Genomic DNA, 121,576 nt, shown 5'->3' with positions numbered 1-121,576 from the left:
TGCGCTCCTTCTGCTACCCCGTGCCTTCTCCATCCCCGTTCCCTTCTCCGTCCCTGCGCGGTGCCCGACTCCCGGGGCTCACCCAAACCGCCGGAGAGCCCACCTCGGTGCAGCCCGGAGCAGCTCCCTCCCTGCCTCTAGCACCCCCTCCCGCCGCCGCCGCCGCCGCCCCCGGCCGTGCCTCAGTTTCCCCGCCGCGGCGCGGCGCAGGGCGGCGGGGCCGGGCCGGCGGCTCCCGGGAGGAGGCGGGGAAGGACGGGAGGGAGGGGGCGGCCGTGCCCAGCCCCGGCGGCGGCGGCGGCGGCGGGGAACGGGGCGGCTGCGCGCTCCTGCCTGCCGTACCGAGCCGTACCGAGCCGTACCGAGCCGTACCGAGGCGAGCTCCCCGGCACCGCCGGCCCCTTCCTGCTGCCGCGGTGAGTGCCGCGGGCGGCGGGGCGGGGGGAGGCGGCGGGCGCGGGCCCCCCCTGCCCGGCGGCGGAGCCCGTGCGCCCCGTCGCGGTTCCCCCCGCCGCTCGGCGGGGCGGGAAGATGCGGAGCAAGGGCAGGAAGGAGAGCCTGTCCGACTCCCGCGACCTGGACGGCTCCTACGACCAGCTCACGGGTGAGTGCCGCCCGCCGGGGAAGGTGCAGCAGCCGTTCGGGACCACGGCGCGGGGGCGGCCCCGGGAACCCCGACCCGGCCCCGGGCACCCCGGCCAGCCCGCTTCCAGACCCAGCTGAGCCCCGGCTCCCTGCCCGCCCCGCTTCGCCGCACGCCTCGCCCGGGGAGGGGGCGGGGGGGGCGGCCGCGACCCTGGCGCTGGAGCAGGGGGACAGTCCCGGGGCCGGGGGAGGGAATGCTCCGGGGGGGGTTAGGGTCGGTCCCAGCCGGACGGAGGTTGCCCCGAGGCAGGTTTGCAGGGAAAAAGGCCCCCACCGGGGGAGGTGGGATGCTTGAAATGCTTTTGGCCACCCCCAAGCTCACCCTACCTCACCACTGCTCCCAAGCCCCTTGGGACACCGGGGTTTGGCGCTGGGGTCTCTCCGCCATACCTTGGACCCCCCGCTGCACCCTGGGGTGGCCTGGCAGCACCCCGGCCGCAGGTTTTCCCGGGAACGGAGAGGCTCACCCCTGTCAGCAAACCCCAGCAGTGCCCCAGAGCCTGGTGTCTTCTCCACCTGTCACCTGGTGTCCCCCAGAGTATCTCCAGAGATGTTCTGCCCCTGACATGGGGTGGCTGTCAGACAGAGAGGCCAAATATGACCCAGCTGTGACCCTATTGCATCCTCCTCCATCCTTTGCCCCAGCAGGGTATTGCCTGGCATCCCACATCCCACCACAACATCCATCCATCCATCGCACCTCATCCCCCCCGCTGTCCGGTAGCCAAGCAGCTGGGCTGGAGCTGGCGACACCCTTCCCTCCCCACTTGCTCTCCATGGATCAGGTCAAATCCCATCCCCTTTCAGGGCCTCCGTCACAGCAGCTGTGAAATGGGGCAGCACTTCCCACCTGTCTCCGGGGACCCACGACAGAGCCGAACCTGTCTGTAGCCGGTGGGGTTGGGTGCCCTCGTGCCGCAGGCACTGGGGTGTATGCACAGGCGTCTCCCCCGAGTCCCAGTGATGCTTTTCCTGCCACAGTCTGGAGTGGATTTCAGGCTTTGCTCTGGGATTTCGAGGAGGTGGTGGTAGCAGGGCAGGACCCCTGCTCTGCTTTCCTGAGCAGCCCCACGCGTGGGAAACACTGCTTGCTGCCTGCCCAAACGTGCTGCAGAGAAGATATTTTTGAGCTGTGTAGGAACTTGGAACCCACACACAACTTTTGGTTTCTCCGGTAACTTTAAAATGTCCATATGGATTTAAATCAAACCGAGGTTAAAAATAAATTCCAGTCTCTCTGAGGCTGAGACCTTTTATGCCTGGGCTTACCTCCGAGCCAGCCGCGCAGCAGGAACCTGGGCAGAGGGGAGCTGTGGCGCTGTGCCGGTCCCTGCCCGTGGGGATGGGGCTGCTGGGAAGCCTCTGGGGAATAAGGCTGGAAATATCTGCCCCATTTCCCAGTGTGGGAAATGGAGGCCCTGGGAGAGCATGTCACTCATTTGCCATCGCTGTCAGGTCACTGACCTGCCAGGGCAGAGCCGGGGAGGGAGCTGGTCCCGGTGGCACCGATTTCCCCCGCGTTGGCTGAACGCCCCAAAGCTGTCCCTCCCTGTGGAGGGAAAGTTGTTTTTCTCCCAGAAAGAGTGTAGAAGTGATGCAGGCAAGAGAAGGGATGCAGCCTTAGCTCTGGGGAGGCTTTAATAGCGCAAGCCCCTGCCTGTTAACCTGGCCTGGGCTCTCCCAGTTCCTTGGGGATGCGTTGAGGAACCAGGACCCCTGTGGGGCTGTAGCAAAGCCCGGCAGTGGAGCTGGCAGCGCTAGCGTGGGCTTAGTCTCTCCCTGCAGATGGGAGGGTCCCTGCCAGCACCCATTGTTTGGTGGCTCAGCCCTGCCTGGGGACATGCATGGGCAGTTTGGGGTGTTCCTGCAGCCTTGGGGACCTCCATCCACCAGGGTCCATCAGGGTCTGGTGGACATCTGCCATGCAAGAGCTGTTAACTGAGAGATTGTTTGATGTCAGGCGATGCGACAGCCCCACGGCAGCTCCAGCGATTGCTGGTGTACATGGGGACACCAGTCGGTCCTGCTGCCTCCCCATCACTCCCTAAAAACAGGGGTGGGGGCGATGAGACACCCATCTATGCATGTCCAGAGAAGGGTTAGTAATACCCCCTTCCAAAAGAAGGAGAAAGGCTAAGTGGAAGCAGGACCCGCAGCCATCCGCAGGGTAGAAACCCCCACACCTTCCCCAGAAGCACAATGATTTTTAAATTTCAAGAGCTGTTCAAAATGGGGGTGCAGTGACAGCCCGCCCTCCCTGTGGCATCTCCAGCAGTGCCCAGCTGCCCCGGTCCCTGGCCAGAGCAGCCGTGGGCTGTGCCGGCGCGCGGCACGTGGATGTGTGTGTGAGAGGCGAGAGCGACCGAGTGAATGAAAGCTGCCTGAGTGTGAGCGGCAGGGAGAGCAGGCACCGGCTCCGTGTGCCGGGGGGACGAGGGCCGGCTGCGCTGGGGTGAGCTGGGACAGACTCTGCCCATGCCTGGGCCCGGTGCGGCAGTGTGGGGCAAGGGCAGGCACCAGCCGTGCCTGGCTGCTGAGCCTGGGGCTGGGCGCCCGCCTGGGTGTTAAGGAGAGAAATGTTTATGTTATGCCACTAGGAAATTAAAGTGGTCCATTTCTGGGGTATTTAGATGACGCTAGCGAGAAATAAAAGCCATCCATAAATTACATTATTCCTCCAGCCCTCTAATGACACGAGCGATTAGTGTGCAAGCAGAGCCAGAGCCAGTGTCTCGGGACTGCTCTGGACATGGCCCTCCGTGCGGAAGAAATGGGACCCTGGTGCCGCTTTGCCCTGAGGAGCGCAGGTACCGCGTCCCCGGCCCCGAATCCCAGCGGCCCAAGAGGCGAGTGGGGCTCAGAGGCGGCTTTCCCTCCTGCCCGCTGCTCTGCAGGGGTGTGTGGGCAGCGGGGCTGCCCCAGTCCCAGTTGGGGAGCAGGGGTGGGTGGCCCGGGGCCCCATCTCACCCCGCGGGACAAGCCCGTCCGAGCCATGCTGTGTCCTGCGAGCAGGACAGCAGGCGCCAGCGCAGGGTCAACACCCGGGCTCTTTGGGGTGGGTCAAACCCCCTAGCTGCATTTTGGAAGGATGAGGGATTCACCTCTCTGGGTCTGTTGGTCCCCCAAAAAGGGGTTGGGAGGCTCACTTTTCATCCCTGCTTTTTCACCCCTGCTTTCTCCCTGCTGTTGTCAGGTTGGGGGGGTCTCAAGCAATTGCTTTGCTCCACCCCAAAGGCAGCCGCAGCGTTTGCAGTGGGTGAGCAATTGCTATAGAGACCATCTGCAGAGCTTTGTGATCCTCCTGCCTCCCCAGGCATGACTGATGGATGGGGACTCCCTAACTCTTAGCACTTTTAGCAGCCCACCCAGTGAGATGAAAACCGTAGGTACCAGTGTAGCATCAGCGCAGCATCTGGCTGAGCTCCCCTCCCTGCCTGGAGGGAGGGTGTTTTGGAGGCATCTCTCTCTGTGGCAGTAAGAAAGGAGAGATGGGGCAGAGCTGTCCCCCGCAAACACCCCAAGGGAAGGACGGGTCAGTGGGGTTGGCGGGAGTCCAGCGGGAGCTGGGCTCCGTTCCCTGCCGCGGGGTAAAGCTGAAGAGCCGTGCCCCAGCGATGCGTCTGCTGCAGGCAGGTACCAGGTGATGGGCAGATCTAGGGCTGCGCCAGGAGCTTGTTCTGTTGCCGGCAAACCCGGCAGCTCCATCGTGGCTGCTCGCAGCCCGCACTCAGCCAGACGGGAGGAAAATCTCTGCAAGCTTGCCATAGCATAGTATTTCCACCTGCAAGGGGGATAATTTATTTCCCAGGGTGTGGAGGGGGTGTCAGTGCTAGCCTGTGCCAAATAATAGTGTGTGTAGGGGGAAGAGCTGGGATCTGCAGCCGGAGGATGGAGTGATGGGGCCGATGGGGTGGGAGTGAGGGCAGGAGGCAGGCAGGGGCCGGCTGGGCCCCGGCTGCGGGTGTGCGTGGCAGGTTGTGTGCCGTGGCTGCCTGCTGGGGTAGACCCTGGTGAGGGGGACTGCGATGGGGACTGTGCCCAAGACTGTGGCTGTGCCTCGCCCATGCCCAGAACAAAGCTCCTTCTCTTGCCTGGTTGCTTCCTCAAGCAGTACAGGGTGCATGGCCACCTCGCTCTGCCCTGCCCACGCGGGTCTGGCAGGGCCGGCTGCCTGCATCCCTGTGGCAAGCAGCACGCATGGTTTGTCCCCTTCTCCTAGAAGCAGCGCCTAGGAGGGTGACACACACCGATGTCCTTCCCCTGGGGGTCCGGCCCGTGGGAACCAAGTGTGCTGCCCATCCCCCTGCTCCCCCGCTAACCTGCCTTTTCTGCACTGCCGTTGCTGCCCCACATGACCCCCCCTCTGCTTGCTGCTTCTGCTCCCACCGCCCACGGCCTGACGGTGAGGCTGGGCTGGAAGCTGGGCTGACCCTCAAGCTAGGTCCCCAAGCTCCCCAGGAGGCCCCCAGTCAGGGTGGGGTATGGGGGGAAAAGGGGCTCCCACTCGTGCGCTGGGGCGGGGAGCTCCCGTGGGGTCCCCTCTGTGCCAAAGCGCCCTGCCCTCGATGGATGCTGCACCTTCCTGGGGTGATGGGAGCGCTGCCTGACTCTGCCTCGTCTCTGTCTGCTGTCTCCTTCTCTCTGGCATCTGTACCCCTCCGCCTCTTCCCTCTTTGCTGTCCTGGCTTGTCTGCAGCCCTTCGATGCCGATGAATCCCCTCTCACGGGGTGTTGTGGCCTCTCCCGACCGGAGGCTGAGATCCTGGGGGTCCCTGCCAGCGAGGATGCTGCTCCGAGCCTATGCCAGGGCAGAGCTACGTATGGGGCGAGGGGCATGTGGGTGATGCTGCTGTGTACTGCTGCCTGTGGGCAGGTTGGATTTTGCAGGTGGAGAGGCCGGAGCTGAGGTTTTGGCAGCCGCTGCTGCATCCCTGCAGGCAGAGGCAGGTCGGAGCCCGCGGGGAATTAGTGGCACAGGATTAATTGACAGGAAGTTCAGGGGTTTGGTTGGGGCGGTTAAACGGCTGATTTCTGCAGATGCCAATGCATAATTCATGGACTGTCGCAACTTTGGCCAAGGTGTACAGCTCCTGCTGCACAGGGCTGGCAATGCACGGGCAGGGAGGGGTTTGCTCTTTCACCATCTCTGTGCCTGGGCACAGAGAGGAGTTTTTCTCCACAGCCGGACAGCCAGAGGAGGTGTCCAGACTCGGTGGTGCTGCTTTCCTGCTGTGTGCTGTGCTGGGACCAGTTGCCCCCAGAGCTTTGGGATCCAGGACAGGAGAGGTTTGGGAGGGTGAGCAGAGCTGGTCCCTGGAGCAGGCTCTGGTTTCCCCTGGGCTGTACCGAGTCCATACATCCCAGGTGGAGCAGAGCCCTTGCCTTCCAGCTGGGGTATCCGGGGGTTGTGCCAGCCCCAAAGGACAGGAGAGACCCCATTAGTGGAGCTGCCCTCCCCCTCCCTCACTGGCTCTGCTCATTAATGGTGTTTTCATTAGAAGAAGTGGTTTGGTTTTGTTTAAGCCAAATTGCTGTGCTTGGGAGATGGTAAATCCATCTGCTGGCAAATCACTCTCCTGCCGCCGGGATGGATCCCAGCCCTGGGCTTTAATCGTGCTGCAGATGAATGAGCCTCTAGTGAAATGAATCTCCCTGCCATGCCCCACCGGGGGGGCTGAGCCGGGCGGGCTGCCTCCCTGACACCACGGTGAGGGGCTCTGGCTTAGGGTGGGGGATCAAAATCCTCCACTAAGGGGTTGTGGAGCCCTGGGGGTGGTTATTGCCAAGCAAGTGAACTGCTGGGGCTGGTGCAAGCAGCTTGCCTGGGAGCAAAGGGCAAGAGGAGCCCCTTTCTAAGGGGCAAGGGCTGCAGGTGGGTGCAGGGGTTCTGTTCACCCCACTGTCTGTGCCAGGGTGTCTGCCAGCAGCTGGGGCTGGGTAGGTGCCATGCCATGCGGGTGAGTGGCAGGACAGTGCATGGGACAGGGCTGGGGATGGGATGCAGGGGATGGAGTGGCCCCGCTCTCAGCAATACCCTACCAAGAGGCTTTGCAAAGGGTATGTGGCAGCAGGGCTGTTCTGGGTGGAAGGCTCTTATCAGGGTCCTCCCATCCTCGAGCTGCTGTGGCTCTGGCTGTTTCTGCCTTTTAAGTAAATTTGTCTTCCAAATGAAGATGGGTGGTGCAGCTCCCCGGGGAGCGGTGTGGGTAATTAGCTTGTTTGGATACGGAGCCCTGTGGGAGGGGAGCTGGGGGCAGGATGGCTGCCGCGTTCAACAGGAGCTGGCGGGGATGGGGAACATGGGAGGCTGTCACCTTCACTGCCTCTGAATTTGGGTCTTTTTGAAAGTTTCCTCTCTGGTCCAGCCAGAGCGAGTCACCTACGGACACTTGTGGGCATGGGTGCTGTACGTGTGCGTGCCCATGCTCTCGCAGCATCGCGCCTCTCCTGCCTGTGCCTGATGGCAGCCCCCAGGGCTCAGCTCTGTCTTGCTTTAGGTGACTCCAGCCCTGTTTTGGCAGGAGCCACTCTGCTTTTGAACCCGTTCAGTTGGGGATCCCTCCTGTTCAGGCAGCTGGCACCCTTCCCAACTCTGGGATGGTGTCAGCATCGCTGCTGGGGGCTCTGTGGTGTGGCAAGAGGGTCGGTGTCCCATCCACGCTGCTCCTGCTCACCCCTCCTGGGGACATGGACCTGGGGACGTCGAGGTCCGGGGGACATAAAAGCACATGCACCAGCTCTGAGCATGGCTGCCGTGGTGCCCATCTGATTCCTGCGCCAGCTCCACCCCCACTGAGTGTTTTGGGGGCTGTGCCCTGTGCGAGGCGAGGGCACTGCATGCCCCTGCATGCAGATGAGCCCCTGGGCTGTACCTCGGACAAGCTGGTGGCTTCATCCTGGACGGGAGGGAGTGGTGTGTGGTCTAGCTGACCAACAGAGAAGTCTGATGAGGACCACGCCACAGCAGCAGCGGTGCTCATGGGCAGGCAGGGGATGCTCAGAGCCCTGAGGGCCGGTGCCAGGCTGGCAGTGGAGATGGATGGCTTCACCTTCAGCCCCTCTCCAGGGAGCAGGTCAGAGACAGGGATGGAGTGACTAACTCTGCAGGCGGGCTGGTGGCATGAATCTGCTGCCCCGGCTCTCCTGTGCAGAGATGGAGGGACTGACTGGGCTGTCCCGCTGTCCCTGTGAGCCTCCTCCTGTGGCAGTGATGTTCCTGCTGGGAAGGGGCTCGACAGTGTGAAGCAGAGGGAGGTTTCTTGGCAAGGCGCTACCATGAGAGACTGGCAGGACTCCATCAGTGAGCGTCCGCGGGCAGAAACTGGGACCCTGCACGTGGCTCCAGGCACTGACTCCAGCAGCAGGGCTGGGATACACTGGCTCCCTTATCTGTCCTCTTCCCATCACCAAACCCATGCATTTGGACACCAAAAAAGTGCTTTTTAGGGATGGAGCATTGGTGATGGTCTGGCCAGGATCTGAGTCACAGGGAAGAGGCTTTCCAGGGTTTTCCCTTGGCCTGGCTGGGGAACGTGCAGCCCTGCGGGATGCAGGGAGGCACCGGCAAACTCGCGCACCCATGGGTCACCCTCAGACCCAGCAGGAGCCAGGGAAGAGCTGTCTGGCTGCTCTCACCTGGTTACTGTGGCCCATCGAGCCGCAGTGGGGTGAAATGAGAGCCGGCCTGCTTGCTAATGAGATTAGACAGGCGAGCCACTGCTCCTGGCCCGTTTGGTTAATCGCTTCTTCCTAGATTGAATTTTTTAAAATTGCATTGCTTACAGAAAGCCCCTGAATGGGTTTAAAGGCAATAATCCACCCGGTCCTCCGTCACTGCAAGGGTTCCCCTGGGGCTACTTGGCAGTGGGTTGTTAAAGTCCCTGGTGTGTCTCCGCGTGTCTCTGGTGTCCCCAGGAGGTGGCTGGCTGGGCTGGCTGGCCCTTGACAGCTCTTGATTTACTCTGGGAGGAAATATGGATTAATTTTTAATGGTGTGATTTAGTGAAGCCTCCTGGAGGTAAGGGAGAAGGTCAGATGCTGGGCTCAGCGCTGCAGCCCATGTGATGGGTCCCCCTTGCCCCACACTCCTGCCCCAAGGGCCATGGGGGGCAGCTGCCCACCCTGCCCATCCTGCTGTGCTCCTAGGGGCATGCTGGAGTTGGGGGGCTCTGGTGGTAGGGCACAGCACCCCCAGCTCTGGTTGCACCTGCATGGGGTCTTGGCTCCCTGTCTGACCCCAGAGCGGGGAGGGACAGCCGCTGGTGCCAGGTTTTGGGGTCGCAGCACAGGTTGGCAAATGGGTGCAGGGCTCGGGCAGTGCAGCAAGGAATGCTGTAATATGCTGTGGCTACGACTGATCCTGGCATCCCCTGGGGACATCTCAGCCCTCTCCTGGGTGGTAGGAGCTGCCCTTAAGTACTTTTTTCTTTCCCCCTGACTCTCCTTCCAGAAGTTGCATCTTCCAAGCCCAGCCCCTGCCCTGTGCTGCTTGTGCTGACCCAAACAAATTTCCCCTGGTGCCCTCCCTCCCCGCTCACCTCCCCTCTGCTGTGCAAAGTGAGTCACTCCCAGGCACCAGGAATCATTCATGTCATTTCCCCCTTTGCCGCAAAGTCATTAATGCGAGTGGAATAATTTGTTGCGTAACAGAGAGGATCAGCGGGAGTGCTGCTCTGGCAGGTGATGCCTGGTCCTGGCTTCCCACTGCCCTGGCCACCGCTGCCCTGGGAGAGGGCAGCTTGGTGGGATTGCCGTCTGGGAGCATCCCAGGCCTTGCTGGGGTTGTGGTCCCACAGCCGCACCGTGCAGGCAGCAATGGTATTGGCTCCCTGAGGCGTTCTCCCAAAAACCATCAAGTCCCACCTGGACCAGTAGGATTGTCATGGCTTCTGTGTCTGCTCACCCTCACACAGCTCCTCCGAAAGTGGCTCGTCCTAACTTCTCCACGGTGACATGGGCAAGAAGCGTCCCCTGAATTGATCAGGTTGTGTGTTATGGCACCCTGCATCCCTGCCTCGTCCCTGCCATGTGCTGCTCCAGCTCCTCGGAGCTCCCCAAGCCGTGGGGTTGCAAGCACATCCCACCGGCAGCTGAATCCCTCCTGGCTTCTTGCTTCAGAGCTGGGGACCCCAAGGTGCCCCAGCGGGGGTGCAGACCGTGCGGGACCCTGTGCGGCTCAGGGCCCTACAGCCCCAAAGGGCAGCTCTGCAACCGCTCACAGCGAGGTCCCAGCCGGCTGTTGCTGCCGGCAATAGCGAACCCATGCCTGGGGTGCAAACACAAGCACGGCCAGGGCTCCCTCCCGGGGACCTCACAGCCTCCCAAGCAGGGGGCTGGCTGGAGGGGGGACTCGCTGCCTTCACCCACCCCAGCCCAGGACTGCAGGTGCTGGGAGACCTTGCTTGAATGATGCTCGCTGTGGTTGTGGCAGATCAGGTCTCTTCCCCTGCACAGTGAGGGGGAGAAGGGCAGGGAAGAGTGCTTGAGTTTTTAAAAGGCATTGCGGAGGCTGCCCCCCTGCCCAGCATTAATTTCCTTCTATCCCACGCTCGGCCAGGCATTAATTTAAAGATGCTGCAATGGGAGAGGGGGAGCCTAAGAGGATTGGGCTGAGAGCAGGAGGATTTAGAGAAAGGAAGGGACGTGGCTGGGGCTGGGGGCAGTGCAGGGGACAGCGGCATCCGATGGCGCAGGATGGGCAGGAGGGAGGAGGTGGCCATGCACCCCTCGGGACCGAGTCACCCCAGTGTGTCCCAGCCATGACTGTGGTGGTACCCAGTGGCTCCCACCAACCCCTGGAAGGGGATGTGGGGGTGAAGCTCTCCCTGTCCCCAGGGAGAGCACCGCTGCTGGGTGGCTGGGCAGGGAGGGGGCCGTGCCCCGTGTCCCACCCATGCCCCTTGCTGTCTGTGGGAAACAGGGCAGAAGTTTCAAACCCAAGCCTGGAGGAACCCAGCAGATGGGCATCGTGTCCGGCTCCATGGGGGGCAGGCAGAGACCCTCTGGGATGCCACGTCCTAGCGGGGACTTTGTCCCCTTGCTCCAGCTGAACAGCGAGTCCCCTCGGTGCAGAGGACTGCCCCAAAGCAGCACAGGGAGGGAGGAGATGGTGTTTAGTATTTCGAAGTGACTCACTGAAAACCTGCTGCTCCCTGGGGCTGGTCCAGACCCAGCATCCCCATGAAGGGGCTAGGATTGGGGCAATCCCAGCCCAGTGTGAGCTGGAGGGGGAGGCTCTTTTGGGACCACATCCATCGGGGCAAAGGAGCCTGCCCTGCGACGACCCGAGGGTCCCACCTCTGCCCTGGGGCAGAGGACACAGGTCCCAAGGGGCTGCAGTGGCTCCCCAGCCTCAAACCACCCCGTGCCCCCCTCGGCGCTGTTTGTTTTCTCAGCCCGCCCTGCTGTAATTACAACCCGCTGTCACTCTCCGGATAATACGTCTTTCCTTTTATCACTGCTTAATTAAATAACTGTGGGGAAGTGAGGGGCTGCTAACCCCTTGTTTGCTGGCACGAACAACCCAGTAGTGCTGGGGAGGTGTCTCGGGGCTGGCAGAGGAGCTGGATGGGGATGGCTGTGCCCTGACTTGGGGGTCACCGTTGAATGCGGGGTACCTGTACCCGAGAGGGATGAAGCGCTGATTTTGTTGTTCATGGGCACAGCATCTCTGGCACAGACGTTTCCAGGCCATCCCTGAGGAGGTGCCCTGGATGTGACTGCCATTGCCCCATCTTTAATTCTCCCCTTGGCTCAGAACTGTGCCTGCTGCCAGGCTGGGAGGAGCGAGCGGGCAGGGTGCCCGCTGTCAGGCCAGCTGCCTCTGCCCACAATTAATTGGTGCTAATGAGTGTCCCTGGCAGCTGCTGCTGGGTCAGTGAGCTCTGGCTGACTATCTGCCAGGCGTTCCCCCCACGGGGCCGGACGCATGGGTCCTGCTCCCCACTCAGCGGAGCATCCTCAGTTGTGCCGTTGGTCCTCAGCGTGGACGTGGCCCCCTCTGCTCTCTCCCCATCCCTTCCCTCATCCCTCTGCCGTCTCTCCGCCTTTGCACCTTCCCCTGGTGCGAGACTCTGTGCAGCCCCCGGCATGATGGACCCAGGGTGCCGGTTTGGGCACCAGCAGTGGTGCACCTCCAGGTGCTGCCCCCTTGTCTTGCTCCCCTGGGTGCCCTTTTGTCCCCATCCAAGCCACCCCGCAAGGTGTAGCACCGGGAATGGTGTCTGTTATGGCATCCTCAGAAGCAGGATGTGGCCCTGTTTAAAAATGCAGGGGCGGTGGGAGCAGTCCCCCAGGCACTGCCTGTCCCACTGTGATGGATTGAGGAAAGGTCTGATCTGACGGGATTTCCATCTACCCGAGACAAGGCGCTGCACCAAGCTGTAGCAGGTCGGCCCGGCCCGGGCAGGGATTGATGAACATCCCCGAACTGTTGCCAAGCCCTGAGGTTTGTGCTTGCCTGCAGTGAGGAACCAGGTCTCTTTGCAGATGTGATCCCCCCCCCTCGCAGTGCCGAGTCCCCATGCACCAAGCACCCACCATTGGTTGTGCAAGCGGCGTCGCAAGCTACGCTTAGTGTTGGTCTCGTGGAGGGTGGGGGCAGTTCTTTGCATTGGTGATGAGATGTACAACATGTGTGGCTGGGGTAGACTGGAAAATGTCCCCCATTTGGGGATAGGCCTCCTGGAGCTGTGGGCAGCCCTGGGTGTCAGAAGTCTGGCTTGGAAATGATCGGTGTGGGGATGGAGATGTTTTGGGGCCACGCTGGGGTTTCGTGGCAGGATGCTGTGGGGAGAGGAGCTCCCTGCCCACATAGGGGCTGCGTTGCAGGCAGGGGAGCGTGGGGTGACCTGCAGGCTCAGGGTGCCTCTCCTCCTGGTATGCTGCCTGTTCTCGTTGCCTGTCCTCTTGCCTGCCCTGGATTTGCAGCTGAGAGTTGCTTTGCACAGATCAAAGCCTGGGGACATCTCTCATCTCAGCTTACCTGGGTCCCGCCTGCCCCCCCCAGCCTGGAGCGCAGGGGGGATTTGGAGGTAATCCTTGCAGACAGAATGCTGCTGGCTAATTATAGCGGAGCCTCTTGCTTCGTGGGAACCACGGCAAATTGTCCCTTGAGCCCAGGCAGCGATGGTACAAATCTGCTGCTAATTAGACTTGAAAGTCCTCTCGTGAGCTCAGGCGCAGGATGGATATTCGATTATTAACATATTTATTTCTGAGCTTCTCAGCAGGTCTTGCACTGGGAGGCTGTACTCTCCCCCCAAGTAATTGGCAGGCACATTTATTCCTATCAAGAGTGCTTGGGGGCTCTAGGGGAAGGGGGGCTGTTCAGCTCTCTGTGCTCATTTTTGGGGGTGTGTCACCAAGATGTGTGGAAAAGACACCTTGCTGATGCTGGGAATGTCCTGGGCAGGAGCACAGCCCCCAGTCTTTGCTCTGTGCCTCCCACCAGCCCCTCTGCCAGGTGGGATGCTCCTGACCCTTGTGCCCAGGTGGGAAGCCAGGGATGTCTTTTCCCACCTGCTCCTGGGCCTGTTGGCTCCAGGCGCTGGGTAGGCAGCGGGGTGGGGGGTGAGGACGACCCAGTGGTGCAGAGCTGGTGATGAGCACCGCAGCCCAAAGCCACCTGCCATGGCACCCCTGGGGAGAGCATCCCTCCCTCCAGCGGAGGCAGACAAACTGCGATGGAAATACTGCTTCTGAAACAACTGAAAATAGCTTTCCTGTCCCCAAAATGTCAGTTTAAAAAGGCAGTCTCTGGGGGCCCCCTCGGGCTGGCAGTGGGCTGAGCGGGTGCCCTGCAGATGCTGGGCGGGTGGCCCTGCTGCACCGTGGGGCAGGGAGCACAGGGCAGGGGGCCGGAGGGCTGAGCCTTCACTTGGGATACGAGTGCGGAGAGTGTCAGTGCTGGAATGGGGGGCCATCAGCCCAGCGGTGGGGCTGCGCAGTGTCTTGGGTTGAGGCTGGAGAAAGGTGCAAGTGGGCTGTGGGTTGTTGGAGGGACAGCGCTGACCTTGTGCGTCTCCCCTGCCCTAAGCCCCCCAGGTGCCCCCAGCCAGGTCGTCACCCATCCAGGTGCTTCAGGCCAGTGCCAGGGGCTGTTGGCGTGGGGACAGGCAAGAAGCCGTTGGTCAGGACCTCAGCCCCATCTCCAGCACCACTTTGCTCTCCCTCCCTGCCTTGCCACTGCGTCTCCCCGTGCAGGGAGAGTCTGAGCCAGGCAGCGGGGGGCAGGTGCCTTGTTGCAGCGGTGGAGTTATTAATAGCAGCAAACGCTCCTGGTGCCTTCAAGCCAAGTCCGTTTTGGGGGAGATTCCTGCCATTTGAAGTATGTTTCCCCTCCCCGGGATCCCTCGGGCGCCTTATCTCCCTCTCCCAGCTGTGCAGCCAGCACGTGCCGGAGCCCCTGGATAAGCTCTGGTGCTAATAGCCCGTGCTGCTCAGCCTGACAGCGTCTGGCTGGGTGATCGAGGGTGCCCCGCTGCCTGGCCTACGGGCAGCCCCATGCTGCTTGCACACGTGGGAGCTGAAGTCGCGTCTCAGCCTGTCCCTACTGCGCTTCCTCCTGTCACCGTGCCGAGTCGGAGCTGTCGGTGGCCGAGCGAGCACTGATTGCAAGGAAATTAGCCTAGTGCCATCTCCCATTTACCAGAGTCCAACCTGTGCATGATTGCACGGGGCTCGTTAATTTGTCACCATCACCGTGACTTGGCATGGGGCGGTGAGCGTGGCGAGGCTGGAGGGATGTCGAGGGCCATGCCCTCCCCGAGAGCAGATTTGGAAACAGGGCTGGCATCACTTATGGCCAGGACGAGATTTTTCCCAGCCTCACAGTTCAGGAGACACTGGTGAGGCTTGGAGTGGGAGCTGGGACAAGCCTGGGGATGCAAGGTGCTGTGCTGCAGCTGGAAACCCCTGGTGATCCCCGTGGGGTGCCGTGGGCATGAAGTAGGGTGGGCATCTGAGGACCAAAAAGATGCCGGTTCAGGATAAGGAGATGCTGTGGCTGTGTTGTGCCCCAGCGTGAGTCGTGCACCCCAGACGGTGATGTTCCTGCTTGTGAAGGCTGGGCTCTTTGGAGGTCCTGGGGACCATGCTGCCCCGCTGCCCGATATATCCTGGGTGCCCCCAGCATTGCTGTGCTTTGCAGACCCAACAAGCTCCGAAATGGCCCCGGACGCTCCAGGCGGGCTGTGGCGTCCTCACTTACTGCTGCCATCTCAACATGTCAGTCCTATAATCAGGTTTCCTTGCAGATGTTGGTGCTGGTCTTTACCCTCCCTTTGCAGGGCATGGAGGGTCTTGGGGTGCACCCCAGGAGTCTGGGCGGGGGGCGATGGAGCCCGTCCCCCCCTGCCTTGTCCCCTCCTCCCCACCACTGCTACCCTGTGGTGGGGGCGATGAATTATTCATGCCCCGGCAGGCGGGGGTGTCTGCTGCTGCCTGCGTGATGCCAATGGGGCCGACGTGCCGCCAAGCACAGAGAGCTTTTCTGTGTAAATCCCTGAAATATTTAGCAGAACTGACTTAAAAAATGCGGCTTGGGAGGAGTTAGTGCCTCAGCGTAACCTGGAGGGCTGAGGGCCATCATATGGGGATGATGGATGCACCAGGGTGTCGCTGGGGGGACTCTGACCCGGTCTTTGCCCTACACCCACCACCCAAGTTGCTGGTGGAGCTTGTGTCTGTCTGTGTGTCCGATCACCCATCCGTTGGGTCTTTCTGCTTGTCTCTGCTGTGAGACCATGGGGGTGCCCCCATCCTTTCCCTGCATTGCAGGGGTCCTTTGGAGCTAAATGCCAGCTGGGGCATGTCCTGGTCCCCAGCCTAGTGCCACCACAGCCAGGCTGCTGCCCTGTCACCTGCTGCGTGCCGGCTGCTGGCAGGTTGGCGCTGGGGGCCGGTGCACAGCGCTGGGCCGGGCTGCTTCCCTGGCAGCGCCTTCCCAAGCAGACGGATCACGCCACATGCATTTTTTAACAAGATCCATCGGCTGGGAACGAGCCGAGCTGTCGCCGCAGGTTTGTGATCAAAGCCAGACGTGCCCTGGCAGGCCGGGGGAGGGTGGCCCTGCATGCCACGCCTCCATCACATAGTCAATTTATGGGACATTTATCCCAGCAGAGCAGGTTGGGGATCTGGCAGCATCACAGGTAGCAGGGGTGATGCCCCTGCATCCCTGGGGGTACTGGGATGGCCAGTGCCCTCCTGCTTGGCATGGCACAGCAGTTCCTGAACTGAGCATCTAAGGATGGGAGCAGCCATGATGCAGAGCTGGTGCTGCCGTTGGGCTTCGTGCACAGCCCTACACCCCAAAATTGCACCTTCTTCTGGGAGTCAGAGTGAGCTGGCTTCACTCGCAGCCAGGGTGAGGTAGGAAAGGGTTTGGGCTTGTGCTGGGATGTGTTTTGGGCCAGGTTCACAAGGGAGCAAGAGGAGGTAAGGGATGCAGGGAGTTGTAGCTGGCTCTGGATGGGGAGGCACATGGAGCCAGCTGGCTGTGCCATGGCGGGGTTGCCCCACAAGGCAGCCTGGGCTGCTGGCAGCTCTCCCTTGGCCTTCGGCAAGCTCACCCTTTCATGGATGTTCTCTGTGCATCTTGGCAAGGTATGAGCCGTGTGCTGCCTTATGGTCCGTACATCACAGGGCTAAGCCCCGCGGTGGGTGGCCGAAGGCAGCATGGGCTCACGGTTAGAGCATACCACTCCTCCCAGGCTGGCTGCCCCACTCTGAGCCTTCCTCCCACCTCCATGCTCTGTTTGCTCCTGTCCCCATTGCTTCCCTGGCCCGGGAGGCAGGCGGGGTGGGGTGGCAGGTGCCTGAAGTGGGCCCACGCAGCACGGTTGTGGTGTGTTTCCCTCTGCAAGCACCAGCAGAGCCCTCAGGCTGCGCTTCTCAGTGACAGCACATCCCATGTCAGAGCCTGCAAATCCTGCCTGCTAATAGCTATGCAAATTACCTCATTAGCTGCCTTATTTATTTTCTCTGGCATCATGTTTTCAGGACTTCCCCAGGTCCTGGAGGCTGCAGGTCCCCAGGGCTGGGAGGAGGCAGGAGCAGCAGTGGGACCTGCACACAGGGCTGGCTGTGTTGAGCCTCCCTCTGCGGATGGCAGTGGTGTTTGGCCCCCATGGAGCCACCTGCCCCAACATGATGTGTCTGAGACCAGGGATTCACATGGGTCCCACAGTCCCTGCTGTCAGATGTCCCCTTCCTTGTCCCTCAGCATGTCCTGGCTCTGGGGTGAGTCTTGCTGAGCCCCACCTCCAGCCAGGAGCTGCCCCATACCCCCCCAGGCAGCCATGGGTCTGGCATTGCTGGGATGTGCGCGTCCTCCATCCCCCAAAAAGAGGTGACTGCTGGATTTAGGTACAGAGAGAACAGAGCATCTGCCCAGTCCCTGTGGACCCGAGTAGTGGTTTGAGGCTTGGCACAGGGCTGCAGGGTGCCATACACCCTTCCCACCTTGATTGCCCTTCCTTGTTAATGGAAATGTGCCTCCTGCCCACCCTGATTGCCCTTTCTCCTTGAGGGAGATGTTGTTGGCAGATGCTGTTGCAGGGGTCTGCCCTCAGCCAGCCCCAGGGTGACTCTGGAGAGCCCCCAGATGCCCTGGTCTGGGTGGCCCTGGGCTGGAGCCTTGCTCTGTTCCTGCCCTTGGGGTGTGTGGCCCAGGCTGAAACACTTTGAAGCCTGGGCACCACCCAGGGCTGGCACAGGCAGGAATGACCCCTGAGCACCAGCCCAGCACGGTACCCCTTGGGGATGTCTGTGCCCCAGGGTGTCCCTGCTGATGCTGGGCGTGCACACAAGCATGTGGCTGCTTGCAAGGATGGCTGTCTCCTGGTTGCATTTTCCAGGGGTATTCACGTGCTCATGACATCCTTGACAGTGGGACAGCCTTTGCACAGGCACCAGGAGACCCATATACAAGTGCTGGCCCTGAAAACCTTGATCCAGCCACCCTGTGGGCTTGTCTGTGCCGTGCTAAGCCGCTAGCAAGCATCGTGTCTGCTCCCCCTATTCTGTTTATCTTCTATTTTTCCCCTTCTCTTCATGGCTGTGCTAATGAATATTTCATGGCCAGGAACCAGCGTGAATTCCCCCGGCTGCTCCCTGCCCCCAGCGCTCCCGCGACAGGTACCGACCCAGACGTCGGTGGCTTAGGAAGGATGTGTCTGCCAAGAAGCCATCTCGGGAGGAGAGGACCTGGGCGGGGAAGGAAGCACTGGCTCTGGTGCGGACAGCTGTGTCGCGTCCCCCTCCCCGGCGATGCTGTCACTGTCCCTTCAGCCTGCAAGGGACTGCCAGCGGACCGTGGTGGGGCCTTGAAGGTCCACGCACGGTGTCCTTGCACACTCGCACGGCCTTGCCCAGGAGGCCACGCTTGCCCCGCGCCCTCCGACACAACTGCACGTGTCCCCTCCTGCCCCCCGTGTGCCATCAGCCGCCACAGCTATCTGAACGAACCGTGTCCCCGGCTCACCTCCCCGTGGCCCTGCCGCTGTGCTGTACGGGGGCTCCTCTTAGCGTCAGGCAGCAGCAACGGCACCGTGGCATGCACGGGCCGGGGGTCGGGCCGTGGCACCGGCCGTGGCACCGCACAGGCATTGCGTGGGCTGCCCTGGGCTCCCGCGCATCCAAGCTGGAGGTGTCCCGGTGCAGCCCCAAAACCTGCCGGCAGACAGCAGGGGTTTGGGCCAAGGAGGTGGGGGACAATGTTGCTCTCCAGTCTCCCTGAATTTGTCATTCATACCCTACGGTGGGGAGCAGGGCGGGTCCCCAGCGCAGGCTTGGCACTGGGAGGTGTGGGGCATCTGCTTCCCCTGCCAGAGCCAGAGAACGTGGCGGGAGCAGAGCTGGAGACAGAGCCTGGAGCCATGCTCTTCCTCCTTCCCATTGCTGTGGCTCTGGCAATGCCATGTCCGCTTTCGGGGCCCGGCAGATGCTCTGGGGACAGAGGCTGGCTCAAAATATCCCTTTGGGAGATGCCGCCCTTTGCACTCTGAGGCACTGTGGGGACTGGAGTTCCCCTGGGGCTGGGGCGGGGGAACAGTGGCTTCCTTGTGGGGGGACCAGGTTTGGGAGAAGCGCAGGCTGGGCGGCAGGGCAGGAGGCTGGCAGGGTGCACTCTGCAGTGGCACCTGTGGTGGCTGTGACCCAGGTGGAAGCTCTTCAGCAAGAAAGCTTGTGTAAAGATGGGCTCAACAGCCCTGCTTTGTGGCTTTTTTTTTTATTTCTGCTGGATTCCTGTTTGTCCTGCTGGAGGGAGGTGGGTCAGTGACCGAGTGGCTTTGCTGCCCTTCTGCAGAGGCAAGACATGTAGTTCCTGGTGCCAGCCTGGGGAGCATGTGCTCAGAGGGAGCCCTGGGATGGCAGCAAGCCAGCTCATGTCTCTGTGCAATGTGCTGTCATTGCAAAATACCTGCTGCAGGTTGCTAGGCGCAGGGGAGAGGACGGTCCCCTGGCTCACCCACATGGACCCCGTGAGCTTCTGTCTCGGTGTCAGTGCACGAGGGCCTCTCTGGAGAGTCAAGGGCCAACCTGGAGGGGTGATGCTCCTTTGGAAATCACTCACCAGTTCTGGACTGGTTGTAGCGCCTGGGGATGCTGGTGGGCAGCCAAGTCTGGAGGTGGAGTGGGTGACCTCGGTGCTGGCTCGTGTCCCTGCAGGCTGGAGTGGGGTGGTCTATGCATGCTGATGGAGAGGCATATGAGCACCCCTGTCCTGCATGGTGATCACGACCAGGGTGCACAGGACAACGCTTGGATCTCCCACCTGCGTGGGACATGCTGGGATGGAGCAACCTTCCTGGCCAGGTGGGATCTGGCTCCTAAGGAGCTGGATGGTGGTTTTGGGCTGGAGCTGCAAACTTTGTTTGCGGTCAGGTCCTGTGGGCTCTGGCACCCTCCTGTGGCTGTTCTGCCACCTCTCCTGTACCCCACGGGCTTTTGGGATGCTGTGGCCACCTTGGGCTGAGTTGTGCTGGCTGGTCCCTGCGGTGATGCTGTGGAGCTGAGTCTCTCTTCCAGTATGGGGGGAGCTGAGCTCTGCATTTGCAGGATTTGGCCTTGTATCACACAGCTCATGGGATCTGATCGTTGCAAGAAACTGTCCCGGTGTGTTTGTATTGTGGGTTTGAGTTGGGAGTGGGGCTCCAGGATACCGTAGGTTAGGACAAGGGTCTGAAACCACTGACCTGTCCCTGGGAGGTGGCAGGAGGGGACTGCTCACTGCTACCAGCCCAAATTTCTAAGCTTTTGGCTGGCAGCGGGTGGTCCGCAGGAAGTGGGTTCAATCAAGTTGTTACATTCACAGGCTGTCCCTGCATCTGTGCGTCTGCATTTGCTGAGCTGCCTGCTCTGCTTTGGCTGGCCTGGGCTGTCCTGTCCCCCACTGTGGGGTCCATGTACCTTGCAGCCCTTCCCTGGCCCAGGGCTTTGTGGATGTATTATTGTAGGGTTGCAAGCTCCTGCTGTGCTGTGTGTTGCACCCTGCTGTAGGGTCTCCCCAGACCTGGCTCAGCCCTGCCGTGACCAGTGCAGCATCCCCTGGTGCCTGTTCCCTGCCCCGGGGCACTGTCTGCGGTCTCTCTGTTGGGGGCTGCCTCCCCCCTTTGCAGGAGCACAGCTGGCATAACAGGCAGGGAAGGCTTGGTTTGGAGGGCATGGCCCTTCTTTTGGGGAGCAGGGGGTGATGTTATCCCATACCAACCCCTGGGGAGGCTCCTGCCCCTTCTCTTGGGGCCCCTTGTTCAGGCATTTATGGGGACTGGGCAGTCTGACTGATCCTGGCTGGATCATGCCTGCACCCCCTTTCCTATCCTCGAGGGAGCAGAAGCTATAATTTCCATCAGGTCCCTTTTTGTTCACTTCCTCTCCCATTAATAAGAGATGAAGCTTCTGAGATAATAGAGCCTGGATGGATGCAGAGCTGAGATCCTGCTGGTGCGGGGTGTGGATATGATGTGGAGAGGGAACTGCAGCTGGGAAAATGGGACTTGGGGAAGGGATGTGGCCGCCAGCCTGCACAAAGCATCTCGGGCTGGCTCTGGGAGCAGGGAAATCCCACTGCCGCCACGCGGAAGACTCTCTTCTGGCTCTGACATACTGTGCAAGCTAGCAACTCGCTGCCAGGCTGAGCTTTGGAGCAAGCAGCTCTCAGCCTGGGCGGTCTGGGAGTCTGACTCCTCTTCCTCCCATCCTTGCACTGATCCTCATCTCCTCCCCTGCGTGGAGCTAGCAGGAATGGATGCCCAGGTATGCAGGATGCTCGCAGTGCCGGAGGGCTGATGCCCAGGCTGATGCCCGGGGATGCAGGATGCTCGCAGTGCCGGAGGGCTGATGCCCAGGGATGCAGGACACTTGCAGCACTGGCTGACCAGAGCAGATGATTGATGCCCAGGGACGCAGGATGTTCACAGCGCTTGATAGTGGGAGCGGAGGGCTGATGCCCAAGGATGCAGGATGCTCTCGGTGCCGGCTCCCCTCCGGAAGGAGCATCCTTCCCTGCTCTTGGAGAGAGGCGGCCCTGGGATGCAGCAGTGCCTCATTGGTCAGAGGGACCTGTGGAGTCTGCGGGTTGCCATACCAACCTGCCTCTGGTTCCCGGCCAACCGGGGCGTGAAGTGCCGGGTCGAGCTGGTGGCAAGGGGCGGACCAGGAGCCGGGGGCAACCCGGGGCTCTGCCAGCCAGGGAGGCATCCATCTGCCTCTCCCGGAGAGCTGGCCGGCACCGCTGGTCTCCCCAGCCCCGAGCATCCCCCTGCCGCTACTCCCCACCTCTCTCTGCAACTTTGCTGCACGGAGGGGGCCGGCGGGCTGGCACGGCACGGGGGGGGGGCTCGCCCGGGCACCCCGCTCCCTCTCGGAGCTCGCCGTCAGCTTTTGTGAGCCTAAGCCCCGGGAGGGGTACCGCTGTCAGCTCCCTCGGCCCCTCTGGATCGCAGGCAGCCTGCACAGGAGCATCCCAGCACAAAACTTCCCAGCTGGCTGCCTGCCGCCTGGGAGCGGGGCCTGGCGGCTGCCGCGCTGCCAGGCGCTGCCTGTGCCCTCTCCGCCGGCCTGGACCTGCCGCCGATGCCCACGGGCTCGCTCCGGGCAAGGAAGGCTCTGTCCTCCCCCGGGCATCGCCTGCTGCTCGGAGGAGCTGGGGGGCTGTTTGCCGGCTGGGAGGGGGGTGCGACCGGGTCCCTCCCCAGAGCTGTGAGCTGGAGCCATGAGCCACTGCCAGCAGCGCTGCAAGAGGCAGCTGGGCCGGGTGATCCGCTTCTTCTACCAGTTTGTCACCGGGACCCTCTCCCAAGGTAGGTGCCACCCTGGGGGGGCACGGGGCTCTCTTCTGCGGGAAGGGGTCTCTGGTGGGCTCTGTGGGGTTATTTGGGGAGGGGGGGAAATGCCGTTTAGGTGCTGAGCGGTGCTGAGTGATTCAGCCCCAGGTGGAGAGATTGCACTGACTCCATGTGGGGCAAAGCCGGAGATGCTTACGGGAGGCAACAAGAGCTCCTGAAGGTCCCCTGTGGACCTGGGGTGACGGGAATGTTTTGTTTCGGGAGGGGACTGGTGCAGAGTGGAGCATGAAAAACTGCTGTGCCAATAAATCACAGCTGGTCTGACCCTTCCCTGCCGTGCCAGGCATCTGCCTCCTCTGGGGCCGGGGCTGCGCCCTCCATCCATCCGGCCAGAGAAGCCCTGGGTTTGCTCGCGGGCTGGGGCAGGGACACACCCTGGTGCCTGCATCCGCCTGTGCCCGTATCCTGGGATGCTGCCTGGTCCTGGGGACAGAGCTACGTGCCGTGTGCTCCCAATTTGCTGTCACAGCCATGGCGGGACCCGCATCCCCCTGCCAGCCCTTGCACAGCCCAGACAGCTGGCCAGGAGCCCCTCTCCTGGGTGTGAGCCCAGAGCTACCTCCTGACCCCAATGGGCACGTCTCGGGGAGGTTGTTGTGTGCCTGTGTTTGCTGGGATCCTGGGTGCCTGGCTCCTGCCCCCATCCCTGTGCTTGGGGCAGCTTGCCCTCCCTGTGGCCTGGCCTAGCTGTGGAGGACCCCTGGGCTGCCACCCTGGGCCACAACGGTGCTGGGGAGAGATGCACCGTGCCGGGAGCATGGGGAAGGCCTTGTTGGGCCAACGTGGCAGCATCACATCTTGGAGCGGGGCTGGGACTTGTGCCGCCTTTGCCGGGACCTAGCCTGCCTGGAAAAACCCTCCCAGGCTCTGTCCCCTCCTCACCCGGGGGAGCCCCTGGGTTTCCCCAGCCCGTGCCCGTCCCTGGGGCCAAAGGATGGTGGGGGCACCCTGGCGATGCTCTTGGCACAGCGCTGGGGGCTGGGACATGGAGCAGTATCTGCCCTGTGAGCAATGCCCAGCTGCCATGCCACCTCCCTGCCCGTGGGGACCCGAGCCCTGTGATGGAGGGTCTCCTGGCCGTGGGAAACACTCCCTGTGGGCATTTCCCATCAATTCCCGGCCCCATGGGCTCTTCAGGGCTCTGCAGAAGCCCACAATATGTCAGTAGGGGAAGAGGTGCCAGGATAAGTGTGGGCCTGACCAAGCAGTGTGCCAGGCTCCAGAGGCTGGGTGTGCCTGCAGGCAGCGCGGGGTCCGTCCCTGCTAGTGGGCTCCATTGGGCACCGGCCAACTAACCTGGAGTGGAGGGAGCAGAAGATGAGTCAGCTGAGTCCAGCCCTGGGTCCGAGGGGCAGAGCTGCAGCTGATGGAGCAGAGTGGGAAGGGGACTTCGGGGTGCTCCTGTCCCCACCACCTGCAAGGATGTCCTGCAGGTCCTTGTCCCAGTGTCCTGGCTTTCCAGCTGGGTGCTATGGGGCTGGGTCTGTAGTGGGTGTCCCCCCAGGACTGGGTCTCTGGGCTGGCCATGTGTGGTGCTGAGCAGCCCCAAGGGCTCGGCCCCGTGCTGTCCTTGCAGCCCTGCCAGGGTGTGCAGGGTGGCCATGGTGCACAGGGCTGGGATGGGCACAGAGGGCATGGCTGGCAGTGAGGCATCAGCTACCACTGCTCACCCTCTTCTCGGTGTCCTCCCAAGCTCTGGGACAAGCTGAAGTGGCATGAAACCCAGAGCCGGGCAGCTCTGTTCCCCCCGCTAAGGCTCAGAGCTCGGGGTTGAGAGTGGGATGTGAGGCTTGCACAGCCTTCCCCACTCTGCAGCATCTCCTCCTCCCCAGCCGCTGCTCCGGTCCATGTGGCACATGGGTCACCAGGATGCTGTCCCCCCTTCAGCCACTATCCTCCCCATTGGCCCTTTTTGAGGGGCAATGAGCCCCTTTGCCCTCCCTGCGTAGGTGAAGGAGGCCCTGCAGAGCTCACCACAGAAGGCACTGGGTGCCCAGCCAGACGGGCCCCGGGGTGGTGTGCCCTCCCGGCTGGGTGCCCTGGGGAGCTAGCCAAGGACGGGTCGCTGATGGGGGGAAAGAGAAATGACTCAATCAATTAACCAGATTAAAACTGTGACTTCACCTCCCAAAAATAGCATTTCGCCAATATTTTAATGTGCTTATTAATAATCTGCTCGCGCTCTGATTAGCAGCGAGGTAATAAGGGATCAGCTGTAACCTAAATTTAACTCTCCCTAATGGATGATGGCCCCGAGAACCAAAAAAAAAGGAAAGGCTCCTATCCATCAGGCTGCCCCCCCAGGGTGGTCGGCAGCACCCAAGGGACCTGGGCAACTGCTGCCCAGCTGTGCCCGGGGACCGTTGCCTCTGCTGTGGCCCAGCTGGTCCCAGGGCACATTTTGGGGGGGTAGTGCCCTAGCACCCTGCAGCACTGGGCTAGGAGCACCCTAGGGGTAGCCACACGGGTGGCTCCCAAGCCGGGCAGAGCCTGGCTGTGGTCAATGTGCGTGGTCCCCTCCCGAAGACGCAGGTCCCTTGGTGATGGGTGACTGCCCCGCTCCCTCCCCAGCTGCTCCTGTCCCGCAGTGGGGGACAGTCACCTGTGCCCAGCTTCTGGTGGTGCTGGGAGAGTGGGGACAGGGACCAGCCACCTGGCTACCCGACAGCTCTGGGTGTTGCCCCGTGCGTGCCTGCGGCATGCTGTGTGCACGGAGCTGCTTTCCGGACAAGAAACCCTGCTCCCGGGCACTTCTATTTATACACAGTGGGTGGCTGGCGGGATGGTTAATTTTAGCTGGGTGGCAGGGCTGCGCTGCCGGCAGCACTGGAGAGCCAGGGCAGGGGTGGCTGGGCAGGGGATGCTTCACAGCTGTTATTGTCACAGCCCAAAGTGGGACAGGCGGTGTGGACACGGTGCCAGTCTGGGCTGCCCATCCTGGCACAGCTGTGCCTGGGGCAGCATTACAGGGCCTGCTGCCCTCCCCGGCGCCGAGCCGTGGGTGCATGCCAGGGCCACTTTGCCATGTGTCCCCAGTGGATGCTTAGAGCAGCTGGTCTTGGGGGCAGAGAGAAGGGAAGGGGGGGATGGACCCAGACACCTGGGTTCTGTGCCCTGAAAGGCTCCTCACCCTAAGCCTGGGTGGCCACGTCCCCTGGCTGTAGCTGCAGGGGTAGGGATGGGACGTCTTGTAGGCAAAGAGGTGTCAGGGTGAAACACTTGGGTCCAGCATCTTCCCCAGCCACGTGTCCCGTGGGGCAGTCGATGGGGCCAAGCGTGGTCTGGGGACCGGACGTGTCTCAGGCATGGATGCAGCTAATCCTGCGGGGTTTGGGGTCTCTGAGCAAGTGTGACCAAACCCACAGTGGCACTTCCCAAGTGCACCTGGCGTTGCAGACCAGGAACTGGGCTGGTTGACTCTGACTCCAGGCTGAGAAAAGCGGATGCTGATCCCAGGCATCCCTGGGGAGGTGCTGCGCTGGGGTTCAGGGAATGAGATGCCAGCACCTCTCTGCCAGACCCAGCTCTCTGGGCCAGCAGGGCTGCAGAGACACCTTCCTTCAAGGCCCAGTGTCTGGAGCAAGGACGGACACAGGCACGTCAGTGAAGATCCTGGTGTTCGTGGATCCTGGGCCGCAGCATCATTCCCTGAGGAGCCCTGTTTCCAGGACTTGCAGCTCCTCCTGCAGGTTGGCAGTGAGGGGCTGAGCCCTGAGCGTCCTGGGGTCATCAGTGAACTCAGGGCAGCCGCTGGACTGCGGCAATGCCTTGCTGGCCCCGCGGCACGGAGACACAGCCACATGTGTAACGAGCCTCATCTGTTCTTTGCCCCCTGCTTCCTTCTCCTGGCTGATGGTGCCACTCTCCCCCCGGGCCGGGAGGGTTATTTTTAACTGTTTGCCATGTGCTGCCTGAGCACAATTAAGGTAATTGGTTTGGGAGCCTGGCTCTCACACAACGCTCCCAATTACCTGCCTGCCCGCCTCCCTGCCCGCCGTGGCCGGCTCCACCGGCGGGGGGACTGCCGGGACAGGGCTGCCCCAGATAGCGCGGCGGGGCTGGGTGGGGGGCGCGAGCGGGCACAGGGGATGGAGCCATGGAGAGGACATCCCTGCACAACGACAGCCTGCTCTATGCCTCCCTGATTGCCATCCTCCTCCTCATCTCCTATTGGTTCACCACTCGCTGCTTCAAAATTATCAGCGGCATTGAAGGTATGGGGTTGGGGACACGGGGGGACAGGGTGACGCTGGCCCGTCCTGTCTCCTTCCACGAGCCAGGTGGTGAGGCGAGCCGGGCTCTTGGTGTGGGAGAGGGGGATTGGGGACCCCCATCTCTGCCTCTCTGGGGCACCCCGATCTCCTCCTCAGTCACTTTATTTGTTCCTCCTGGTACTGGTCCTGCTCCACTGTGTGCGACAGAAGCCGGTGTATGGCCACAGCCGAGCTGCGGCGGTGCCCAGGGCTGCTCCGGGGTCATCCAGCTCTGCTGTGCTGCCGGTGTCTGGGTACCACTGCCCCTCACTGCGGGACAGAGATGTAGACAGGCTCCCTGGAGCCTCCCGCTCTGTGGGGAGTGCTCAGTGCCGATGCCAGAGCTCAACCTGCATTTTGGGGCTCTTGGTCCCTTTGGGCATGACCTATATCTTTGCTCCTCAGCTGGCGTGTTGGGGAGCTCCAGGATGTGGTGGGGGTTCCAGTTTCCCCGGTGAAGGGTCTCTCCAAGCTCCGCTGCAGTGGGATGTGCATGCCGGGGGCTTTGGTGGGTGAGACCCCCAAGGCAAGGAGCAGGGCAGGAAGGGTGGCACTGGCGCCTCATGTCTGGGGACATGCAGGGCCTCTCCTGCCCAGGGTGTGCGTTTCTCTATCCATCTGTGTGACCTCTCCCTGCACGGCTCAGCCAGGGCCTTGTGACTCTTCCCATGGCATGGCCAAATGCTGGCTGGCTGCAGGGGCGGGGAGCCACCCCTGGGAGTGATGGCCCTTGGTGGGGTGGGGGGCAAAGCTCTGTCCCACTTCTGGTGGGGTGCGTATGTTTTGGATGGCCTTTCAAGCATCCCTTGCAGGCGGCTGTGGGTCTGGCTCCATGGGCGAAGCTCCACGTGTGGTTCCATGTGTCTCCTCCAGCCTGGGGGCAGCTCCAGATGAAGGAGCATCCCTGGGGACCTGGGTGAGCTGAGGGGGTGGTCCTCTGACACCCCCAGCCCATCTGGAGTTGCCCTCAGTGGGAGGGGATGTGCTCTGGGCAAGCAACCCTGGTGAATTTGGGGGTGCTGGGAGATGGGCTCTGGCATGGTGTGTGGCACTGGGATGTGGGACCGGCGCCGTGTGCCTGTGCTGGTCCTGGTGGGATCCTGCATCATGCTGGCAGTGAACAGTGGAGGGCTTTTATTAATGGCCTCAGCACAGAAATGAGTAATCCTGACATGGCGGCCGGCGGGTGATTTATTGCTGCTCTGCTGGGGAGGCCGGCTGGCACGGGACAGGCACGAGGGCAGGCAGGGAAGCTGTTGCTCGGTGGCTGACCTGCCGCTGTGCCCTTCAGCCCCAGTATCTTGCGATACCAGTGGAGACGCATGAGGGGCCGACGACAGTCTGCTCATGTAGGCTGAGCAGGTTTGCTTGGCAGAGGAGCTGCCCCAAACCCTCTTTGCTGGGATAAGTCGTGGCTCAGGCTGGAAGGGCTCTTCTACCGCTGTTTCTGGACAATATTAGGATGCATAAATAGCCCCATGGCATGTGGGACAGGCATCGGCCCTGGGAGCAGCTGGAGGCTCGGGGAGAGAATGGGTTGCAACCAGGGCTCAGCAAGAAAAATGGCTTTAAAAATGCAGCTGGTGTCAGTGGGAAACTTCCTCTGAGAGTGCAACAGGCCTATGTCACCCCGTCTCTGAAGGGACTGGGGCACAGTCGGTAGCCAGCCGGGTGAAATACAGGCTCAGTGCCTGGAAACTCACCTCTTTCCAAGAAAAGGAAATGTCAGGTCTGAAAACTTCCAGCCTGAGGGATGTTTCCCCAGGGAGGACTTTCATCGCTCTCACCAAACTGCCTCTGATGCATCGCTGGCATCTTTTGCTGGCGTCAGAGCCTTGGGAGCACGCCCCAGGCGGGCAGGAGACGCCAAGCCTGGTGGCACGGAGCCGCTAGATAGCCCAGCCATGCCATGACCTGGGACCGAGCCACCAGCCCTCTCCACTCCCTGACAGGGGACAAACCTGCAGCCTCCTGGGCTGGAAATGGGGGCCTGGGTGGGGGTTCTGGGCCTGGGGGGTTGGTGTGGGGCAGCCCTGCTGGGAGTGCTTGCCAGCATCAGCCAGCATCTCCGCCATCCCCTTCCCCCCACGGGGGTGTCCCAGGGTGACGTTTCTTCCCCTGGTGACATATTCCGCCCCCCCGGCACAAAGACAACAGGGAGGAAAAGGGGCTTTCTGCCATGGTCCTGTCTGCAGGGCCCTTTGTGGGGTCAGGGGGACCCTAGAGCTGGCCAGGGGGTCTGGGCATGGCCACCCCACCTGTACCTGGGGCAGCTGGCCTTGCTCCTGGCAGGGAAAAGGCGGGGTGGGCAGCAGCGGAGGCATGGGGGCAGCCCTGCTCTCTGCCTGCCACACTGGTGCTGGAGCTGGGACAAGTCTTGTTTGCTTCATGCCCCATGTGGGACTCATCCACCCAGGGATGGGCAGTCCCAGCAGCATCCCTGGGGGAAGCTGTGCACCCCAAGGGGTGCTGAGCCCCAGTGATGGGGCAGGGACCGGCGGGCCTCTGGCTCCCTGGTGGTCCCTGTGGCCTGTGATCGAGCAGCCTGGCAAGGGCTGGGACACTGTTAAAAAAAAAAGCGTAGGAGCTAAATATAGCCCCATTGGCTGTGCGTGGATGTGTGCTCGAGGCACGCGGATGCCTGGGTTCGCCCACTAACTCCAGCTGCTGTGTGACCTTGGCTGGGTCTCTTGGTCCTGCTGGGTCCCCAGCCCGTGTCCCCTCCTCTCTTGCCTGTTGCTGTCCTGCCTGTGGGTCTGGCAGCATCTCCGGCATTGTGCATCGCAGCACCCGCTCCTGGCCCGTTCCCCCACCCTGCTCCCCGTCTCCCCTTGGCTCTCCCAGTGAGACGGCTGGACCCATCCACCTGCTCAGAAATGGGGCAGCTGGACCTGTTGCCCCAGACACTCCCCAGGAGAGAGAGGGTTGTGGGAACCGTGGGGTGCTCAGCCATGGTGGTCCCTGTGGGGGAGGCACTCGTGTGGGGCACAGAGGACAAGTCTGAGTCATCCCTATCCTGGATGTTTAGCCAGTGCCCAGCGTCCTGTCCCTCCCCATGTCCCCCCCGGGAACCGAGTGCCTTTTAATATCTGTGGCCCGTTTCCTTAGCAACTGCATTAAGCAAATCGATGGAGGTGGTGTCATTGGAATGGGAGGGCATGCCTCCTTCCTCCCCCGGCCCCCCCATCCCTGCCACCCCCCCCCACGCCTCCCTCCACTTGGCCTCTCTCCACTCTTACTCACAGGCACAGCCGTGCTCTGCCTGGGCTCTTGGCCGTGGCTCCTCGAGCCGCCCGCCACAGCCCCGTGCTGACCCCTTGCTCGCCCACGGCTGATGGCGGGTGCCCCTGAGTAGAGGGGTGACAGCCGATCCCCCCTCAGGGACAGAGGCGGGGGTCCCTGGGGATGCGTGGTCCGGCGGCTGCGGCGCTGGGGTGAGGGGGCTCCAGGACTGCAGTGGGGAGGGGGTGTGGGAGCGTGGGGCCATGAGACACCCCCACCATGAACCTGGAAGGCCTTGAGATGATTGCGGTGCTGGTGGTCTTGGTCCTCTTCGTCAAGGTGCTGGAGCAATTTGGCCTCTTCGAGCCCGTGTCCTTGGAAGGTAACGGGTGCGGGCGGTGCTGGCTCCTCCAGGGACATGGGGGGCAGGCGGTGGGTGTCCAGAGCTGCCCCCAAGGATGCTCTGAGGCTGCTGCATCCACGGGAGAGTCCTGGGACATAGTATCCGTCTGCTGTTCATAGGGGTGAGCAGAGGGTTCCTGGTGCAAGGATTGGGGTGTCCTGCCTGCTCCGTGCAAGGTTCCAGTGGCTGGAGACGTGGGGAGGGGACAGGGCTGGCAGGGTGTCTGCTGCATGGTGGTGACTTTGATGTGTGCTGGGGTGCTGTGGGCTGGGACTGTGTGTGAGCGTGCAAGTGGACACCAGGGTGTTTTCCAGCACCTCTACAGAAGCAAGGTGTCCCCAGGGGCCGTGGTCACCTCACCATGAACATGAGGTGTCAGACTCAGCACCAGCCTGCAGAGCAGCCAGGCCTGGGCAGGATGGGTGCCTGCTGCCCTCCCTGCTCCTGGCTCTCCCCAGGGCCCCTTGTGGCCCTTGGGCAGGGTGGGGGGACACAAGGGGTGCTGCCTGGCTGGGGACAGACTATGTAAGGTGCTGAGCAGTGTGTGTGGGGCATGCTCGGCGGAACCCTGATCTGCTTGGGGGACTCTGTGCATGGTGGGAGGGTGGTCAGGACTGCTTGGCCCGTTGCTCCCTGGAGTCCCAGGCATGATGGTTGTGTGAACGGTCTCCCAGCCCTGCCAGCCCCTGCTCATGCCTGCAGACACCCACCTGAAGGATGCTGCAGCTTGCCCAGCCCTGGGCATCAGGGCACGCACAGGGTGAGGAGGTGACAGGCAGTTTGCCTGGTCCACTGGTGCCCTGGGATACTCCGTGTTGGTTCTGCAGTGCTGACTCTTGCACAGGCTGGGTGCGGCGGTGAATGCCAGCTCCCCTCCACACAGGGTGCCGATGTGCCCCTCGGCAGCTCCCCTGGGCTGCATCCTCGGCTTGGCCTTGCTTGGGGGTGAGGAGGGAGGGGGCAGACGGGGGGCTCTCTCCCTCTGGACCTGCAAACCTGCTTGCAGGGCAGGAAAGCTTTCATTACTGCTTAACTACTTGCTTTGTCCTGTGCTCCAGCAGCAGCACTCCTAGGCGGATCATGCAAGGAGGGAAACTGAGGCAGGGGCTGAGTTAACTCCCAGGTGTCCTGCCTGTGAGCCCTGGCAGGGAGGGCAGGCTGACTGTGCCCAGACTGGACCCCCCTCCCCAGTTCTGCTGGTCATTTGGGGGTGCCTCCCTGTGCATTTGCTTCCCCATGCAGCTGCTCGAAGCTTTGGACCAAAGTTGGTGGCATTGATTGCAGCTGCTCTGCAGCATGCTGGCTTCCAGCCGTGGTGGAGAGGGGGGAGGCAGAGAGCCCCCCGGCACCTGACAGCAACCCTGCTGGGGGGCACAGGACGAGACGGAGGCCACCCCTTGGCCTGTGGCTGCTCCTTGCCTGAGCCCTGCTCCTCCGTCCCCTGGGGCACACTCCTTGTCTCCCTGCAAATAGCTTTGCTCTGGCCTGGGCCAGGGCAAAAGTTTGGAGATGGGGTGTCCTTTGTCCAGCCTTGTCCCCGTCAGCCAGCACCCCTCCAGAGGGGACTGGGATGGGTGGTGGTGTGCCTGTCTCCCTTGAAGGACAAGCCTTACCACCAGTCCTCTCTTGTCCCCAGGAGGACGTGTTGTCACTGCGAAGCATGGGGAGGCACAGCCTGCCCTGTCCCCCCCCCCATCCCCACATTGTGGTGCTGTGGGTCCCTTTGGCCTGCCTGGAGATTCGCCCCAGCTGTGGTGGTGGGAGAGGGACCCAGGTGCCCCAGATTGGCAGCAATTGCTCCCATTGCCGAAAGGTGCCCAGAAGAGAGGGAAACGTGTTGTTTGAGGGGCAGAAATCAGCTGAGGTTGAGCTGTACTGAGCCCTGGGCACCATATGGGGAGTCCTGTGGGTGAGCAGCTGTGTGTTGGGATGGGGGTGAGGTGCTGCTGTGTGGGTCACCCCCCCTTGGCTTGGGAGGCAGCAGGTAGGAGATTTTGCTCTCTGGGGAAGGTCCCAGGCAGTGTCTGGAGCTGGGAAATGCTGAGTCCCCTCTGGGGGTTGTTTACCAGCCATGCCTGGGCCGGCAGTGACAGCCCAGGGACCGCAAAGAGCCTGAAACCGTACACTAATGGCTCGGGTCTGCTAATGGACACGGGGCCCCGCCACCCGCTCTGGAGCCATCAATACAGCCTGCCATGCTTCCCCTGCCCCGGCTTCTGCCCCGTGCCTGTGTTCTCTCTGGCCCATCCCTGCCGGTCCCCTGCCTGCGGCTGTCTCTCTGCCCAGGCTGTGCTGGTAGTGTCCTGGGGATGGGTTGTGCTGGGAGGTGTCGTGCCTCCACAGTGATGGGCTGGGGATGGAACATCTCCAGAGGAGACCAGAAAAATGCCCCAGCTCTGGGGAAGGGTTCAGTGGGAGCATCTGGCAGCGAGACCCCATCTGCCCCTGGGGGGACCGTGGAGGGAAGGAGGAAGATGTGGGGGAACTGAAGGCTTGGTGAGTTCTCAAACAGCTGGACGAGGCCCCAAACAAGCTGTCCTCCATTTGGAGCTGGCCCTCCTCTGAGCAAGGACAGGAGCACTGGTTGTCTGCACCCCCTTGCCCTGTCCCCTTTGCACTGTTGCACCTTGGACGCCACCGCAGCCTTGGTGGCATGGTTAGAGCCGCTGTCTGGCAGCAGCAGTGGAGCATCTCCTGTGGGCGTGCTATGCTCCAGGAACTTCAGGGGCGATGGATGCTGGAGCCAGTGTTGTTTACCAGCTAGTTAATCACTGATGGGCCATGTCACCCCACTGCTGCCCTGTGCCACCACGCCTGTCCCCAGCCCCGAACATCTCCTCGCAGAGCTGTCCATGCACTGCTGAGCTGCCCGGGGGGCTCCCAGCCCCCTTGCCAAGAGCCCGCTTCAGCCAAGCGCTTGGGAGGGGGCAGGCGAAGAGAAACACTATCGATTTTGGCTCTGAAGTGCAGCATCAATAATTCAGCGCAGAGCAATCGGTCCTGGCTGGGAGGAGGGGTGGGCGGGAGGTAAAAGTCGGGAGAGCTGCCCGCGTAGCCCGGCCTCAGATGAATATTAGATGAAGCTGCAGATTGTTATCGGCAGGATAACTGGTGCCTGCCTGGGGCTGGCAGGGCTGTCCCTGCCTTGGCCGGGTCAGGGCCTGTGCATGGGGCAGGCGGGATTGGGGGTGTCTTGGACATCCCCTGACATGGGGCGCACTGGCCCCTGCCTTCCCTGGGAGGCTGCTGCTGTCGCCTCAGAGCTGAGGATGTGGAGGGGGAAGTGGGGCTGGGGAGGGTGCCAAACGCCTCCAGAGTCTGGGGAGAAACGGGAGGGAGCAGCAGCCTGCATGGTTGCCACTGGTGCCCCAAAGGATGCCAGGCAGGACGGCGGTGGCAGCAAGCAGCATGGCCACCTCCCGGTGCTGGGCTCAGGGCAAGGGTCCCTCTGGAGAGGGGAGAGAACGAGCATCCCCACAGCACTGGTAAGGGCGAAGCCCCGTGCCAAGCCTGGCTTTCCTCCTGCTTTCCAGGAACCCCTTTGGCAGGAGCACGGCATCTTGGCTGCAGGAGAGACTGGCCCTTTGGGGCATGGTGCCGGGGGTCCCCAGGCTCAGGGCACCATCCAGCCTGGTGGGTCTGACAGACCCAAGAGATCAAGGTGAGCTGGCTGTGAGTGGGATAGGTCTTGGAGCATGGAAATCCAGCCTGGGACAGCTGCAGGTGCTCCAGGTTGAAGTTTGGGGTTCTCTGGGCTGGGATGCACCAGAGATTTCCCATGCGCAGTGGGTTTAACCCTTGCCTTTCCTTTTCCAAGGGCTGGCAGGCTTTTCAGCTGGCTGTTGGGCTGGGCAGGGTCTGGTGCCTGAATCAGGAGGGAGTTGCTCACTCATGGTGAGGGCTTGCAAAGCGGGAGGGGAAGGGGCAGAGATGTATGGTAGCCATGGCCGGGCTCTGAGTTTGGATCCCCGCATAGCTTTACACTCTGAGGCATGCTGTAGCTGGGCCGCATCCTGCCAGCACTGGGGTCTTGGAGAAGAAGGTCTCCCGGGGACTCTACTCTCTCCTCTGTGGAGCATTTTCCACATGCTCTGCACCGAGGGACATCAGACCCAGTCATTGCCATGGACACAGGATGGGCTGCGCTGTCTTGTCCTGCCTGGAGAGGGTGAAGCTGGGGGAGAAGGGGACTTGACCCTGGGTCGCCTTGGCTGTGACCCTCGCAGCTGGGGCCAGGGCAGGGCAGGTCTGCCAGCACCGAGCTCCTCAAGGACCGCAGTGCCCGCGGCACACACCCTGCCGACTCTGCCGCTGCGTGGTGTCACGTCCCGCTCAGCCCAGCCAGACGTAATTAGCTTGTTGAATCTCTTCTCCCTCCGGCCTCACGTTAATCACTTTTCACATTGCTTCCCTCCCAATTCCCTCTGGCCTGGCTTGCTCCTTTTGTTGCTGATGTGCCAGGAGAGGGGAGCAAGGGGACGCAGCTGGACATGGAGAAGGGACCCCACTCTGCTGCATCCTGCCCCAGAGATGGGCTCTGAGCCAGCGGACGGAGAGGCAGGGAGAACACTCAGCCACGGGGAGGTGAGAAAATTGCAGGCTAGAGAAAAAGCAATAAAGCTAGAGAGCAAGGGAGCTTGTTGGGACAGCCCTTCTTTGCAGCCCTGCTCTGCTGGTGGAGGATGAAACCTCAGAGTTCAATGGGAGAGGTCGGTTTGGAGCCGGCCTGGGGCTCTCTAGCGCAGAGCTGTGTTGGGCTGCACGGTGCTGTGAGAGCTCACCGGGGTCTCCTTTACCTCTCCCCTGTGAGGGGCAGGATTAGATCCCAGGACTGGGCACAGGTGGGAATAGCGGTGCCCTGGCCAGGGCTCTGCGGGGTTGTGGTCCCCGGAGTGCAGGCAGCAGGAGGTCTCACGCGCCGTCCGTGCCTGGCTGCAGCGTCCCCTCCCAGGGACGCAGGGAAATGTCTCATTCCCCATAGGTGCCTGCCCTGGGGCTTGCTGTGCCACTGGAGCAGGGGGTGGCCAGATCAGAAGCAGCTTTTAGGTGAGAGATGCGTAGAAAACCGGCTCAAAGAGACTTTCTAACAACCACTGCTGCCAGGCTGGGGTCTCTGCCCTGCTGCCCACAAGGCAGGGCTTTGAGTGGGCTGCAGGGAGTCCCCGCCCGGGCTGGTCACCCCGCCGTGCTCTCCTCCCTCTAGACAGCACCCCGGAGTGAAGTGGGGCACATTTCCCTCCAGCAGCAAGCGAGATACCCAGGGCTGGCAGCCCCCAGCTGTGGCTCCTCCCTGTGCCACAGATCTTGCATGGGGCTGTGACTTACTTGCTGGAGCGGAGAGGTGCGGATATTCCCCCAGGAGGTGAAGAGGGAAGAGGTGAGGGTGGCAGGTGTCAGTGGAGGTGATCGGCAGACGAAGCTGAGCTCTGAGGCCGGGAGCTCCTTGAGCTGTGCCGCGAGTGCGTGCAAGGTGGGGCACTGCTGAGGAACAGGTTTGGTGGTTTGGGATGGGGCAGAGGGGCTGGCCTGGGCAGGGCTGGTCCCTGGGCTGGGTGGCAGCAGTGTCCTGGGGGCAGTGAGCAATGAGCTCGAGGGTCCCTGCGTGTGGCTTGGCTCCAGGTTCAGTGCCACCATGCACTGCTGTTGGGGTGGGAGTCGGGGGCAGCTGAGCCTCTTCCGTTCACCCATCGGTACCAGCTCTGCACCCCTCCACGGTTTCCAGCGCTGTGGAGTGCCTGTGCCAGGTTGTGTAGGTGCAGGGCTGCCCTGGGGTGAGAGTTGACACCTAAGTCACTTCGGCAGTTGCGTGGGCTCCTTCCTCCCCTGCAGCCTGGGTGCCCTGAGGGACCCCAGAGGGTGCCGGGGCGGGAAGAGGGAGGGCCAAGGCAGGTCTCTCCTCCCCTGCCCTCCCCTCTCCTCCCTTGCTGGGTCTGTTGCTGCCAGACCAGCTGCCTGCTGGGGCTGCACGTCTGGGGGATGTCGGTTGCTGGGGCACCCTGGGACCCGCAGGGGCTGCAGATGGTGGGCATCATCCTGCTGCTCTGCTCCAGCCTCAAGCTACTCCATGCCCTGGGCATCATCGACCTGGCCAGGGGAGGTGGGACAGGGACAGGGACGGGGATGGGGTTGCAATGGGATGGGGCTGTTGTGGTGGAGGTGCTCCTCACCTGTCCCGGGGGCTGCAGGGTGGTTGGGGGAGGTTTGGAAGGATTAGTGTGTTTTGGGGCATTTGGGGGTCATTAGGGTGTGAGAGGGTGTCTAGGGTGTCCGGCAGCTTTATGGTTTAGGGAGCTGGAGAAGTGAGGGTGTCTGGGGGTTGGGATCTGGGGGTGTTTGGGCATGTTGGGGTGCTCGGGGGGGCACTGGGGAGCAGGGGTATCAGGGATGTTGGGGTGGAAATATCTGGGGACATTGGGATGTGGGATGCAGGATGCTAGAAAGTTAGGGTGCCTGGAAGCATTAGGGTGGGGGATATCTGGGTCTGGAGGCATTGGGGTGCAGTGATGTGTGGGGTGCTGTGGGACTGGGACTATCTGGGGTATTGGAGTCTGGGCGCACTGGGATGCAAAGGACTGGGCTTTGAAAGATGATGGGGAAAAGCTGCAGGTGACTGGGGCTGGGGAAACAAATGGGAGCTGGGGGCAAGGAGCGATGGATGTGGGGTATGGCACCATGCAGGGGAAAGCTTTCCCCACTGCTGCAGGAATTGGCAGCTATGGGGGGAGCGTGGCTAAAAAAGCCTGGAGCCCCTGGCCCCTTCGTTCTCCCTGTGGGGCTGTGCCAGAGTTGCGGAGGGAAGGGGCTGCTGTCGGTGCTGAGCTCCCTTGATTGGCAGGTGGATGCTGAGGACAGGGCTGGATATGGCCAGACAAGAGGATCCAAAACATGCCAGAGCGAGGGATGCACGACCCGTTGGTTGTGCCTGGCGAGGATGGGAGAGCAGAGAGCTGCACAGTGCTGCTGCTTTGTCTCCTTTGGCTGCCTTCCTTGGCTGTGCCACAGACAGTCCCGGCTCACACAAGGGCTGCCAACAGACTTTGCATGAGTGCAATTTGGGGTTTGTTTGCCCCCATCCCCTCTGCCTCCTGGCTGGTGCTGGAGATGCTGTAAGATGAAGGGGCTGCAGATCATATCCACTTGGGCAGCCAGGTCCTGGGAAGGCAGCTGGGATGGGAGGATGCGCGGATAGGAGTAATCAGGGGAGCAATTAGTGGCTGAGCAGAGGGAGGGAAAGAGGGCACTGTGCCCAGGAGGTGCTTTCAACCCCTTTGTAATGGAGGATGTCCCTGAGCTGCCTGGGATCTGGCTGGGCTGTGGCTGAGGCATGTCTAGGCTTCATCCCTGTGCCTTACTGTGGAGGGTATGGATGGCATCTGGGTAATGGGTATGCAGAGCACCAGCTCTCTTATGGGACACGCTGCCTGCAGCCAAGAGGAGCTGCTGCTTTGTTGGGGCATTTTTGGGGTAGCTCCTCTGGCATGGCACCTTGGGTGCGCCGGTTTCTGCTGCCAGAGACGTTCCTGCCATGGAGGTGGCGATGGGGACAGGGCAGGATGTGTCCCTGCACCCTCCCTGGGTTTTGCAGCAGGGTGATGCACATGGCTGTCCCAGTCCCGCAGCCTTACCTGCTCTGTTTGGGGAGCCCCTGAGCTTCACTGTCCCTTGGCACCTGTATCCCGTCCTATTCTCTCCTTGCAACGTTTCATACGTGGTGTGGCCTGAGAAATTATTATTCTGCCAACATCTCCTTTGGGCACAGCTAAGCTGTCTGGGAGCACTGTCACTGGGGATGGGAATGGGGACAGCACTGCTGTGAGCCCTGCTCTGCTCTGCAGCCCCTTCTGGCCCATGCCCCCGTCTCCCTTTGGGGCCTGCTTGGCACGAGGGTTGTGCAGCCACTCTCTTCCCTCTGGCACCAGGGAACATCCTGGTCCTGAGTCTCTGCTGTCCCATGAACTGTAGGTCTCACTCGGCAGCTTTGCTGCTCGCAGCTCCTTCAGCCCTGCTGGATCTGGGTGTCCGGGCTGAGGCTGCCCCTGTCCCACCACCAGGACAGGGACTCTGTCCCCTGCCCTGGGAGATGCCAGCTCTGATTTCATTCCCCTAATGGATGACCGTCTGGCCCCAGTGGCTGCTGCAGGCACCTTGGTCCTGGTTACACTCAGCTCTGTCACCGCTGACTGATGAGGGTCATTTGCAGAGCTGCTGCTGGTGGGACCCATCCTGACCTGCCCCGGGGCGGCTGGGCGAGCTCACTATCTCTGCCTCTTGCTGGCCTTCACTGCAGACCCTGGAGAGCTGTGGTCCTCCTGAGCGGGAGGTGGCACTGCCCGAGGCTGGGCACTGTGGAGAGGGAACAGAGCCAGGGGCTGGTGGACCCTGCTTGGAGGTGAGCCCTGGACAGAGATGATTGTGAGCCACAGCTAGGGGAAGCTGGGCTCAGCGTCACTGCCTGGATGGACCCAGAGCCATGGCCTAGCAGGGGAGCTTGGGGATGTGCCTCTGGCCTCCCAGGAAAAGATGATGCTCTGAAAGGGGATGGAGGCTCTTCTACTGAAAAGAGTGTGTTCTGGGAACTGCTCACCCCTTCCCCATGCTCCCCTGGGGAACCCTTCCATGGGCCCCCCCTGCCATGCCCCTTCTTCTGGGTCATCGCCCTACCCTGGCTGGGGTTTGCCTTCCTGCTTCCCAGCCAGGCTATCTGAAAAGGCAGAGGGTCCCCTTGCCCAGCTGCCTTCTGCCACCTCAGCCTGCTCCTAGGGCAGGGTGCTGGGGCAGATTGTCCCTTGGGTACCAGCTCCTCCTGACCTTCCTACTGACCTGTTGTTGCCCCACAGGGCCAAGCAGGGGCTGTGGGAGCTGCATGACCCACACCGTGGCTGCTGGTGCTCTGCTCCCATCCTGGAATGGTGCTGTGCTTGGGCACTGAACTGGGGACACTGGGGAGGTCTCACCGCTGTGAGATGCACATCTTCCACTCATTGTGATGAAGCATTTATTGATGGGTTACTGAGAGTGTGTGTGTGGGTTTAGCACTGCCTGTTGGTTTGTTATTGTAGGGTATTTTCTAGCAGGAGGGTGCTGTGGAAGGGGTCAGTTGGTCTTCCCAGCCAGCTGTCACTGGGAGGGCGCTGGTGGCTGTGGCTCTGTGGGGAGGGCAGGGACATGATTATGCATTGGGCTGACCCTGGCTCCTGCTTTCTCTCTGGGGAGACCATGGAGCAGCCCAGGCTTGGGTCCTCCTTGGGAAGGGGGGTGTCAGCCCAGCAGCATGTAATCCCCCAACACAGCGGCATTGGCTGCATCCAGCCCCCAAGGACACATCAGTTGCTGGTGCCTCAATACAAAGTGGTCCGCGGCCATCCTGGTGGTGGTCACTGCTGGGGTCAGGGATCCACCCCCTGTGGGCCCCTTCAGAGCCAGTGTCCAGCAACCTCCAGAATTCATTTCAACAATGTGTGGAGGTGGGGATGGGAAATCCCTTCTGCTTTTGGTGCTGCCCAAGGATGGAGGTTTGTGTGTGTGTTCGTGTGTGTTTTGAAGTCACTGGGCTATGGAGTGATGCATGGGCAGCGACAAGCCAATTAACCTGGCAGACCTCCCACCACAGATAAAACACTGCCAGCCCTTTCTGTTGGCTTGTTTTGTGCCAGCCACTTGATGGCTCTTGCAGAGGGGTGGAGGGCAGAGTGACATCTGGAAAAGGAGCTGTCACTGGCAGGGACAGGGCTTTGTGCTGCGGACAGCCCGTGCGCCCAGTGCGGCAGCATGTGGCAGGGCTCTGCTCCCTGTCTTTGGGCAGAGCTGTTTCCCAGCAAGGGGGAGACCAGGGAGCCCCCAGACTTGCTCGCAGTTTGGATGCCAGGGACAGAAAGGGGACAGTGTGTCCTCCCCAGCAGAGCCCTCAGGCACACCAAAGCCAGGACAGCAAAACCCCAGCCCTGGTCACCCCTCTCCTGTTGTTAAGCTGCATGTGCTGAACGTGCTCCCTCCCCTGCCCCGGGGCCCCTGGAATCGGGCCCTCTTCAGTTTCCTCCTTAAGAAAACACCCATGTTCTTTATTTTTTTTTTTCTTTTTCCTTCTTTATAACAAACTAAAGTGTAACTTGCACCCGACCTGACCTACTGCACGTGCCTATACCTGCTGCCCCTGTGAGTCCAACCACAGTTTACTCTCTGTTGCATCTCTCTCGCTGTGTGTTTCCCTCCTGCCCTGCTCCCTCCCCTGGTCCACCACCCTGGCGTTGGGTGTTGCTCTGCCCACCCTGTCCCTTCCCCCTGGGCAGAGGGGCCGCTCCTGCCTCCCAGGTCTGTTCCCACAGCTCGGCTCTGCCAGAGGGACCTGGCCCCAGAGTGTCTTTGGAAGGCTGAAAGGTGCAATTTCCCTTTCTCTCTGCAAATTAAAGCCCTGGAAAAGTAACTGGGCCAAAATCATGTTTTATGCACAACTGATGCCTGCTTCTAGGAAGGAAAAAGCCTCTTTCTTCACCTGCCTGCAAACTTCAGAGCAGACAGGAGCTAGGCTGCGCTGTCCTGCCAGCACCAGGATCCTGGCCCTCACCCTTGTCCCTGTCACTCCGTGACAAATGTCGGGGGGTGCATTTGTGCACCCCTACACATTTGCACGACACTGGCACCCTGATGTGGATGCCACTTCCCTGGGGACAAGTTTGCCATCTCCAAGTAGCTTTGTGCGATGTCCTGCTGGGACAATGACCTCCTGGAGCTGTTCTCCATTGCCCCAGAGGGATGGAGCTGCCTGCCCCAGCCTGCTGCCTTGGTGTAAGCTCAAAGGGTCCCAGGTCCTGCCTGTGGGCACTCAGGGACCAACCTGCCTAGCAGGGGCTGCTGGATGTGGACCCACGTCCCTATCCTGGAGCTGGGTACCACGCAGCACCGTTTATCCAGCACCTGGGGCTCAGCTCAGTCCCACAAGGCTGAGAAAGCTGCCAGAGAAGCCCCATCTGCTAGCCCCCTAGAGAAACAACCCCAAAACCAGGCCTTGGGATGCGTAGGCGTTGTGACCTGCTGCTTGCAGATGTCCAGGGCGCTTGGAGCAAACGTGGTGTCAGCGGAGCCCCAAAGGGACTTTGCACCTTTCGTCCCATTGGTGCCCCACACTGCTGTCTGCCTCCCTTTGGGGGCTGGAGCCCAGCACGGCCTTCATCCTCTCCTCTTCCTCCCCTCCCTGCCTGCGGTGTTAGTCCTGCGCTGAGTTTGCTGGCTTGAGGCACTGCAGAGCCCTGTGGGAAGGGAGGGAGCGGGTCTGCAGTTGTGGGGCAGCACCAGCTGGGAGAGATGGGGCTGAGCAAAGCCACTGGGGTCCAGACAGAGGAATTGGGGGTGGCGGGGGGGTCTGTGCAGTGCGGGGACCTGCTATTAATGCAGGTCCACTTGGAAGCAATGGCCATGGGCCAGGCTGATGTGGGGAGCCCCTCACCCTGCCCCATAGCCTGGACAAGGCAAAGCCCTCAGCCCCATTCCCCTTCTGGCTGTCTCAAAGCAGGTCGCCAGGCTCGGATCCCAGTGCCGCGCTGGGGTGCATGCCGCAGTCTGGGCTGCATGGCTGCATTTGGCGCATGCTTCGTGTTCAGCCGTCGGGTGCCAGCAGGATCAAACCCAGCCCCGAGCTCTGGGGAGGATGCAATGCCCTGGCTCAGCCGCAGGCTGTTTCTTGGGCTCTGTCCTGCCCTGCCTCCCTGCACAGCCCCGCAGGGAAGGGAGCGTCCTCAGGGAGCAGGTATTTGGCCTCAAGGCTAAAGGGCAGAGTCCAGCCCTGCCATCTCCCGGGTCTCTGGGCTGCTGGATGTCTCCAGTGCATCCCAGCATGCTCCGATGGGAGGGTGCAGAGGTGCTGGGTGTGGGTAGCCCAGCAGGGTTGCCCCTTTGCCATCCCCATCCTTCCCAAGGAGGGAAACTCCAGTGCTGGGTTTGTCCTGGGATGAAGCCAAAAGGCCGAGGAGAGCCTGGGCTGGGCTTTGCCTTCCTGCTCCTCCAGCCTCATGCTGCATGTGCTGCCTCCGGCCCCGCTCGCCCTGTGCCGGGTGCCAACCCTACTGCCTGCTGGGTCTGGGAGCTGCTGCTCTGTTAACTCTTCTTCTGCTTGGTGACTCCTTCTTTCTTCCAGGCAACCCGCCAGGCCAAACTAAAAAAGCGCTGAAGCAGCGATTCCTCAAACTGCTGCCCTGCTGCCGGCCCAAATCCATCCCCTCGCTCAGCGAAAGCAAGTGCTTCTTCTTGCCTTTGTGTGTGTGTGTCCCCGGCGGTGCTGCTGCCTGCCCTCCGCCCTGGCCCGGCCCGCGGGAAGGGGACGCCTCCACCATCCCCTGCCCTGGGTTTGGGGCTGTTAGGATCAGTCCTGCCCCAGAGGGGTCCGATCTGATGGGCTCTGCACCCACCTCTGTCCTCGCCTGCTTCCAGGCTGTTTTTCTCCTTCTCCAGCTCCCCGGAGCGACTCCCACAGGATGCACAGTGGCGAGACCCGCTCTGGAGCTGGCTCAGGGCAGCGGGACCCTGCCAGCACTGATTTAAGGGCTGGGGGGTTGTTGCTCAAAGCTCAGTGTCGGTTTGGAGATGGAGGTGTGATGGGAGGGGTGAAAGGGGCTGAGCAGGGAGTGAGCGCAGAGCTGCCCAGAGCCCCCTACCCGCCCTGCACCGGGTGTGCTTGGCCCCTCGGTGAGCCCGAGACCCTGGCTGGGGTGTCCCCCTGCCCCACGGTGTGAGCTGATCCCCCTGGGAGAAGAGGTGAGTATGGAGGGGCAGGGGCTAATCCACCCCACAGAGGGGGGGTATCCGCTGTGGACCCACAGCCCCTCTCGGTTGCAGTGGGTTCTGGCGGTGCTGGCTGCTGTGGGCAGGGGTTGTGTAGCTTGCCAGATGGTGGGGAGAAGCCATCGATGAAGGGCCAGTACAGTGGGCAGGATGGGGTCTAGACAAGGGGGGGGGGGGGGCATTTGGGGCGGGGGGTTCTGGTGGGCAGCTCTCCTGCTGGACATGAGCCCCAGTGCAGCACAGACCTGTGGGACGTCCACAGTCTCGGCTCTGCAGGGCAGATGTCTGTGCTGGGGGGATGAGAAGGGTGGGGAGGAGGGGTCTCAGCACTGGGGGGTTTGCCCACTGTCAGCCACTGGTCTGCTCCCAGGGTGTCTCTGAGTGTCCCTTGCTGGCACAGACCCAACTCCAGCTGAGCAGGGAACCCCAAAAATGTGTCATCCCGGGCAGGTGTGAGATGATGGGGTGTACTGTGCAAGGTGCCTCTCCTGCCCGCCCAGCACGGCAGGGCAGGGCAGGACAGTGCTGGCCTCAGCCGCCCTCTCTTCCCCTGGGTTCCTTGCAGACAGCGTTGAGGATGAGTTTGAGCTTTCCACCGTCTGCCATCGCCCCGAGGGGCTGGAGCAGCTCCAGGAGCAGACCAAGTTCACCCGCAAAGAGCTGCAGGTCCTGTACCGAGGCTTCAAGAACGTAAGTACCCCTTGACCAGCTTTGCTAGCCCCTGCTCCGCTGCCATGTCCACCTCAGCAGGTGCTTTGTACCTGGTGGTGCCTCGGGTTTGCAAAGGCTTTCGGGACCTTGGGGTTGAAGTTTATATCAGGCTACAGCCTGATCCCACCTCCAGGGAGCTCAGTGGGAAGGCCTGATCCTGTGCTCCATCCCTTGGGTGCAGAGAGGCCCCTCCCTGGGTGCCTGGGATGCAGAGCCCCTCCAGCGAGGGGTGCAGCCCACAAAATCAGGGAGATGTTCCAAGCAGAATTACCAGCTGCCCCACCAGGGAGCACAGGGCCAGTGCGCAAGGCAAGGGAGCCGCAGGGATTTAAGGGGGTGCTCAGGCCCTCTCCACAATGTGGAGGTGACGCTGCGGCTTGCCCTGGCAGGAGTGCCCAAGTGGCATCGTCAATGAAGAGAACTTCAAGCAGATCTACTCACAGTTCTTCCCACAGGGAGGTGAGTGCCCATCCCTGTCCCCATCCCCATGCCCTGCATGGGTGCCTCTGTGGGGCGGGGGGTCACACAGCACCCCCTCACACTGTCTGCCTCCCCCCAGACTCCAGCACGTATGCCACCTTCCTCTTCAACGCCTTTGACACCGACCACGATGGCTCCGTCAGCTTCGAGGTGAGCTGTGGCTGAGGTGGGGATGGCAGTGGGGCAGGGAGGGCACAGCCTTTCAGGTACCACAGGCTGGGCTGAGCAGCATTGCTGTTCCAGATGGATGGAGAGCTTCGTAGGGGCTGGTGGAGTTTATTAAATTCCCAGAGGCAATGGAAAAACAGTGAAAAGCAACAAAAAGGGGGCTTTCTCTATTTTCTGGCTAGTGTCTTGTAGGTACCCAGACTGTCAGGCACAGCCATGGCTGGGTCTTGTTCAGGCTTTGACTGAACAGCAGGTCCTGATGCACGTTGTCCTCATGGGTGCTGTGACCCAAGGGACTAGTGTGGGACTTATCTGGGGACAAGCAATCAGTTTTCCCCAGGCTCTTTTTGATACTCAATGTTTTCCTTGTCAGCCCAGCCCCGGGGCACATCTGCTTTGGGGCCAAGTTCTCCCTCTGCAAGAGGGACTAGCAGGGCTGTGCCCTCTGTGTCCATGAGACCCTTTGTGGCTGCAACTTCCATCTGCCTGCCTTGTCCTTCCCTGCAGGACTTTGTGTCTGGACTGTCCATCATCCTGCGGGGCACCATTGACGATCGCCTGAACTGGGCCTTTAACCTCTACGACCTGAACAAAGATGGCTGCATCACCAAAGAGGTGGGATGGGGGGATCCAGGCTGGTCCCCAGGGCCAGCGCAGGTCTGCGCCCAGCAGGGACGAGGGGGTGTTGGGTGAGCTCTGGAGGAGGGGGGGGGGGGGGGGGGGTGTCAATATTTACTGAGCTCAGCTTTGCAAACAGGTCCCTCTTGGACCCCTGGCGCTGGTGTGTCTCTGGGGTGGAGGGTGGATGAGGCATGTGCTGCTCTGGGGCTCCATCACACAGGCAGGCACACACACGGCCCCACACTATGCATGGAGCCGGCAGGAACACACCGGAGTACCCCACAGCTCCTTCAGGAGCATCACGAAAAAGGTGTGGGTTGGGGACCAGGCGGAGGCAGAGCCCTGTGTTGACCTTGCAACCCTGCTCCCCTACCCTCCAGGAAATGCTGGACATCATGAAGTCCATCTACGACATGATGGGCAAATACACGTACCCGGCCATGCGGGAGGAAGCACCCCGGGAGCATGTGGAGAACTTCTTCCAGGTGAGCTGAGCACATCCCAGGGAAGCAGAGCTCCAGCACAGAGCCAGTGGCTGCCCAAAACCTGGCACGGTACACCCCACACTGGGGATGAAGCAGGGCTATACTGGAGCCAGGGAGAGAAAAGGCCATCCTGGTCCTACTGGGTGCTTCGGGATGGCTGGGGCAGGAGTGCACTGTGTCCAGCCCCTGCGGGACCTGGGTAGGTGGTGCTGGGCTCTCCCTGGGGCTGGGACTGTCCCTGCCATGCCCCCTGTGCTGTGCTTCTCTTCAGAAAATGGACCGAAACAAGGACGGTGTGGTGACAATCGAGGAGTTCCTGGAGTCCTGCCAGAAGGTAAAGCCACCAGGCAGCTCTGCTTTGGGGCTGGGCCACCTCCTGTCCCTTGGGCACCTCTGTCCCCCCATTGCCCTCCTGGCAGAGAGGGGGTCAATGCAGGGCTCCCAGGGGCAAGGCTGGGGCTCTACTTTGGGAACTGTATCCCTGCCGGCATCCTTGTGCAGATGAGGAGAGCTGTGCACCCCAGTAGGGCTTGGAAACTGCCTGTAATCCCTGGGCCTCTCGTCCCATGGGTCAGAGCTGCCATGAGGGTAAAAGCCAGGCTTTGGGGGAGCTGCCCAGATTGCTGTCCCGTGCCCAACCCACTTGCTTCCCACCTCCTCCACGCAGGATGAGAACATCATGCGGTCCATGCAGCTCTTCGACAATGTGATTTAGCTCCCGGACCTGCCTCCAGCCGAGCTCTCCTGCCACCGGGCCCAGAACCTGCTTCTCTCTCGACTTTTCCTTCGAGCCTCCCCTCTGCTGGCTGCACAGACACCCCTGTGGGAAGGGGCCTCCCTTCCTGAAGATGTGGTCGGTGCCGGGATCTTCCCTTCCCCCTGGGCTGGCTCTGCTTTCCTTGGGGGATCCCAAGCAGGTGCTCCCAGATGTCGGAGCATGGGCACGGCTGGCACGGGGCAAGCGTTTGGCCTGGATGGACCTCCCTGCACCCGTTCCTGGTGGGAAAGCTGCAGCCTCGGGCTGCGATAGAGGCTTCCCCCGTGCACAGCACCCCGTGCAGCCACGGCTCCCCTACCCCGACCCTCCCCAGCCTCGGGAGCCCCCAGCACCGGCTCCAGCCTAAATCCTCCAGCGACGCTGTCTAGAAACAAATAAAGTCTTGCAACAGGCTCCAGCAACTCGGCTTCCCCCCCTGCCCCGGCTGTGCCTTGCAGTGGGGACCGTGTCCGGCATGTCGGCTGTGAGCCGCCGGCCACCCTCCTTCCCCAGCCCTTGGGCCAGTGGGTGGGCAGAGGGCTGTGCCCGGAGAAGGCAGTCGCACGGGCTCTCGGGGCTCATCGCTGCATGAGCTGTGGCAAGCAACCCCTGATCCTGGGGGGCCTGGTTAGACCTAGGAGGCTCATCCTGATGTGGGGACAGGGGACACTAAAGGCACCCAGAGGTGCACTGGTCCCCCAGGATGAAGGATGCTGGGCTGGGAGACCTGCACCCTCAGCCCTCATCCCTCAAGTTCGGGGTGCTGGCACACAGGGGACCTCAGGGACCCACTTTGAGGCTCCAATGGAGAGCTACCCTTCCTACCCCTCCCTAAGGACACCGCAGCCAGGGTATGGGTCCACGTGGAGCAGGGAGGTGTGCTGGGCTCCAGTGGCCGCCCTGGCCCTTGGGCCTCACGGCCATGCTCCCGGCATCGTTTCTGCTGACCTTCCCCTGTTCCTGTGCCCTGGCCTGCCCCAGCCCATCCGCTGCCTTGGAGGCTGGGGAGAGAGGAATGGGGCAGAGAGGTGTCCCCACAGGCATAGCCCTGTGCTGGGGGCATTGCTGAGCTGGCAGCTCCTTGGGGAGAAAGTTGAGGCTGGGGCCAGCCAGGAGTCGTTGCTGTGCTGCTGGCAGGCTGGAGGGTCACCTTGGAGCAGGGCAGGCTCAGCTCCTTCTCCCGGCATGGCCATGTGAGAGCCTGCCTGGGGACGCTGGGGATGGAGCCAGCACCCTGCAGTTCCCCATGTCTTTGTCACGACCAGCTCCTCAGAGCTGGGTATGTGCAGGCAGGTCTGTCCTGCCTGTATACCCCTCCGAGTCATAGCTGGGACAGTGATGCCCATGGGCTAATGGCCCTATGCCAACCCCAGAAGCCCCTCCGTGCAATCCCACAGGCATTGGGAATGTACCCAGCCCCGGCAGCTGCCTGCTCAGCTGCTCCAGCCTCTGCATCCTTAGCAGCCAAGGGCGATTGGGGCTGGCCCAAGCTGCGGAGTCTGGGATCAATGGAGAAGGGGTGAGCAAGGACCATGCTGGGCCAGGCCCCAGATCCAGGCTGAGCCCCTGGTGTCGGAGCCATTAGAACCAACCCCCAGGGCCCTGCGCCAAAGCTATGGGGCTGCTCCCCAGTGGGACCATCCCTGGCCCAGCCCTTGCAGACATGATGTGTTTTTTATGTTCATTTAACACATTGTTCATCTCACAGTCCTGTTCCTGGGTTTGCTGTGGGGCTGAGCTCCCACTTAAAGTCTCCCAAGGGTGAGAGGGCAGGTATCCTGACCCTTACCCCTCCTGTCTCCTTCTCCCCATCCTCCCTCCTCCCAGGCTCTCTGGGGTACCCACCGTCCCCCGCCACGTGGAGCAGATGCCGCCTCCTCCCTCACGCTGCAGGTCGCATGGCGTGACCCCCTGCCCCGGGGCATGGTGACCCACAACCCGCTTGGCATCTCCAGTCTGTATATTTTGTATTATAACAATAATATGGGTTAAAAAAAAAACCAAAAAAACCAATAAAATCTAACCACAATCGCTATGCACACCACCGTTATGTCTTTGCATCTGTCAGCTGTCTGGGAGGGGCAGGGAAAATAGGGGCTGAGGGTCTCTGCAGAGGGTTGGCAGCCTTTTTGCAGTGCTGCAGGGTGCTCTGCCTGGGTGCTCTGGGAGATTGCACGGGGGACGAGGTGTGCGCTGAGCTGGCCAGGGTTCCAAACAGCCTGGCAATGCCATCAATGGCCCCATAAATAGTCTTTGCCCTGCTAAGAGGCTGTAGCTTTAGGCTAACAGGGTCTTACAGCAAGCGTGTCAGGTCTCAGGAGTGGGGCTGTCAGGTGTGTTTTCAGCTTGCCATGAGATGCTGCTGGGTGCTGCTTGGGACCAGGTGGGGTGGCCCTTATTAGGATGTGGCATTTAAGGCTGAGCTAACAGGAAGATGGGTAGCTACTGCCTTGAAGAGGTGGGTATGGACTGGAAAGAGGTTTTTCTTAGGGATGTGAACTGATGTGCAAACACTGGTCCTTGGAAAAGTGCAGCCTTGTAGACCTGGGAAAAATGGCTTGAAGCAAAACAAAGAAGAAAAAAGAAGCAGGTGAGTAAGAAACCAGTGGAACAGGATAATGGACCTGATGTGGGACAGTGACACCCTCCAGCATTATGCAGTATGTGTTCCATGAACTGAAAGCTCAATGTGAAGAGCTGCTGGAGACCCAAACGTCTTAAAGGGTTGGGCTCTATTTATGGGGGAATTGCTATCATGGGACTGGGAAAACTGTGAGTCTGCTCGTTCCAAAGCCTCTGACTCCCCAGGGACCTTTTTGACCTGCTGGCAATCACCCAGGTCCACGTACAGCAGTATGAATGGGCCTGAGTGCATTTTCCCTTCTAACCCATACTTAACAGTATATTGTATTCCCTATGAGCTCTGCTTGGCTGGTTGCTACTTTGGGCGATGCCAGCCGTGGGCTTGATGTGCCCTCATGGCACAAGGATGCTGTGAGCCACTGATGGGGTCCCTTGGGTCCCTCTGCCCAGGACAAAGGGCAGGAAAGGGACTGGGGTGACAAGGAGAAAAAGTGTGCTGTGGGGCTTACTCAGCCTTCAAATGCTGCCATAGCCTTTTCACACCAAATGGGAATAGGTTTGGGCAGGGATCATTGCTGGTAGCTATGGGGTGGGGAGGCAACTGGTCCCCTGGGAGCCAAAAAATAATCTCTGCTTAGCTCCCCCCTGGGGCAGGCCCTGGGGGAAGGGGCTGAGGGCAGGGAGGACTGGATCAGTCCCTCCAGGTGTGTCATCAGTTCATTATGAGAAGCTGCTGTGTGAGGCAGGGCTTGGGACCTGGTGTCCCTTGTTAGGATGTGGCATTTAAGGGTAGGTAACAGCAAAGCTGTTGGGCCTATGCTGAGAGCAGAGGTAGGAGCTGATGGGTGCTTGGAAAAGGGCAGCCTTGTGTTGTTTTGAGCTATCTCTTTCCCAGCTTTCAGAGGAAAAAAGAATAGTAGTTACATGGGAAAACAGCTGAGCAACTGGATGAGGCAGCTGATGCAGCCTGGGGCAGTGATTCACTCCAGCATCCTGAATATTGCCTAGAAACACAAACATCTTGTAGAAGGATTGAGATCCCAACACTGTGGGAACCGTTACTGCGGTATTATTTCGGCACAAAGCTGTGAGCATGATGGCTGCTTCAGGGTCCCTTCTGACCTAGCAGCCAGCGGCCCAGCTCTGCATACAGTGGTGAGAGTACTGTGTATTTTCCACCCAAATTTTGTGGATTTCTCCTCTCTAAATCCTTTCATAATGTCTTGTTGCACATTAACACAATTCAGCTAGTTACTATTCAGGGCAGCAGTACAATTGCTATTTTTGCTCTTTGAAAGCTTTAGATTGGACGTGATGGTAACTAGAGATGCTCCTTGGCCAGGGTCTTTGCTGCAGCTTCCTGAGCATGGATATAGATGGAGCCAGAAACGCAGCTGTCTTGGGTTTCTCATGCAAAAATATCACCAGCAGAAATAAGCTTGAAGAGCAAGAAACAGACTTCAAAAATGCACGGGAGCATTTTGGGAAAGCTGAATGAGCTGTGTGTAGGGGTGAGCACTGTTCAAATCAGAAGGGGATGTTTTTAATCAGAGTTTTCATTCATTTTGTTTCAGTTTTGCCTAAAACATGACATGGCTGCCGTGATGTCTGCAGGCTTTCTCCAGCCCTTCCTCACAAGCTGGGGTTTCCAGCAGCTTTTTGCTCACTGGTTTCGTGTTGGCTGGCACCTGCTGTGGCCTCCCCAGTGCTGGGTGGGCTGGAAGGGTTACCACACTGTCCTCTCTATATAGCCTCATGGGAGGTCGTCTTCTCAGCCCTGTGGTCTCTGACATGCTCTGGGTGCCTGTTGCTCCCAGCTCCACGTGTTCCCATGCAGCTGGAGCTTCTCCCTCGAGAGGTGCTGTCTGACCTCCAGCCCCTTCTCTGATTTACTGAGATGATCTCAGCTTCATAGCCCGTCCTTCAGCATCCTCGTAGCCCCTTCCAGGTGTGGAAACATCTGCAAGTGTAACATCAGCTGGGCTGCGCTAGGGCTGGGCTGGGGAGGGAGCAGCCGTAGGGGCTTTTCCCCTTGCGCCCCATCCGCGGCCCCTACCCACCCTGCGGCAGGGTCCCAGCAGCTAGGTCTCCCATCCGCGCCACAGCCCCAGGGTACCCTGCTTAGCTTGCGGGCCCCCGGCGGCGCCGCAAGAAGTAGGTCACGGCTCATGGGAGCGCGAGCGGCTGCGCTTCGGTCCTGCGCAGGCGCGCTAGCGCTGTCCCCTGAAGCGCATGCGCAGAGTCGAAGTAAACACTTCATTTCCCACCCATCCAACCCCCCCCCCCCGGCGCCGCTTCCCTACACAAAGCCTACAGCGCATGCGCACTTCCCCCACCCCGCACCTGCGTGTTCTCCTACTGCCGCCTTCCCCCCCCCCCCGGGGCCTCTGGCGCATGCGCTGCGGGCACGCACTAGCTCTCGGCGCCGGCGCCCTGGACAGCCGCGGCCTCGCCCCTCCCCCCCGCCGGCCTCCCGAGCAGGCGCAGTGCGCGCCCTTCCGCGTTCCGCGCATGCGCCGTGAGCGAGCCCCTCCCCCGCCCGCCCGCCTGCTCCCTGAGGTAACTCCCTCTCCTCAGTCCGTTGTTCCCGCTCGAGTGGCGCGGTCCCGGCGGCGCGGCGAGAGGGGGGCCGTTAGGCCGCGGCGGCCTGCGTCGTTCCTTCACGCGTCGGTAGAAGCTCCCCCGGCCTCCGCGGCGATCCCTGTGCGCGTCTCTGAGCGGGGCGGCTGCGGGCAGAGCGGTGCGGACCGGTTGGGGCCGGTTCCCCGCGCAGGCGCAGGGCCCCGTAAACAGGAAGCAGCGGCGGCCCGGAGCGGCGGAGACAAAGGGGTTGTGGAGAGAGGAAAGGAGGGACTAGGGTTGGCTCGGCTCGGCCCGGCCCAGCGAGCGGGGGTCCTGGCGGCGGGCGGCAGGATGGTGCAGAAGGAGGGGCAGACGGCGCTGGAGGAGCCCCAAGGCAGCCCCAACCCGGCCGGAGTGCCCGGCGCTCCCTTAGAGCCGCCGGGCGCCGCCGCGGGGCCGGTCCCGGGGGGCGAGGAAACCGACACCGAGACGGAGACCGCACTGGGCTCCCGCCGCTTCCTCTGCGGCGTCGTGGAAGGTAAGAGCTCTCGGAGAGGGCGTCCGACGTCCGTGGCAGACCGGGGGCGTGGAGGGACGGGTCGGTGTTCCGGGATGGTGGGGGGCACGACGGTATCCCCGGGAGACTGGGGGTATTTGGGGGCCGTGGGGGGTGTGGGTATCCGCGGGAGACCGGGGGGGGACTGGTTCCAGCTGGCGCTGCTGTTCCCCGTTTCCTCCCCCGACCCTTTGCGACGCCCGGAGGAGCCCGCTCTGCGAGGAGGGTGGTGCGCGGTTCTTGGCCGGGGCTCCCTCCGCTAGAGAGGGCTGGGGGGCGGGGAGGAGCCGCGGCTCCCGGGCGGGGCTGCTGCCCCTGGGGCTTGTGCTGGAAGCTGTTCGCTAGCAGGGAGTGCCCTTTGATGGCAGCTGTTCGACGGGGTGAGGGCAGGCCTGGCACCCCCAGCGGGCCGATGATTCCTAATGGAAGCTGAGGCAGTGCTGTGGCTCGCTTGCTAGTACGTGTCTAAAGGGGGAGGTAGGAGAGAGAGAGAGGGAAGAGCTACTGTGCGGTTATCCTAGCTGTACATGCTTTTTCCTGCGCGCCAGAGGCTCAGATTCAGTTTCCTGGTAGGGAGTAGGTGATTCCATAGACATCTGTTCTGGAATTAATATTAAATGCTCCCTGTTCTCTAAAGTGTTGTAGCTTACCATTTTAATTGTGCGTTAGAACAGTCCTCTTCTGCCTTTTGGCATAGTTGCAGCATTAAAAGGTTTAAACTGCTGCAGAAGCTGCAGAATAAAGGGACTGTCTTTGCATTTCTCAGTAACTACAGAATTTATCTACATTTCTGACAGGTCAGTTAAGGTAGGTGGTTGAAAGCCAGCAAGAAAAATGGTTTATTCCCAACATAATAGTTGGTTTGGAATTGTTCTGAATTCCTGTGGACTGCTATTATTTCTGTACCTATAATGAAACTCTAGTAGGAGAAAAAAAAAGATTAACAGATGGAATGGAGAGGGAAACAGGCAGTTTATCAAAGTCAGTATCTGCATTGCTTGCAGAATGCCTTTTGTTCATATCGTAAAAAGAAAAGACCATTTGGCTTCTGCAAATGTTACTGTGAGAAGTGCACTAGGTCCAGTTAATGCCTTTATTTTTTTAGCACTTACTAGGGCTTAAATACAGTCAGTGTGGAAAGAGATGCCTTTACTTTATTAATAGACTTAATTCTGTGAAAATAGATGCTAAATTGAAGGCTTTGGAGACAGATACTAGTGAACAGAGATACAGATTGTAACAGCATGTTTTCTCATGTTCCTGCCGATACACCTTGACCATGGATCACCTGTTCATCCAGGTTTATATCAGAACCACTGCATATACCATAACAGTTTTTCTTGTCATCTTAGTTACATGGTTGATCTCCTCTGCATATATTTTGGTGCAGGTGTTCTTGATTATACTGTGCATAAAGCAAGAAAATGGCCTCTGCCCAATGAAGCAGTCTAACCACTAGTTAGGAGTTACCAGTCTAACATTAATATGCACGCACACAAAAAAAGGAACAGGAGAGTGTTTAAAAACAAACTGTTGTGGTGAATGAGGTAAAAGGTAGTGGGTGAAAACATCTGTCTCTTTAGTGACTCAAGGGAATTATAGGGGTAAGAGAAAAACAGGGATTAACTTTAGAAGCGAAGATAAATGTAGTGCGGCAGTTAACAGACTAAAGGTATGGTGAGATTAAAGCAATGAGATGGAGAGTCTGGGTCTTTTGTAGAAAAGTAGGGGAGAAATTGGTAAAATACTGGGTGTGCACTCTAAGAATGTAAAGAGCTTATGACTGATAGAGAATTCACCATTTTTGGGGGGAGTAATATGATTTAAGAGAGTCCTGGATGCAAAGCTCTGCTCTGGTGCTCTGCCTCCAGGATATATCCTGGCTTTTAGTGATGGAGAGCGTGGTAACTGGGATGAGGTATTTGGCATGATCTGTTGACTTTGTATTAACCTGACACAGAGTCTTGAGGGAGTAATACAAAACCAGGTCAATTTTTAGTTGGACAGAAGGCTCCAGGAATTGTCACGAGCTGGCGCCATTAGTAATCTACAAAATGTGGTGATGGATGGAAAAGTATCACTTCAGATTAGCATCTTCTCTTCAGTCTTATTTAATTAGTTTTTTGGTTTTTTTTTTTTTCTTTAATAGTAGGCCACTGCTCTGCTTTAGGCTAGTAAGTCTGAGAGGTAGTGTCATAGGTAAAGCAAAAGTTTTCTGAACAAGTTATGAGACATAGGTGGTATTCATTCCTTTTGTGGGTTCTTGAGCTTCCTGAGGGCAGCATCAGTCAGAATTAGGTAATGCTAGTGAAAATGAGAAATTTGTTCTGGGTGAAATAAACTGGGAGGTTTTCACGGCTTGCAACTGCTCTCTTGTTTGTTCCTCTGTTTAGCGGTCCTCCGTTTGTCACTTTGCAGTTTGTGAGGAGTAGTAGTTACTCAGCTTTGCCACTTCGTGGTGCCAGTTAGTCTAAGATCAATCACTCTGAGAGATTAATTCTTAAAACTTGAGCCTGTTTTAAGCTTCTTAAAAGAGCATTGTTCACTTAACAGGTAACTGAAATACATGCTAACATATAGAAAATGCTTCAGTTGCATCAGTTTTGAGTTTTGAAAGGTTGTAGGAGGGTGTTTTTGACCACTGTGAGACCAAATATTTGAAGATTTACAATGGTGAATAGCTCTGGAAATGAAGATATTGTCTACTTTTTGAACTTGTGTTCTGTGGGGATGTGTGAGCTTTGTGTATTAGGAGCATCATTCATCACTGACTGGCCATACTGTTTGAAAAGAAGAGCTTATTAAATTTCAGTGTTATTTTAGTCTCTGGTCTTTGCACAGACTGCCAAGCTGAAGCTTTGTTTTGAAGTGCCCACTTGTGGTTGAACTGTTTGCACAGAGGTCTAAGTGAATTTACTTGACTAAGAGTGCATTGGGAGTGCTTTTTAAGGTATTATGTTTCTAGAATGGAAGGATTAGATTTAAAACCAGAAGCGGTTACAATTTCCATGGAATTCCATGACCTTGAATATACACTATTCTAAAATCACTTGTGTAGATGCTTTTATATGATTATTCAAAGACATAGTCTTAGCTTATAAAGATGTGGGAATTGTAAAGCAAGATACCAGCTTGCAAGTTAATTTTGACAAGGAGCTTATTTAAACTGAATAAAAGGAATGAAATCCTAAGCATTTTGTTGACTCACTTGGACATTTTTTCAGTTACACATCATCTACCTCAGTATGTATTTATATACTTTGTGTGTGTATTTAGCATTCAAATCTGTACCACTGGTTAAGCATTTTTGAGCTGGTAAATATTTTCAAGTGTCTTCAGTGTTCACATTACAATCAAATCTATTTTGTGGGTGTCTGGAGTGATAGTTTAATTAGGTTATGACTGTTCAGTCTGCTCTTACAATAATGCTGACTTGACTTGTCAAGGGCATATGCTCAGGGATACAGTTTGGATTCTGAAAATTAATTGATTCTGTGGCCAAAATGATAAGAACTTATTTCATTTCTCATGATCTAAGTTATAATTGCATTTTAAATTTAGATAAGTTTAGGTTATTACACTTTCCTAATGCTGTCTAACTGGATTATTTTTTTTTTTGTTGCTTTGGGAAGCTTTTTGATGAATGTAGCAGAAGAGGAAGAAAACGGTGGGTTGTAAATATAACGTTTCATGGAGTGGGCATAATCTAACATCTAACTGGATAATTTTAATCTTGTTTCCCATAGGATTCTATGGAAGACCTTGGGTTATGGAGCAGAGGAAAGAACTTTTTAGAAGGCAAGTCATGCTTCCTCTTACTGCAGCACATTCCATTGCAATATAATCATAATCTTCCACTTAAGCCTGCTAAGAATTATTGTTCTAACCTAGAGCAGCTTTTTGCCTAATATCGATATTCCTGGGGGCTCATATTCACCTTTCCGTCTTGCCTAAACCAAATTTATCCTATATCTGTTGTGCATAAGGTTATTGTGACTTAATAGTATAACACAATGTTCTATGAAAAAAAAAATTTAGATTAAGTACAAGGATTAGAATTAGATCAAGTAAAACATAGAATTCCTGAATTTGTAGACTATTCTCTGAATGAAGGCTTTTTTCCTGTTTATAGACTTCAGAAGTGGGGACTAAATACATACCTGTATGCTCCAAAGGATGACTACAAGCACAGGATGTTCTGGCGAGAAATGTACTCTGTGGAGGAAGCAGGTAACTGCCTTTATTTTCCCTCTGTTTTCTATAAATAGGCACTTGAATGAATTGATCATTGCTACATATGCTTGCTTGTGTGTGTTTAATCACAGTAGCCATTTCCAACGGTGAGCGGAGACCTGCTCTTAATACCCCGCAGATGTATTTAGTGGAGCTTTGGTACAAGCACGGATTTACTACTTTTAACTATAACTCTACAGATGATTTCTAAAACTGCTTTTAAGGCTTAGTGTTATGAGATTTACTTTTTTCCAGGGAAAGGTTGCTCAGAATTATTCCTCTGGCTCTTGAACATCTGGGCCATATTTTAAAGTGGAAATTATTTGCTTCAGAAAAGAAAAAAGATTGATGAGCAAATAGCATGCCCTTTTATGTGATTCATTAAGTGCTTGTCTCAATGAAGAGGGTACCAGTCAGAAAAGCAGCCTCTGAGTATTTAGTCGGAACATGAAAGACCTGTTTAAGCTGGTGTGAGGCTTTTTATTCACCTCTGGTATTTATGGGATCTACAGTGTTTTACTAGCCTGTGGGGATTATAATTTTTCTTGGGTGAGGGGGAAAAATGATACTGGCTTGAAATTAAATAATCCTTCTTGGAGGCCACTTTGAATCACTGCAGAAATATAATCTAAAGGATACTGCAAGATAATTGCCAATAAGAACAAAGATTGTTAAATATTCTAAAAATAATTCTCTTTATTCATTGTATGGAAGATTAAATTTGAAGTTTGTATCTTAAAGCAACTGCTTCTGCACAGTGATGTTAAAAAAAGCCCTTTTTCATGTGCCTCTAGCTTCAGTCATATGAATAGTATGTGAATCAGTGTCATGCAGCATATTACTACATTGAATTGTCTCTTAATATGTGTGACAAAAGTGGAAAAAGTGAGTAATAATTCTAGAACTGTTGGTGTGCATTCTGTAAAAACAGACGACATCCACATTCGTCTCACAACATTGAGATAAAGAGAATTTTTAAAACCTTTAAAAGTTTTAACATAGAAAATAACAATACAAGGACAGTTGTTGTATTCCTTTTGGCATAATTTCTGAGAACTCCTCCAAATAATTTGATGCTCTTTGCTGTGTTAGTTTTAAGAAATTCCAGCAAATTATTATTTTTTTATTATTATGGCAGCAGAGGCATCTGCACTTCATAATTTACTTACAATGATGTCTGAGGGGTTTTTTTGTTTGTTTTTTAATCGTTGAATTCTTCTGGAATATTTTAATTTGATTTCCAGAGCAGCTAATGACTCTAATATCAGCTGCACGAGAACATGAAATAGAATTCATCTATGCAATCTCTCCTGGACTTGACATCACTTTCTCCAATCCTAAAGAGGTGTCCACATTGAAACGCAAGCTGGACCAGGTAAGCGTGACACAAATTTACCGCAGTTGCAGTGCGACTTAATTTGGAAACTTCAGTACCCTCCTCACTCTTGCAGCTTTTTACTAGCCTCTTTAATGTTTTCAGCACTAGCATTAGTTTGGACACCTCTGAACAATTCCAATGGATGTGTTCAGGTTGCATTGCAGAAGTAGCCAGTGATCATATAGATTTAAAAAAAAAAAAAAAAAAAGTCTCGTCTTGTCTTGGATTCTGAAGGCTGTTCTTGGGAGCTTGTCTTCAGAGTATTTTAGGGGCTTGAAGCCAAGATGCGTTTCTAAAGCAAGAACTCTTATCCACAATAAACACCTTCAGAGGCAGACCTGACATACACATCTTTGTTGTTCTCCAAATTGACTCCTCTCCTTTGTCCAAAAGCTATTACAGAGTTAGCTTTTTTCCAGCTGTCTGTGCAGTGAGATCAGCTTTGGATTATTAAACCTGGAACAGATTGCAGGTCTTCAGAGGTCTAATCTTTGAGAGAATCAGAGCAGTGGGTCAGAGATAGGCATTCATTGTGAATAGATACCAAAGTCTGTCTTGCCTCCTGTACCTTCTCTCCCCCATTCTTGTAGCTTTTCCTTTAAGCTAGATTAGATTTAAAAATTCTATGGTTTGATTAAAAAAAATTTAATTTAAAAAATTAAATCCTTTGCTCCTGTCTCTTGTATTAGGTTTCTCAGTTTGGCTGCAGATCTTTTGCGTTGCTGTTTGATGATATTGATCACAACATGTGTGCAGCAGACAAAGAAGTTTTCAGTTCCTTTGCACATGCTCAGGTCTCGATCACAAATGAAATTTATCAATATCTAGGAGAACCAGACACATTCCTTTTCTGTCCTACAGGTAAAATGAGATGAATCATTTAGTTCAGTATCAAAGGAGGGGGGCTGTTATCTTACTGATTGAAAAGCTGGTTTAATATTTAATCACTGCTTTAAGGAGTATTTTGGGGTTGTTTGAAGAAATTGACTTACAAAGAAAGGTTCAAGTAACTCAAATATATGCAGAGTTTTTGCCAAATCTGCACATCTCTGAAAGGCTTAATGCCAAGCAAAGAAGGCAGCTTGATAGAATGGTTCAAGAAGTTTGAACTGAAAATTAGGTTAAAGGAAGACTTCTATTTGACTTGTACCAAAATCTTTTTGCTTCTTGATCTAGCTAGCTGTTAGTTTCTTAGAATTTTCTTAAAGTAGAGGTACAGCACAATCTGGGCTCACTTCTGTCATTGGTACCTGTTTTTAATAGATTACCTGCTTTCACTAGTCAGTGAGTTGCTTTACTTATTAAAAAATAAGGTGGCTTGCACTTGGGTCCATTCATTGCTTTTTTAAATTGCAAGCTTCCTCTAATACCTGTAACAATATTGTAAGGGAGAGAGAATCATGATGTTCAGAGGTGTGGATTGTTGCAAGGAAAATTCAGTTCAGTAGCAATGGTATCATCGTTGTTAATTTGTTTATCCCCTGACATTGTAGTAGTTTGGTTCTGTTGCAGACCTCCTCTTTAACTTGAGAGACATTCGTGCTGGTGTTAATGTTTTTAGGTATTTGCACTTCATAATCAGACTTAAGGTTTCTAGTTCTCTTGCATATTGTCTGCTATAACCTGCCCTTCTATTTATGGACTTTGTTAGGTTTTTTTCCTAATCTTGTCATTTGAGCAATTTTAAATAAACTGTCTACCTTTCCTTTCTGATCTTTATGCTAAGTATCATTCATAATGTCCTTTTTTATTTATACTTTAGACTTTTGGGCCTTTCTTGATTAATTTTATAGATAATTCTCTTCCCAAATGGTAGTATTCTCTCAATGTGTTCATGGGACAGTTGGGTATGTTGTCACATGGTTGCATCCTTCTACTAACAGTGACATTCTCTCTTCCTGTGCAGAGTACTGTGGAACTTTCTGTTATCCAAATGTTGCCCAGTCGCCGTATTTACGGACTGTAGGGGAAAAGCTGCTCCCTGGCATTGAGGTGTTATGGACAGGTAAAAATTGTTTGGTTTGGTTTGGTTGTTTTGTGGTTTCGTTCTTTTTTTTTTTTTAATTCACTGTTGGTGTTAAAAATGATTTCTCAGAAGTATTTAGTAAAATAAACTGTCCAGCTACTTGGGGGTTCAATCTTCAAGTATATGCAAAGCCCTGTGATTATCCTGTTTTCCTCTTAGGTCCAAAAGTTGTATCCAAAGACATTCCAGTAGAGTCCATCGAAGAAGTTTCTAAGATCATCAGGAGAGCACCAGTTATCTGGGATAACATTCATGCTAATGATTATGATCAAAAGAGGCTTTTTCTTGGGCCTTACAAAGGTCGGTCAACTGAGCTCATCCCTCGACTAAAGGGAGTTCTGACCAATCCAAACTGTGAATTTGAAGCCAATTATGTTGCTATTCACACACTTGCTACCTGGTACAAGTCTAACATGAATGGAGTGAGAAAAGATGTGGTGATGAGTAAGTATGCCTAACTGTTTGCCGGGATCTATGCTTAACCATATAAGTCATACTGATTTTTTTTTTTTTTTTTTTAATGATTCTAGCCTTTCTTCACCAACTTTTTCTTTTTAAGATCACCTAGCATTTTCTGTCCTGTAAGTAAATGGCAGTTACCTGAAAGATGATGAGCATCTAGATTGTTTTATTGACTTCCTGGGAAGTATCTGTAGCACATGCTACCAGAGAATTTCTTAGTCTCAGGAGGTATCTGGTTGTATAAAAAGCACTCTCAGCAAGCAGTTTTAATGCCCAAATTTGACATAAGCGTCCATGGATTTGATTTCATTGGAATAGAAGCAGTTCAGGTCAAAAGAGAAACTCTGAATGCCAGAATGTCTAGTTTCTGCGTACTGTTTCTGTGTTGGCATTGATGGTGACCATAGTTTTCCGTTTTGTCTAATCAGGATGTAATGGTTTGTCCTTCTTTGTGAAATAAGGCTGTTAGAGAGTTCTCGAATGCCTTGTCTAACATGACATTTTTTTAAAATTTATTTTAAATGAAACTTGCATGGTAACTTTTAAAAACTTGTCTCTGTAGCTGATACTGAAGACAGTACAGTTTCTATCCAGATTAAATTGGAAAATGAAGGGAGCGATGAAGATATTGAAACGGATGTTCTCTACAGCCCACAAATGGCCCTGAAGTTGGCCTTAACGGAATGGTTGCAGGAATTTGGGGTACCTCAACAATACAGCAGTGAGTCTAATTTGGTATCTTTCTGGGGTTGGTGGAAAAATGGGGTTAAATTTTCAGTACTTGCATTTAGACTAAAACTATTTTACAGATCCTGGCAAATTTTATACTTTCTAGTTGGAAGTATTTTCTGCCTTCCTAACTGGGGAAACCTTAATAAAGAAAGAAGAATGCTTGACATTCTGCAGTGTGCCTGTAGTGCCCTGACTGATCAACAGAAGCAACCTTGGTGTAGGATCCTTTGGTACTTCTGATACAAGACAGGAAAGAGTCTGGATCTCGCTAGTCCCGGTTGTTACTAGACTTCCATGGGACCTGAGAAGAGAGGAAGAATAGGCTTTTTCTTGAAGTGGGTGTTAGATTATTGTAAACATCAGTTCTGGCCCAGAAGAGTCCATGTTCTTCCAGTTGTTTTAAGATGGCTTTGTTTTTCTGAGTTTCTCTCTACAGAAATCAGCTAGGTTCCGCCCAGCATTGTACACCTTCCTTGTAGCAATGGGAGCTTGAGATCTGAGGTGAAATCTGTTTTTCTCAAATGTGGGTTTCAGGTGGTCAGTGTGCCCTTCTCTGATAACTGGTGGTGGAATGGAAGAACCTCTTCTCCTCCCAACTCTGCTCTGGTGCAGTTATCCTTCTGAACTGCAGTTATCCTTCTGAACTGCTGTAGGGTTTCGGATCTTTCTAAAACTCAACTGCAGCAAAAATATTGGGTGAGGAGTAGTAATTAAGACGTCATCTTCCTCCATTTTCACAGAATAGTTTAGGTTGGAAGGCACCTCTTAAGATCTCCTAGTCTAACCAGGTTGCCCAAGACCATGTCCAGTCAGTTTTTGAATGTCCCTTGTTTTCCCTAGGTTAAAGACATTTTTGCACTTGAAATATTTAAGCATTAGTCCTTTTATTTTGAAGTGTGCTCTATATCCAAATACAACTTTAACAAATCAGTTGATGCAGAGGGGAAAAAGTTAACTGTGAGAGCTTTTTATTCTGATGGCATAAGTCAGAAATGCTGCTGGTAGCACATAAATTTTAACTAATTTTCCTAACTTTTTCCTCATCCTGTCTTTGCTTGCCAGTTACGTGGAGGGGAAGCTTGCAAAAAAACAAAGTCAGTAGGTAGAATTACAATGACAGAAGTGAGCAGGCAAAGTACCAAAAGGAAGCTGAACTGATCAGATGCCATAGCAACAGAATCATCCATGATTTGCAGAAGTTGCCGATTTGAATGTTAGTTGGCAGATACTGAAAACTCTAAACTTGTTTCTTCTTATTCTCAGGTAGGCAAGTGGCCCACAGCGGTGCTAAAACTACTGTGGGGGATGTAGGGCCTCTGGTGGCACCATCCTCTTTAAATGCAGCAACTGTGGTTACCACGGTTTACCAAGAACCCATCATGAGTCAGGGGGCAGCGCTGAGCAGCGAGTCACCGGCCTTGGTAAAGGAGGAAGAGAAGAAGCAATCTGATGAAGAACCAATGGACACGGTGGTGGAAAAACAAGATGACGCAGACAAGAATGCTAATCAGATACTGACAGATATTGCCGAAGCCAAGATGGCGGAGGAGTTGAAGCCAATGGATACCGATAAGGAGAGCATAGCTGAATCAAAGTCCCCAGAGATGTCTATGCAGGAAGACTCTGGTAGTGACATTGCCCCTATGCAGACTGATGAGCAAATTAACAAAGAACAGTTTGTGCCTGGGCCAAATGAAAAGCCTCTCTACACAGTAGAACCAGTGACTTTAGAGGACTTGCAGCTTCTCGCTGACTTGTTTTACCTTCCATATGAACATGGGCCCAAAGGTGCACAGATGCTGAGAGAATTCCAGTGGCTCAGAGCAAATAGCAGTGTTGTCAGTGTTAATTGCAAAGGAAAGGATGCTGAAAAAGTGAGTGTGAATCTTGTTTCTCTCCTTTTTAAATCAAAGTCCTGAGCCATGTTGTCTGTAATAGAGACTGCCGTTCTACTTCCTAGGACCTGAAGGGTAGGGTATAACTAACCACAGGTCACAGTAATTTTTATTCCTCCAGTGGAATCTACTGTTTTAAGCCCTGTAATGCCATTTAGCTATGAAGGCAGTCTGGTGTCTGCATTTGACCAGTCATCCCTGTACTGGCCTCACTTCTAACAGCCATAGAGAGTATCCGTGAATCGCGTGGTGTGGTAGTCCATGCTGGTAAAATGAAGTAATGAATTGTATAGTCTTCCTCCATATTTGGAGTACCTCTCCTCCCTAGAAGGCTGTGCTTGATCTTGTGGATCTTTTGCCTCTGTTCATAGATAGAAGAATGGCGTAACCGAGCAGCCAAGTTTGAAGAGATGTGCAGCTTGGTGATGGGGATGTTCACTCGCCTCTCCAATTGTGCCAACAGGACAATCCTTTATGACATGTACTCCTACGTCTGGGATATCAAGAGTATTATGTCAATGGTGAAATCTTTTGTGCAGTGGTTAGGTAGGTGCATTGGGAGCCATTATAATCCCAGATAGTGTAATTTTTTTTTTGTTTTTAATTAGCCCACGGGGAAAAAATATTAGGCAAGTGTGTTTTCTTGGACATAGGGTCTGGTTTGACCCTGTTTTAAAGGTTTTCCTGTCTCGCTATTTGAAGCAATGCTTGCTGTGAATTTGCTTTGGTATTATAAGTGAAGTCTGCTGGATGCTTAAGATCGGAGACCTTGATTTTCTTCTTGGGCTAATGAAACTTGAATCTCATCTGACACGTAAGTGTTGACTTTAACTTACTCTTGACTGAATGCACACTGGACTATACCATGTAACTTCTTGGATACCTTGGTGTATGATTGGAAATGACACTACGAAATGTGACCACATCAGCCACCTGCTGCTTGCTCTGTCTTGATAACGTTATTGCTGTCTTCAACAGAACAATTGCAGAAGCGACCTTTCAGTGGGCCTGGCCAAGAGGAAGCCGATCCTCCCAGCCCTGTGCGCATGCGAGCTTTAGCATAAGGCTATTCTGGTGCAAAATAATTTCCTTTAAACACTTTCCAAATTGCTGATATTTTTTTTGTTGTTGTTAATTTTATTTTTTTGATAATGGGTGGAAATTGTGGAGCTCTCTAGACAGATTTAGTCTGAGACTTAAACTGATCCTGAAACAGGTTTTTTTCCAGGTGGAAAGGGGGAGGGGGGAAGGGGGAAAGGGGGAAAGGGGGAAAGGGGAAAGGGGGAAAGGGGAAAGGGAAAGGGGGAAGGGGGAAAGGGGGAAGGGGAAAGGTTGGAACGGGGGAAATGGTTGTGTTGCAAGGGGTGTAAAAGTTGTCGGACAGGTGTAATTGGTACATCTTTTTCCCTTTTTCCCTTTTTCCCTTCTTTTCCCTTTTTCCCTTGCTTTTTGGTTTTGGTGGGTTTTTTTGTTGTGGTGGTTGTTGGTTTTTGGTTTGTTTTTTTTTTTTTTCCTTTCTGAAAGATTTTTGGGGGATCCTAAGTTGGCAGATAGCACCAGCATGGCCTGGGTAATTCTAGTGACCTCATTTCACTTTCAGGTTTCAATCCAACTGTAAGGAATATGCTGTGGACTTGCTTGACATACACAGCAGGCAGCAAAGCTGATGATCTCACGTCACACTTCTTGTAGCTGTCACAAACCTCACAGTGGTTAACCATTACACAACCTTGGTCTAGTCCTAGTGTTTGGATTGTCTTTAAATGATACTGTTAAACACTGGCAGGTTTAAGCAGGGACAGAGGAGACCTGTTAAGTCATCAAGTCAGTCCATGCTCAGCAGCTTCCTGTGTTTTGTGCTTTTTAAATATCCGATCTGTATACGTATGGTTGATAAAGAAGAGGAGCTTTTAAGACTGCCTTCTGCAAAGCACAGAGAAGAAAACTAGCTTGGGAGGAAAACCTGGCAGCATTGTAGTATGTTAACATCTCTGCCTAATGCTGTTTAAAAGCTTTAGTTCATGCATTTTTAAGACCAGTGTAACACAACTCCCCCAACTTTACTATTCTTGCTCTATGTTGACCCTTAGCTAGAAAGAATGCTCTCTTTTTGATAATCTGTTTAAAACTCCAGGCCAAAGCTGTGTAAAGAGAACAGTGATTCTTGTAATCTCTAAACATTGAGGGCCCAACTTAAGACTGAATTTCAGAATTACCAGACTGCCTACTGATTTCAGCTGAAATTGTCTTCAGTTTTCAATGTCCCTGTACAGTTGGGTTCAAGTCTTTAAATGCATCAAATATTTTGAATAGTTCACGTTGGAAGCCAACTTTGTAAATACTAGGTCTGTTAACTTTGGCACTGTTCTACTCCAGTACTCAAACTGGTATTAGATAGCTGAAAAAATAAGAGTTTTTGACATGCACAGTTTAATACTCTTATGCTAACGGTGCTTCTATGAGAGGGGATGTTATTGTCTTCAGCTTCCATTTTATCACTAGTGTAAATACATATAATGCAAAGGTCTTTGATAAAATACATCATTATATAAAGCTAAATACATTACAAATCCAAACAAATTAGTTTTCACAATGGTGTGCTCAATGGTCCACTGAATGTTCACTTTCTTCACCTCTCCTCCCAAGTCCAGCTAGCATTCAGTCCCTTAAATTAGTGTGGCTGTACAGTACTATGGATTACTAATGACTTCTATTGTCTTCTTCCCCATTGTGTACAGATGGGAGAATCCTCAGCACAAGTTTCTACTGCTATTGGATGGACAGCGCCAGATGTTCACAGCGCGTCGTCATTAATTAATTAAAATGGAAAGGTTTTGTCTGTGAGGCAGCTCAGATAGATTAGATGTGCAATAGGCATGAACTGAAGTCACATTTGCGCAGCGACTAAGGCATTAACTATGTTTTTCATTTATACAGCTCTTCATTCACGCAGCTCTTTACTGTAATAATTGGAAGTGCTAGTTAAGTTGTAGTCTCAAAGGACAGACAGATACTGTCTTCCAAGTTATTGACTAAATCTCCTTGTGAAGGGTATCTTTTTATGTGAGAACTCAAAAACGTGGGAGTAAACCAAATTCAAATTCTGATGCTTGGATCGTTTCTGAAATTTACCATACTTAGGGTAGTTTGCATTTAACATATATTCCTAAACTCTCAAAAATGTCAAACTTGGCACACTTTGGGACTCTCTGACTAGCACAACATACTTGTCTGTACTGATCTGAGACTGTTACTTGAACAGGAGGTAGATTGCTGTCTACAAAAGGAAGAGAGTATTTGCGCTGCTCATCTTGTCAGAAAACTAGGCAGGTAATTGAAATCTCCACTCCAGATACCATGCTTTTTTTTTGTTTATTTTCTCCAGACTTGTCGTTTCTGTTAGTTGGTGAAGGCTGTGGCACCTTGCTGGCGGAACAGTATTAAAAGTCAAACAGCTTCTTTTCTAAAGCAAGCGTAAACTAAAGCTGAGCACTTCAATGGGCCTGCTGTGGCTGGTTGATCAGCAGGGACCCTGGTGCATCTGATATGCTTGAGGAGGAAAAAAAATCAAGATGCTAAAAAGCAAAGCTAGTATTATCTGTGGCCTACAGGGTGTACTAGTTAAATTGTGAGTTAATTCCTGTTAATACTGCTTAGCTTTTTAACATGCCAGCAGCATTGTGAAGGTACAGCCTGGATTATGTAAATCTGCATAGTCTTTTGCAAGAATACTGTTTCATACAACTGTCCTGGCTGCCTGAACTGTTCCAAACTGCATATATTGCCAGTCCTAGTTTTCTGACAAGATTAGAAACAATCATTACTAAAATGTGACTTCAGAAAGGTCCATTTTTTTTTTTCAAGGGGCTGTGATAATGGCATTTGTTTGATCTAAAATTTATGATAGTAGCTATTGAGCCACGTAGCTTCCAAGATGTCATCTTTTCATAGATGAGATGGATGTGTCTGCCACGAATGTAGAAAAAAAGAATGTACAAAATATCTGGGAAGCTTACATAATTGTGGATGGCACCATTCTTGTGCCTTCTGTTCTGGAATGAGGTGTGTTAGCTGAATCACCTCACTTGTTCTTAGCCTAGTCTGTTACAGGTAATCAAAAATTTGGAATACTGCAATTAGTGCACAAGCACAAAATCTTTATAAATCCTACATTATTACAGCCTCCCCCCAAGCCCTGGATTCTAGCTCAGTTAGAGAGCTTTTTCCACAAGTGTGTGTTAGCTTTTTGGACATGTTAGACACCCAGGAAATCCCCCTTCTCGTAACATTCTCCGCTTGGATCTGATCTCAACAGGGTGTCGTAGTCAATCTTCAGCACAGTTCTTAAGTGGAGACCAAGAACCCTGGGCCTTTAGAGGTGGTCTAGCAGGAGAGTTCCAGGTATCAATATGACTTCACAACTGAATGACATTTTCTTTGTTCTATGAGAAACCTTTTGTTGCACATCAGAGGTCTGGAAGGATTGGTCTGCCGAAGGCTTTCTGGTCCAAAGCCCATTAGCCTTACAGCTTGGTTTAAAATAATTTTCCTCCCCTTTCTACAGTAATTTCTCAAGGAGATGCTGCCTGTCCCACGCGCATGCGAAGCGCAGCGGCTTTAGTTGTACATTTCACATTGTTTCTTTGCAGGTCGCACAGCATTTTTATCTGCGCCCGCAATTGCACAATGCGCGCATGCTTGTCTGCCGATGGGAATTCCATGAGCAAAAGGGATGGTCATCCAAATTTTGATTCCTCTCTAAATAAAGCTGTAATGAGCTTTGTTGTGAAGATTTCAATTGGCAAATATTCTTAAATCACTGTTTATACCATGTTCAAATTTGTTCATGGATTTTTCAGGCGCTATACTTTTCCCCCCTCACAGGTGCTCTGCGCGCAGCAAATTGAATCAGCGCATTGCTTTTGGGATAAAGTGTCTCCTCTGGCCAGTTAACCCTCTTCAGACCAAACCTTTCCTCCTGACATACTATGTTCTTATACAGAGACAGTGTAGATATGATTGGTAAAAAGTATTTTAAAGCAGATAAGATTAACAGACTCTTAATGTGCTGTTTCAATTGCATATTTTAAAACACCAATTGGATATTTTCTATTCAAATAAGGTCTTTGCATTTGTAAAGCATACCAACCCCACCTTCTTCTGGGGTGCCTGCAAATAGCAAATGTTAATTTGGGAGTCTGCAGTGCACACCCAAGAGTAATGGGTTTTGTTGTTCATACAGTCATATTAAGTATTTTGTTTTCACAGCGTTTGCTGCCTATTGATGGGGCAAATGACCTCTTTTTTCAACCACCTCCATTAACGCCCACTTCCAAAGTGTACACCATACGACCCTACTTTCCTAAAGATGAGGTAAGTGCTTTTGACACTTGTCACTGTTGTTGTTAGTGATGCCTTTCCTTTTGTGGCAACACTAGTTGCTGCTGAGTCCCTTCATACCCTAATGAAACAGATGTGCCAATATCTTGCACAAGGCACAAATACAAGCTCACAGGAAAACTGAGGTTAAACAACTTGCCTATGGTTCAACAACATGCTGTGCAACAATACATATACACCCACATCTTGATTCTCAGTCTCACACCCCACCACCTTTTTAAATCTGTGAGTGCCTTCCCTATTTCTGAAAGGCAAGATGAAGTTGTTCGTGGCTGGTAGAGGAATTCTTGCAGTGGGGACACATGCAGTGGATTAACCTTTGGGGTGGGTGTGTGTACCTCTTCAGTCAGTAATTATTGTGGTAACTCCTAGTGTTCTCAGAGCTATATAAGCAGAACGTTGATACTGCATCTCAAAACGTAGCTGCAAAATGTGATGATACTTCAGGCATTCTTATAATTTTAGTTACAGTTGTAAATTTTTTGGTCTGTTTTTTTAAAGAATTGTCAAATCTGCTTTGGAGTGTTTGATACTTTAAAACCAGGAATTTTGTATTGATCATTATTGATTAGAGCTTTTTTCCTTTTTTTTTTTTCCCCACTGAACAGATCCGTAGCGTAGTTTAATTCCTATTAGCGTAGCAAGAATACTTGAAATTGATATATCAACCAACAGTTAGTTAACCCTATGGATGCAGTTTAAACAGTGTAAAGATTAATGTAGCTTGAACTTTTGCATTTGTAGCTACATTGAGATGAAACGTGTTTCCTTTGAAACATAAGTATCTAGGTTGAGTTTGCAGCAGCTCAAATGACTCCTGACTTTGAAGCCAATCAGACAGACAGGGCTAGCACATGAAGACATGTCCTTTACCTGCTACTTTTAGGCTAGTTCTGTCCTGTGCTGTTCTTATGAGCAGTAAAGCAGCTTTTTCCATACATTAGTGCAGGACTGTACCTAAGCTGGTTTGTTCCTTTGTAGGCAATGGAACTGATATTTCTAAGCCACCTAAACAATTGGTGATGCAGCTAAACATGCAGTCATAAAGAGTATTTCTTCTGAGGAGGAACTCCTTTTTTTATGAAGGGTGGCCCGAGACATGTCAAAAGCAAAGCCTTTTTGTTGAAAAGTGTAGTTTCTTATTTAAAGTGTGACTGATACAAGTTTACTCTTTAAAGAGATTCAGCTGAAAGCCTTTTAACATGCAGAAAGTCAGGGTGTGTCTGTCCTTTCCAGTGGTTAAATTGTTGCTTGTCAACAGTAGAGGTTTTGAAAAGGGACTTTGTAGCAAGGGTATTGATCTTCAGTGAGTGTTTGGCAACTAACCCTCAGGATTAATCTTGTGCTTTACAACGTGCAGGAGGCTGACCTCCAGCCTTTCCTTCCCAGCCATTGAACTTAACCGCAATGTTTTCGGCAGACAACTTGAAGAGTTACTTTGGGGGTGGCGGGGGGATAGATGCTTCCTCATAGATGGGTACTCTTGTTCTGTGTAGCTTAAATGTTTGTCAGTACTAGGTTACAGTGGACCTGTTAATGAAATCTCGCTAAAACAAAGTTGATAGCTTTTTAACGTGACTGATGACTTGAAATCTTTTCTTCTCTCCTTTTAGGCGTCTGTATATAAGATCTGCAGAGAAATGTATGCTGATGGAGCTGATCAACCCTTCCATAGTCTACCAGATTTAATTGGAGACAAGTATGTATTAGAAATGAATGACCTACAGAGGTGGTTCTGAAGGATGAAGTCCTGACACTGTATTTAATTTGAGTTTTTAAAAGTGTGTGTGTGTGTGTGAAGAATACAAAGAGCATTTGATTTAAAAAAAAAAAAAAATCTGCCCTCTGCAGGCCTCAGGAAATTGGGGTTTTCATTTCTTAAAGATACCATTAACAGTTCTGTCTCAGTTTATGCTCTGGTCACCTGTTGTGAGCTGTTAGAAAAAAGACTTAGCTGAAACCTCTGTATTATGAAACCTGTGCATCATAGTATCTTATTATTTCAGATTTTGTGAAAGTATGTCATGACAGTGTTCATAGTCTGTAGTTACCCTCTGGTAATTTTTTCCAACCTAGTATAGTTCTTCAAATAATTGAAATTTTTTTGAGGACCAATCTCCCAGCTGACTGCCTTGAGTTTTTTCTGAAATACATGTTATCAATTACTTGTACCAACTTCTAAAAAGAATAAGCAATGACAAGTGAGATTAACTTAAAAAAAAAAGGCATTAAATCTGAGCTGTAAAATGAGCTACTTTGAGTATTTTTTTTTATATATCTCGAGTGTTTAATTTAGATAGAATTTTGTAAAGAGGTTGCTCTGTGAGTGACAGGAAGGTAGTTAAGAAAGGATGTGTAACTGCTATCAAAAAATACCCAAAAGAGAAGATGGAAGAATAAGGAGGTAATGGCCACAGAGAAACTGAGGGCAAAAGATGAAGGAAGTTTGTGTCTCTAGTGTGTCAGAAGAGCAGTGTGTATAGCATTAAATTATGGGGTCCTGACATGCAGATGTTGCTCATAGTTGAGTTTTGACAGCTGATCAGTCTGTTAATGCTTTGTAGGAACTAATTCTGTGATTGGAGGATTCTGTCGCTTCTTTGGATGACCCTAGAGTCTCCTCCAGAATACCTGAAGAGCATACTTGTTCAAAGTGACCTTCTTTTGACTGAATTTGGACACTTCTTTCTGCAGGTTAGTAGGAGGTCTACTCACCCTCAGCCTGGATTACTGCTTCGTCTTAGAAGATGAGGATGGCATATGTGGCTATGCTTTGGGAACGGTTGATGTGACTCCTTTCATTAAAAAATGCAAAATGTCTTGGATCCCTTTCATGCAAGAAAAATATACTAAACCAAATAGTGACAAGGAGCTGTCTGAGGCAGAGGTTGGTATAACCCATGAGGTCAGAACTGTATTCTGAACTCTTTCTTTCCAAAGCAGGTCTTTGTTTTTCTTTTGCATTTTGAACTTCTGTGTAATTGAGTTTTTGTACTTTTCTGAAGTCTTTGACATCTTAGAAGGTGACAGTAATATTATTCACTGTCAGTCAGATACAGCTTTGTGTTGTAATACACCCATGAGGTGTACTTTAGTAGTAATCAATGCAGTAAATGTAAGCCACCTTAATACAGAGAAAATTACATTATGAAAATAAAAGATTGCTTCTGCTCTGTTCTCCTGCAAAATGAGATATTGGTTTCCCCATGCTGCAGGTAAGGCTAACCCCAATAGTCACATCAGTTTAAGTATGGAAAACAAATTAAAGAGCACTTGGGTTTGATGTTAAAATCTGAGCTGTTTGTGGAGTGTGACGGCTGTAAATGATGCAAAACAACATCTGCCCTTTAGCAAGTGCTGAAAATCATTATCTTGCATTGGTTTTGGAAGAAATTAGAAAAACAATGTCATTGAATTGTTAGAAATAGTGAAAAGTTCTAGCTGATGCACTCCTGTCAAGGAAAGAAATGCATTTAATATTAAGAGGTGCTGATCCACGTCTGCAAGTGGAAGGAGGTGTGTGCAAAGTTGTAATAGAGGCAGGCCCAGAAACACCACTTCTTAGCCTTTTTCTTTTCCTCTCAAGAGGGAAAGAATACTTTCCAGAAAGTGTTCTCCAACAAGTTGTCTGAATACAAAAGCTAGTGTCAGACTGGTGGGCCTCCTAAGGGAATCCCCAGATGGTAAGGGCAGTGCAAAAATGGCATATGTGGCAGTCTGCCCTTGCTTTGTTTGACTAGGACTTAGACAAAGTCTTAAAGGAGGTCATGGCTCTGAGAGCACAGACCTTCCCACAAGTAAAGAAAAGCTTCCTGGAAATGGACTGAAATGCTTGTCACCCTGTTGTGAAAATGACCACTACTTATAGGCACGTTTGATGGGGGGAAAAGTGAAGTACATTCTAGAAAACAAACAAACAAACAAAAAACCTCCACTACCACTATTGAAGCGGAGCTAATGCTGCAGTCTATAGGCTTTATGACTTGATTATTCTACATTTGCACAGTGCTGTGCTTTCGACTGTATATGTAAATTCACATTTTTGAAGCAAAGCTAATGCATGCAAAGATACCAGAAACTAAACACAGCAAAACTGTAGTGGGTACAGTAAGGGACAAGGGGCCTTGATTTCTAGAAGTTTAAAGCCAAACTTCAGAGAGAAAGCAGGTGTTTTGTGCTGATAAACTAGCTTTTCCATTGAGATGTTTAAGAGCATTTTTTGCTGTTGGTACATTACCCCAGGATTTCTGCTGCTTGTACAATATCTCAGAAAAAGTCTGTTTCTTGAGACTATGTGCTTGAGGGATGTTCCCACGAGTACAGAGGAGCTCTTTGTACTTTGCTCTTGAGGTAGATGCTGTGGGATTTTATCCATTTATCCATTTATCCTTTTGACACTACAATGGAACATAGAGAATACTCAGTAGTTGCTTAGAAGCCATTGTCATTGAAGATCATGTAGGGAAAAGTTTTCTCACAGAATAGGATTGATTTGGTTTCCTTTATAGACCTCTTACCTCTTGATAATCTCAGTCTCCACTTTGGCTTGAAAAAGCTCGCTTTCTGTACTTTTTAGATCATTTGATTCAAATTGTTGACTTCTAATACAGTTCAGTTGTTCTCTATTTCACTTAAATATATCTTGAGCTCCAAACATCAGGGGATAAATAAAATCTTTTGTTTCATAAAAGAAAAATCCAATCCTCTGATTTGTGTCATACTGTTGTGAGCTTGTCTTGCAGTTTTGTCTAGGTTCCTGTCAGGGAAGTTTATCTGGTATCTGCTTTTCCTGAGATTAGTTATTATTGATCACAAGAGATGAATGCATCATCTCTCTAACTGCTTCTTAACCCCACCTGTACCCTACTCCTTGATAACCTGCTTTACCTCTTGTAGTGCTTCTGTGGCTGGAAGAAACAGGTGTCACCTTTGCCTTGGTGCCTGAAGCCAGCATGGCTAGCTTTGAACACTTTCTATGGGATTGTGCCTGTTACAGCTGTGATAAAGAAAAGCCCAGAGGAGCAGGCATGGTTCTGAACCTGAAGTAGCTCAACAAGTTTGAAGTAGTAACTTTGAGCAGACACTCTTCCTGCAAGAGCTGGGAGATGGCAGTTTATAGATTTGAGGGGATTGCATTTAAACTTGACCTGAAAAAAAATGTGGGGATTGCTAATGTAACGGTTCCTTGTGTGATGAAATCGTAGTTTGGGTTGTTATGATAGTGACTTTCAGTTATACAAGAAATGAAGTTAGGTGGCTTGTTTACTTGAGGCAATGCTCCCTAAAGGTTTTAAAATTCGGTAGCCAGCAGGGGGAATGACTTGAGTATATTTCAGATTTGGCTTTGTCTACTTCTGCGTTACCTTACTTGATTGTTCTATTCCCATCAGTTGCATGAAGTTAATGTCTGATGTCACATTCCCAAGACCTTCCTGGGTGATTGCAATAGTCTTTAGTGATCAACAACATGCTTTAGTCATCAATAAGGCTTATTTCAAGTTAGAGGTGAATTTGTCTTTGGGGCAGGTAGTCTAAGATAATTGCATGGACATGAGAGATGTTTCCAGGCTGCTGTGAACCAAAGAATACTTGTGGAAGGTTAGGACACTTGGAACTAAAACTGCCTGTGTAAAATGCAAAGAGAAGGAATACCCGTGCACAAACTGTTATGTGTTGGCTTATGGTTTTTCTTGCTTGAAGTGTCAGTCACTGAGAAGCCATGCAAGGAGTCTTGCATTCCTCTTTTGACAGTCTGAGAAGCTTCTGTAGTCTGCCTTTTTTTATCTGGAGTACAGAGAGCGATTCAGCAGGTAAGGAACAAAGTGACCATCGGAGGTGTGGTTGAAAAGCATGCTGATTTGGAGGTATAGTCTGTGAGCGAAGCAGCCTCCCTTAGTAAAGATGAATGAAAATGAAAAGCTGGATAATGATTGAATGTCTATTTCCCATATTCTTTTCAGAAAATAATGCTAAGCTTCCATGAAGAGCAAGAAGTATTGCCAGAATCGTTCCTTGCCAACTTCCCATCATTGATAAAGATTGATATCCACAAAAAAGTGACAGATCCAAGCGTGGCCAAAAGTATGATGGCCTGCCTTCTTTCTTCTCTAAAGGCTAATGGTAAGCTTCTTGCACTCAGAATTTCCTTGTTTACTAATTATGTGTTAGTTCTAGGATGCAAGGCAAACTTGGGATGGTTATATTAACATACCGTATTTGCATGTCAGCCTGAGACATTCAATTCCTGCCATAGTCAGCACTCTAGATTTAGGTAAATTATTATAAAAGCTTTTGGATGGCTAACTTCTGCCACTGTTGTTGGTAAAAGGTAGCTCTTCACTTTAGCCATTTTCCTGCAAATTGGAAAATAGGAAGAACTGAGGGAGCAATTTGACAATAAGAGCATGCATTTTTACATCTTGAACAATGCACAAATGTCTATATTTCCCCTGCTAGCATTGGTAATGATGCTTTTTCTTATGTGTGGCAGTGTGCACTGGTGGGTAATTACCAAAACCTTCAATATGGGGAAGTACTTGGCTGTCTGCCTTACTGTGCACCTGAGGTTCACAGTTCCTTTGTGTGATTTGGTGCCCTCTTCTAGTGCTATTTTCTGAGCCAACATCAGAGTTTCAGAATGCTTTTATGTGAAATAAAAGGTGTGCGGAGGGTTTGTTGAGGCTGAGAAGACTTCTGCAATGTGCAGTCCCTTTAGGGGATGGTCAGCTATGTTGCCATAAATCTGGTCTCTTTTTGGCACTATGCTCCATATGGAATTGGGATCAGTGTTTTCATTTCATTTGAATGTTAAAATAGGTGGTAAGTCTAGTAATACTTGATGTCTGTGCTTTTTACAGTAACTCTTCTCCTACAGTATTTTGTTTCTTTTTTCCTTCTTCAGGCTCCCGTGGGGCTTTTTGTGAAGTGAGACCAGATGATAAAAGAATCCTGGAATTTTACAGCAAGCTGGGTTGTTTTGAAATTGCTAAAATGGAAGGATTTCCAAAGGATGTTGTTATCCTTGGAAGAAGCCTGTGAAGTGCTTGACAGCGAACTGTTCCAGTACTGTAGTCCCTTAACAGCTGGGCAGGTAGTGGTGGGGATCTTCATATGGTCTAGCTGCGCAAAGCCAGCAATAAGCCAGCTTGGTAGACGGGGCTATGCGAAAATCACCCATCACACATTCAGACTGTAATTTGTTGGAAGAGGATAATGCTGCTGAAAACACTGTTTTAACAAAGAGAAACCTTGTCCTCTCCTGGTCCTGTGTGAAGTGCCAAGGAATCTTGCATGGGCTATAGCTTTTCAGAGGAATCCCTCTCAATTGGTGCTGTGGTTGATGGCAGTTCTCTGCATTCACGTATCAACAGAAAAGTGGTCTCTGGCAGAAGTATCTAGAAAGATGCAGGCTTTTTCTCTGTCAGAGCAGGATGTGCAACTGGAAGTTGCAGAAATGGGAGGGATTGCTTGTGTCAATCAGCAAATTTAAAGATAAGTAGCTACAGTTCTATTTTTGACTATCTTTATGCTTGTTGATAAAGCAATGACCCATTGTCACTTCTAATGACCATTGGTTCAAGCTTTGTGCTTTGTTAGGGACAAATGTGCAGTGGTCTGTGGCAGAAGTCACTTAATGACAAACTTGTAAATTTCAGTGTATATAAACTTAGCCGTATGCTGACTAACTTTTTGTTTACCAGTTTTTGTAACTTTTTCTTTTCAAAAGTGAAATGGTATAGGTCCAAGATGGCACTTTTGAATAACCTAAAACCACAATGGAGAACGAACCTGTCCTCAGCACTGACCTTTCTTATTGTGCCTCGTATCCAGGGCTAGAAACTGACCATCTTGGGTAAGGGGAGCAGATCCCAAATGATCCTTCCTTCAGACCAGCAGTGTGTCACTGCTTGGGGTTATCATCATTCTCCTGGGCCTGAAACAGCAATTCACAGGCTGGTCTGCTGAACCTGTTAATTTTGGTAACGTTCGCATGGGATTGGATGAAAGATGGTGAGAGGGAGAGAGCTGGCCCACAGCTGGGATTTGTCCTTGGAACAGTCACCATGTTTCAAAGCCTGCTAGTTTGATTAAATCAGGGTCTTCAAGTCCTGCACATTTGTATCAAGTAACTTTTCTATAAGAAATGCCACAACAAGAACATTTTTACACATTATTTAAATGGTTACCTGCTTTTAATGTTCCAAGAGTTTGTTTTTACCCAGGACTGACATACTTGGCTATAGGATGGAATCAGCATGGTATGGGATCTGGTAGTGAGGTAGTTTTGCATCATTTATGAAACTGGTATTTCACAGAAGTCCCAGTGTCCCAGATACGTAGCTGGCCAATGGTATACACCATTGTACTGACCTTGCTTCTTTCACCTGCTGCCATCAGCTGTCTTTATCTTCCTTTTTAATTTTCCTGGTTTTTTTTTCCAGTGGTGCGCAAAGGAAATTCAGTTCCTTTTACAAGCCTCCAGCTGCATAGAAGAAGTTACGCAACCTATAATGAATGGCATTAAGACTGCAGTAATGTTGTCTGTGACCTGTAGGGAGATGCTGTGTTTGGCCTTCTGGTGCAGTCACATGCAGGGGTTTTGGTTTTTGGTTTGTTTTTTTTTTTTTTTTCCTTTGCAGAATGTGAACAATTTTTTTTTTGATGCGGTAGCGAAATATTTAAGTTGAAACAAGTTCATTTCATTTTTAGAGAGAGGTACGGGGTTGTGCTATGGGATTTCATGTAAGTCAGAGCTGAATGCCACTAGTTTTTATACAGCTTTGAGTGCATGTTGAGTAGCTGATACCTTGGTTTATCAGGTGGGAGAGTTTTGTTTCTTCATGGATACCCGAGTCAACTTATTTTATCTGGATGCATAACATTACAGCATAGGATGCTTGTGGCCTTATTTCTTGGCTCTTAAGGAGTTGCCACATTTTCTCTTCCTATGACTTTGTTATTATTATAGAAGTTAATTGTATAAGCCTATGGAATGTCAGGCCAATACCATCATTCTAGGATTGTAAAGTGATACGTTGACATATCTTTCATGGTTATGAATTTTCATTAAGGTTGGAATGCCACTTTCATTAATCTGTTTTTAGATCAACAGTATCTGTAGCAGAAAAAAACGACCTGTAAAACTGTATTTGAAGACCATGCGAGAAATAGAATAAAAATTGAGAAGTGAATGTAAATAAGAAATGTGTATTTTGTGTATGAGGTTCCAGAACCAGAAGTGGTTCAGCAGTGTATGTTACATCACACTGTATGTGTTGGATGCCCTCAGGATCACCTGGCAGAGAAGCTTGTGTCTGGTTTTGGTGGTGGACACTTACCTGTGCTGATGCTTTTCAGAGGCAGGCATTCAGTGACCCTTCAGAAGTACTCGCCCCAAAGATTTCTGAGATGGCAATGACCTTTCTTGTTGGCCCTTCTGTGAGTAGCACCAATTGCATTTCACCTGTTTGGTGAAAAACAGCTCTTTCAAAGGTCGTCTCCAGTGTCTGGCAAAGCCCTTGTGAGCTGTGTCGCAGCAGTGCTCTGCTCTTTCTTACTCTTTTTTTTTTTTTCTTTTTTTTTTTTTTTTTTTTTTTTGCCGGCTGCTGGGTGTAGAGGTTGCTGAATCCCAGAAGAGCCTGCCAGCAGAAACAAGGTGAGAGATGAAGTGACTTGAGCGTCACGTTGTGTGTAAGGGGCAGACATTGTAGCTCCACAGTCTGGCCTTAGTTGTACATCCACAAAATTTAACTTACCAAGCTAAACACCCAAGATAGCTAAAGCAAGTACCTTCCTGCTGAGAATGACAGCCAAGCAAAAGGAATGGGTCAGGGGTATGAAAAGCAGCTTTTTCCTAAGGTCAGTTCGTAAGAGTTCATCTACCTGCTGTAGAAGTGCACTGGTTATGCGGTGCAAAAGCTATGTATTGTGGAGAACATGATAACACGCAAACTAAGCAGGGAAATTAGCAGTTAAAAACTTTTCTCCTAACCCAGTAAACATGTGCTATGTTAAAAAGGTAGTTTTTCTTCACAAAATCGTAATGTGTTGCCTATAGTTGTCTTTGTTTTCTTGAAGCCTATTTCACAAAGTTACGACAGAAATGGCAAATATAACTTGCCTATGCCAAACCCATCTCAGCCTGGGAGGCAGGTTGGGGCTCTGATGTTGCGCCAGGAACTTTTCCTTTAAGGGATTGTGAAGCAGGAATGGGCTCTCCGGGTCACGTAGGTAACATGTTGCCGCCAGCCAGATGGCTGCAGAGAGCAGCTACTGCAGAAGCAAGCGGGTGTGCTTGTATAACCATTGCTGAGCAGAGCGCTTGCCTTTTTCTGGGGCCAGGTTTGGCTTTTCAAACCTCTTCAGATGTGTTTTTCTTGAACCGACTCCAGCTGGAACAGAGCACATGGCCGGCTGGTGGAGGTCTCTTCTGTGGTGGGAACAAAGCCAGCTTCCAACTGAGAACGTGGTGTGAGCTCATCGTTAGTGGGGTTTAATTCAGCTGCTCCCCCCTCCATCCCTGCAGCATGGACCAGGCTGCTTCCCTTTCTGCTTTGAAAGGCCAGTCAGGCCCTCTGCTCCCTGCAATAGATTTTTTGAAGTGGGATCTTGCCTTCTGTGCTCAAAGGTTCCTGTGCCGCAGTCCCCAGTGTCAGATCACGCTGCCTTCGCCCACGCTTAAAGGGATAGATAGAGGTGAGCAGGTCCCTCCCGTTGTGCCCCCAGCTCGGTCCCCTCTGATACCCCTCTTCATGCCCTTGGTCTTCTGCCTCTCCTAGCTCTGTTGGTGCTGTGGAGCTGGGATGGTGCCCGTGAGAAGGGCCAGCGGTGGATAACCACGAGTAAGTGCCATTTTTCTGGTTGGTGTGGCATTTCCACAGCTGGCAGTGTGGTCAGTAAATGCGTTGTCCTGCTGAACTGGCTTTGGCTGAAGGCCCAGGATGGGCAAGAGACTGTACAGTTAAAGGGTGTGGTGGTGTCTTTCATCTCCTGTGTGGCTTTTGGGCTGTTCCCCATCCTCACAATGAAAATTGTCTCCCCCTCCACTGTTCCCCCTCCTGCCTACCCCCCTAGAAGAATCTTCTGATTCCTTCAGTTACCAGGAAAAGTCATTAGCATCCCGCTGGGGTAATAACCCTTCCGTTTTTATTGCAAGGAAATAAAATACTATAAATACGGCATTTCACCAGGTACTCCCCCTCCTCGCACAGCTGCTCCATCGAGCGAGCCCTTGCCGAAAGGACCCCCCCCCCACGCAGGATGCGGGATGATGCGGCGGGGCCCTTTGGTTTGGTCACCCCCAGCCAGGAGCCGGGGGCGGACCGGGGGCGGGGCGGCTCGGCTCGGCTCGGCTGGGCTCGGCCCGCCCCGCTCCCAGCGCCGCGCTGCCGCCTCATGGAGCCGCACGGGCCCGGCTGCCCCGGCAGCGTCCTCTTCGGTGAGCGGCACCGGGGGCCGCGGCCGGGCGCGGAGGGGGTGGTAGAGAGATTTGGGGGAGGTGGGAGAGAGACACGTGGGGGGTAATAGATGGGTTGGGGTGGTGAGACATGGCCCGGGGGGTAATAGACCAGGGCCAGGAGACACATGGCGGGGGGGGGGGGGGGGGTGGCGTAAGAGAGGGATGGGGGTAAGGAGACATATGGGGGGAGTAATAGGGAGGTGAGGGGCTAGGAGAGACACATGGGGGCAGGAGAGATGGGGGAAGAGAGAGGCTTTGGGAATAACGAGGACGGCGTGGAGGCAGGAAAGACACATGGGTTGGGAATAGATGGGGGGGGAAACACGTGGCGGGGGGGGGTAAAGAGACCTGGTGGCAGTGTCACACGCACGGCGGGGGGGGGGGGGGGGGGGGGGAGAGACACGTGGAGGGCATTACTGACCCTGGGGGGTACTAGACGTGCGGGGGGGGGGTGGACGACACTGGGGAGAGACCTGTGTGTGGCTGGGGCAGGGGGAGAAGGGGACCAGCAAGGCCCTGGAGTTTGTGGGGAGGGACACGTGGTGGGGGTCCTGGGGCGGTTTGGGGGGAGCCGCGTGGGGTCTTGGGGTTCTTGTGGGTGCAGGAGACCGGGAGAGGCTGGGAATAATGGGGGCGGGGGGGGGGGGGGGGGAGAGGTGACAGCTCCACGCCAGCGCAGGCAGCAGCCCCGGCTCTCGCCGGCCTCTCCCGTTCCTCCGGTTAATCCCCCGCGCTCCCACGTCAGCGTTTCGTGGGTGCCCTTCGCGGGACGGCAGAGCCGCGTCCCTCCTCCCTGGGAGGGGTTTCGGCCGGGGCTGTTAAACCCCCACAACACGTGGCCCTGCGCTGCTCATAAACGTGTGTGCAAGCAGGCGTGCGCACGCGTGTCCGGGGCTGCTCCCGGCCCACAGCGCCTCAAACACCGCGGCTCGGCAAACGCTTCTGTCGAAAAGGGGAGTGGAGCAGCAGCCCCCCAGGCCTTTTATGCACCTGGATTTCGGTCCTTGCCCTGGTGAGCTGAATGCATAAGCGCGGTTAGGGAGAGGTCCTGCCCTGGGCTGTGTTTGCTGAGGCTAAGTCCTCTCTCTCTCCGTTGCAAATGCCGGGTCTGGTATGCAGGGCTCAGGTCTGTGTTTTTCCGATCTGCTTCACATTGGTGAATCATCCTGCAATAAGCAAACACAGCCAGGGTGCTCTGCCTTTCCTTCCTCCCCATGGTCGGCTGAATCCTGATCCTAAGAGCTGAGGACGTAATTTTGCATCTCCCTTGTTTTGGCAGCTCTTTGGAGAAGTATGTAATAAAATATGTCTCGAGACTTGTCTTGAGGGACTCCAGCCCCCTGCAGCCTGGCCCAGTATCCTCCCCTCATGCTGTCCCTCATCACTCAGGTCTTATGCTCCGTGTCTGTGCCTCCACGCTCTCACCAGAGCAAAATGTTTGACTGACGCTGGGGAAAGCAGAGCTGCCTTTCTGCCTGCTCCCTCTCCTGTTGTCCACAGCAGTGCACCTCGGCTCTGCTGCTCTCTGGAGGGGCTGAGCCTTGCCCTGGCTGCGCTCGGGGGCCTTGGGTGCCCCTGGGCACTGCTTCACAGCAGCCTGCTTTGGGGATGCCAGGTTTTGTCCCTGTATGGTGCTGAGCTGGGTGCACAGTTCTTGGGGACACTTATCCTGGAGTCCAGGGTGTGCTGGCCTGAGGCTGCTCCTGAGCATGAGAAAATAAAGTGGTTTAGGGATGCCGTGTGCGTGCCCGGCCGGGGCTTGCCCTGGGAACCCTTTGCCCATGGTGCTTGGGGCTGCATAATGGCCGCTGCAGCTTTTCTTATCTCCTCTTTCCAGGCTGCGAGCTCACTGCCAATACCAAATCCTACACATTTCAGGTGGATGAGGAAGATGACTCCGACCACATTTTGGCCCTGTCTGTGGTAAGAGAAATGAGAATTAACTGTGCTTGTCCTCTTCCATAGCGGCCCACAGCCTCAACCGCGCTTCACAGGCTCATTCCCCCTTCCCGGGCTGGGCTGGACCAGGGGACTCCCTTGGCTGAGGTCTCGGCACTGGCTGCTCTCAGGGCAGGGCACGGGGCTGTCACATTTATCCGTTGCACAGAGATGCTTGAGCAAAGCCAGTGGTGGTGGGAGGCTCCTCAGCAGAGGACTACTCCAGACATGGGGTAAAGGAAGGTATTTTTTCCTTGTATTTCACCTTGCTGGAACTTCCCACTAGAACGTGCCCTTCACACCAGCTGGGTCTCTGGCTTGTTGCTTTCCAAGCCCAGGTAGGTGCAGGGCTTCATTCCTGGCTCTCCCTGGGGGTCACTTTCTGTCCTGGGAGCACAGGACCTGCCAGCATGGATCAGATCAGCAGAAAATGCAGCCCAGGTGCCATCTCTTGAGGCGGTTGCAGGAACAGCTGTCCTAGCTAGGAAACACACAGAGCATCTCTGCAGGCACTAAGGGGGCAATTGCTGCAGGGGATGCTCTGTGCTCTCCCTGTTTTGGGAGCAGCATCCTCACACCTTGCATGGCAGCTGGACTGATAGTATTGCTGTGGGTCACTTGTCCCATGGAGACCCGCAGCTGTCCCTGCTGTGTCCCATGAGAGAGCAGGAGTTCACGATCTCTGCTCCCACCCAGGTCTGCCTCACGGATGGTGCCAAGGATGAGTGCAATGTGGTGGAGGTTGTTGGACGAAACCACGAGAACCAGGAGATCGCCGTGCCTGTGGCAAACCTGAAGTTGTCATGCCAGCCCTTGGTAAGAGGTTGTTTTGAAGACTCAGGTGGGGTTGGCTGCAGGGAACCGGACATCTCTGGATGTTTGTGGACCTTTCCCCTAGGATCCTGACCATGAGCTCATGGGGAAGTGCCCTGGGGAGCTTTGGCTTGGCTGCAGATGCCCCCAGAAGGACACTGTTAACTGGGCCAGGTGCCATGCTGGGGACTGCAGGACATTCTGCTTTTTGCCTCTGCCCTTAACTCAGCTCCATCTCTGTCTCTTTGCAGCTGAGTCTGGACAACTTCAAGCTCCAGCCTCCGGTGACCTTCCGCCTGGCAGCAGGCTCTGGCCCAGTACACCTCACCGGCTGGCACCGGATAGGTTAGGACTCGTGCGTGCGGAAAGGCTTGGGAGGAGCGAGGGGTATGGAGGGGCTCTCTCCAGTGTGAACACCAGCTGGGGAGCCCCTGGGAGATGCGCTTGGTGCTGCCCAGCACGTGTGCTCAGTGCCTCCTTTGTGCTGGTTCCCCAGGGGCCATCTCTGTGCAGGGATTCCTTCCCTGCCATAAAGCCTTGCATGGGAAAAGGGGTCTGGATGACCCACACTGTCCCCTTTTCCCGTGGCTGGTGGTCACCATTGCCCTCTGAGACCTCCCTCCAGCTGGGATACAGCTTATTGCCCACAAGCTGCTGTTAAAACTGCTCCAGTGCTCCTTGGGCTGCTCCACTCTTGGGGTGTCTAGGGGGTCAGTGGTATTTGCCAAAGACATATGTTGGTAAGTAACAGAGTTATTTGTATGTCCCAGTGCACAGGGAAGATGCTTCCTTTGAGGAGGACGATGACTTGTCTGAGGAGGAGGAGGAGGAACTTGCTCCTATCATGCCAGCCAAGAAATAGAGGAGGAAGCAGTAACTTATCTCTAGGCAAGGTGAGGGGCCAGGAAGCCTTGGTGGAAGGGTCTGGGTGGCTGTGACGCTGGTGTGGCAAGTGTGGCTGGAAGCTGCCCTGCTGCAGGAGACTGCTGGTCTCAGTTTGGTTCTTCCTCCAGGTACTCGCTGGGACTTCTCTCCCTGGATGGCTTTTACCTCGGACACCTCTTGCCAGGATCTCAACATTTGCTGCTTTATTTTTTGGTTTTTTTTTTTTCCGTTTTAACTTTCTGGGGAGCAGGGGCTGCTCCCAGCACTGGGGTGTCTCCTTTCCCACAGCCCTGGGAGGTTGATCCCAAAACTGGATGGATGCTGCTGGTATACCTCCTCTCCCCCCATCCCTGTGCTGGGAGTCAGGGATGGAGGAGGTGATCCTTGCCCTGTGCCTTTTTGCTGTCCTGGACCTCTGCTCTGTGCACCCCCTCTTCCTGGCTCTGAAATACCCAGTCCTGGCCCCTTCCCCAGCAGATGGATGTAAAGCCAGTGGTGGGACAGGCAGTTTCACTGATTCTAGTGTGTTTGCTTTTCTTTACTCACAATTTGTTGGTTTTTATGCACTTGGAAGTGTGAAACTGGGGCCCAGGCTGTGTCCTCAGCTGCAGTTATGGTAGGGTGGGAGCTCACAGCTTGTCTGATGTGGGGGGAGGTTCTGGGTCACCCTGCTTTGTAAAGAACTGTTTTTACACTCTGAATAAAGGTCTCTCAGGCATCAGGGCTGGAGGGGGATCACTGCTGGCTGCCAGGTTCCTCCCATGCGCACTTCAGTGGGAGATGCTCCTCCATGTCCAGTCCCTGACACTTGCTTCCCTTGGTGATGCTGTGGAGCTCCCAGGAGGGACGCGGGGGCTCCTCTGTCTCCCCTGTGGGCTCTGCGTGCTTGTGCCCTGCAGCTCAGTGCTGCATCCAGGCTACCGAAGGAAGAGGCAGAGTTGCAGGCAGCTGTATGGGGCAGGGAGCCAGCTTCACATGTGCTCCCAAAGGTAACCCAGCTATTAGCAACACCCCCCTGGTTTGGGCCACATTGACCCTGGTGCTGGGCACTGTCACAGCAAGGTCCTCGCTTGTGTCCTGCTCTCAGCCCAGCAGTGCCCTGTGGAGGGGTGAAACACCAGCACCTGCAGGGTGTGGGGCAGGTTTGAGCTCTGACCTTTGTTGAGGAGTTGTATTCCCCCGTGTCTGGGTACCTGGAGAGGGTTTGATCCTTTCTGCGCTTCAGTCAGATGGCACTTCTCACGCCTGGGGGCTGGTCCTGTCCTTAAATGTTTCTCTGGTGGTTCCCCTGCATCCCATCTTGGATCACTGGCCCATGGGCGGATGCCTGTCCCAGCCCTCCTTGTCTGTGACACTGGCTGTTGTCCCTGAGAAGCAGCATGTGCTGTTCCCCGCTGCTGGCTCTGTCGGTACCCTGGGACTGTGAGTTTCTCAGTTGGCGTGGACTCCGGTAGGAAATCCTCCAGGGCAGATCCTCAGCTTGGGCTCCATCCTAGGTCGTGAGTGGGGCCGTTTCTCTCTGGGGCCTGTGCAGCTCCTTGCCACCTCCCCACTGTTTTCTTCTGGCCCCAAACAGCCCTTGATCGGCTGCCCTTGACCAGCACAGAGGGAGGCTTTGATGTCCCTTGCAGCAAAGCGGGGAAAGGACCCTTGCCATCCCAACCCCGTGCCATGGGACCCTGCCTGCCTGGGAGGCACCAGAGGACGGAGAAGACCCGGCCGGGGGCAGGTGAACCCCCTGGCTTGTGCGTGGCACCCCGCAGCAGCGCGGGGGGAGGACGCCGGCGGGTTGGGAGAGGCAGCGGCCTTACCCCGATACCGGCCGGTGGTGGGGCCCGGGGGGGGTCCCAGCGCGGGGACCGCTAGGTGGCAGGCGGGCAGCGCGGCGGCCCCGCGGCCCCGCTCCCGCCCGGGGGGACCGGGGTCCAGCCAGCCGGCCCCTGGCCTCTCCTTGCCTGCCCCTGCCTGGCTGCCCGGCCCTGCCATGAGGGCACGCTCTCCGGGTCTGAGCAGCCCCTGGGATGTAAAGGGCATCCAGCGTTCTGCTCCTGCGCCGGGTCCCTGGGTGGAGCGGCGTGCTCGGGTCTGGTCCTGCGGGGAGGATGGGTGCCGGCTGGGACAGGTCATGTCCCTAGGGAGGTATTGTTCGTCCTGCCATCCCAGGGCAATAGGTGCCCGGGGATGGCGGTTTGTGCCCATCCCCACAAGCACTGTGAGGTCGCCCTGCAAATCTCATTGCCCTGGGGAAATTTGTGGGAAGCGGGGCGATTCAGCAGCCTTGCTGAGTGAAGAGATGTGGGAGCATCCTCCCTGAGGGCTGGATGGACGTTTGAGAAGTGCTGGTGGGGCACAGCGCGCCCGTGCCCTGTGCTGATGGTGCAGGAGGGGAGTTCGGGGCTGTGACGGAGCTGTGGCTGTGCTGGTGCAGGGATGGTGCTCAGACCCTGCCAGGGCTGGCACGCAGAGGACCTCGTAGATCTCCTTGGCTCTGTGCATGTGGAAGGGGTCAGGGCTAATTTATCTGCTGGGCCTTGGTCCTGCTTGCTCTCTGTGGAGGAGCAGCTTGGCTTGGGGGAGATAAGAGCCAGCAGATCATTTCTAACAAGGTGCTTCTGGAAGGGTGGGCTGGGGAAGGCAGCTGGCTCGGAGCCTGGTGGGAGGTGATGAGGGGAGGGAGTGTGCACAGCTCGGCCCTGGCAGGGTAGTAGAGCTGCTTCACGTGGGGTGGGAGAGGCAGTACTGCCTGATGAGAAGGAGCCTTTGGCCTCTTAAAGGGTAGGAGATGGTTTCAGGGCGCTGGTCTCCTTGGAGGTGTCCGGGTAGCTGGGACAAGGGGCTGTGGCAGGAGGGACAGTCCTGCCAGGGGGCAAAGGTGGCACTGTGGGGGGGACAGTGCTGGTGGCAGGAGGCTTGAGGAGACCAAGCTTGTCCAGCCCTCTGCAGGAGCAGCCCATCTCAAGGCCTTGCCATGAGTGTTGTCTGGTCCCCAGCCCTGCTGCAGGGTGATGCCAGGGGAGAAGGAACACTCTGAGCCCAGAGCGGGCAATGGAGGGGCTGGGGGGTGTTGGCACTGCCAGGCCCCTTTCTATAAGTGACTTGGGGAGGTTTGCTCCCCCCTCTCCAGCAATGTCACAGCCTTGATGTGCTCAGCTCGGGGAGAGGGAGATAAATGCTGAGATGGCAGGCGGCTGGGAGGGGGGATGCGCTCACACACAGTGCTTAATGGGGAAGGATGGGATTACAGGGGTCACGCTAGGTGAGCAGCTTCCTTCGCCGAGCTGATGGTATCAAAGCAGGTGCCCCCGGCTGCAAATACCTTGGGCAAACAAACAGGGTTGTCTAAGAGCAGGTGAGCTTGGGCATGGCCAGGCTGGGGGGTGCTCAGGGGTGACGGGGGGCAGGAGGCTCTCTGTGCGTGAGGAGTGAAGCGTGGAGCTCCCAATGTGAGGGCTGCGTTGTTTTGCATAGGGTGGGGGGAAAAATGAAGTTGTTGTATGTCTGCGTACGTATATGGGCTCCACATGCTAGAGAGGCATGTAAGGGGATAGAGCCTGTCGCTCTCCCATGGGGTGATGGAGGTGCCAGTACCCAGGGGGCCAAATGATGCCCCAACCCAGTTGATGGCTCAGGGCTTGCTCTAGAAGGTGGTTGGCCCTGAGCATCCCTCCTCTCTGCTGCATTTTGGGGCTTTGCATGCTGACATTGGTGGGGATGGATCCATCGCTGCTCCAGCAGCACCAGGGGAACCCTGGCCCTGGCTGAGTCATGCAGCAGAGAAACGTGGCCATAGCATGGCTTGACATGGAGGTCACCATGCATGAGCAGTATGGTCATGCACCCATGCTGCCACACTATCCGTAGCTCTCCCAAACCAGCCTGCTGCACCTGGTGAGGGGCTTGGGCTGCTCACTGCAGGCCCTGGCCCAGGTGCAGCCCTGCTGGGCTGGGGCTTGGCTGCCTGCCACCAGCCAGGCAGCTGAGCCCGGCCAGCGGCTCCCAGAGGATGCTTTGGTTTCAGAGGTCAGGTTTGAGTTGCCTTTTCAGGGATGGAGGAGCAGGATGGGGAGCTGCTCTGCTGAGCATGGCCAGGCAGCAGTTTTCCTTATGATGCCCCAGCCGGTCCTGCCCCAACAGTTTTCTTGCTGGGTTTCAGCTCTCCATGGCTGAGAACTCAGCCCCAGGGTGGCTGAGAGGTGCAGCTGTAACCGTGCTGTAGGTGGGGCTGGTCCCCTGCTCCATGAGCTCTCCGTTGCTGGTTCCCACACTGAACTACGGGGTAATACTGCTTTTCTCTGAGGCTTTGCTGCCTGGGCTACGGGGGAAGCCAGTGGGATAGCCCTGGAGATGCAGCATCACGCATTATCCCAGGGTGCAGTGGCTCTGCGAGGTGGGGCAGAGAGCCATGGGGTGCGTGGCACCTCAGTGGCACCAGGAAAAGGGCCAGCCAAGCCACCCTCAGCCAGGACCATTCTGGTGGTGGGTGTGATGAGAGTCCTGTTCTCTGCAGCGTTAGCTGACTGTGCTATCCCTGTTCTGTCCTGCTGGGCAGTGGGCACAGGTACCTCTGCTGTTGCCTCAGGGAGCCACCGGCACCCTAACGCGCCGGGCTGGCCCTGGCAGAGCTGAGCCGGGGACACATTGCAACAAAGAGAGGAAGCAGCAGGATCTGGAAGGGCCAGGCTGCTGGTAGTTCCCATCCTCTTCCCATTAACACGCCTTGCAGAGGGAAATGCTGTTGGTGCACTGTGTGGGTACAGCTCTGTCTGCGTGAGAAGCCGGAACTCAGGTCTGGGATCATCTCCTGCTTGCTGGTGCTCGGTCATGTGCTGAGTCGTCCCCAGCGTGCCTTGAGCTGCCTGGGAGCCTGGATGTGTGGGTGTTTACCCCACCAACTGCTCTGCAGGAGAAGAAGAGGCTCCTCCAGCTCTCGGCTCCACAGCGGGTGCCAGCGGCTGATTTATCACGGCTGCTCCTGGCTGCACATCCCGGCACAGGAGGTTGCTTGCGGCCAGGCTCCGCTCCCGGTGTTCGCAGGCTGCAATAGCGGCTCAGTGTGTCTGCTTGCAGTGGGGATGCGTGTCCCCAGATCCACAGCGCTGCCCAGAATACAAGAGGGGGTTGTTTCCATGAAGGTGCTGCTGCGACAGCTGTGGCTTTGTGGTCTGCAGTGAGGGCACAGCAGAAGGTGCTGGAGGAGCACAGGTTGATGCCAGAGCAGAGGTTGTGCCATGAGTTGGGTTTAAACTCATGAACGCATAAAGCAGGTGCTAAAAATGAACATGGCTGGGCTGTGGTAGAGAGTCCCAGGCAAGACAGCCTGGGCAAGGCTCCATGGCAGCCATCCCACACCGTCCCCTCCCGCATCCCCAGCGCAGCCCATCTCACGTCAGGGCGGCGTTAGCAGCTCTGTGCTCGACAGCCGCAGCCGAGATACCCGGAGGTCACAGGTGTCTTGCCCTTCGACCCCTCCGAGGCGTGAATCTAATCGCTCTGGGCTGGGCTGTCCCTGACACTGGCAGGACCATCACTGCTGGCCTCACGTCCCTGCCAGGGCTGGTGGCAGGCGGGGGGACAGGGTCTTCCCAGAGCAGCTGGGCTGTGCCCCAAGGGGATTTAGGATCTGCCAGAGGGACCCTCCCAGGGAGGCACTTTGCTGTAGGGAGCACAGGGACATTGTGGTCTCCGGTTCCCAGCCCCGTGGGTGGCAGAGCCCTAGGCTAGAGGGGCAGAATTTGGCCTCTGTGGTGTCCTTGCTGGTGATGGCTCTGCACAGGGGCTGTGGGACACCCCATACCCCCTCCATGCCTCTAGCCCCTGCTCCCCTGATGGGCTCTCAGGGGGGTGGAAACCCCTGAGCTGCAGCACACAAGGTTTTCGGGGCTGGATAGGAAGGGTTGTTGCTAATGGGCAGAGTAGAGGATGAAGTGAATGCAGGGGACAGGGATCTTGTCTGTGGCAGGTCTGCTTTGCTAGACCTCCCAGTGCTCAGCTCACTGGGAGGAGGCAGCATGGTCTATTGGTGGGGCTGGGCCCGCGGGAGATGGGATTTTGGCTCCTGCAGAAAAAGTGGGAGCAGAGCAGAGTCATTGGAGACCTCTGAAACCCCATCTGAACTCCCTGGGTACTTGCTCCTGTGCCTAGTCTGGCTCCCTGCAGACCTGACCCATCCCTGCATACCCTGGAGATGGTGTCCGCACCACAACGGCTGCTTGGCCATCTTGTGCATACCATGGCCATGCTCCAGGGTGGTGTGGAAGTTCCTTACCACAGCCGGTGCCTGGGAGAAGCCAGTTACAGGCTGTCTCCAGGCTCTGGCTGTGGTTTTGCCTGGGACCACGTTCCCCGCTTTCCCAAAACACAGAGATGTGCAGCGTGGTACAGAGACCAGACATGGCCCTGGGCATGGGAACTGGAAAGGGGCACGGTTCCTGTGCCAGCCCAGGTGCTAACGTGGGGCGGGGGCTGTAGGGCTGACAGGAGCTGGAGGGCTGGGCTTAGAAAAGGGCTAGCAGGGGGCTTGGGGGCAGGTCCATAGGGCTGGCCAGCAAGATGAGGGTCTGTGGCCAAGCCAGGGGAGCAGCAGGTGCCACGGGGAGCATGCCCAGCTTGCTGCTTCTTTGGGGTTCACTCTCGCTGGCCCTGCTGCCTCCCCCTGTACCCCTGGCTCTTGCAGGGCCATGTGGGGTGCCCCAGGGGCTGGCTCCCTGGGGCCAGGGTCAGGACGAGCTGCGTCTCTGCTGGGCTGGGATGTCAAAGGGGCCATAACCCTGGTGTTTTGCAAACTCCTGGGGTCAGCAGTTCAGCTGCCACTGACACAGGGGCCTGGAGACACACACGGGCATTTTGGGTGGATGCTGTAAGCAAACAAATGAAGGTAGAGTTACAGCCGACAGACACACACCCCCCTGGCCACTGCTGTTAGTTTTAGGCTTAACCCCCCCACAGGCTGGGCGCAGGAGTCTTCCTAAGAGGACCCAAACCAAAGCCAAATTGCCTGGCCGGGCTGGCTGGGAGCTGAGGCTGGAGCTGGGCCGCAAAGGGCCAGCGTTTTGCATCTCTGTCTCAGCTCCTCGTGGCCCTAAAGGAGCCTCTGAGCCCATCCCACAGAGAGGAGAGTGACCCCCGGCATTGAGTGACGGCTCCCACCTTCCTGGGTGGCCAGTGGAGCCCCCTCCCACCCAGCCTGGCTTTGACCCCCCTTTCCCAGCCCTGCCTGATGGTGTGTGGCTGGAGACCCTGAGGAGGGTGCTGCTGCTTGGGCTGGGACTATGATGCTGGGGAAGTTGTGCCAGCCAGGAATGTCTTGGGACCAGGTCCTGGAGATGCTGTTTGGTGTGTGCAAAGGGGTCAGGAATGAAGTGGACCTGCCTAAATGCCATGAGCACATGTACCCTCATCCATGTGTCCCAGTGTGTCGCCCCTTCCCCATGCACATTTGTCATGGCTATTCCTGCTCAGGCTGCTCATTTACTGACCTGTTAGATGCAGAGCAGATTTGCACAAAAACGCTCAGCCTTGGGTTTAAATCACGCAGGGCTGGGGATGCCACCTTCTCCCTGAGCTGCTCCCATGTGAACTGCCCTCACTGGGAGCCTTCGGTATTTGTTTCTGGCTTGCCTAGCTCATGCCCAGCTGTGGGACTCTGTGTGGACCCCTTCCCAAGCTGGGTGGCTGCAGAGCCATCCCAATTCTCTCTCCTTGCAGATGGATGCAGCCTTAGGGTGCATGTCCCCTTCGGTGTCCTCCACAAGGCTCCTGGCCTTGCTCAGCTCTGCCAGATCTTTACCCATGTGCCTGGCTCACCTCTGAGCCCTCCCCCATGCACTGGGTGTGGATGCCAGAGATGAAAATAGCACTGGTCTCATCAGAGCCAAATGTAGCCATGAGGCGGATGCTTAACACCAGTGGAAAAATCCCTCTGTGCATCCATGGACAGCCCTGGATGAACTCCTGCTCTGCCTGGGGACCAGGAGCGAAGCTGCCAAATGCTGAGCCACCCAAGGCTGCCCCTGCCGTGCTGGCAGCCCTGCTGATGTGGGTGGTGAGTTCTCCTCCATATCACCCAGCCTGGATGGAAAGCAGAGCCTAGCTTTGACTTCTCTGGTCCACAGGATCATCGCTGCCTGGGAGTCAGTACGTGGCCACCAAAGGATGATGGAGCCAATATTGATGTCAGCACTTCCAGGAGCACAGCCTGAAATTATGGAAGCAAAAGCCACATTTCTAGAAAGCTGCTGGGCTGGAGGGACAAGTAGTGACAAAATGGTCTCCAAAGGGCAGAGGAGGGAGCCCAGTTCCCTGAAACGAAGCCATGAGAGCAGGCTGCTGAAGAGGGACCTAACAGGGCCACGTCAGCCAGGTTGGTCCTGCATAGGGGTGGGCACAGCTCCAGGGGGCTGTGACCAGAACACAGGGACGGTCTCCTAGCCTGGCGTTCCCACCGCCCATGAAACATGCCTCAACCCTGCTGCTAGTAATTGAATAGAGAGGAGAATTAATTGTGAGCGGGCTGTGTCTCCCCTCCCCTCGTTTGCCTCAGGGCTGCCTTGGCGCTGTGGGTAGCGAAGACAAGGTCATTCCCATGTAACACATCCCGGTGGGGTTTGGCCAAGTTCCTTCCCTTCGAGGGGGGGGGGGGGGGGGGGCGCAGGTTAATGGCGAGCGGTGGGATCGCCCCAGGCTGCTCTGCGCTGCTCAGCCATGGAGGAGCTGCTGTTGCCTCCGAAACGCCCCATTAATGCTGCAGTCCCTTTGTGAAGGATCAGCGGACAGGGCTGGGGGTGCTGGGCTGTGGGGCTGGGGCTGGGAAGGGTGAGGGTGGAGCGGGCTAGCATCCCTCTGGCTCTGCTGGGAAGCCTCCACGTGTTTATTCTGGGGTGGCAAAAGCTGGTGTATGGCCAAGCATTCTCCAGGCATGGCTGTAAAGTGTTACAGGATCCTGGTTTTCATGTTTTGGCTCTCCATCATATGGTGTTGGAGGGGAGAGAGATGGTCGGGTGCAGCTGCCCACGCTCCAGTGTCCTCATCTTTGTGTGCCCCAGCCTTTGGCTAACTCTCAGCCCCATGCCAGCCAACCCACTGCCTACACTGTCTGTTCCCTTTCAAAGGCAACTTCCCTGCAGACTCTCTGAGCCCTCTGTGCCTGCAGAGAGGAGGCCTTCTGGCTCAGTGTTGCAGTGTGCCGTTGCAGGTGCTGCTCTCTTCCATCAGTCGGGATTAGCGCTGTGGTCCTGTCTATGTCCTTGGCCTGGCAGGAGCAGGGAACTGTGCCTGTTGGCCCTTTTCTGCCAGTGACAGCAATGTTCTGTTTGCTTCTCTGCCTGATAGTTTCCCCTGGTAAAGAGATGTTCAAGCCAAACCTCCTGTGGGTATTTTGCTGGCGACCCCTCACCCCAAATTCTCCCAGCCTCCTCTTGTGATGTGAACTCCCAGTTTGCTAGGAGCCCTTGTCTCCACTCTCCCCCATTCGGACTGGTTGCCCCTAAAGCCGTGGTTGGCATTGCTTTTCTTGGCTCTGCCTTTCTGAAAGAACTCTTGTTAGTGGGGAGATTTTAGGCTGGTGCTCAGGGAGGAGCTGGTAACAGCTACACCTTGCTGGCTTTGACTTCTTGTGGGGAGCAGGGGCTTGCTCTGCTGTCCCTTGCCCTGCAGGAGGAGAGGGGTGTCTGTGGACCACTTCTGACCTGGACTGGGCCAGATGGGGATGGTGCCCTAGAAGAAGCAGGCTGGAAGCTGGTGCTGGGACCTGGGCTGTGTCCTGCAGATGTGTGAAGGGACATCCTGGGAGAGAGCAGGGAGGCTGCTGGGGTGGCCCTGGTTGGGGGGGTGTAGTGCTGAGGGTCACCGCGGGAATGGGGGAAGATGCCCCCCGGCACCCCTTGCACTCTCTCCAGTCTCTGCTGTACGGCAGCACATGCAGTGCCCTCCCAAGGGGTCTCAGAGTCCCTCGCCTGATGCCCCCTCCGTTTCCTCAAATGCTCTCCTGGTCTGCTCACTGCCAGACCACAGTCTAGGCTGCTCCAGGAGCTGCCCCCGTAGTTCCTGGCTGACAGGAGGCTCTGTGTGGGGTGCAAAGGGGAGGTGGAGGCAGGGAAGGTTTGAGAGCAAGCCTGGACCCCAGCTGGGCTGGGACAGCCATCTCCATGTCCTGGTTCCTCTCTTGGCTCCTGCTTCTTGGTGTTGCAGCCCTGCGGCTGCACCAGAGCACCCTCAGCTTTACGGGAAAAGGGGTGAAAGGGCTGCAGCTCACACCTTTGGTGTTTGATGCTTCATCTGCAACATTTAACATCCCTGAAGAACACAAAATACATGAGCTGTTTTCTGAGGGAAACACGCTCCTGTGCCTGCCCAGCCTAAATATGGTCCCAGTTCTGCAGATCAGGGCAATGGAGCAGTGGGGCACCAGGGTAGCACCTGATGAGACCTTGCTGGTAGCCTCCTCCAGGGATCACAGCCTGACGGCTGCCTGGAGCGCTGGGGACGCAGCAGGTCCCCAAAACTTTCTGCCAGGAGGTGACTTCTTCCACCAGCTCCACAGCAGCTTGGCCTGAGGCCCAGCTGGTCTCAGGAGTGCAGGGTCTGGGGTTTCTCTGCTCCACAGGAGAGCCAGACAAGCCATTTAGCCTCAATGCCTGGGGATGGAGGAGACCCTCACCCCGTGGACCAGGGGGCTTAGCTCAGATGGCCTGTGAAGGAGCTGATAGGCAGGCTGATTTCCCTTGTGCTGCCTTGCACAGGAGAGAGGCTTTCCAAAAAGGTTTGGTTTTTACTTAAAAAACAAACGGGGGGGGTGGTGGTAGTGTCATTCTTGATGCAAGCATGGGTGACCCCGTGGTGGGCTGGGAAGCACCAAGGGAAGGACGCAAATGCCTCTGTGCAGGCACCCGACTTCCCTGCAAGAAGCAGATCATGGCCATGAGCCAAGGCAGCAGCACAGGTAGGATGAGCCCAGCAGCTGTGATGCTGCCTGTCCCCAGCTACCGTCACCAACCTGCTCATGTCTCTCCCCTGCCCAAAGGTGGGGAAGGATGGGGGCTGTGGAGGCTTTGGCTGTGGGCCCGAGGATGGCTGGCAGGAGCATCGTCTGTCATCCGCTGTCAGGCGAAGTGTGGCCGCCCCTGGGTGATCCCGCACCGGCTTGATTTTACAGCCATGACTGGCACTTGAGCCTGTTTGCTGAGGGCAGGGGGCACGCGGGGCTGTCAGCTCACGGCTGCCTCTGACCCCGTACGGGACACCATAAATCTCCTGGTTTAAGGCAGCCTGGGCTGTTCTGGACATAGTGCTGTTGAACACGGTGTGTGGTGTGCAGGATAATGTGCGGCCCGACCCTCTGCCTGCTGGAGGTAAAGCAGCGGTGGCTGCCGGTGAGCAAAAGCAACATCTAGGAAATAATGCCTAAATCCCTTTAATTTTTTATATATAAAAAACCGAGGATTGTCTGAATTTAGAGCATTGGGAATATCTAGTGCTGCCTGTTCCGGTTTTGCCTGGTTTTCCTTAGGCAACCCGGAGAGGTGGATACGGGGAGCTGCCTCACCCGTGCTGTGGCACATCAGCTGTTTGCACAGCTCAACGTGGAGGGTTTTTATCCCAAGCATGTGCTGAACCGACAAGCTGAGTGTGTGATTGTGTGCTGTCCCTGGAAACCTGCCCCTGCTGCAGCTGAGCACCTTCAGTACCCATCCTGCCCATTCCTGTGGTGCTCCTAAAGACTTCCAGTTAAACACAGGCTTGGCCTAGGACTTCTTTCTACATGTAGGAAAACCCCTCAGAAACATCCTTCTGGCCTTTTGCACCAAGAAAAAGGGAAGAAAAATGCACAAGGGGCTGATTTTGTGGGAATTTTTTGCCAGAACAAGGCAGTTGCCCGCCCTGTGCTGTGCTAGGTCTGACGATACTGATGCAGGGGCTGTTTTTCTCCTTGAGCCCTGTGGGGTCAGCCCAGGGACGGGGCAGTGCCCAGGCTGCCTTGCCCGCCTGCAGCACCCCCTAACAGTGATGATGCTGGGCAAGACCAGGTGAGACCCCTGGGAGATCCATCCCTGGAGGTGCGTTTTGGGGTGAAAAGCTGAGTGTGCGGTGGGGAGAGGCGTGGGGGCACGGGTGCCTGGGGTTGCTGGGTGCCCGAGCAAAGGGGGAAAACGCGCGAGCTGGACGTCAGCGCGTGTGTGAGAGAGAGAAATGTCCTGTGACTGCAGCTGGCGCGTGCCTACGTGTGCAAGGTGTGGGGGGGTATTTTTGGGGTAGGGGTGAGCAGAGAGGAGCGCGCGTGTCCGTGCCGGGGGGCGCGCAGCGTGCGTGTACAGGGTTGCGCGTGCGTAGGGGGGCTGCGCGTGCGAGGGGTGCGAGCGGGAAGGAGGGGGCCGCGCGGGAAAGGCCGTACGGGTGTGCAAGCTGTTGCGTGCGTGAAAGGGTCTGTGCGGGGGGGGGGGGGGGGGGGGGCTGCGTGGGTGCGCGCGCCAGGGCTGCGTGCAAGCACACGTGTGTGTGCGGGAGGGCTGCACGGGCGTGTGCCCGGCGGTGTGCGTGTGCAGGCGGGCCGTGCACGCGCGTGTGTGCCCGTGCGGCGGTGCGGCCCGCCGCTCTGTCACTCAGAGGCCGGCTGACAGGAGCTGCCTCTCCAGCGGCGGCAGATAGCGCTGATTGCTGATTCGAGGAAACAAAATAGCAATTGTAATTATGGGCTCTGATAAGATAAAGGAGGGCGCGGGGAGCGCGGGGACCGGCAGCGGGGCACGGCCGGCAAATTAGCAGCTGTCACTCAGCGCCGAGCGAGGCGGCGCCGGCCCCGGCCCCGGCCAGGTACCGGCCCCGGGGGCCGCCCGCCGCAGCCCCGCCGCAGCCCCCGCCCCGGTGCGCAACAGGTGGCGGGGCCGGGAGCGCCGGGGCTCGCCGGAACAATGCAGCCCTCGGCGGCCCTGCCCGGGCTGCGGGGCTGAGCCCCGTCCCGCCGCCGCCGCCGCCCGGCCCCATGGCCCCGCACCGCCGGCCCTGAGGGCGCCCGCCCGCCCCACCAGGTAAGCGCCCGGAGGGGATGCTCGGGATGGCGGGGGGGATCCCGCTGCCCGCTCCCCGCTCCCCACCCCGGCTGCGGTGTTTGCTCAGCCTCGCTCCCTCTCGAAACTCCGGCCCCCTCTATCCCCCGGTAATCCTTTTAATGTCTGGCACGTCCCGGGAGGGCTCGTCCGCCCGCTTCCAATCCACAACGCGCCCGCGGAGCGGCGAGCCCCCAGCGGGGGAACCGCGGCCCCGCCGCCCCCTCCCTCCCTGTCTCCCTCCCTCCCAGCCCTTAAACCCCGTTTTACAGATGGGGAAACTGAGGCACGGGGCGGGGAGGGCGTCCCGCCGGCGACTGGCAGCGGAGCCCGGCCCTTAGTGCCAGCCCCGAGCTCGGCGACACCTGGCCGGCCTCCCCCTCCGCCTCGGCAGGTACCGCCGGGCCGGGGAGGGGAGCGGCGGTCCGGCCGGGCTTTCCTCCGGGGCGGCGGCGGCCGCCCCCCCCCTCCCCGGCCGCGCCCGCCCCCGCCGTCGGGGCTGCGGGCCGGCCTCGCCGCCTCCCGGGGCTGCAGCGGGGCCGCGGAGCGGGGCGGGGGGCGCCCCGCGGCGGGGGGCCGCCGGCCGTGCGCCCCGGGGGCTGGGCGGGCGGGCGGGCGGGCCGGCGGGGGCCTTTCCCCTCTGTAGCCGCTTGTGCCCTCCTTTCCTCGGGGCGAGGACGTGCCGGCAGGGCGAGAGGAGGCGAGGAGCCGAGGCAGCGCCGCGCCGCGCCCCCCCGGGCGCTCCCCGCCGCCGCCGGGCCCCGGGCTCCCGGCCCCGCACCGGCGCCGCGATGGACCCCTGCTCCTCGCTCTTCAGCTACGTGTGAGTACCGGCAGCCCCGGCCCTCCCGCCCCGCGCCCGCAGCCCCCCGGTTCACACCTCTCTCCTGCTTTCTCTCTCCCCCCCTCCCAGGTTAATGCACTTGTTCGTCCTCTGCCTGCAAGCCCAGGTAAGTGCCCGCTTGGCCGCCCGGCTTTGTTCGCCCCTCGGGGATGGGGGGTGCCCCGCAGCAGCCGCCGAGCGCCCCGGGCTCGGGAGGGAGGGAAGGAGGGAGAGAGGGAGGAACAGTTTAAAACCCAGGAGGCAAAAGTCGCCCGGCTGTAAAAAGCCGAGGCCGAGGGGGGAAGCCCCCCGAGCTGCAAAATAAGGTGCGGAGGGCTCGGGCTGCGAGGCAGGGAGTACCCGGGTTTTCAAGGAGTTGCGCAGGGTTACTTTTAAGTAGCTTTACGTCCCGTTCCCCTCCACCTCTAAATGGCACTGTGGATAGCCCCGTTCCTCTCGTCCCGGTTTTGTTTTGGTTTGGTTTTTTTTTTTTTTTTCCTACACCGCTTCATCCAAAAAGTAAGGCAGAATTAAAAAGGGAAAAGAAACCCCACCAAAACCTTACTGGTTTTTGATTCAGTGCAGGTTTTGATTCAGCTTAAAACTGTCAGACTTTAGCATCGCTGGTTTGTATGGCCAGAGACAGAAGTGTCATGAATAGATTAAACAGCCCGGGCAGAGCTTCTGCAACACCCGCATACCAGCAGGCACGCGTCGCTGGGAGCGGTGCGCCTTCAAACTGGGGTGAAGCTCCCCTTCCCCCTGAGATCACAGGTGCAGAAGCTTTGTTTAAAATGCCCTTTAAGCTACTTTTTTTTTTTTTTTTTCCTGGAAGCTTGGGGAAAAAAAAAATAAAATTGAGTTTCCAGCCGAAAAGAGAAAGGGAATGAAGCGCTGGGAGTGTGCAGTTGTATAAAAACATAGCTGTAATATTTTGGAGTATGAGATGGAGACCAAATAGCAGCATGGCTAATGACCTCTCCTCCACATGGTACCCTCATCAGAGCCGGGGAGAGAATCCTGCTGCATTATCCAAAACCCGTCTATAGGAAACACACATGCACAGGCAGAAGCAGAGGGAGAGAGGTGACATTGTCAAGGGGAGATATCTCTATAAAGCCAGCTTTGGGAGAGCAGCGGCTTTTGCTTTTATTGGGTTTTTCTGTTGTTGTTGTTTAAGACAGGAGGAAATCTTCCCATTTGACGTGGGGGTGGCGGGGGGTAGTCCCAGCCTTCTGATGTTGAAAGGAGCTATCTCCTAACATTTGCTCAGAATACATCTTTATAAATGTCAGGGAGCAGCGAAACTTTCCAGACTTAAAAGAGGGATTTGAGACGAGGGGGGAAAAGACTTCTGTGCACGCTCGCAAGCTGGGGCTGAGGGGGGAGCAGGCTTGGCTGCTCATGAAAATCATTTAAAGCTCAGGAGCAGTGGTGTCGGGTCTGGAGGGGACGGGCTCAGCTCCGGCTCCGGGGCTAACGGGTTTGGTGTGCCGGGGCTGGGGACAACCCCGCTGCTGGCACCAAACAGCTGGCTGCGGATGGGGGATGTGTTTTCACGGGTAGCATGTTAGTATCCTTGGGTTTTTATGCCACTAAATACCCAGGCTGGGGCACGGTTTTCTTATAATTCTTACACCTTATAGGTCTACCTTCTCTGGGAAATTTGTATTTAAAAAGCTCAATAAGTGGGGTGTTCGGGAGCAAATAAAGAGCCCGGGACCCAGAGGAAAGGCAGCTGTTGAAACTGATGGGGCAGTGGTTGGGGTACGTGCCCGGGGCAGCCGGAGCAGTAGTATGCTCCTGCAGAGGTGAGAGAGGTGTGGGATGAATGTGCCAGCCCCTTGGGGGGGCAGCCCAGTGCCATCCTTCATGCCCCTCCTGGACGCCCTCCAGCTCCCAGCCTCGATGCCCATCTCGGGTACCCCAGTGCCAGCCAGGACCCACTGAGTCCCGGGGAGGCCTCTGGCGTCACTGAGCCCTGTGCTCCCAAGTCACCTGCACCTCTCCGCTTAGGGCACGTCTGGAGTGGGCACGGCTCTGTAAAGGGCTCTGGTTGCTGTGTCACAGAGCTTAATTCTTCTTGTCCCGGGGAGGCTTTGCTGACACAGGAGGTACCACCGCGGTCCCAGCTCCGTGCCTCCCTGTAAAGCCCGGCTGGAGGCCGGCGATCTCGGCTCAGCCCATTCGCCCCTCTGAGGAGTAGAGATTATAATGGTGTGTCGTATATTTTTTAATTTCCTAAAGGTAACTGTTCAGTCCCCACCTAATTTTACACAGCATGTGAGGGAGCAGAGCCTGGTGACGGATCAGCTCAGCCGGCGGCTCGTCCGTACCTACCAGCTGTACAGCCGGACCAGCGGGAAACATGTGCAGATCTTGGACAACAAGAAAATCAATGCGATGGCAGAGGATGGGGATGTGCACGGTAAGGACACGCGATGGGGACAGGCGGGAGGGGGAGCTGGGGAGGTGTTCAAAGCCCAGCACGGCGATGGATGATTTCCGTCCTGTTTGTTAGCCAGAAATCATTAAAATCATTTGGCTTGTGGAGGCTTGTAAAGAGAGAACATAGGGGTCAGCGATCAGTGGCTGTGTGATTCAAGGTGAGGGCAGGTTCCCCGTGCTGAGGGAGGGGACTGGTGCTTGCAGGATGGGCTCTGCTCCTTTCTTCTTCGTTCTTGGTTTGCACCTGACTCAGAGGGCTCTGGGCTGCGGCGTCCTGAGCAGCATCAGTCATTTCAGCCCAGCTCTTTGTGGGGCTGGGAGTCTCTGAGACTTCCTTTTGGAAAAGAAATAGAAAGGAAAGTTGAAAAAGAAAGGTGGGGCGGGGGGGTAAGGGAGGATGGCTGCTTTGGAAGCCTTCCCTGAACTAGAACTGTCCAAAGCGGCATTTTCCCGACATAGCCCCCCGTCCCTCCCTTCTCAAAACAAATCCCAAGCAGACGGTCAGCGAGGCAGTTGGCTGCAGGCGGAGAAGCTGCAGCATCTCCAGAGACAAAGCAGGGGGGACCCTGTGAGCGCAAGAGCCTGCGCTACACCGCGGCCCCTCTGCCATCGCCCTGGCACTCCCCCCCCCCCCCCCCCAAACCTGCCCTGCCCCGGGGCAGGGGGACCGATCCCTCCGCTGGAGGCACCCGTAGCCCAAATGCTTTGATCGTGTGTGTTAATGACACATTGGGACGGTCAAACGCCGCGCAGGGGTCAGCGGGGCCAGTGAGCCCTGGCACCGCGAGGCCTGATCCTGCACCCAGATCAGGGAAGTGCCTGTATTCATGTGTGTGTTGTATGGAGGAATCACAACTGTTTTTCTTTGGTATTAGCTGCAATTTCCCTTTCTTGCTCAGGGAGATTAGTAGAAACACTTTTCTTCCTTCCCCTTCTGTGTTTTGTTTTGTTGGTTTTTCTTTTTCTTTTTCTTTCTTCCTTTTGCTTTGGCTGAAAATTTCATGCTGGACTTTAGCAGTTCAAGTGAAGCACAGATTCCATCTATATGGTATTCCATACATCCAGCATTAATCTTCCAAATGAACTGTTCCCATCCTTCGAGCAGCTCAGGCTTGAAAGGGCATTAGCTAATTTCCCAAGCAAAAAATCCTGTCTTGTTTTAGACCTATAATGCCTGGATTTAAAAGGCAGTTAGTGCATATTTAAATAACGACCAGGTTTAAATAAGGCCAGAAGGAGGGGACTGGTGGTGGCTTGAAAAACTCTATTAAAATGTAATAAAAAAAGGTTAAGCATTTGAAGAGCTAAGGAGGAAAATGAAGACTGATCTAAACCAGAAAGAGAACAAGCAGTTTTTCAGATGTAAAGTTTTAAAAGAGTTGCAAGTCTGTAAATGTTAAAATAGAGGTTCAGGATTGTTCTATATGAATCTCTAGGGAGGCCCCCATGTCTGGAAGAACTATTAAAACGCTTCTTACTTTCACCTTTTTTAACATTTCCTGAATACTTTCTCCTCTTCGCAGTCCAGTTGGGGGATCAAGTGTGTCTCGCTGCATTTTTTCAGCATTTACGTAGCCACTTTCCCTTCAAAGTTTGAGCAAGAAACATAATTTTACTGGGATAAATCTGTCACTTAAGTGAAAGAATAGAGTTGGAAACGTTAAGCTCCCCCTCCTCAAAAAAGGGAAAAAAAAAAAAAAAAAAAAGACTCCCCCAAAATGTTACTTAGAAATCCAATTTTGCAGCTAAGAGCCCCCCTCCCCAAGCCCTTCCTTCTGCTTTTTTTATCTCAATTTTGGGGGTGGGCATGTAAAAGGGGTTGATTTATTTTTGCAGATGACCCCTTTCCCCACGCTGACGTTTTTACAGCCGACTTAACATCGAGTCTGGCGTTTTCAGTTATCTGTCTTAATTGTCAATATTTGATTGACTTTTTTTAATTCTAAGGGAAGGCAGGCAGCCGGTGCATCCTGGCTCATCCCTCCCGGACCGTGCCTGCCACCGAGCAAGCTGCCGCCAGCTGCAGCCTTGACTAAACCTCGCGAGTGGCTGGGGATGCTGGTGCAGCTCCTTGCCGATTTTGTCTGCACCCGGGGTTTTCTGCTGGTCGGGGCTGGGGTTTGCGGGCTTTGTGGGTCGTCTGCACGGGTCTGGGGGTGCAGGTCCCTGGGGACAGGTTGTCCTCATCCTCCGCGGCTGGTGGGGCCAGAGCAGCGCTCTGGCTGGGCTCGTGCGGGGCAGCAAACCCGGCCGGCGGCTGTAAATCACAGCTGCCGTTCGAGGAGGGAAAAAAAAAAAAGGCCGAAAGAGAAGCGATGTGCATCTTTTAAAGCATGGTTTTGTGCTTGCTGGGGCCAAGGCCTTCTCACTCCCTCCCTCCCTCCCTCCTCCGTCCCTCCCTCCCTGCTCTCTCTATCTCTCAGAGAGAAAAATCAATTCTCCTCAAACCTTTTACTGCCTCTGAGATCAATTCCCCCCCCTTTCCCCAATATAGATAAATAGGGGGTCACTGTCTCAGCGCATCATTTGCAGAGCGCCCCATGGCTCCCATGGCTGGTTTTGGGGATGCTGGGTGCGTGCCAGGCTCTGGGCATTGGTGCTGGGGTGGCACAGCCTGGAGTTGGTTCTTCCCAAATTTCTTGTCTCTGAGTCCAGTCCGTGCCCAGCTGGGGGCATGGGGCAGTTTGGGGACAAGAGTTACCGCAGGGTGACGTTGGCAGAAGGGAGCGTGGGGACAGGGTGCCTGCATGCGCATTGAGCCTGGCTTGCCCAGCAGCACCAAATCAGTCAGCCCCAGTGAATTTTGTGATGCCCTTTCCATTGTTCAACTCAGCTGCTGGCAGTGCTGCCTGCTCGCCGTCCCCACCCTCGGTGCCATTGACCTCAGCAGTGCCTGTGATGTGAGGGATGCAGGATCAGGGCATCACAGAGACAGAGGTAGCAGTTTGCTCCTAGCCCAGAGTGTGATTTAGGCTCACTTTAGCTTGCGTGTGTACCCACAGCCTCCTTCTGCCATTCAAAGCATCTTCTGCAAAGCCACCTGCTCCAGAGCCACATTGCTGCCCTTGCTGGGGCTTGCTGGTGGCTGAGCATCCTGGGGTAGAGATGTGTAAGCCAGGGTGGACCACAGTCCTGAGGAACCGAGGAGCCCTTTTACAGAGATCAGAGAGGAGAAATGAGACATCAATGGGCTTATTCCCATAATAAGGCTATAGACTTGGAAGCTTTGCAGGCTGTGCTCTAATTACCTTGCTAAATTGTGCTTATGGCACTAGGGGCTGATGCTGGGCAAGAGGTGATGGTAGTGAGCTGGGACGGTCCCAGCTTTTCCAGTGCCATGGGGAAATCTTTGGTGTTTCGTACAGCACAGCCCTTTTGAGGTGCAAACAGGTAGCCACCATCCCTGTCGGGCTTGCCCTGGGGAGGGGAGCTGGCTCTGGGGACAGCAGCTGCGGGTCTGAGGAGAAGGATGTCCCGTCCCCATTCTCCCCCTTCCCTGGGGATGCATGGGCTGCGGGGCTCGGGTTCCCCGGGCGGAGGCAGAGAGAGAAGGTGACAGGTCTATTTATAGGCGGCACATCGACCTGGCGATTTGCATAGCTCCTTCGGAAGTCGATCGATGCCTCCATTAAAAAACTGAGACCAAATCAATATGCCCTCTCGACTCGTGCAAAGGTGAAAGGCATTAAAAGGATGGCTGTACCCTTCACGCCTCCCCTGCCAGCTGCAAAGTCACTGCTCCTGCTGCAGCCCTGGCCCGGCGGAGACACGGAGCGGTGTCCCCTGGGCTGGGGACAGCTGGCAGCACGCCGTGCACTTCCAGAGGGTGCCTGCCTGCTTCCTGCCTGCTTCCTGCCTGCTTCCTGCCTGCTTCCTGCCTGCTTCCTGCCTGCAGGCTCACTCAGACCTGCCTCGGTTTGCAGGGCAGCTGGCTTGTTCTCCACTGGCCAGTGCGTGCCCTGCTCGCTGCCCTGCCTCCCTTCTGGGATGTCTCTGTGGCACCTGAACTGCTGAGCCCCTTGGAGCCGGGCAACGCAGAGCTACTCCCCCTCCAGCATGGCTCAGGGTGGCAAAGGGACGTGACCAAGGTCATGCAGGGACACAGTGGCAGGGTATTGGGGCCAAGGCTGGCTCTTAACCTCGTACCTTGATTTTAGGGCTCTCTCTGGCCCTGCCCAGTGTGTGCCCACAGTGCCCAGTGTCAGGCATTGCTGGGGTCTCCATCCCTGTGCACGCCCTGTCTCAGAGCCCCCCTGACCTCCCTCTCTCTTTCTTCCCGCTGCTCTCCCCAGCCAAGCTCATCGTGGAGACGGACACCTTCGGGAGCCGCGTGCGCATCAAGGGGGCGGCCACAGGTTTCTACATCTGCATGAACAAGAAGGGGAAGCTGATCGGCAAGGTAGGGCGCTGGGCTCAAGGGCACGGGAGAGCCGGAGATACGCTGTGGGTGCTGAGCGGGGCTCGGTGGGAGAGGAGCTCTTACCCAATCCGGAGCCCATCGGTGCGGAGGGGGAAGTGGGATGGGGGACTGGGGGCTCAGCCAATGCACCCTTTGGAGGGCAGAGGCGTGGGCCATCCTGCAGCCCGGGTGGCAGGAGGGAAGAGGGGGAGCAAGGGAGGCGGGCGGGTGCCGTGTGGGGCACATTCCTTGTATCTCCTCGAACAAATAGGCAGATTGCTGGGCTATTCTCCCCGATTACATGGTACAAGTGCCAGGAATGTTAAGATGCTCCGTGGGGCTGGCCCCAAGGCCAGGCCCTGCCGAGTGCTGGTTAGTCACGCTCCCTCAGAGCCTCATGCTCCCTCCCTGGGGGCAGAGGGGGCTGGGTGTGCAAAATCCCACTGGGACAGCAATTGTCTGGGAGGATTTTCCATGGTGGCTCTTTCCCTGGGGTCCCGTTGCTGCCTGTAACGGAGAGGAGCACAGCCCTCAGCTGCCCCTGTGCTCCCTGCCACCTGTGTCTGTGGGCACCATCCCCATGGACCCCCCAACCCCTCTTCTGCCCCTTGATGCCCCTCCTATATTAAAGACTCCAGGGGGGATAGGGTGGGTGGGTGAACTGCCACTGAGATGGAGAGTTCACTTATGGTCATGCTGGTAAGGGAATCCAGCCCCTGGCATGGATGGGGGCAGGATGGGAGCAGGCAAAAATCCCCTTATAGGTGCAGTGCAAATGAAGGCTGGGACAAACTGCACTGGGGCTTGCAACCTGGTGCTGGCATAACACCAGGGATGGGAGTCGCAATGAGCAGCGTCTGCCCATGCCACAATGCCTGGTCCCTGCAGCTTTCTAAGGAAAAGCAGATTTTGGGCAATTCTGACCTGTAGGAGAAGACGTGGGAAAAGTGAGCGCTTGGCTGCCCACAAGCACTGCAACCGTGCTGCCACACCAGCCAGTCCAGCTTAGGGTAGTGAGAAGCAGCCCTCTGAGCACCCATTGCTTAAATCTCCCCCTCTGTCCCCTTCTCAGAGCAACGGCAAAGGCAAGGACTGCGTCTTCACGGAGATCGTCCTGGAGAACAACTACACGGCGCTGCAGAACGCCAAGTACGAGGGCTGGTACATGGCCTTCACCCGCAAGGGCCGCCCGCGCAAGGGCTCCAAGACCCGGCAGCACCAACGGGAGGTACATTTCATGAAGAGGCTTCCCAAGGGCCACCAGACCACCGAGCCCCACAGACGCTTTGAGTTCCTCAACTACCCCTTCAACCGGAGAAGTAAAAGGACTAGAAACTCCAGCTCCAGGGCAGGCCCTTGACGTGCCTGCCTCTGCCTGCCCTGCCTGGACCTCTCCTGGAGGACTCTCCTCTGAGCTTGGTGGACTATATGTAGAGACTTTCCCATATGGATATTAAACAAAAAAACAAAAAAAAAAAAGGAGGGGGGGGAGGATTAAAAAAAAAAATTACCTGCTCTAGTTGTTGATAATTTTGGGGGGGTTGTCTGGTTTTTACAAAAAAAAAAAACAAACAAAAAAACAAACAAAAAAACAAAAAGAAAAAAAAAGAAGAGAGAGGCTCTATTTTTGTACTCCAACTTTAAAAGAAATGTTCAAAGACTGGTGAAGGGTGAAGACCCCTTCACTTAGAAATGTTCTAGTCTGTTTGGGGTCGCGCTTCATTTTGTAATTCTTTTTTTTTTTTGTAGCTCTAGGGGGAAAGGAGAAAAAAAAAATCACCATTTAAAACAAACAAGCAAAAAAAATGGAAATCCAAATCTGGGAGCAATGTGCTACTTAAACGAACTGAATTAACGCTTACTGGAGAAGATGGAGAGGTCAGAAAACAATTAAGGGGAGGGGATTTATTTTAGTGGTGGTTCGAGGCCTCCCGGGTGGGTTTTGCAGCCTGGGTGATGTGTGGGCACTGCCTGTGGGGGCTTGCTGCAACACCCGGGGTGAGGACCGCTGGATGCTTTCCTTCCTTGGATGTGCCTACTTCTTCGGCTGAGCGAGGGGTTGCTGGAAGCCACTTGCATCCTTCTGAAAATGCTGCTGGCTTCACAGCTCCCAACTTATTTTTTTCTCAGGAGGGGACAGGGGTCATGGACACCCCAGAGAAAGTCCTGAACTGACTTGGTACCTCTTACCCATGAGAGCATCTTTGGCATTAGGTTTGTTTTAAACTACTAAGGAGAGGCAGTGGGCGATGGCTGCTGTGGAGCGGGCTGGTAACTGTTTTTTGGTTTTGGTTATATTTTTTTTTTTTCCATGTGGACAATGTGAACTTGTCACCAAAAATTGATATTTTTTTCTGTTTATATTTTTTTATCAGATGGAAATTTTCATCCGTAAAATTAAAAAAAAAGTTTACAAATTACTGTGGAGCCATTTTGCGCTGGTTTTGTTGTAATATTCAGTTTGTGGTTGGCACTTCCATTGTCAATCGTCTCTTCCAGGTTTGCTCTTTGATGAGGAATGCCGCTGTCCTTGTCCTACTAGGAAAGGAGAGTTTTTCTTTCAAAATTTCTGTGTTGACAGAAGCCTAATTTTCTATTTAGAAAAAAAAACCCAAAGGAAACATTAAATCTCTTGAGTGAACATCCCCAGCCAGCTCCGCTCTGCACATGCTGCCCTGGGACTGCGACTCTCTCCAAAGGGTTAAAGCAATTATTCTTCACGGGGAGGGCAAACAAAGACACTGGATAGGAGCCAGAACCAGGGGTGACTTTTCATCCAATCTTTTTTTGATTGTTTGTTTTTTGTTTCCTTAAGGATTTTTTTGTTTTGTTTTGGTTGTGTACAAATTGAATATGAAATGATTGAAATATTTATTTAATATGTGCATTAAAAATTTGTATTAGTCTAACAGAGCCTGATGCTTTCCAGGGAAGGGCTGGGGCTGGAGAGGCAGGTTGGAGAGAGGCGAAGGAGGATGGTGAGGTGCAGGATGGTGCTGAGGCTGCCACTTGGCATGAGCCCCTTCCGAAGGGAACGGATGTAGGAAGTGAGAGGATGCCCTGAGATCTTAGACCCAGATGAGTCTTGTGGAAATCATGGTTCTCCTTGCAGCAAATTCCAGGTTTAATGGGCAGGTGCCACCTCCTTGCCCTGTGGGGACAGGCCCATTGCAGGCTGGATGGGGACATAGTGCAATGGAGTCTTGACCGCCAGTTTTAAGCATGGGATGAGGCTTTCCAAGAGAGAAAGCCAGTATCTGCTCCCCTCTGGTCCAGATGAGCTTGGCATCTGTGCAAAATGGGCTGTTGAGTCCCCTCCTTTGGTGGATACTCAGACCTGATGAGGTGCTGGGTCTTGCTCGCAGGAGCTGATGGAGGATTTAGGTATGGAATGATCTCAGGTATGGAAAGGTGCAAGAATAAAACTGTTAAATATGCTTTAAAAAAAAAAATGCAGAAATGGAGCAACCTAGCAAGGTGAGAGTCTTGCTATCATCGGTGCCAGCCCTGCTGGTGCTGCTACCCTCATGGGGTCCCTATGACATCGCTTAGTGCTCAGGGTGTTACTTGTCTGCAGGGTGCAAGGACCAGCCATCCCCTGGCTGATGTTGCAGACTAGGCTGAGCTGTCAATATATATCATTAATTTCAAGAAGGAAACGCAGGGGCTGAGTGCTCGGCCATGTTCTACATCTGAGTATCACTGCTGCGTCATGGAGGTTGCGGATGGTTCTTGGGCTGCAGGACAGCATGGGCGGCGTTTGCCTGGCTGTCCCAGGAGGGACCCAAGGACTACAGAAGCCCGGAGCTGACAGCGCTGGGGCAAGCCCGCGTTGTGGTTTCCGGACTACCGGAACTAAAAGTGAATGGCTCCTGGCCTTTCCCCAGGCAGAGATGGTGTTTGATAGTCCTTAATGGGTGCTTTTCTTTCATTAATTTGTCTAATTGCTTTTCCTAATGGCTTTGTGAATCTGGGTGAATTGGTGCCGGGTTGCTGCTCCAGGTAAGGGTAGCAGAGGGGCAGGACTGGCTCCATGCAGGTCAGCAGACATCTCCCCCCTTGTTACCTGTCCCCCAGGGCCAGTGATGGCAGGGAAGGGCATGGCCTGGGGTGCTCAGCCTCCAGTAAGGCTGTTCCCCATCCCTGCCATCCTGGGCTGCAGTCAAGGGCTGGAGGAGGGAGCACCCAGCATCCTGGGTGCTTGAGCTGGGGATGGACACCCCTGCGTCCTTGCACACCATCGTGTGTACCACACACCATCCCCAACTCTTGCCATCTGCTCTGCTGCAGCCTGACTTTGTGAAAGGCACCCAGGCCTGGCTCCTGGGAAGGGTTGCCCTGCTTTCCCAGCTCACTCAGTCCATCGTTAATGAGCCCCTTTTCATCAGAGGGCTTTTGGGTGGCCATGCTGCCTAGAAGCACTACAACTCGGGGCTTCCTTTATTGTTCGAATTTGTCCAGCTTCAGCTTCCAGCCAGCAAATGTTGTTTTGCCTTTGCTTGGAAGATTAAAGAGCCCACTACTAGTTAGTTAATGAGTAAGTGAATTAATTAATGGTTCCTCATACCCTGTCTCTCCACTGATACTGCTTAGTCCCTGGCATGACTGGAGCAGCTCATGCTCTTCCCGATGAGCTGGGCCCTGCAGGGTCCTGAGCATGTGGTCCTCCAGGGCTGGTAGCTCCCACCACCCATGCAGGGAGATGGTGACAGTCCCTGGTGGTACCTGCTGTTTCTCCAGGGATGCAGAAACCCTGGCTGCTGGTTGAACACGCATGGTCAATCATCAGCCCAGGAATTTGGGATCTTTCCCTCCTTCATCATCAGCAGGTGTGTGGACCAAGCTTGAGAATCACAGCCACCCAAAGGCCCTGGGGACTGCAGGACACTGAGCCAGGGCTGGACTCAGGAGAGTGCTGGGGACGGGAGGCTTTGGAGGTGGGTGTTCGCTTCCATCGACTCGTGCTGTTAGCATGGGTGTTTTGGGCAGAAACCCCTGCTCTGAACTAGCAAAGTCCTTGTGATGGGGATGTGCCTATCCCTAGAGCCACCGCTCCCAGTGTCACCCTGCGGTCCCCTCACTGCCACCGGCTGGCCGGAGGGAGATGGCAATTAAAGCAGGAGGGGAGCTGTACTGCCCTGGCTGTTGGTGCAGGGATGCCCTGTCCTGAGCTCCAGGCAGTGGTGCATGCGTGTCCCTGCCTTTACAGGACTTTGCCTCACAATGCTGTCTGGACATAGCGACGAGGCTGGAGCTGAGTGACGTTTGGGAGAGTCTGCCTCACGAGACGAGACTGGTGAGCCCGGCTGGTCCAGCCAGCCAACACTGGGTAAGAAGTAAATGTAGGGTGAACACACCAGGGCAATGCCAGGCAGGGAGAAGAGCCGTTTTCAGGTTAAATGTAGCTACGGCAGAGAAACAGTGGACGAGCAGGAGGAAGTCACAGTGGCAAGAAAAGGGGTCCCTGCCATCCAAGCAGGGGCTGCACCAGGGCTTGATCCACCAAGCCCCAAACCTTTTGGCACATGCTGTCTCCACTCCCACCCCTTCTCTCACTTTACAACTTTTCTATGAGGTCTGCTTGGGGAAGGATGCCCACTGAGTGGGGTGGGCTGCATGATGCTGTGGCAGGGTTGGGGCTTGCCTGGGCCCCCTTGAGTATGCCCTGGCTTGGAAAGGAGGACTGGGGTGTTTGTTTATTGCATCAGGCTCAGCTTTCAAACATGTCCCTGCCATCCCCCTCCCCCTCCTTTAATTAATTCTGGGTAAGGAGTCCTGGCTTTATTGTGCCACCGAGCTGAGGGCTCCCTGTGGGAAAAGTCACACCTTCTGAACAGCTTCTGATACCATGCAAATGAAGGACAAGTCCAGGAAATGCTTTCATCTCGGACCTGTCCAGCCCCCTGCCCATTAATTACACACATTTCATTTGTGTGAGAGCAATTCCTCTCGGGGAGGGGGTGGGGGACGGCTGCGGCTTGTGGATCATCTCAGCCCCGCTCTCTAAAGACCCCTCCTTGGAAGGGGGTTTATAGCCAGAAACAGGGATGCTCAGGGGCTCAGTGGGGTATCCCATATTTTTGCTCTCACACAGCCACTCCAAATCAAACTGGCTTGTTGGCAGACCGCATCCTGCCAGCGGGGAGGGCTCAGCACTGCCCCACACCCTGCCAGCAAGCCCTGGCTGTGGACCCAAGTGCTGCAGGAGCATCCTGGAGGGAGGCACGGGGTGGAGCAGAAATGACGTCAGTGGTGTCCCAAGGGAACGACTCTCCAGGGTCAGGAGCTCATGAGATGGGTAACGTTGGATAGGCTGGCCGCAAAATGAACCTCACGTAGGGAAACAACTTTCCACGCTGCCACTGAATTGCATGTGTTGGGGGACTGCGTCACGCTGTGACAGGGTGTAAAGTCTCCTTGGCCACGTGTGGACCAGACCCAACTCTCCTGTTGAGCTTTGGTCTCTCTGTGCTCCTCTCCTTTCTGCACAGTCCCTCTGACCATGGTGTCTCCAGCATGGCTGCAGCTGAAGGCACCTCCAGGCTGTCTCCTCTTTCCTGAGGCTAATGGGGAGAGTTGGCTCCAGATCCTGGAGAAGGCACAGAGCAAGGGGATGTGGAGTACAGTGGATTTTCACAGCGTTTCCTGCCCATGATAATAACACTTAGCACTTCTGTAGCACCTGGGATGCTCCAAGCACCTACACATCTGCTCCTCGTTACCACCCCACTTCCCATTTGCAGTGTCTCTGTTCCCTCCCCACACATGCCTACAGCAGTAAGAGCTCTCCCCTAGAAATGGGGCCACCTCCCAACTTTCCTCCTGGAAATATCCTTCAGGGCAGAGTCCCAGGGAGCTGCAACCACATTCTGCTTTGGGGTGGGGGCAGGAGGCTGCCCTCCAGGACTGGGATAAGCAGTTTGGGGTGACTGGTGTGGCTCTGCTGCAGAAGACCTTTGATGGTCAAGTTTGCTGTTTGCCTTCCTCTTGGAGGGAGGATATGCAATTTGCATCCTTTGGTGTTGACAGCCCGTGTACCTGGGGAGACATGGCAGCTGTGGCTTGGCACACCAGAGGAGCTCTTGGGAGATGTTGGAGGGATATTGGGGACCCGTTTAATGGGAAGCTGCAGCCTTTCTGGGTAAAAGTCGGCACGAAACTGGTGCTGGGCTCTAGCAAAGCTGCTCATCTGCCCACTGGCCCTGTGCCATGTCAGCTAGAGGATGAGAGAGGGCTTGTGTGGATGGGTTGAAGATTACAGCCATTACTCCAGATTACCTGATTAATGGCCCAGGCTACTCTGCAATGAAACGCTCTTTAGATTTGCTGTACTGGGAGCAAAGGGGATGGTCTTGGGCTTCATGTGATTTACAGCATCTCTCCTACGTTCATAGTGGCTGTAGCACCAGAAGGTCCCTCCAGGCTGTCAGATGTGATGACCGAGATATAATCTGTGGTTGTAAAGCCCTAGCTCAGAGGCTGGGGGAGACTTGGCTGTGTTGGGAAGAACCACTCCAGCCATGCCCAGGTATTACCACTTCTCTAAGCTTGTGCTGTCGATTGTTGTGGACTGGTAGCGGGATGGTGAGGGCTGCCAGAGCCTCCCCAGTTCTGTGGGTGCCTGATCTGTGGCCCTGCTCCCATTCAAGCCCTCTGTTCAGCCATGGAGTAAATAAGCCCTTTCAGCCATGATCATAGCACTGCAAAGGGTCCTTGCTTCCTGGGCTGGCCTCTCCTGCCAATATGGCCAATGGCCTTTTTTAATTTATTTTTTTTCCTCTTAAAGATTTTATAGCAGAAGGAGAAGGGAAAATTCAGCCTCACTCTTGCTGTGATTATTTTGCCAACTCTTTCTGCTGTAGTAGCACATCTTGGTGGCTAGAGTCTCCTCTTTTATGAGATGCTCATAGAGTAAATGGCAGCCCTTCTCCTAAAGATGTGCCGGTTTGTACGGTCAGCTGTAGCAGGTGGCGTAAGCTGGCAAGACAGAGCTAACCACAGGTCTAGCTGCTACCCCTGCAAAAAAGAGTCCTGGGAAGGGATTTGAAGAAGGGCTGGAAGGTGTCTGTGCAAGTTCATAGCAAACATGAGAAAAAAACTCCAATCGCAACATCCAAAAAACCAAAAAAAGCTGCTGGAGTAGCTGAAGTGCGGGATGATGAGGCCCAGGCTGTACATCAACAGGAAAATTTTGGCTGCTGAGATGTGAAATGGGACCTTGAGTGCTGGCTGTACTTGCCTGCTCAGGCCCTGGGATGTGGCTGTGCTCCCCATTGCCCTGTGAGAAGCAGATGCTCAGCTGGGAGCCGGCCCTTTGGTAATGGCCTGCGAATTTTCCTCAACTCTGTTAATTGCCGCCTGGCTGCTAGTTACAACTCCAAGTCAATTGCTGGGAGTGTTGGGCCCTGCAAAACAACCCCTTGAAATCAGTTGTTAGCCCAATTAACAACCAGTTTGGCTTCAGTTCAGGCCGTTAACCATCAAACAGCTAACTGCTGGTAATGATTGATTTCTCAGCAGTTGGGGCTGCAGTGGAGGAGCCAACCTGTTTCACAAAATGCTGTTAAAGCCAAGACTTTGTGAACGCATCTGGCTCAGACAAACATTCGAGCTGTCCCACATCAGTCGAGCAGGCAATGTGATGACCAGGATTTCTATCCATTTGGATTAAAGCATGGATTGTTGGGGTGTGTCAGGATGAACTGGCAGCCAGCAGGCCAGTGTTGCCACTGCACTGTGCTCCAGGTAGACAGCCACCACTGTTTGTAGGGCAACCACTCGTACTCATGTTGCATCACGGCATTCAAAGCCCCCATGGATGGGAACTACTTGGCGTCCAGCTCTCTTCCATAGTTACTGTTCCAGCCAGCAAACCTGCAAAGATTTGTTTGTCTAGTTTGGATGTTCAGATGTTTCCACAAATCACCTGGGCCATTTCCATCTGCACAACCAGACGGGAGCTTGTACAGGGAGAGCAGTTCCCATCAGCATATGCAAGCCTGGGGATGCCTCAAGAGCAGCCTGGGACACTGGCCTGTGTCTGCTGGTAGGCAATGCAGACTCATCTGCAAATGTGAGTATGTCTATGAAAGCCATAAAATACTCTTTGAGTCCCAGGGTTCAGGCAGGGTTTTATTTAAGATTACTGGTCAGGTCTTCATCCATTTCCCTCTGCTGTTTCAGGCCCTGGTTCTCTGCTGTGCATTGGCAGGTTGGTTTGAACACATTGCTAGTGCTACTTCAAGGGCTTTTTCCCCCAGGATATTTTCCCCCAGATCAAAGTGGCCAATTCAAGCTGTAGCATGTATGGGGAGGAGGGAGACAGCCACCTGTTAGGGAAAGACTTTGAAAATGCAGAGGATGCGCTGCAGAGGCTGACCTTGTGAAACGTGAACTCCAACAGCGCCAGGCAGCAGAGCGGTGCAGGGCAAGGATTGAGCGCCTCGGCATACAGCACCATGGTCCTTGTGCTTTTGAGGGCACTGGGGGACCTGTGGTCCTGCCAGGGCCTTGGCATTGCAGCCTGAGCTCTGTTTCTGAAGCTGGGCCCCGGTGACTTTCAGCAAGATGTGGGCACCTGACAACCATGTAGACGTTTCAAAGATCTGCTCGCAACGTTCCTCCAAGTGCAGATCTCGTTCCCCCTGGTGCCATGTTTTTGCCATCTGCTCACGGGATGTATGCTTGTCCCAGATTCCCACCAGTATATACACCAGAAGGGTGCATGTTTTCTGTAATTAGCTGTATTAGGTGTTCCTTGTGCAAACAGAACAAAGTTGATTATATTTCATCAAACACCCACTAAAAGTAGCCCTGCTCTCTTCAATGTAGGGATTACCTTGCCATCCTTGTTGAGGAGGCTGGGTTGCGGCTGGGACTCCCCCTGTGCTGGGCAGTGCACGTGCAGTGAGCTTCTGCATCCTGGGGGTCAGTCAGTGTTTCTCCCTCTGGTCTGTACAAGGAGAAAGTGATTCTCACAAAGGGAAAAATGAGAAGTTTGGGGTAAGCAGGAGACCTGACAACCCCGTTTTCCCACTCCTCAGGTCTGTGAGCAAATGTTTTATTTGCAGCTTGTGCATTTAACTAGGCTGAATACAGCAATCCTGGTCCGTGCATCTTCTGAGTGTCTCATTCCCCCTCAGCTGTTGCTAAATGCATCCTCCCAGGAGGTGGTGACGGGTGCCTCTCACCTGCTGGAGCCGGGTGAGCTCTGACTGCTCAGACTTTTTCTGAGCGGAGTATAACAGAGAAGGTCAGTTATAAACAGAAACGGTTGGTTTTGTTGGGGGCTTTTTTTAGACATCAAAAATGCTCCATCATCATCAGGCTGGCTCAGCTTTCAGCAGCCAACGCAAACAGAGCCAAACCCTCAGTGGAGAATTCGGCAAGAGAAGCGGCAAAGACTTTCCAGGGCTATTTTGCCAAAGTCTTGCATCCTCGTTCCTCCTTATACTTTGTGCCACAGCAGCCGATGGTGTTCTGGGCTCTGCGCAGACATAGGGTGAGGCCTGAGGAGCTCCCAGATGGAGCTGAAAGCAAGTGGCATAGCCCTATTTCAGAGAAGGAGTCAGGGGAATCAGTGCATAGAAAGATTAAGATCTGAAAGAAATCCTGGCAGAGCCGTGAATCAGCTGAATCAATCCGCAAGAGGCCAAGAAAAGGTATGGAAGTGGTCCAATGGGGGAAGCAACATATATATGCAATAATCTGAGCTATAAATGAAGTACAAAACCACAAAACTGATCTTTTTCTAAACCTCATGTCCGATTCCCCAGCTTTGACTGAAGGTTGGACTCTGTCCTGTATCCTGACTGGAAGGAACCTGCTTTTGTACATGAGCAGATTTCAAGGACGTGGGGATTACTCTGGATGTCCATGCCAGTCTTCTGCAATACTCAGATGAGAGGATCCTGCTCAGTGCTTTCTGAGTGAAAGCAATAGTCCTTGTTTAAGGAAAAGGAAGGAAGGATATCCTGCAGGGACTCCATTTTTCAGTATTATTTGGTATTTTTGGTTTAAAATTGCGTAACTTCAGCTCATGGCACTTGATCTTACACTCTTTTCTTCCAGCTTACAGTGCCATCCAACCTGACTAAGCTTCTGCAGGCACTGCAAACGGGTTTTCCAGGTCTCTCCAAGCTCTTGTAGGGATTTTTTCAACTGATTCCCATCTGTCAACATCCCTTGTGAAGTGCAGCCAAGTGTTTTGGCCGCAGCATCTGGCGATGGAGTCCGGCATTGCCTAGCTTGTGTCCAGGATCTTGGGAGGAGAAATGATGCAGTGACCACCCACTGAAGTGATGTCTCTCTGCTAAGGGCTGGTCTTTTCCAAGAGGTTCTTGCAGGCACTTGCAGAGCAATTGAAGCCAACTGTGGAGCTGTAACCCTCATTCAGTCAGGACCACTGTAACTCCAGCCTGTTTTGAAGAAGAGAGGCATGGATGGTCCCTGCAGGAGGTGCAGCTAGGGCACAGTTGCAGTCGCTGGTCCCTTGTTTCCTGCTGCAAAGGCTACAGCACATCTCTAAAGCAAAGGTAGCATTTATTTTATAATGAATCCTGAAATCCCGAGTCTCATGCTTGCCCAGGAGAGCTCTATCTCTGGTCATTCAACTATTCAGCTGGTGAAGTCTGAGCTATTTTTGCTCTCAGTTGTGATGGGTAAAGCCACAGTCGTTCCTCTGCCTTCACTGGAATCGCTCTGGATAAGTTCAGATGTGAGTAGAGGTTGGTTTGACCTAATTGTCTTCAGTGTCCATATCTTCAATTCTCCTACGCTAAGCCAGCACAGTGACAGCAGTGAGTGCAGAGGCTTTCATATAACCCAAAGGTTTTGGCAGAAGCCGTGTTTCAAGAGCTAGTTGCTGCACCCAAATGCTGTCCCACAGCATTTGCCAAGGTGTGACCGAAAGATGGAGGGGGCATGACCAGTCAGGGAGAGGAAAGGCACTGTGGAAGCTGCAAATTCCCAAGGCTATGGCTGTGGCTTGTGGCAGTACGTGCAGCACCTGCTGCACTGACCCAAATCCCACCACTATCACAACCTGGTTAATGATAAGAAAAGCTCTTTCCTTCTAATTGCTGCTGGCTGGTAAAGGGGCATCCCCGGCCCCTAAAGGACTCGGGGCACCGAAGGGGAGAGCAGTGGTTGCTGACACGTGCTGAGCCCTCACAGCCTCTGTCTGGGGCCCAGAGAAGTGTCCGCACTTTACTCCCTCTCAGAGCGATCATTGCGAGGAGCTGAGGGTTTCACCACCTCCCCCCGCAGAGCTGTGGGCTCGCTGTGCACTTGACACCGGCGCAGGGAGATGACTGGCGCTTGACGACTGCCTCCACCACAGCAGCCGCCTGTCCTCCACCAACGCTGCCCTCCAACCGCCTCGCCAGAAGGAGATGTACCATTCCCAGCACAAGGCTGAATACCAGGGTGGTGCCGTGTGACGTGGAGGTGGCCGCTGCCAGCTGGTGCGGTGGGATGTGGCAGCCCCCAGGCCACTATGCTCCCAGGCACTCTGGTAACCAGCCAGGACTCCCCAAATCAAGTCTGGGGCTCCCTGGAGGAGCCAGCTTGCCTTAAGCATCAGTAAGGATGAGAAAATTCCCTACAGGGAAGAGAAAATCACAGCTGAGATTTTTGCCCTGATGGCGAGGCTCCACGAGCTGGGATTTTGGACAAACCCTCAGCACTGTGACATGGGATCACCTTACATGTGGTGAGGATGGGGCATTTCTTTTGTACTTGCTGCCTACGGCATGGAATACTCTCCTGGTGATGTGAGCAAGGGGACAAAGTTGGTAAGTCCCAGCTGGAAAGGCGGAAGAAGGCAGAGGAGCCCTCTCTGCCAGGGAGCCAGGCTTGCCAGCGGAGTGGGGAGCAGGGGCTGTGGATCCCACCCCTCTGCTCCCTAAAGTACATTCCCTGGGAACGAATGTCCATGGGGAGGAAAGGGAAGCTAGAACCAAACAGTCAGTGAAGCACATGGACTTTTAGTCCTCCTGTCACCTCGAGGGCACCCAGAGGTGACAAATGTGCAGCCTCTGCTATTGAGACCAAGTGAACCCCTAATGGGCTGCTTCAGGGGACCCTCACTTAGAGAAATGCCAACAAGGCAAACCTCCTGTGATACAGGCAACTATTTCATGGCTAGTTTGCTGGGTAGCACCCAACTGCTCGCTGCTCCTCTGCTATCTGTTCCACCCCAGAGCTGGGTACACCCCGTGGCACAGTGAGCTGGACTGACCTGGCCGTACCCTGTCCTGATTCATGGTTCAGAGGAGCTCAGCTGACTTCTCAGGGGAGATGTCGGACACCGACATCATACTCTGCTCCACTCTGCGCAGCATCACAGGTACTGTGCACTGAAGCCATCGGTACTTACGGGTCTGGCCTTACCGGTTGCTGTCTGTGCAAGAAAGCTCTAAGCGTGCTGACTTATTCCCAACTGTGCTCCCTTGCTGTTTTTTATGCATGGGATACACACTGCCGTTGCTGTTATCTGAAGCAGGTTTGGAGCTGTTATTTGGAGCAGGCCACCTGGTAAGCGGCCATGATACAAAAAGCCACAAGCAGCCCGAAGAGCGGTCAGACAGGCAAAAGGTTGGGCGGGTGCCCGTGGGGCATGAAGAGCCTGGGATGGGGAAGAGGAGAGTCGTCAACACAGTACGGAGTCCTCATCCCCAGAAACCTTCTTGTGTTACTACTTGCTCTGATTTAAACCTATAGCTGGTCCCTATTGGGGTAGGAACTCTGAAGGTGTTTGCTGCTGTACTGTTTCAGGGACGCACATTGTGGGGAAGCAAATCTTTCCCCATCAAAGCAGTGAACCTATAACTCTGCCAACAGCCTACACAGAGAAGGCTCAGCCCTAGATAACACTGAAGGCAGCAGGGTAAATGTCAGGATGCCGCAGGACAGTACTGTGGACTTAGCTGCAAGCTGGGTGCCCAAATCACTGATGAGAGCTGTCATTGCTGTCATGGAAGGCAACAGGTCTCCTTGAGTTACTTGGCCTGTATTGAGCTGCTAGGGAAATGTCTGACCTTCCTTGAAACTAGAGCATCCAGACCAGCCTGCTTACCCTCAGCAGTGATCTCTGGGCAGGAAGCACAGATGTGAGCGATGAAGGCAGCAGCTTTGCTGAGGAAATGCATTTAATTTGATCTACACTGCAGTTTTTGTTGGAAAAAACGTTGATGCAGTAACATTCTGCACAGTAACTAGGGGTGGATTAAAGGTCATAGAGATAATGTAGCATGCTGAATTCATAGGCAGCAGATGGGAAGAGTCCTAGACCAACTGGGAAAGTCTCCCTGAAGTGTCTTCTCTGCAGCTTTGTCCGTTCTACCCAAGGACTGTCTCTGCTTCTCTTTCCTAGCAGGTTTCACTTTTGCCTGGACCTTTTTCCTGAGATTTAACCCACATTCCCCTTTCCTTGATTAATCCTAGCAGCCCCAGTTAATGCAGTTCTTTGTCATGATAAATGGTTTTGCTCAGGGATGTTACACCTCTGCACACTGGGAATGCTTGGCTAGCAGGTCTGCACCTGAATCTTTCCCCCATGCTTTAAATCATGGGGTGGCAGCTTAGCATGGTGTGGGTGGAGCAGGGAAGTGCCTTCTACTTGTGATGCAGAGATGGCTGTGCAGGCACAGCTCCCCAAGAAGCACCTTTCTGTGCACACAACTGGGTCTTGCTGCAGAGTGTGCTTCTGGGCGAGGGGAGGAGAGGATTTCCCCAAGCCGCTGCAACTCTTGTGTTGATGTAAAAAGTCTCCTGTGGTGTAGAGCAAGTTTGTGGCAGAAGCATTTTAAAGGACTGTTCTCAGAGGGGTTAAACCCAGCACTGTGGTGTGGGAATACGTGTCTGTCAATGGACAGAGGAGAGGGCCACACATTTCAGCTCGTGAAATGGAACAACTGGTTGACCACCTGAGCTCCTGCCCCCTGCGTAAAACGGAGATGGTGCCAAATCACTTCACAGGTCACTGGAAGTTTAATGCAAGTTTCCCAGAAGTTTTGGAGCATGCAGTGAAGGATGCTGCAGTGCAAAGCATTGCTGTTTATTCCACCGTTATCACCCAGTGGAGAAAAATGCAGGGTTCATCATGACATCTACTGAAATGTCGTGGGAAAAAAAAGCCAAAAGCCCAGCAGTGAAGTAACCCTGTCCTGTAGACAGAACCCCCCCCCCCCAGTATTTTGTGCTCTGTCCCAGCAGAGGGAGCCCGAGTTTATTAACAAATCCCGATCCCGGAGATAGCCGCTATCAAGGTGGTACCAAAGCCCGCACAGGAAGCTTGCCGGTGGAGGAAGGCTGCAGAAAGTGGAAGGGTTGTAGAGGTGATGCTGAAAGCAGGGCTGCGTTTCTAACCAGGGAAGCAAGCTAGTGGTTAGCCAGGATGCCCTGCAAATGACTCTACTCCTGGGACACTACAACCATGTCAAGAGATGGATGGCCTGCAAGAGCCAATGGATGTGCTCATTGCATGGGGAAAAAATTTTGCACTGAAAGATGCAGCAGAGCTATGCTAAGATGGATGAACTGAGTTTAATTTGCTTCAGACACTTCCCCAATGCACAGCCAGTGACCTGTGTACCTGCATTTGTACTGGGCTGGCAAGTTTTAATCCTGTCATCTAGAGAGTTCTCCCGATAGCGTTCAAAACCATCCATCACCGCGCTGCCAAATCCATAGCTGTTTGCCATCTTGCACCTGAGTCTGATCCCGTTTTGGCTGCATGGCAATGCTCTGTAACCTCTGCACGCACAGGACTGTGGGCCTGACCCACAGCTTCTTAAACCTCATGAGAGCTTTTGCATTCATTTCCCTGGGTTTTGGAGGGACTCTGTGTATGGAGGGCTCTGTTCAAGGAAGCAGGAGTAGTTTTAGGGAATAACCTTCTCAGAGCTCGTGGGAATGCCCTGAGTTTTCTCTGCTGTTAACGTGAGATGAAATGTCTTCTAGGGAGACAGATGAGTCTTGGCTGTGTGTTCTTTCTTACAGCCATTGGTTGCACTGATGCCATGGATGCACACATAGGCACAAGATTATTTGGGAAAGGGAAGGTTGAGGGATTGGGATACAGGAGGGTCACATTTTAGGCCAAATCCAAAGACCATTTAAATGAATGTGAAGCCCCTCGTTAGTCTGAGCAAGCACAGAGATACTTGTTTTAGAAACTGAGTAACAAACTGGGATGTTTCAGGGCACAGGGATGGGAAAGCAAATGACTTGGGCTGCACTCTGCAGAAAGCAGCAGACGGATATTTTCTGAGGCAACTTCTGAAAGGAAGGTTAAATTTCTCCAAGATAAGGAGAGCTCCAGCGAGCTGGAATGCATCACAACCCCCCTCCCCAGCTCATCCTATGGTAACAGCTGTTGTGTTGGAAACCTAATGCTGATGAAAGAGTTAAAGGCTGGTTGATGGGCAATATCGGTGACACACCTCTGAATTGAGCATACTCCTGGAGTGAGACTGCGGACTGGTGTTACTCAATGAATAGAGGCCACTCCAAGGGAGTTTTTCCTTGAATAGAATGGGGTCAGGGAGCCGCTTTGGGGAACAATGGTTGCCACCGGCTAGCTGAATTTCTTACAATCACACACCATACCCCCTGATCAAATAGCTCCTTTGTCAGTCTGATATAAAAACATGTCATACAATGATGATCTGGAAGAATGACAAGAGCTGGCCTTTCAAAGAGATCAGAAGGGCTTGTTTTGCACAAAAAGAGCCCCCATCAGAGTCAAGACAGAAAAAAAATGGAGAATAAAAGGGGGTGAATGGAAACAAACAGCAATAACAACAACAACAGAAAAGAGGGCAAGTTGGAAACTTGGGTCTGGGTTGTTTCACAGCATCCCATGGCTGCAGCAGCGCAGCACGGTCGAGTTGAATCTCTTTCGGTACGGACGTGGATGTCAGATTGCACTGCCATTGGGTTCCCATTGTCATTCTGCACTGGGACAGAAGAAATTGCTGGATGGGAAAAGGTCACTTGGCCCAACGAATCATCTCCCCCCCCCGAAAGTGTCTCAACACCATCTCTCTGCTTTCTCACTGTAGTTCTCTCCTCTGCCTTTCTAATACAATGTTCGTCTGCTGCCTTTATGCTCCTGTACAAAGTTCAGATTGCTCGGAAGGCTATTCTTGTCCATCTGTTCGTATGAGTGGGAAAATGTCTTTATTCTCCCCCATTCCCTTGTTAATGTTCATATTTTTTGTTTCTTGGAGTGTGTACCCTGTTTTCAACTCTCTTCCCAGGATTTTCAGGGACATAATTGAGAGTCTGGATGGAAAGAAAACGTTTTTCCCCAAAGAATGTTTTAAAATGTGCAGGGAAGTGGATCCCTCTTGGCTACTTCCAGGGGAACTGCATTCCTACAGTATCTATTGCAGGAGTCCCAAGAGATGGCATTTACACACAGTTGTGACAATTATTTGCAAGCTAGAAAAGTTCAGCAGTCCTGGAAGTGGGCAACTAGAGCTGCCAGGGAGTTTCAGCACCTACAAGTGTTTGAAAAAGCTTGTATTCAGATTTTTATCTTGTATTATATAAAATAAGGAGTCAGAAGAAATCATAGCGTGTAAGAGACAGAGCTCTTGGGAAACTGCTCCTGAAAATACACCCACAACAATGACAATACACTGAAGCTTTGCCCTATGTTTGTTTTTTTACTTTTTTTTTCTCTTTTTATCACAGCATTGTTTTTCTCAAAAAAAAAAAAGAAAAAAAAAGGAAAAAAAAACAGTGCTAAAGCTTCCAGGAGACCGTTACGTTTGAATGATTAAGCATACTAATCAGGACGTAGCTCGCAGTAGAGGTAACTAACTCTAGCCACTTTCATTTATGCTCTAAGACAAATACCTATTATCATCCCGGATTTCCTCATTGTACAATATTTTATTTGCCCTTTTCTGCAGTTTTGTATAGAATCTATTATACTGCATGTTACTCAGCGTATATTCATTTATAGGAAAAATATTTGGTAAACTGTATTTACACAATACACTGTTTATTAAATACTGAGAATATTTATAAACACACCCACAATACTGACACGTATAAACCAAAAGAAATT

At 54.7% G+C, this 121,576-nt stretch overlaps 4 protein-coding genes across 13 annotated transcripts; all 4 read left to right on the top strand.

Annotated features, from left to right (window-relative positions):
- Positions 1-269: 269 nt before the first annotated feature.
- Positions 270-47,895, top strand: KCNIP2 (potassium voltage-gated channel interacting protein 2). Of its 6 annotated transcripts, none has more exons than XM_030029975.2 (9): positions 270-604; positions 42,001-42,096; positions 43,210-43,334; positions 43,745-43,814; positions 43,915-43,985; positions 44,511-44,618; positions 45,005-45,109; positions 45,381-45,443; positions 45,777-47,895. In XM_030029975.2, exons 1-9 carry the CDS (start codon positions 532-534, stop codon positions 45,822-45,824), a joined length of 759 nt encoding a protein of 252 aa, XP_029885835.1. In that variant the 5' UTR covers positions 270-531; the 3' UTR covers positions 45,825-47,895. The 6 variants fall into 6 exon arrangements, with proteins under 6 accessions (XP_029885835.1, XP_029885838.1, XP_029885834.1 ...); XM_030029974.2 differs by lacking the exon at positions 270-604 and adding an exon at positions 25,695-26,209; XM_041127499.1 differs by lacking the exon at positions 270-604 and adding an exon at positions 29,708-29,852.
- A 3,073-nt stretch (positions 47,896-50,968) lies between these two features.
- OGA (O-GlcNAcase) lies at positions 50,969-76,884 on the top strand. Its single transcript, XM_030030265.2, has 16 exons — positions 50,969-51,549; positions 55,314-55,365; positions 55,700-55,797; positions 57,045-57,175; positions 57,868-58,039; positions 59,085-59,183; positions 59,364-59,648; positions 60,229-60,387; positions 61,662-62,272; positions 62,665-62,839; positions 66,609-66,694; positions 67,562-67,666; positions 69,307-69,392; positions 70,388-70,580; positions 73,654-73,813; positions 74,595-76,884. The coding sequence occupies exons 1-16, from the start codon at positions 51,363-51,365 to the stop codon at positions 74,729-74,731; spliced, it is 2,736 nt and encodes a 911-aa protein (XP_029886125.2). The 5' UTR covers positions 50,969-51,362; the 3' UTR covers positions 74,732-76,884.
- A 2,021-nt stretch (positions 76,885-78,905) lies between these two features.
- On the top strand, positions 78,906-83,508 carry NPM3 (nucleophosmin/nucleoplasmin 3). Of its 2 annotated transcripts, none has more exons than XM_041127500.1 (6): positions 78,906-79,130; positions 80,989-81,074; positions 81,786-81,905; positions 82,154-82,247; positions 82,673-82,775; positions 82,916-83,508. In XM_041127500.1, the coding sequence occupies exons 1-5, from the start codon at positions 78,953-78,955 to the stop codon at positions 82,762-82,764; spliced, it is 570 nt and encodes a 189-aa protein (XP_040983434.1). In that variant the 5' UTR covers positions 78,906-78,952; the 3' UTR covers positions 82,765-82,775; positions 82,916-83,508. The 2 variants fall into 2 exon arrangements, with proteins under 2 accessions (XP_040983434.1, XP_029887314.1); XM_030031454.2 differs by having other exon boundaries at positions 78,918-79,130; positions 82,673-82,795.
- A 1,983-nt stretch (positions 83,509-85,491) lies between these two features.
- On the top strand, positions 85,492-105,002 carry FGF8 (fibroblast growth factor 8). Of its 4 annotated transcripts, XM_041127467.1 has the most exons (7): positions 85,493-91,146; positions 92,409-95,806; positions 96,501-96,647; positions 96,738-96,774; positions 98,895-99,075; positions 103,388-103,494; positions 104,567-105,002. In XM_041127467.1, the coding sequence occupies exons 3-7, from the start codon at positions 96,616-96,618 to the stop codon at positions 104,852-104,854; spliced, it is 645 nt and encodes a 214-aa protein (XP_040983401.1). In that variant the 5' UTR covers positions 85,493-91,146; positions 92,409-95,806; positions 96,501-96,615; the 3' UTR covers positions 104,855-105,002. The 4 variants fall into 4 exon arrangements, with proteins under 4 accessions (XP_029887151.1, XP_040983401.1, XP_040983400.1 ...); XM_030031291.2 differs by having other exon boundaries at positions 85,492-95,806; positions 98,928-99,075; XM_041127466.1 differs by having other exon boundaries at positions 85,493-95,806.
- The last annotated feature ends 16,574 nt before the right edge of the window (positions 105,003-121,576 follow it).

The sequence above is a fragment of the Aquila chrysaetos genome, chromosome 11, assembly GCF_900496995.4.
Source record: "Aquila chrysaetos chrysaetos chromosome 11, bAquChr1.4, whole genome shotgun sequence".
Lineage (NCBI taxonomy): Eukaryota > Metazoa > Chordata > Aves > Accipitriformes > Accipitridae > Aquila > Aquila chrysaetos.
The sequence above is the reverse complement of the archived record's forward strand: the minus strand, read 5'-3'. Positions and strand labels throughout refer to the sequence as shown.

Excerpts from the sequence above, each read along its gene's own strand:
- FGF8 (XM_041127467.1), top strand. The coding sequence starts at position 96,616 with ATGGACCCCTGCTCCTCGCTCTTCAGCTACGT. Across the intron at positions 96,648-96,737 it reads TCCTCGCTCTTCAGCTACGT|GTTAATGCACTTGTTCGTCC; the intron begins GTGAGTACCGGC and ends CCCCCCTCCCAG. Across the intron at positions 99,076-103,387 it reads AGAGGATGGGGATGTGCACG|CCAAGCTCATCGTGGAGACG; the intron begins GTAAGGACACGC and ends TGCTCTCCCCAG.
- KCNIP2 (XM_030029974.2), top strand. The coding sequence starts at position 26,092 with ATGGAGAGGACATCCCTGCACAACGACAGCCTGCTCTATGCCTCCCTG. Across the intron at positions 43,815-43,914 it reads ACAGTTCTTCCCACAGGGAG|ACTCCAGCACGTATGCCACC; the intron begins GTGAGTGCCCAT and ends GCCTCCCCCCAG. Across the intron at positions 45,444-45,776 it reads TCCTGGAGTCCTGCCAGAAG|GATGAGAACATCATGCGGTC; the intron begins GTAAAGCCACCA and ends TCCTCCACGCAG.
- OGA (XM_030030265.2), top strand. The coding sequence starts at position 51,363 with ATGGTGCAGAAGGAGGGGCAGACGGCGCTGGAGGAGCCCCAAGGCAGC. Across the intron at positions 59,184-59,363 it reads CATTGAGGTGTTATGGACAG|GTCCAAAAGTTGTATCCAAA; the intron begins GTAAAAATTGTT and ends TTTTCCTCTTAG. Across the intron at positions 62,840-66,608 it reads ATCTTTTGTGCAGTGGTTAG|GGTGTCGTAGTCAATCTTCA; the intron begins GTAGGTGCATTG and ends TGATCTCAACAG.
- NPM3 (XM_041127500.1), top strand. The coding sequence starts at position 78,953 with ATGCGGGATGATGCGGCGGGGCCCTTTGGTTTGGTCACCCCCAGCCAG. Across the intron at positions 81,906-82,153 it reads AGTTGTCATGCCAGCCCTTG|CTGAGTCTGGACAACTTCAA; the intron begins GTAAGAGGTTGT and ends GTCTCTTTGCAG. Across the intron at positions 82,248-82,672 it reads CACCGGCTGGCACCGGATAG|TGCACAGGGAAGATGCTTCC; the intron begins GTTAGGACTCGT and ends TGTATGTCCCAG.